Raw genomic sequence first — 114,371 nt, 5'->3', positions numbered from 1 at the left:
GCTTATAGGTTCAGTGGAGACCAGGAATCTTTATCTAAAAACATGTTTGTCTGTTTAAATGTTGTTTTTAAGAAACAAAGATTTTTTTGATGCTAAAACTGATAAGTTGATGCGGCACAGTGCTGCAGTGGTGAGCACTGTCACCTCACAACAAGAGGGTTCTGGGTTCGAATCCCAGTCTGGGTCCTTCTATTACACATTTTTGATGGTTTTATCTTGAAATTACTTAAAAGGATCCTAAATTCAGACTTTTTGGCAAAACTGGGTCCTGGGTCCTTCTATGGGGAGTTTACATGTTCTCCCTGTGCCTGCGTTTTCTCCGGCTTCCTCCCACAATCCCAAAAACATGCACACGCTACTCTACATTGCCCCTAGGTGTGAGTGTCAGAGAGTGTGGTTGTCTGTCTTTGTGTGTCAGCCCTGCGATTGACTGGCGACCAGTCCAGGGTAGTCTCGAGCTACCCCCCACCCCCTGCGACCCTGACGGATAAGCTGTATAGAAAATGGATGGATGATAAGCTGGTGTTCAAAGTGACAGCTTAGTCCTGTAGTATAACCTTGTCTGATAGACAGTAAAGATAAATGACAAGGATCAGACAATATGTACTGTGGAGTTTTATTAGAAAAGAGTAGAATTTAGTATTGTCCTCCTGTAACATTGTCAGACTCTATACGTTCCTCTTCTTTGACAAAACAATGTAACTTGACTGCAGACAGTCCAGTCGAATGTGTTATAGTGGGAACACAGCTCATTATAGTCAATGCAAAAAAAAAGAAGAAGAAGGAGGAAAAAACTTCATTGGCTGAGGAAGGCTGTGAGATGTAGTTAAGGTTGCTTTTGTCAAGCTACTTTTTCTGAGGTCAGGAGTACAAAACAAACAAAAAAAAATTTGTACAAAAATAAAATAAAATTTAAAAAAAAACGAAATAAAAATAAACATTAAAATCTTACACGGCAACTTGGTTATTTTATAGAGACTCTCACAAACGCTGAAGCGTTTCATCTACAAAGGTCCTACTTAGATACAACAAATTAGTCATTGTTGTGACTTACTAGAATTATTTTCGAGCAATACACAGAAAAATAGATGAAATAGATAGACCCTGTGCTGCAACAATGACCTCATTCACCAACTGTGTATAAGTAGGGCACTTCTAGCAGAGCTTCATTACAGCAACATGGGAAATCATTATTCAGAATGATCGGTCACACACACACATGCACAAACACACTATGACCAGGGCGACATGTAAAGTATGTAGGCCTGCCTATACAGGAATTTATAATAATTCTCATGACTAATTGAGGAGTTGGGGAAATAAATAACAAACTGTTGTTCATATAAGGCTCTATGATGACCTGATTAGCCTGTACAGTGTGACTTTAAGGTCAGTTATGTTAAGTTCTTGTAGCTCATGACTTCTTCCTTGAAAATGTCATTTTTCAAAAAAAAAAAAAACATGTAATGCGTACATGTATGCCAAGCAGTGCTCCTATGCTGAGATAGAAATGATGCAGAATTTCTTTCCATGTCGAAAGCTTATAGAGACTGATCTATTTGATATCCCACGGTTGACCTTGTCATCGAGTTATGAACTGAAAAGAGAAATGCATTGCCAAGTCGTGTTAATGCCAGTCATTTAAACTGCTAGTCCAAACACTTTCACTCACTGACCTGAACCATAACAAATAAAAATAAAAAACGAGTCGCAGAAAGTCCCATTATTTATCCCAGCACGTTCTGTGCCTATAATGCCAACCCCTATACCAATATTATACTGTTGCCACTGGGGCACATTCCTTTGATGATAAACCTAAACAACCAGCTCCGCCGCTGCCATATTTCTGCCCAGTAACCACGTCGAGTTGCTCCACAATCTTTATTCTCCTCAGTCGCTCTCAGCCCGTCAGTGACATCATTCCCCTTTCACCCAGTTCTCTCATGGCTGCGGTACGAGGTAACGAGCGGTCAAACCACGGTGCATTCAGGGGCACTTTCAAAGATCGTACATCTACAGGTCAGTTTGAGACTTACAAGACAATTGGGTGTCTTGTGTTTTAAATGATTTGGACTGTGTAGGCCTAGCCTATTGGTGAACGGACGACTGACTTTCAGGTGTTTTTAAATATTCTTGAGGGGGCCAGTATTTATCTTTTGGGAATGTGAATCAGCGGGAAAGAGCATTTCATAATCCTACAGATATGAAAAGGACAAATAGACAAGAAAATGTTTTCTCAACTAGCAATGCTCTTCTCTGTGGAAAAATGGAGGTGCACAGGACAAGTAACTGAAACTTTGATGTACAGCATTTATTTAAAAACAACGATGTCAAAAATCGATCAACACTAAGATAAGATAAGATAAGATAAAATAAGATAGTCTTTACTGTCACTGCACAGTCACCAATACAATGAAACTGAAAACATTTTGATAAACATAAATGCCACGTACTGAAAGAGACTTAACTTGAAGTCAATGGGTCATTGGTTTCAAGTTAAGTATGACATCGTGCTTTGCTCAGTGCACCTTTCTCAATACGTGGCTGTTTTACACAATGTTTTCTTGAACAGTGCTCGTTCATTTGAATCTGCTATTTTTTCGACAGCACCTGAAGGCCACATCAGCGCCGACGTTGCAAGCGGAGGAAGAGACACGCACCAGTGTTTATTTAACACAGAACCCTGCAGCTGAAGACGCTTTGTTTCTGGATCATGTCTCAGCAGCTTGGCATTAAAAAAACGTTTCCCAGTCTTTTATTGAGTGTATACAATGTTTTTGCTCCAACAATAATTACGTTTAAAACCAAACCGTCGTCTTTCTTTCCCCATATACGGTTTCATCTGAGAAGCTGATGTGATCGTTGGTCTCTAAAAAAAATGATGCATTTTGAGTGTAATCAGTCATCTTTTCAGCCTGTAAGACAGATGTGACACATTTTTTTTGCGGCGCAGAGATAAATATACCGTACACCATCCCCCTCCGAGCCTGCTTCCCTTCATCCAACTCTGTCCTGGGGTTACTATCGGACAAACCTCCCCTCCTCTTTCATTCTGTTCGCTGGGGTTACTATCGGACAAACCTTCCATCCTCTTCCTCTTCTCATTCTGATGAAAGATGCCTGCACCCGCATCATACACACATGCCTGTATATTTTGGTTGTTTTATAGCTTGAGCGAAGTTTTATGGACTCGATAAAAATCACACGGAACACACAGGAAACTGGGACATGCTGCTGCTTAATTTATTCCTTCACAGCATACCTGTTCTCTGCTGCATTTTTATCAGGGGTTACTATCGGCCAAAGTGAAAATCAGGAAATCCATGCTTCCCGAAACGGGAATAGCTTTCAAGCTCCCACATCAGGTGAATTTAAATGCTTACATCCAAAAAAAATATTAACGATGCAAAGATCGATAGAGATATTTTCAGCTGAATAGGACAAATCAACGAATCAACAGGCTGTATAAATTCAGTGCTAATGTCTGTGTTTACTCTGAGCCTAAATTCTCTTCTGTTGTCAGTGAGCTAAGATACATAGAAGCCCTGTTTCTTACATAGAAATGACAGATTTTTGTCATATCCTCTCTGCTCAAACCTTAACATATGAGTCATACTGTTCACCATTTTCTCACAGACTCTACACAGACAAGTCTCTCAATTTAAAAGTCAGTAATTCTCAAGGGTTGCTTAAATTGGTTCCAATGGGTCAGCCGGCGGAGCCCACGGAGTACTCGTGCTCCTGTAAACTATTTATCCCCATAAGTGTTAAAAAACGTCAGGAGACACACATGCAGATACACGATTGGGCTTGTGGTTTATGTTCAAGAGGCCCCTTCATCAACTTTTCACTTCACTGCAGCCCACCAATTCTGTATTATATGAGTAAAGAGTTGCTGTAGGTACTGCAAGCCTGCTTTGAGTGGGAAGATTGAAAAGACTCTTTTAGTCGCAGTCATTGGATGTGTGGTTTGTAGCCTTTGGCCAATTAAGCTGGATGGTTTTCTCGACATGTAATGTAAAATCTTATGACAATTCTGCCATGTTAAGCTGACTTGGATAAACATTTAAGCAACAACCCAATGTGGATTACAGGAACACAGTGATTGAGCTCTCAAAATGACAATGTAATCATTTGATGACTGTTGAATTGTTCTATTTTGCCATAAGGTTAATATACAATCAGAATCAGAACCAGAATTACTTTATTTAACAAACCTGTAACAGTGGAAACCTGTAATTTGCTCTTCCACCATCATGACGCTGCCATGATGATCAAACATCCCCTAATTTCCTTTTTAATCTGTCTTGTCATTGGTAAAAGACAATTGCACTATGTGCTATACAAATTCCAGATGTCTTTCTCATACCCTTAGAGGCAGAACTTCCTAAAGTCCCGGTGGGTTACAGTCTAGTGAGCGTGCAAGCCGCCTCACACTGTGACAGCCATAACAAACCATTGTTCTCCAGCCAATGGGATTAATTGCATCTGACAGCTTACTACGCATAATGCAATCGACGAGATGTGAACTGTGGAACCCTCTACAAAAAACACAACTGACTTTATAGGCACACATTTTCCTCCACTCCAGTATAATTTGGTGAAAATGGACTAATGTAGTCCTCACTCTCCATCTCCAGCTTTTGTCCTGGACTGGGCAGAGGTGAAGACCTTATTTGTGCATGATATCTGGATACAGTGATGTGATTTTTGTTCAATTTTGTTCTTGGAGTTTAGTGTCCTCAAATATCTGGGAACAAGACAATCATTGCCTGTCAGCAAGTGACCTCCAACCCTCTGAAAGGCCAGGAGGTGAGAATAGAAAATCCCTCTCCAGGAATCAATGAATTATTACGTTGTTCTGATTTTATTCTTAATAACTTAATTCAATTTATTTTTTTTATCACATTTTCTACTGAATTGATTCACTTAAGAGAACATTTAATCAGTCTCTTTGGAAATGGCTTTGTTAAAGCTAATCAATTAGCTGATTAGATTTAACCACTGAGGTGGGCTGTAATTATTCCAAGAAACTGTGGTCTTCAAAAGGCCAAACAGTCTGACCCTTACTAAACCGTACAAAACATACTGATTTAGAATCATTAAATTCATGTAATCTCTCAGAAAAGACCACTTCAGTATGTACTGTAGTAGTATGCTGCCATTTCTATGTCAGCATTTTTTTTTCATGAGTGCAACAATTTTGAACATGACAGTAACATCAGTTTCCTTCAGTTACCCTGAATTCTTAAGATAACTAAAAGCTATTGGATAATTCAGTCATGTTGAATAATTATCATCCATCTTCATCTGTGCAGGCAGTTCTGAAGCTCCTGTGATGAATTAAATGACTAATCATTCTGAATGAGGATCCCGTTTTAATAAGACCCCATACTGGGAGACCTTCACGACGGAGGAAATAACATCTCTGAATTACCAGCGTTTAATTTTTCCTATCGTTCACTCCTTTTTGTTTCAGCTACCAGAGCCAGACAGGACTTACTATGTCAAAACCAGTTACCTGTTGGTTAACATTAACATTAACATTATTTTGCATATAAGAACATCAGCTCTAAAGTTCTGGAAGTGGAACAACTGGTACTCATTTTAGGCAAGCCTGAGCATGTTTGATTGGTTGTTGAAAAAAATAAATAAAAGTAATCTCTCATGCAAAGCAGTACATGATTTTTGTGTTGAGCATGTCACAAGGAATTAACATATATTGGAATAGACTATAGAAAATGGGATCTATTGATTAATGGGCATTAAAGTTAAGAATGTTTCTCTTTTCCTGCTTGGTATCTACAGATTTAAGTGGAAAAGAAAAGAATTATTTAGCTAACCTAACATAACCTGAGTTATATTTAGACTAATTGTACCCTTAAGCAAACAGAACAAAAGGAAAGACAGTGGGGGCACACTAGGCCGGATAATCACTGCCAGATGGTTGCCATGTCCTTTATACATTAGGAAGCCTGGACTGTACGTAGGGCTCCCACCGCTTTCCTCAAACATAGACAAAAGACAACCAGTAACCAGATAGGATTAGTGGTAAAGAGAAATGCTGCCCTTTAGCCCGAGGATTTGTCAAGAGTGAGGTCAATAACTTTATGATGTGTTAGTGTGGGATGTTTGATTTTTGGCTATTATCTCTGCCTCCTGACCACCGTCTTTATTGTTATGGTGGAAAGAGGATGTTTGGCAACAAGGTCATCCCTCAGACCACCTTTTAGTCCTGTTTCATCTAGTATGGGTGACAAGCAGTTATGCAGTCAGACAAACATGAACCAGACAGATTTTGGGGTCTGATGACACATAAAGTTTTAATGATTGCTTGTCAGACAGTAGAGTGGTCCAGTTGCCCGGGGTCATGCTCATGACAGTCTGACGTCGTTTAGCCACACTAAAGGCACAAGTTCACACATTCACTGAGCAGATAACAAGACAGCGCAGAATGAGGTTCATTTTAAACTTCATGCAAGAAAACACGCTCGAACTGCAATGCAGGTATAATTAATTGTTCTTAATTGTCTTCTTAAATGTTTTTCATCTATTGGGAAACCAACAATGCACGCATCTTCTAATATCTGAATGCCATCGTCTTCTGTTAATTCAGGTACATTCATTGCTCAAAGTGAAAGCAGCTGTCACATTGTAGCACATGAATGGTCAAAAGTGGCAACCACTTGCAACTCTCAGTAATTTATTTACTTACTTACTGGTTTCTGACCAAAAAGAAACACTTTAATTTCACTTTAGTCAAACTGATACTCCCAGTTAGTTAAATAGTGAACACCTCCAAGTGGAAACTTGTTTAATCAGTCAATCAATAAACTGACATCAATAGCTTAGTAAAAGTCACTCAACAAACAAATTTTCTCTTTTGCAAAGAGATATGAAATGTACATTTTTGAGTGGAGACAGCAGCAATGTAGAAGATAAATCTGAGTTATATTGCAAACACTTTAAAAGAAAATGATACAGTTTATTCAAATCAGTGAACGTTGCAGCTTTGCATTGCTGCACCGCAGGTATATTGTGCATTGCTGCATCACTGCAAGAGGTCTCCTGTCCTTGGCTTGTTGTGGTCAGACTCTGTGATTGACAGCTGACAGCAGTTAGTCCAAATGAAACAATGACAAGTTAGCATCCATACATCCATCCATCCATTTTCTATACCGCTTATCCGTCAGGGTCGCGGGGGGGCTGGAGCCTATCCCAGCTGACTACGGGCGAGAGGCGGGGTACACCCTGGACTGGTCGCCAGCCAATCGCAGGGCAGCATCCATACATATCTTTATTAAACTACTTATGTTGTTCTGAGAACTGGAGATAACTGCACACATTGAGCTGAGTTTCACAGGGCTAAACCACATATACAGACAAGCAACCACATTCACCTACTCTCACCCTAGTTTGAAAACCCACAAACATTTCAGTACATTCTGCAGAGTCCTATTTTATTAGTCCTAGTCATAGTCCTTTCATTTTACACAGAAACTATGCTCTGTGGTTCTTATATGTCTGTTTCACATTTTTTTTGCTTTGAGACTTCAGTTACACTAGTTAGTGCCTGAGGCTGCAAATTTGTGGCTTTTAGATTCAAAGCTTCTCACGTAAACGTAAATGTGTGTACAATAATCTCAACATACTGTATCTAAGTTGAACTTTATAGAAAAGTACTCTGTTGTATATTATGCTTACATAATTCTCCAACTTTACAACTGAATATATTAGCAGTCGGGGATCAGCGGTTAGGGTGTCGGACCTGTAACCGGTGGATCGCCGGTTCGATTCCCCGTACCGGTGTCCATGGCTGAGGTACCCTTGAGCAAGGTACCTAACCCCCACTGCTCCCCGGGCGCTGCACGCGGTCGCCCACTGCCCTGGGTTTGCTGTGTGTGTGTGCACATCACTTGGGTGGGTTAAATGCAGAGCACAAATTTCATTGGAGTGAGTTCCCTCCAATGACGAAATATGTCACTTTCATCTTCATCATCTTAGCTTTTGATCTTTGAAAATGTCAGTATTTTTATTTCATAATTATTATTGTTATTGCTGCGTTTTATGTGCAGTATTGTTCATGCTGTTACTTACTTATTACTTAATGCATTGTCCATTTCACTCATTGTTTTAGTTCTGTCTCTTTAGTCTGTATTCTTCTTGCAAAAAACGTCATTTAGATATAGAGATTATTTATTAATAGATATCTATATAATATTGTCCTACAACCTTCTTGAGCTTGGCAATGTTACAGACGGATCATTAAAGTGTTGAGGAGTCGCTGGCCCTTTAAGAGATGTTTTGACTCCGCACGTGCTTCCCTTATATGGCAGCAGCATCAAACTATGACCGTTAGTTACCTCTGCTGCTGCTCTTCTCTGCTCCGCATCGAGCAGCGCTATAAAAGCCTGCTGGGGGGAAAAAACTGTTTTGTCAGACACTGAGACTCAGAGAAGCGGAGGACCCTAACCATAGAGGAGTACTGTTCATCTAACAGTTATAACCTGATCTGGATGAGGGAATTCACTTTATGAAAAGAGAAAGAGTGGATATTCACACCCAGGATCAAGGTCGGTGAGTTTGAAGTTTTTTTGGGGTTTTTGTGGAGGAGTTTGCAAACATTTGTGAGTTCCTTTGTCGGATCAACAAAGAGATGTGTGCCACCGTGTTACAGTTAAAACATATTTTCATTTTGCTATTCCTCCCTATGTTGTGAGCTTCAAGTTCTCCTTTTGGTTTTGAGCAGCATAAGCTTAATTAAATATCAAAAACTAAAACCTTTTTTTGTTTTGCTTTGTTTTAATTGCTTCCTGATATATTTTTCATTTTGACGTCTCAAAGTTAAACAAGAATTCCAATTCGTGAATGGACGTTTGTTTGTCAAAGACAGTGTTGTTGTTTAGGTAAAATTACAAGCATTGTCCTGGCTGTTTTTTATTGTTTTATCGCATTTCTTATGACAGCTTTCTTCGACTGTCTGTGACTATAAACATTGTGGAGTTAGTTTTAGCAAAGACGGAACATCCGGTAAGTTATTATCAAAATAAAAGCCTTGGCTGGCAGCAGTTTCTTTTCCTCATAACAAATATTTTTTTTACGAAGAATGCGAGAAGTAGAGACAAGTTTCCTGTTTTTCTTTCAATGTTTCCTATTTTTAGGCTGCGCAGTTTTTTTGTTATGTTTACAGAAGGGCAAGTTTAATGTACCCAAAGGCAAGTAGTTTCAAGTCACATTTGTTGCAGTTTAATGCTGAAAGCTCATCCACTTTACTTGCTGTCTCACTTCGGCTGACTTGACTGTGCTGTAGCTCAGTCTTGCGAAGCTGAATGACCGATAGTAACCTGATTTCAAGAGAACAATGGAACACAAACATATACTTATATGTTCAATCAGACAATCATGATGTTGACAAGAAGTCGCAGTGAAAAAGATGCCCTTTAATGAAAATTAATTGTTTAATTGCTCATTCCTTTCATGTTTCCATTTTTTTCGCGCAGTGTGTGGGGGATCAGCGCAGCAATTTATTCTTTTTAGTGATTTTATATTAAGGCACATATCTGCCATTGTGGTGCAGCGTCGACGTATTACATTTGCTTCCTGTTGTCATTCGGGGCTTCAAAAATAAAAAACCTGTGTTGCTGAGCATCGACCCACAGAAAACGTCTTTTTCGCAAATAGCAAAAATGAGCTGTCCGTCTTTTAATCATTTTGTCATTTTTAATGAACGACCACTTGTGCTCTGACAGCAATGAAGACGGTGGAATTGAGAATTGAAAAAAAAAAATTGAAAAAATCCTCTGTGAATGTGATATAACACGTGAGCGATGACTGATGGTAAACAAGTATAAAAATGAATGTTTTTGTATGTACCACTAGAGGCGCCCTGGCTCTGCACCATTTGGACTGCTCATTCAACCTTTTTTATCTCTGCATTTCCACCACCGTGTTTTCCAAAATCAGATAATTCATAGAGGGTAAGCTCATCAACAACGACTAAAAGCTGCTTAGATAGGATGTTTACAAAAAACACAAGTAGGATCAAGCTGATGCAAGGGATGATTGATTATTTTAATAGGTAATAAATATCAAAAGACGTGTTTTGTCTTCAAATGAAGGTGGGAGGTTTGAGGAGCCACAGTCAATAATCAAAACTGATAAAAATGGGATATAATTAGGACGAATGAAAAATCCATTTAATGCATGCCAATTGTGACAAAGCTGTAAATGGTGTACATTTTGTCCACCCACACACAAGCAGGAACAGTGCAGATCACAATATGGAAAAGTAGGTGGTGTTTTTTGATGTTTTTCATTCGCTTCATATTGCAATAGTGTATTGAATTACACTCAGAGAAAACACCTGCTGTACATGCAAAGAAAATGTTCATTTGTGAGTAAGGACAAGCCTGCGCTGATGATGCTGTTGTTGTCGTCCATATGACCACAGCAATACGGGCACTGATGTTGTCTCAGTGATCACTGAAGAGTTTCATAGTGCGTTCAGATCTGCGTATGACGTTAGTTCAATCAAATAATCAGTTGTGCTGCTGGTGAACATCTGCTTGTTTTAACTGTGTGTCTTTCTGTAAGCCTACAGCAGGTATTTCACATTGTTTGTTTATGATACTGTGCTGTGCGTGGTGCTATTAAATCAAGTGACTCATGTAGAGAAAACAGATGTCCTGGCACAGCAGATATTGTACCTGGGTCACTTTGTTTTTTGTTGATCGCAAAGTTCCTGTGGGTTTTTATTGCAACATTTCCTGCATTCCAGTGGATTTTCTTCATACAGCCAAAACCATCTATTTGTGCAAAGCAAATGGTATAAAATGGAAAAATGTTGTTATCATCTGTATAATATTTAATTTTGGCTTTAGACTTATCGTGTTGTCTTTTTGCTGCCCCGCTGGAGGTTATTGAATGCTAAAATTCTGGCAGTGATGCTTGATCTTAATGTTGTTTTCAAGTAAGTACAGACTGCTGGGGAGGGGGTTACATGTAAGATAAGCGCTATTATCATTTCATTATAGAGTACATGGTGAAAAGCCAGAGAAAACTATATTAATGAATCGAATAGGTCAGGGCTTTGTCAGCCCATAAGAAAACGGCTATCATGTTTAATCAGCACTCTGTTCTTAACATTGTTGTGCTGTCGTTCCACTCTGACATCCACTCAACTTGATTCTGTATTAAGGACAGTTTTGACTCTTTTGTCAAAAAGAACCTCAACTCCAAGTAACATTAATAACAGTAATACATTAATAATAATTGGTTTAAAACAACTGGTGTAAAATATTGTATGGACTTGGGACAGGGATGTACCCATTGCCTATGGAGTATTTATGGTGAATGTTCATTATGAATTTGAAAATATTTGTCTTTATATGTACACATGTAATATATGATACAACACCTCTTCTTCAAATTACATACCGGTAAATAATGTACATTTAAGACCCATTGTATGAGTGGCTGATCTGATTTTAACTCTTAGTGGCCTGGTGTCTGTCTGAGAAAACGGGATTACGAATGTAGTGGGTTAACTCTTGAAAACTCCATGTCTCACTTGCGGGGCTTTCGTGTTTTACTTAATATCCAAATTACAATGTAGACTGTGCAACAAGAAACACAGAATCACGACACCGTAATAAATATTCTATGTATTTTGGCCTTCTTCCCAGACTTTGTTCTTTATTGATAAACCTAGTGGTCTGATCCAAACATGTTACATAAAGCAAGTTCGAGGACTTTTGTATCTGCAAATAGAATAAACAAATAGGCAATAGAAAGCGTGTGCCCCACACATTTAATAAATCTGCAAAGCCTAGTGTTTAGCAAAAGTGTAGAAGTTGGATGTATTTAGTGATTAACTACCTATTACTTTGAGTAAACCTGCTAATGCTGTTTAATCAGTGGGTTGTTTGGTTTAGACTGAACAATAGGTATGACGTGAGGCCACAACAATGTCTTTTTTTTTTAACATGCACTATGGTCTGTGATACTGACGTGTTAACAGGGTGAAAACTGCTTTCACAAAAGGACCATCAACCTCCACGACATGTAAACTGCCCCCCCACCCACTCATACTCCCAGTTTAACTGTAACTTGACCTTTGGACAAATGAGTCTACATCAAGTGGACGTGATTCTGCAGTGGTTAGCAGCCATCCTCAGTCACCACTTGACTTCATTTGCCGAGTGTTGCTGCACCTTTTGATTGCTCTGCGTATTGAACGCTTTTGTTCAATAGGTGAATCTTTTTCTTTTTTTTTACTTTACTGTATAATAATAATAAGAAGCCAGGTAATGCTTGTTGTGCTCCTGTTTTTCCCTGATGAATTTTGTATACTGTTTGTTGTTTATTTTTTAATGAAAAGTTCTCTTGCTGACTCTACATTGATTTCATATCCTATTGTGGCATCATCACCTGGGCGCTAAAGTCATATTTGGTACATACACTTGGTTATGGTGTGCTCATGTTTTCATGTTGGTTTGTGTTCCATGATATGTGGGACTTACAGTTTACAGTTTTTTTCCACAGGAATGCAGCAGGACTGTTGAGGCTTAGTTAGCTGCCTGGGTTTAATCTCAAGCATTTTCACTCTGAGGAAAATGTTATTTGTTGACTGTGTGTGCACTAGTTTTGCTTGTTGAATATGTACAAGTTTGCTGTGCTTGACCCTTTTTGCCTTTTTGCGTTCCCAGTGAGGAGCTGGAGCGTGCTCAGTGAGGTTGGGCAGACGTCACCATGGCAGTCTCCACTCAACTGGGTTTACTGCTTTGGAAGAATTTCACGTACCGACGGAGACAGACTGTAAGTGGGAGTGCTTCAAATTACTGACTCATAAGAACAATGGACTAGATGAGTACAGTACAGTAGAGTGCATAGTATATTATTTATTAGGCTATAATATTATTACATTTTTGTTCATTAAGGTAGATATTTTCCTTTTCTAATGATTGTTTCTTTTGTTTTCTTCCATTCACAAGTCTCTAATATAATGAAAATCAGCATATTTTTAGGTCCACAAAAGACTGAAAAGCAAAATGGAATGAATGATTTGCCTCAGTTATGTTTATAGTGAGTCAGGACCTTCGAATCAGACCTGATTTTTCCAGTATCTTATGACTAGTGGTAAGGATGACTTTTTAGAGGTTTATAGCTCCAAAGCATATGCAGCCCACAACAATGGAAATGATGTAATTCTCGTGCCACGTAGTGAAAAGCGTTACAGATTACCATGAGTCAGTCAGAGATGCAGAGATGACACATTTGCATGTCAGATCCATTGTCCAGTTACCAACTTGTGCTGGTTGATGCCCACACACTCCTAAGTTATGTAAATTAAATTCAGTCCCAAGCTGTAGCATAGTGCTTCTTTATGTGTGATTAGGCTCGTCTGCACATAATTAAGTCATCTGATCATTGAGCAGAAACCCTTCCACAAAGTGAAGATTTGGGCTGCTCGACAATCAGACCAATCATTTGCAACAAAGGGATCCAGTGCATTTTCAAAGACAGTGTCTTTGTTCTTTATCCCCACGCTGCTTGTCTGCCATGTTGGTTAGGGCTGAAACACATGCAGCTAAAGTAGTGGGGAGCCATATGGAGCAGATGGACTAACTCATAGTCCTCTAAATCTCTCTCTCTGTCGCGCCCTGTCTCCCCTTATTAACCCATATACTTCACCCAGACTCATGGTGGGATTACTGTTTACATAGGACAACAGCTGACAGCCCCTCATACCACATGCACACACACACACACGCACTTGCACATGCACACTCACGATTCTTCTTAAGCATTAGAGATTTCCTGAGTTGAATGCAAAACACATAAGCACAAAGAAAAACTTGGAGCTGATTTGGGATGATTAAGTAACTTGTTTCATAAGTTTTTATTTACCAAGAGGGAGAAGGGTTTTTTTTTTATTTTTCTTGATTAACTTATCTCATCATCATTTTTTTGTCTTTCTTTCTCCAGATCCAGCTGCTGATTGAGATCATCTGGCCTCTTTTCATCTTCTTCATCCTGATCTCAGTCCGAATACATTATCCACCCTATGAGCAACATGAATGTAAGCAGACAGACAGACAGACAGGGTGGCACTGGCTAAAAGAATGTAGAAATAGAAATGTTGTACTGTTTTTTGTTTTGTTGTTGTTGGGTTTTTTTTTTTCAAATTTGTATTTACTTAAAATGCTGCTGATGAGTGTGAGTCAACATGTTGCTCATCCAAGGTCTCCATGTCACATCTCTTGGATATGTCAATATTTGTTTGCACTGTGTGAACATGTCACAGGACCTTTAGCTCCTGGAAAATGGTATTGCAATGTAATTCATCAGCAGAACTGGTTTCACAACTCTGACCACATTTCAGCTCAATAAGATTATTTCTGGTGGAAAGCACAGGAAAGCATGTATTTAAAACAGCATTTCCAGAGAGATGTTTAGTGAAATTCTACAGGTATTATCATTTGTAGTTAATTCTTTCTAAAGGGTTTGGTATAGTTGTGCTGTATGCTACATTTGATGGGTTGTATGAGTTGCAGGTGAATCAGTTTTGTGAAAGACATTTTAGAAAAGTTGCTGCTTTTGAACAAATCAAGTGTCAGGTGCAAACATTTGAAGCTTGAGTGTGTTTGTTTTATTTACCCAGTTAGGCCAGTGAACAAAGAAGTGGGTCAACCTCCTGACACCTCGCTCACCATCTGTATACTTATCTTCCAGTATGATAGCCTGTTAAACTCAGTAAATTGCACCAGTAGCATATAGTTACCTGATAAGAGTTCAAACAGTTGTAAAAAATAATGTCAGTGCTTTGCTAATTCCAAAGGCAGCGGCAATGGTCAATAGTTTGTATGGGTAATAATTAATTGGAAATCCTGTTTTTGTAATGTGACAGCTCTTTTGGATTGTTACTAATTCTGTGAGGCCAGTGGGTCAGTTCAGTGTTGTTATAACAGTGTGCTAATTATTTACACATAGTGTGATGCCTTTTTCTGGGTATAGGTTTTTGTGGTGAACTATTTACCAAAACAGCGCTCTAGAAATAGAAGGATTGAGCCAGTTCTCAACAATGAAAAATCTCCTAGTGTTTGTCAGCATTATCCAGTGAACCCAAATGATCTCTAAATTTTTAGGATTTTCCGTTTTACTGATTTAAATCTAATCATAAAAATGATTTGCCATCCCTTCCAGGCCATTTCCCTAACAAGGCCATGCCCTCAGCGGGTACCCTGCCCTGGGTACAAGGCATCATCTGTAATGCCAACAACCCCTGCTTCCGTAATCCTACCCCTGGCGAGAGTCCTGGGGTGGTGGGAAACTTCAATGATTCTATGTGAGTAACTTGCCCCTCTTGCCGAGTCAATGTTTAATCAATGGGGTGCACTGACCTGTTCAAAGCACTCATTTTTGTGCAATTCAGTTTCAGTTTTGCATTAATGTTATCCAGTCTTTTTACGAACTTAACAAAATGGGGGAGAGATTGAATTAGAGAGAACAGAATTCTCAAAAACAGTCTGTCTAATTTCCTCTACTTCCTGCCTCTCTTATCACCAGAATCTCCCGTCTGTTCATTGACGCCAAGAAGATCCTGCTGTACACCCAGAATGATAAAAGCTACGAGGGCTACAGGGGACTGTTGAGGGCCCTCAGGAAGATGCAGAAGAACACTGCTCGTAAGGGAATACTTTTGACTTTTGTTTATTTAGTGTTAATTTTTAAATGACAAACTGACTGATTACTTCAGTCACCCCAGTCATTCACAGTGATCGTCCAGCCATCCTTTTTGTTTAAAGAGAGTCATTTAAAGAGAAAAGAAACACTCCTACACAGCTGCTTATGCAGATATGATCAGGTGTCAGTGACTCACACCTACATTTTATTTGCACATTCCTGTTTGTGTTTCTTTGCAATGTTAACATTTATGAAAACATGCCGATTCCCAAAGAAGCAAGAAGTTTTTTTTTTTATATGTAATCTTGAGGGTTGTCTTTTAATCCTTTACTGAACACAAAGAAGGTCCTCTCTCCTTTCCGCATGCCTGTCAAACATTAAAATATTCCAAGACATTTTCCAAGACAGTCTCCAACAATAATCCCAATTCTTGCAAAAAAAAAAAAGTTAGATTTGAGAAGTTGCTAAGTGAAACATACTTGCTTCCACTGTAGTTGTAATCTTTTAAAATTGAGCTTGGATCTTAGGTCGAATCATTGTAGATCAATAATTTTAACAAAAGTCGGATAAGCGACGTGTTTGAACTAGATAAAGTGACTTGCCAAGGTCACTTTTGCAGTGTAGCAACTGATGCGGCTGAAGTCTTCAGAGCGGTATTGAGAACATAATGTACTGCTTCGTTATCACTGGCTGCCAGCTGTGGTGGGCCCAGCTCCCACAGGCCTGTGGGTGTTGCATTTCTCTCTTATTACGTGAAAGTGGTGGTGGTCCAAGATAGGAAAAACAAAATGGAGCCCCACCCTGGCAGTCATTGTACAATCACTGTACAGATCTGCTAGTTGTTCCAAACAGAATGTTTCCTGTCTGTGAGGATGAGGTGACAGATGTGATAAGGTCACACTGTTCTGTTGTCAGTTTTACTAATGCATTTAAACATTATTTTGACATGTATCAATACAAAGACAGAAAGAGAGAGGCAGAGAAGGAGAGAGGCAGACACAGAGAGAGAAATTTATCATCGTGACCCTGGTGGTTGCGGAGCAGAGAAAGGTCACCTTTCTAAAATAATATCTTGTTGGTGACTCCACTCTGCTGAGTCTGTCAAAGCTACCTGAAAATAGGATAGAGGAATATGTTGAACTCTGCACTTAATTTATTTCAAATGAATACAAGTCACACAAACTCTTTAACTTTGCCAAGTAAAAAAAAGATAAATAAATAGTTTCATAAATTTCATTTCCATTTCAATTCAGTACTCATTACTGTGACATGGAAGGCATGCTGGGAGCAAAATCTCTGTGTTACAGCTGTCCATGTGTATAAAAACTACCAGGACAAAAAGAAAACAGCTGTTGATGTTATGAAAAACATTAAATGCGGGATAATAACGCAAGGAAGGGCATTACAGGACAGAGTCCGTGAACAGTAAACAGCACTAATGTAGCTAGCGACCTCAGTTAACAGTCATTGCTATGGTGAAATGAGGGAGTATTTAGACTGGGTGTCCTTTTGTTTGCTCCATTAATGTTCCCTTCCCACAGCTTTCCTCTGATATTTAGTTCCTATAAATAAGGGGGTATTAGCTTGATTTCACATCACATCCCAATGTAAGGATAAACTGAGCAAGGTGTACTATCAAAAATTACGCAACAAAGCAGAACAATCAGGCTTCTTGTTGTTTTGGCTCCCGTCTGCTCTGTTAGCCCAGAGGTACAGTATGTTATTCAACAGCCCTACAAAGCATAGCATGGCCTGTTAAAAGATTACACATCACAGCTTTATTTAATTAAAGTTGTGAAAAATCCTAAGTTTGCACAGTTTGAATGTGTCCCCTTTTCATTTTGTCATAGCATTCTGCAGCTTTTCTACTATCTGTGGGCCATTACTTTTCCGCTTACATGAACAAAGCCAGGCACCTGCATTATCTTCTTTTTCTACTCAGATTTATTTATTATTTTAATCTTTTGTGCATCCTTGCACTTCATCACAACTGATTTCTAAATGCACAGCCATCTGATAGATATCTGATCTGTATTTTATTCTGTATATGTCTTTAGTCCATGTGAGAGAATGCACTGATGTAGCATGGGTACAATCATGTATGATGCGGGAGAAGACAAACAGAGTACTGTTGATGCAGAGTGATGATGATAACAGCATGGATCAAAGAGCTGAGAGTGGAGCCACTCACGTGTCCGTTAATAATTCAGCAACTGGCGGGGTCAGCGAATGAGATTTACACTGACGTGGGAGGGGGGCTGTGAGGGGCCAGGGACAGGGATGAGCCTTTTCCCCACAGAATAACTATATTTATCACACAGGACATACATACATACAAATCTACAGCCATTTGAACATTTAAAGAACAAAGTTATGCAAAAAAATTTGGAGGATGAGAAAGGTTTTCTTAATACCAAAGAGATAAATGGATAACTTTGGTCTGATCATCAATGTCGAGGTTCTTGTGAGCCACAGGGATTTTTCTTGATTTTTCTCACCTGTCTTCACAAATGCAAGATAAAAGTGGATTTGCATAATGGATATAATTACATTTCTAACCTTTCACCACCTTCATGTTTTAGGTGGCTAGCTGCTTTAAAAGACTCCACTTGACTCAAAGCTAGAACCAGGTCCTACAGTTAAAATATAAGATTTGCCCAAATGTGGTCTAACAGAGAGCCTGTTTATTGACTAGTTTGACCAGTGATGAAACAGCCTGTTGTATGTGTCATGTCAGTATTATATAATTTAAGACAGGATAGACACCGCCAAGAGCATGCACAGACTTGTAAGTGTTAATGTAGGAATCATCCTTGTATCTTGTTGGCTCCAACATAGAAAACACACACGAATCACGAGCAAGTTTTGTTTCTTTTTACACTGTCTTCCTTAAAAAATCTCTCTCTTCCTTAAAGCAGCGCAAATAAGGAAAAACATACACAGGAAATAAAATATTGCAAACATGCAAACGCTCAAGAGGGCTCGACATTCCATTTTCCAAGGACTGTCTGGTCTGTCTGCATCTTGGGAGCAGTCACTTCCACCTGGGACACTGATTAGACCTTATTAGCACTCCCTGGTTGTTCACCCCTGAGAGCTGAGGTCACACACATGAATACATTGGCACAGGTGCATGATTGCACACACACACACACACACATGCACAGAGGCCCATGGAGAGCAGGGATTGTGGGGATGTATGTAGCACACACTCACACCTCAAAATCAAATAGCAGTCACCCTGGTACACAGCCCTGGCAGCAAGGGAGTCACATATGCGCCCTCTCAACACACTGGAACATACTGTTCCCTTTCACTTCCTCCCATGGGCTGTTCAGTTCAGTAGAAGTGAAGTGTTTCCTGTTTGTTTGTTTGTGTGTGTGAAGAGTTGGGGAGTGTCATCTGATATCTATAAATGACAACAAGTAGAAAAGGTTTTACTGGAAATGAACAGAAGGGCTAAGGATAAAATAGGCGAGCCGTAAACAGACTAGAGACTAATCAGCCTTTATCAAAAGGTATTCATCTTAATAATTCAGGGCAGCAGAGGAAATTATCATTTAAGTTTGATGCGTCAAGCTATACTATAAAAATATGCAGTTACACAACAGAGTAATAACCAAAATAACAGTCTGCTGTGCATCAACGGGAGCTATTCATGTTCCCTCTAGACCAGGGGTCAGCAGCCTTTAGCATGACAAGAGCCATTTGACCCGTTTCCCACCAAATTAAATCCCACTCGGAGCCACAAAACCCATTTGAATGACCACTAAACTGAAAGTTACACCGCATATAGTTTCCTTAAACTTATGCTTTATATATGAGAAACTATAGCAGGTTACTTTTATTAAATCAATAAACTTTAAACAGAAAATGACTAATTTTTATTTTCCATTTTTAACAACAACAACACCTAATTCTTTTGTACTTTGAGGGGAAAAAGACACTGGCACTTACACATTTATTTTCAAATGCAATAATATAAAAATATATTAGGGCAACGTTTATGCGTTAACGCATTAGGATTGGACAAGTCAACGTGTGAATTAATTATTACAATAACTATTACAACAAAAAAACCTGAATAAATAGAATGAAATCAATTTAAATTTAAGTATCCATTATTTATTCACATCATATTTTCCCCAAAATATGCTCGCCCTCTCTTAGCCATGGGAGCCACAGAAGAGGGATGAAAGAGCCGCGGGTTGCCCCCCCCTGCTCTAGATGGTTCCAACTTAACTTATTTCAACCAAGTCTACAAGTTCAAGTACAGCTAGTGAGTGAACGGGCAAAACGTGTCTCAGGTTATGGAAAAGTGGGGAGGAGTCAGGGAAAGAGAGAGTTGGAGAGAGAGACTGATTGTCTTGAAGTGGAATGCCCTTTAATAACCCCTGGCTGAGAACAAAACTCAGAGCTGAGGGGAAGAGAGTGTTCTGTGTGTGCGCGTGTGTGTGCGCGTGTGCTTGCGACTACACAGCTGACTCAAGCGAGATTCAGAAATGGTTTGACTTCTTTGGAATGCGGCAAAAGTACAAAAAGTTCTCAGAGTGCAGAGAGGACAGTCTGTGTTTGTGAATTTATCACCATTAAAATTAATCGTTCATTTATGTTATGATCTCAGTTAAGTCTTCCAGTAACTAATGTGTTAGATATTGGAGTTATTGCTGGGTTTTCCACTAGTTACACATTTTGTCTGTATTGCTGTGGATTTTGGGGGTGTAATCAGGACAAGGAAAGAATTTGATATGTTTTCTGCCAAAGTCAAAGAAAATTTTATGGATAGTCTCTTTGCAAGAATGTGTTAGAACTTATAAATCAAAGAGCTCTGTGTCACACGGTTGGTTGACTCACCGCTTCTGTATTTTTTTCAGGTTTCAAGCTGAAGGACTTCTTGCGAGATAATGAGACCCTTTCCCACTTCCTGCACCACAACGCCTCACTTCCTCGTCACGCACTGAAGCAGATAGTGGAGGCTGATGTCAATCTGGAAAAGGTAGATACCGTAATTGTTTGTCACGTAATGAAAGGTCTTAATTGATATCAGGTGCTCATGCTGCCCAAAGCAGACAGTAGTACAGCATTATTTTGTGAGCATGGTCTTCTTGTTTAGGCCTTTTCTCATATTAGATAATCACACTCCTCTGGTCACAGTGCATAAATGCGATGACCTTGGCTTGACAGTATCTGTAGTGCCACAGGACTGTGCTGTGGCACAGTTAAGCCCTTAATACCCAGCAGAAAAATCACAGTGGTTGGGGGGTAGGTGGGTGGGTGGGTGTAGATTCTGTCACCAAAAGCTCCCCCTCCCATCTGTCTCTTAGTCTCCCCACAAATAAAGAATTAAACTCTTAGTCCTGTTCTCTCCTTCACTCTTAATTTCATTCCTCTACTCATGTGCACACACACACACACACACACACACGAACGTGCACAAATTCAAATCAAGTTTTGAATCACACACACATTGACTCCCCAGGTCCACCTCAACAGCAGCTCCCAACCCAGCCCACCACATCATCCCTGCTTTTCAATTTTAGAGCTGGTGTCACATGGTTGTTTCTCTTCCCTCTTTCCCTTCCCCCATTTCTCCTCACGTGCACAGGCAGAGGCTCAAAGACAAATTCACGTTACACCATCTGATTCTGTCCATACCATCCCTCTATTGCAGACATCTATTGATCGGGGAGAATGGCTATCCATTAGTCCAGGAAGGTCATTAGGAACGTTATTTAAAGAGAGAACTGAAATTAAGGGAAGCTTACTATCGCTGTGCCCCTTGTTATATGGAATAGCAGTCATCTTGTCAATTGTTATAACGATTAGTTTTGCGGCATTGAGATGCAAAAGAGCAAAGCATGAGATGAATATAAAAATCTATCAAGGGAAAAATATGTTTTGAGTTCTCTTTGGGACGATTAGTAGGATTCCCAATCCTCCAAACCCACTGCTGTAAGCTCCAATGTTGTTTCCAATGAAAAGATTAACAGTTGCGACTGTGTGTGTGTGTGTGTGTGAGTGAGTGAGTGAGCAAGTTTATGGCATAACACAGCCTGGTCAAGGACAGTTGTTGACAAGTCACTGTGCTCCACCCATCACTCTCTGGCTGTCTGTCTCTCTCTCTCTCTCTCCCACACACACACACGCACTCACACACACACATACACACACCTCATATATGAACATCTTGACCTTCAGAGATGACATAGCCTCTGTCCAGAGGAAAGACATAAAGATGTACACGCTGTATCTGAGCCTGCACAGGTGCAGCTATGCTTACTCTTCAAAATATTGTGTTTAACCGTTTTTGAAAAATTTAGGGTAGAGAAGCTTTTTATAAATGACAAAAATGAGTTTATATATAAAAATCTGTATGAGTAGACTCTTGCTTGACTTTCATAACATTTCTTTCAGTCATAGTTACTCAGTGATATGCTATTGTGAGCATCACTGTTTTATTCTCATAGTCATCATTTAGGAATGTCACTTTTTAGGGCTTGTAAAGGCAATGAGAGAAAGATTTTTCCTGGAAAGGAAATAGAAATTGACTGGATCATCTCAAATCTGAAACATTTTCTCTGCTCTCATAGCATGTGGAACAAATGTGCGTTCATATTTGTGCACTCTCTGAACCATCTGTCTCTTTTTTTCTCTACTCAGGTGTTGACTAAAGGTTTCGGCTTCCATCTCAGAGACCTCTGTAATACCACGCCCCTGGAGGAGTTTGTTCACATTGCTGACAGCAACGTGTCGCGTCTGACTCGAGAAATTATCTGCAAGTCCTCCAGTGATTGGCTAAACAAGGCCCAAAGCCACTTCCTCTCCAACTTGGACTTCCTCAAACCAATTCGGGTGAGTTTACCCATCGACCAACCTAACATCAGAATCAAAACCAAGCTACTAAAATGAAATATAATGAAATGTGAACGAAACATATTACCATATTATGAAAAGATTATGAAAGATTGACTGATAGGCTGTCTGTTAGTCTGTCAACCTAACAGGCAGTCAGGTTGACCTCATGCTATTTCACAGTTGTGTTGACATATTTCACAACAATGTGATATCTTGGTCCTGGTCCATGGGACCAGAAATACACTCCCTCATTATATCATCACTGACCTGTGTTGCTTCACCACTAAATAGTTGAGTGTTCTCCAGAATTAGAAAGGTTAAGTTGTATTAGCATAGATATTTCCCAAAAAATGCAATATTCCTCAGCCAACGGGGATTCAACTGGCAGAAGAACAAATCATCCCCTCCCTTTTAGATTAGATTAGATTAGATTAGATTAGATTAGATTAGATTAGATTCAACTTTATTGTCATTACACATGTACAAGTACAATGCAACGAAATGCAGTTTGGCATCTAACCAGCAGTGCAATAAGCAGTAAAATGCCAGGTATACAGTAATTTACAATATGTACAGGATATGTACAGGTGTCTATGCTGCAGATATACTATAAACATAATGTACAGGTAGTTGTCATAATATACATAATATATTTTACACGCAGTAATATTTGTGAGCTATTTCTGTTTGTTTCCTTTGAATACTGTTTTCCAAAAAAGAGTTTGGGTGCTCTCAGAATATGGTCTCGGGCTTCAGATATACAAGAAAAAATATCAACAGACATCCACATGGTGGATAGTTCCCTCTGCACGTCAGAGACTTGTTGTAATTGACTTTGAGGTCATTTTACTGCTAAATGGGACCCAATGACTGTAACACTAATGTTACGTGACAAGGGGAATCGCTGTATTCCAGTAGTGATCTGTTTAAAGTAGGACCCTTTGTCCATCGTCTTTTCTGCTTAGTCTGAAATTCGTGTTATCTGTTGTTTTCTTAAATAATTTTCCTTCCTCCTCTCATCCTCCTTTTTCACTTCCTGTCGAGCGTCACCTCTCCTCCATCTGTATTTTTCTGAACAGCCTGCCCCCTTCCCATAAAACCCCTGACCTAAATGTGAGTCAAGTCAAGTCAGCAGTAACTCAGCTCAGTAACCCAGAGTGTTTGCTCTGTTAAAGAGATTAGAAAAGATACTTCTTTGTTATCATAACATGGGGATGAAATAATTTTCTGGCTCTCTGTGGACCGGATTCACCGCAAAACACAGGATGTTGTTTTAGAACTTTACATATTTGACAAACTTTGCTGCAACAATAGAAATTCCTCTGGAAAAGAACAAAATTGTGTAAGAAGGTAGCTCAACTTTGTCCCATTAGTTACTGTGTGTGTGGGTGTATGTGTGTGTAAGAGAGTGCAGGTCAGAAATCATGGAATAACGAGAACATGAGACAGAGGAGTGAACAAATAAGAGACAGTGAACAAATGAGAAGGCTACCTAGACGGCTGTTCTGTCTTCAGCGACACCTGCGCTTTATCGAGTGTCAGACGTTCATGCAGCTGACAGTTTAGTGTGATAGATGAGAACACACGTGCACACACACACACACACACACACACACACAGCAGTTTGACTGACAGGGACAGAGGCGGTCAAAGCCTGACCTGTTGTTCTTTCTCGGCTCACCTTTGACCCAAAGGTTTTTGCTCTTCTTTCTCTCCCACCTCTCCTTCGCCACGGCTTTTTTCTCCCTTCTTGCCTTCCTTTTCCTCTGCGTTGAGCCTTTTCCTGTTCATTATATTGGATTACAAAGCGATGTACTATAATGTCTGTAGAGCAATCTCAGAATTAATACAGAAATGAATAAATAAATGAAAAATGGGAAAATATGACATAATGAACAACAAGTTAGATCATGAGAAAGGTAATTAAAAGCTTGGAGTTGTGAATTATATTGTTTACATAAAACACATAAGTTACAATTTACTTCAGTTTCTGTACATAATTTCTATTTTTATGTCTTTTTGTAAGCTGTGTTATCATCGTTTTTTGGCGTGCTCAGAAAGTTTTATTGTAAGTTGCATTCTTGTTTTGCAGAATGTACTAATTGTGTGTGTGCACGCACGCACACAAAATGCACAGTGTAATATTTCTGCGTCATAGTAATGATGCCCTTTCTCTCTACAGAAGGATGTGAAGTCAGACCCCAAAATCATTCAAGAAGTCTCAGCTGCAACTGACTATCTTCTGGAGAACCTTGGAGCGCTGGCTGTGGAGGTAGATACACGACACACATGCGCACGCATACATGCAGAACTCAACCCACACGTTACAACAGATTGAAGCAGGACAACTGAGGTATTTGTTTCCAAAGTTCAGGCTTCAGTCCTAATGTTTGTGGATAAAATCAATTTTTACCAAGAATCAGCTCTCTGTGAAGTCATTTAATTTATTTTCCACATGGTTGGGGCCGTTTGGTCAGGGCCATATCCACAATAGTAGAATGAAAAGTGCAATGCACACACTGCTTTAAAATCAGCTAAAACTTGTGGTGGGAGGTGCAAAGAGCAAAACAGGTGCTCGTGATGTGCAAATGAAACATGTATGTTGAAAATCAATGGACACATGCATCGTGGTCAGAGAAAAGAGAGATTTTTTTAAGATTGGACAGATCTGACAAATCATTAAAGGTCTACAAAAAAATAGTCTTTCTGAAGCTTTAATGAAAGCAAACAGGCTGTTTGAAATGTTCCTGTAGGTGGTCAAACAAGAGCCTTATTTAGCCAAAAACTCCACTGTGTCATGCACACATCCATCCGCACACACGCTAAGCTAATGTAATGTAACGCAGTCTGAGCAGGTGGAATGGTGTAAAAAAAAGAGAGACGAAAACACACACAACTCAACACTCCTTTTCACAGCCTCCTGCCCTGCTGAGTTGGCAAAACACAAAAAAATTCACAGCTGCATGTGTACAAGTGTGTGTGTTTGCTGTAAGAACATCACTGGGTTCATCTGTCCCTTTTTCTTGTTGCAACTTTCACCAATCCTTTTTATCCCTGTTCTTTTTTGCTTGGCACTGCATGAGAGGACATTGAGTAATAAACATGAACATATGCAGGATGTAGAAGGCAAAAAAGTGGAAAGATATTAACCAAAACAAAATCTTGCACAACTCCCTTCCAGGTTTGAGGTATGACAAATAAACACACTGTGGCATATTCACTGAAAGAGCATCTATTTAATCTCTGATTATTTTGTCACTTGCTAAAATCGTTCTTCTTCAGGGTGTATTACTGTGTTAGAGGCAGATTATGTGGGTTTGCTAGACTGGTTGGTGAATGAGGTATGAGGCTGGCAGTGGAGAAATGCACTCATGTAACCTCTCCTCACTAACCAGTAATCATCTGCTGTCTGTGTTTCAATCCGGGGCTTATCACTGTTGGAAGGCTAAAAACGCTCAGAGATAATATATTTTCAAAATGTCTTTCCAGTAGTCAAGAACAAGGTCAGTTTCACCTTTGTAAGCCGTGTGACAAGTCTCAGGAGAACTCTGAGAAATTTCTACAAACTTGAGCGGACCTGTTCTCTAAGTGGCAGTCCAAGAGAGTCTGAAAAAAGCTTAGTTGCATTTATATGCAGTCCGGTATAAAACAGTTTTAAATCCTGTTTATTTGAAGTATTTACCCGAGCATTTTTCTCTAGATTATTTTTGCTTAGCTCAGAAAGCCGGCAGCAAAACCATTTGAACTCTAATAATCTGGATTCATACTAATTCCCAGGTTATTATACATATACATATATACATAACATATACTGAAAAATGTTTATTCCAGTTTTATTCAGCACATTTCTAAGAAATGTTAGTGAGTTTATCATCTTTGTATTGTTTGTCCTTTATTACTGTGTTACACTGAGCAGTCTAAGTTGTGCTGTATGTGTGGAGTAATCTAAGATTCTCTGTTATTTGTTTTGATAGCAGTATGTATTCAGATTATTTTGTGTCCTTAACCTTTAAAATGAGCTATTTCATGTTAGCAATTAATTTATGATTGCCCCCCCCTCCCCCCCCCAGTTGCTGTGGTCTAAACAGCAGTGTACTGGAGCAAAAATTTGAACTTAAGTAACCTCACACAGGCTCTGCTATGAGGTTACTCTAGAACAATCCTCTTCTGCTGTCTGCCTGTGTGTGTGTGTGTGTGTGTGTGCACGCATGCTCGCATTTGTGTGTGTATTTCCACCTAGTCACCCAAGTTAACATGGCCATCATCCCCTTAGGGAAATGACACATATACTCAGTGATACAAAAGCATTTTCAGCACAGGCAAATGAATTTTTGGCAGGCAAAGTCGGTTGCACCAATGCACACACATACCTACTTTAGATTGTATTTGTTTGCATGTGTGTGTGCAAGTATTTTACACCATAACAGAAGGAAAAAAATGATGTGGCAATTTCTGTTAGTCCTCGTTCTGTTTTTACAGCTAATGCAGAGATGTGAAGATGTGGAGACTCATATAAATATATACAAGTACATATCTAACACACACTGAGAACTGCATGATAGACAGCTACACAAGGAAACCACCTACACAAAAACCCACATATGCAACCAGTTCAAGTCTAACACAACAAACACACTTATACATGCATACACACTGTCACACCAAGTCCTTTGCCTGAGAAGGAAGGCATATGACTGCTATGTCTGATGTGTCTGCAAAGCGACCGCACACAGAACATGCGTCTGTGATCTGAGACGCAGCAGCGCTCTCTGTGTCACTTTCTCTTTGTCGTAAAACAGCGATGAATATCTTGTTGAGGGGCAGAATAAGAACTACATGCTGTAGACAGCCAAAATGAAAATAACACAGACAGAAAATGGTGTTGCATGTGTGCATAAAATGTTTGTGCTTCACCTCTCTCATTTTTGTGTTGGTGGGTGCATGTGTGTTTGTGTGTCAGTGAGTGTGTACTCATTGGTGTAATAGCATTCCTCTTGTGGATCCTGCAGGGGTTTGCCTATTAGGAGAACGACCGATAGTAACCTCTCTTTGTTCTCGCACCTTCCACTCCTGTCTTCTGCGCAACAAGTTCATATAATAATTCTTTCTTTCTTTCTTCGTCTGTCAGTTTCTGTTGTCCATCTCTGCGGCTCTGACCTTGCCACATTTTCACCTCAGGAAACAGATCACGCACAGAGTTGGTCTTTAGCTTAAGTTTAACCTCCTGTATGTCACTCTGAGGAAACAGAAGCTTGCCTCTCCATCCTCCATTTCTTTGTTTTGCTTGCATGCAAAACAAAGAACTCCTCCTTTCATTCCTTCTCTATCACGAGTTGGTGACATAATTGCCTGTGCAGTTGACCAGTTTGGAGACATTAACAGGGAACTTGTCGCAACTTGTCTCTTGACCTGTAGTAACCCCTGTGTGAACCAAAATGAACTCCCTGCTCCCTTCAGCCTGACTTAACGCCAGCTCCGTAGCTGATGTTGAGAGAATATCAAGGACAGTTCCTTTGGAGATTAGAGAAATATGAGCCCTATTACTACACTGAAAATACTTAGACTTAATGGTTAGACACTGAGCTATAATGGGATTGTTAATAGTAGCTGAGGAGCGGCAGTACAAGTACTTTGTAATGTAATAACAAGTACTTCACTGCCCCCAAGCTTTCAGCATTGAGAATATTTTTGACAAAGGAACACTGTGGAGAGGTAAACACATTAATACCAGTACATGCGGGACAATCGCCACAAACTTTTAAACTCCTCATTATAGTTGCTTTTTATGTAAGAAACCCTTTGTTAACATGTAAATAGCACACCAGATTATGTGATATATGTGTTATCTGATCTGTCCTCTACAGAGAAATGCAAAACCACACACACGCTCAGAGGGGGAAAGGTAGGACTGGGAAGAGCAGTTAAATTTAACTTCAGTCAAGCAGACAGCTAAGTGCTAAGTGTCTCAACCACACAGTGCAACACTTGACCTCCACATCTAGAATACCTCTCATAGTGCAGATGATAACCTTAAATATCTTCAAACTGACAATGTGACACACACACGGTGCATATAAGCTGCCTCTGTTGTGACAGATGATAGCTTTTTAAATGTAGATGAAGACACACTGTTTACACTTCTCACACTGTGAGTTATGAGACATATGAGACTTGCTGAATTACAGTAAGAAACATGTAGAAAGCAGGTTTGTATGGAGAGCCATTTTATTCAAAATGAAATAAATAAGTATGACTATGAAATAAACCCAATAAATAAATAAATACATTTACTATACAATACTTTACTTTATAATACCTTATTTCAAAATGTTTTTCATAAGACTACATTTAATTATTTCAGAGGACTTATATATCATAATGCCACATTTATTTCATGGCTCTGTTTATTTCCATTTCTAAGATGTAAATTAGGGCGCGTGGTTGTCTTCAGGACATGCACCAGTTTGCAGAAGCCATTGTGCAGATAGGACGGGAGATGTTAGTGGTGTCAGACATAGTGTGCTGACCTTAGCTGCTGAAACTGATCAACATGGCTAATCAAGGGACACCATTTTGGCATACAATGAAGATTTTGTAAAAGTACTTAAGCAGATTAATTGTGACAAATGGATCAGATTGGACATGCAGTTCAATCTATGAAAATTATCATGAATCTTTACCAGACTGAAATTATTTTCTGTTCAGTTCTCGTTTGCCGAAAAGTGCAAGTTTTTACCGTCTATGTACTTTTACTTTAACTTCAGAAGAAGAAACCTCAAGCCACATATCCCAGCATAATTGTATTAATGGTCTGAATGTTAGATTGCCCAATATTAATAATCTGAATTCTGCTTTGTAAAAACACACACCTGTCTGTATGTGGGTAGCCAACTGATAATGTCTACAGACGGACGCACCAAATGCATTTAGAACATCACAAAAATGTGTTTTACGCGAGTTTCCTATTGAGCTGTTGGTGTGGTTCTTCATCTTGATGTGCTATTAAAACCTTTTTTACATTTTGGTGAACAGACTACCAGCTTTCAGTGTGTGTGTGTGTCTGTGCATGCTCATGGGTCTCAGATGTGTGTTTGTGTGTATTTCTATCTCCTACTTTATCAACATTTGGACTTGGAATGAAATACCTACCTAGCAGCCAGCCGTCATCATCCTAACATGAGTGCGTGTGTGTGTGTGTTTTCCCTCCGTCCAGCTTTCCGGAATGAATAGCTGGAAGGATATGCGTAAGGAGATCCTGTACCTGACTGCAAATGCCACAGGCTCTCCAAACCAGATGTACCAGGCTGTGTCACGTATCGTCTGTGGACACCCCGAGGGAGGCGGCCTCAAAATCAAGTCTCTCAACTGGTATGAAGACAACAACTACAAGGCCTTGTTCGGAAACCATGGCAACGACAGTGACAGTGAACCTCTTTCCACTTATGACAACTCTTCCAGTAAGTGTCCAAAGCTTTTTTCCAAAACATTTCTTTACTTCTTGCCAATCATTTAGCAGAGGAGACAGACTCACAATGTTTCTCGTGTTCATTTTCCAGCTCCTTATTGTAACAACATGATGCGGAGTCTGGAGTCCAGCCCCATTTCCAGGATGATCTGGAGAGCTCTGAAGCCCCTGCTCATGGGGAAGATTCTTTACACTCCAGATACTCCAGCAACACAGAGAATCATCCATGAGGTACAACAGGTCCCTCCAGCCCCTAAGACCCCCACCAGAATCACAAATGAAGCCCTAGTAAACGAGACTGAGTGTGTTTGTGTGCACTGCAGGTTAATAAGACCTTCCAGGAGCTTGGTGTGCTGAGGGACCTTGGTGGGATGTGGGAGGAGATAAGACCCAAAATTTGGAACTTCATGGAGAACAGCGAGGAAATGGACTTGGTCAGGGTGAGTGTGTATGCTCCGACAACACGCCCATAAACACATCAGGGCTGAGTTCTCTGTATTCTTTGTGTTTACATGAGAGGTTTGAAGACAGTAATCTGCACATCTCTGTTGCTGGAGTATAATTATGTGTCCGATGTGACCACCCAGACTTCTTCAGTATGGGTCCATCTTGTGACTATACAAATTTACCAAATGTCTGTTTGACCCTGCATGTCACAAAAGTGGCTTCTTCACAAGATGATAAAGAGCCAAGTCAATTGTTCATACTAGCTGGTATCTTTTGGTTAAACAGATGAGTGACAAAAGTGAGATACCAATATACAGAAAGATAATTCAGCTGAAAGGCACAAAAAGTTCAGGTTCACCTTAAAACATGATTAATTCAAACAAAGCACAGAGGAATTGTCAGTGTGGTGTTGAAATGTTGGTCTGGCACTAGTCTGACACCACAAAGCAAAACAGTCGTTTGTTCTTGCTGATTACATCAAACAGGACAAGCGCACAAAGTGTTGGTTTACATGTACATACTGGACTACTTATTCTGTCTCTGTTAATGGGTAGTTATAAAGTTACAGTTAATCTACCAGAATGAGCCATTGTGTTGTTCTTAAAGGGACAAAAGTCTGTATGAGGTATAGATCACAACATGGCTCTTCCCTTTTTCTCAGCTCCTCTTTTCCTATGTAAATCACTCAAGCACCACTTCCACCTAGTGGTAAAAGGTGATACTGTAAAACAACCTTATGTCAGAGATGTTTGCACAGACCATAATAACCATATATCAAGGATCCTAGGTCTCTAAAAAACAATATTTTTTAAATTTTGAAAATCTGTTTCCATCAGAAACCCTTTAATGATTGAAAATATTTTTGCTGGGTTCATATGAAGACCCAGTTGTTGTAATTAGCTTTAAACATTTATTTTAAGCTCTGTTCAGTTTTATTCTGGTCTACTGTTGGCGAGGAGAGTATTTTATTTTGTATAGTCTGTCTGTCTCTGCTGTTTTGGCCAGTCCCTGTCATTGAATAGTTTTCCCCGTCTGGGAAACAGGAACATTTCTGAGAAAATGAGAGATTGAGGAGAGGCAGTTATTTAAGGAAGAGCCTTGAATAGGGATCACAGAACATTAAGCAAAATAGGTCACAAGCCACACAAACAGATACAGAAACACTCACATAGGGTGCAGCAGCAATAAAGGTCACAAAACTAAACAAGCCCAAAGGCAGAGGGTGATTATTTAACCGTTTATTTTTCACTGTCATTTGACATAGATTTTACAGCAAGTGGGAAAAGTTATATAAGACTTTTAAAGTCCTGTGACAATAAGACTTTGAGCCACTTATAAATGTCAGTTTGTTCTTTGTCTGTAACCTCCTTAACATTTTAATGTTTCATTTATTATAACGGGTTAGTACACTGACTCCCTATAATAAACAATATAAATCTTTCTTTTTTTACAGACCCTGCTCCAGAATAATGCCAGTGCTGTGTTCCTTAATGCACAGCTCAGTGAGACTGAGTGGCGTGTGTCAGATGTTTCAGACTTCCTGTCCAAGGCCTCAGAGGACCAAAGACCTGCAGGTTCTGCCTATACTTGGAGAGACGTCTTCAACGAAACCGACCAGGCCATACAGACCATCTCACGCTTCATGGAGGTTAGTGGGTTATTGCAGGATGCATGAAAAAACACACAATGAAAAAAGAAGCTGGAAAGTTTTCAAGGACGTATTCGGTACATTAAATGCCGAACCAATTTTGACTTCAAAGCAAAAGAATAAAGAGCATAAGAGCATATTAGGATGTTTTCACATGACATCCTGATATATTAATGCCTGGCTTTGTTTGGATGGTAAATTGTGTCTGTAAAATAGCTGTTATCAAATATGTTCCATTTCGGTCAAGATGCGAGGAAAAGCTAGCAGAAAAACAGGTTAAATGCCACTTACCCAAATAGGTCATTGCGTTACAACATCCTCCACTGTCTTCTACTGTTTTTTAGGGCACTTTGAATTGCATTTAGCTCCCAGCAAGGCTGTTAAAAGTCTTAAAATCAAATGTTCTTTCCATTTCATTCCTTTCATCACACTGAATTATTGCCATGCTGAGTGTGTCCTTGTTTCTTGACTCTGCGTAGTGGGTCAGTACGACAGAGCCAAGCCTCAGCGAACAATCGATTCCCCTTACTCTCCTCATCTCTCTCACCACTGTGTAATGCAATAAAATACACAAACACGGTGATGACCATTTAAAAATGGTCACCATGAAATTTCTTTGACTAATGTCTAAAAGCGGGGCGAATAACCCACTGACCCACTGACTTTGTATCACTCTTTGTGGAGATCATATAATGTGTGTAAACTGAGATTCCTCGCACCAAAAACTATGTCAAGGCCGTGTTGAGCATATAAGTCTGTCATGCTTGTAGTGTTAGGAGCGCTCACACAGTGTTTTTGTTAAGCTTTCTGAACTCATTGGCTTCTCACACAGTGTGAAGGGTTGAGAAATAAGTCAGCTTATGTCAGCAATGCACAGTATATGAGAGTCTAATCTGCTGGAAGCCTCAGCAAATAAGCTAAACAACTCAGTGTCTCCCCAGGGCACTTGAGTTTGTGCAATGGGATAAAGTTCAACATTGTTTTCAGCTTCTGAACAATATTTATGAGGAAAGCTGTGTGAGGTGGAATTTTTATGATTTGTGTTCAAGTTGATTTGTTTGTTTGCAGTCCTTCAGAGTCTAGTAAGTTTCTGATTGATTCTAATCAAAAGCTTTCCAATAAGATCATTTCAAGTAATAAATGTACTCAAAACAACTTCTCTTAAGAGAGTTTGTATGTTTTCTTTTTTCAGACCTTCAAACACCACTTAGACCTCACAACAACTCACGCTAATGCAATTCACTAGTTGTCAATATCTCAGAGTAGGGTATGCCTTAACCCCACTCTCTTTTCTTCTCAGTGTGTGAACCTGGACAAGCTGGAGCCAGTAGCTAATGAGGAGAGACTGGTGAATAAGTCCATGGGTCTTCTGGACAACCAGAAATTCTGGGCTGGAATCGTCTTTCCTGACATCACCCACAGCAACAGCACTGACTTGCCTCCCAACGTCAACTATAAGATCCGCATGGACATTGATAATGTGGAGAGGACAAACAAGATTAAAGATGGGTGAGAGGCTGCGTCCATCAACTTTTTAAGATCCTTTGCAAATTATTATTATTACTGATTTTCATCTTGCTTTGCAGCTATTGGGATCCTGGTCCCAGGGCAGATCCCTTTGAGGACCTTCGGTACATCTGGGGTGGATTTTCTTACCTGCAGGATGTCATCGAACATGGAATCATAAGAGCTATCACTGGCACCAAAGAAAAGACAGGCATCTACATCCAGCAGATGCCTTACCCCTGCTACGTTGATGACATGTAAGTGACCCTTTTGAAAAGACGCCCTTCATCTTCCACTGCACCGTTACTTTAAAAGTATATAACCGATTTTTTTGTTTTTACCACAGTTTCCTACGGGTGATGAGTCGCTCAATGCCCCTGTTCATGACCTTGGCGTGGATGTACTCAGTGGCCATCATCATCAAGGGCGTGGTATATGAGAAGGAGGCACGGCTCAAGGAGACCATGAGGATCATGGGACTGAACAATGGTATCTTGTGGCTCAGCTGGTTCATCAGCAGTTTAATCCCACTTCTGATCAGCGCGGGCTTGTTGGTGACATTACTAAAGGTTGGTGGTGTCACAGACATGCACACTTAACACATGTATACACTTTGTCATGGCGCAGGAATGTCAGCATATTGTAGAAAACAAGTGAACAGACCCACACATTGCTGATGTTTATACTTAACAGTTGACTTGATGCCCTGTTTTTTTCCAGATCACAACACTTCATTGTCTAGAAGTTGTGAAAAACAAGTGAAATCATACTGCTGTAACCAGGAAAATATTTCATTGCTTGATTTTCTCTGCTGCCTCCTTTCTCAGATGGGCAACCTGCTGCCTTATAGTGACCCAGGAGTGGTGTTTCTTTTCTTGGGATCCTTCGGCATAGTAACCATCATGCAGTGCTTCCTTATCAGCACCCTGTTCTCTCGTGCCAACTTGGCAGCTGCCTGTGGTGGCATCATATATTTCACCCTGTATCTGCCCTACGTGCTGTGTGTCGCCTGGCAAGACTACGTCGGCTTTGGAGCAAAAGTTGTTGTGGTGCGTGGAAGAAATTATATAAAACACATATTAATACATACATGAATACACAGTGTTTATTGCTTCATTGCTTTATTCCTCACATCTATGTCTCAATCTCTGGCTTTTCTGTTCTTCTCTCAGAGTCTGCTATCTCCTGTGGCTTTTGGTTTTGGCTGTGAGTACTTTGCCCTGTTTGAGGAGCAGGGTGTGGGTATCCAGTGGTCAAACCTGCTGGCCAGTCCTCTGGAGGAAGATAGCTACAACCTGACCACGTCCATCTGCCTCATGTTGTTCGACGCCCTGCTCTACGGAGTAATGACGTGGTACATCGAAGCTGTGTTCCCTGGTGAGTCTTTGTTAAATTTTATCATTGTGTTGTTTTTCCCTTAAATTGCTAAATGATATGCAGTTAAATGGTGCAGAGTATAATAATAAGATGAACACGACTGAAAACAACTTCACTCTATTCCAGGTCAGTATGGGATTCCCAGGGCTTGGTATTTCCCTTTCACTAGGACGTACTGGTGTGGAGAAAAAGAAAACCAGTATCTCTCCACCCCTCTGTCAAAGAAGGGCAACGCTGAAGGTATAACTCATAATTATAGCTATTATTATTTCTTTGTTTTTCTGTTAAGGAAGAATTTTCAGTCATAAAACTGTAGCAGACAGTGCAGATAGATGACTCCTCCCTTTATGTGTCTTTTCAAAACTTTGCATATGTCGCTGCTAAAACACTGTTGTCCTTTGTCTTTATTTTATCTCCAGCTGTGTGTATTGAAGAGGAGCCGAGCCACATCGAGCCGGGTGTTTACATCGAAAATCTGGTGAAGGTCTACAGTCATGGAAACAAGCTGGCTGTGGATGGACTGTCCCTCAGGTTCTATAACGGACAGATAACCTCCTTCCTTGGCCACAATGGAGCTGGCAAGACCACAACTATGTACGATAATACATACATTATCTACAGTACATCAAAAACCTTAGTTCGAATGGGGATTGATGATAACTGCTGTGTCCCTTCTTGATTCTCTGATAGGTCCATTCTGACCGGTCTGTTTCCACCCACCTCTGGTACAGCCTACATCCTTGGCAAGGACATCCGCACCGAACTAAGTACCATCCGACAGAATCTGGGCGTTTGTCCTCAGCACAACGTCCTTTTCAGCATGTATGTCTACAGTCATGATCTCAGTGTCCATTAGATTTCGATATCAAGAACTAAATTCTTTGCACACTTGTGGCCCCTTGCGTTTTGGTAATTGTGTGATTTGTTATGATCCAGGCTAACGGTGGAGGAACACATCTGGTTCTATGCCCGTCTGAAGGGCCTGCCAGAGGAGAAGGTGAAGGCAGAGATGGAACAAATTGTGAATGATGTCGGACTGCCTCACAAACGACAGTCACGAACTAGCACGCTGTCAGGTCAGTTTGATCATTTTATTTATTGTTATGACCCAACATGTTTTAAAAGAGGATCCACATAGAGGGCAAATTTGAAGACTGTCATTTAGAATTTTTCTTCCTATTGTGTTTGTAGGAGGGATGCAGAGGAAGCTGTCAGTGGCTCTGGCTTTTGTTGGAGGCTCAAAAGTTGTGATTCTGGATGAACCTACTGCTGGAGTCGATCCCTACGCACGCAGGGGCATCTGGGACCTGCTACTTAAATACAGACAAGGTAAATACAACTGATAGCTGGTTCTTAAGCTTACAGTAGTTATTCATTCTTAACAGCATTTGATGTACTGCATTCTGTAGTTAGTGAGCTGAATGTGTTTACCCTATGTCAGGCCGCACCATCATCCTGTCCACTCACCACATGGATGAGGCTGACATCCTGGGTGACCGCATTGCCATCATTTCCCACGGGAAACTGTGCTGCGTAGGCTCCTCGCTCTTCCTGAAGACCCATCTGGGCACAGGCTACTACCTGACCCTGGTCAAGAGAGACTACGATTTGACACTTCAGTCCTGCAGGAATTCTGCCAGCACCGTCTCCTACAGCAAGAAGACAGAAAAGGCAAGATAGATGTTACTGGGAACATGTGTTCTTGAAAGATACAAGAGAAGTTTCAGCCTCATTTCTGTGCACAAAGTACTTTGTCTTAGTGAGTATTACTATCAGGAAGGAAGGAGACTTTTGGTCCTTGTTCCGCTGAACTGTTTACCCTCCTTGTCTTTGGTTCAGGAGGACAGTGTATCAGAGAGCAGTTCAGATGCTGGTCTTGGCAGCGAACCAGAGAGTGAAACAACCACAATTGGTAAGAACTCACAGTCAATTGGCTACTTTAAAGGAAGGGGTGTTTATCCCTGTAGAATTAACTTAACAAAGCATTTAAGATCTTGATGTTGTATTTTTCCACTCTCACAATCTCTCACCCTTTCTTCCCTACAGATGTGTCCCTCATCTCCAACGTGATATTCAAGCATGTTCCTGAGGCTCGCCTGGTTGAGGACCTTGGCCATGAACTCACCTATGTCTTGCCCTATCAGTCAGCCAAAGATGGAGCCTTTGTAGAGCTCTTCCATGAGCTGGATGACCGACTCACCGACCTGGGAATATCCAGCTATGGAATATCTGATACCACCCTGGAGGAGGTGAGAAGCAGTGTTTTTGCCTGGTCTTTTGTATTTTCTGTTCTGTTCTGTCTTTTTCTTTATGTGATTTTGCCGGTGTTGTAATTGCATGTCTTCTGATGCAGATTTTCCTCAAAGTGGCTGAGGACAGTGGAGTGGATTCAGTTGAGCTTTCAGGTAAGTTTTACACTTATTTTGGCAGAATCAATTTGGAGTATTGCAGGAGTTATCTTTAAACAAAACAGCAGACTTGAAACTGAAGAGATTTTAAATGAATATTTTTTTCTGCAGATGGAGTCGTGCCTACCAGGACTCGTCGCCATCATGCTTTTGGAGACCACCAGAGCTGCCTGAAGCCCTTCACTGAGGATGACTTTGATTTCAACGACTCTGAAGGTGACCCAGGTAGAACTGCACTACCCACCATGCAGTGCAATGATACCAATGGTTTTGTTGCTATCATTGCTTTTACTTTTCGTTTGTACCCAAAAGTGTTTTCTCACCTAAAATATGCATAGAAAGGAAACTTGTCAGATTTTTAATAGAAAAAATGCCAGTTTCCCTTTGTTTGAAGACAGACAGATGTTGCAAGTGTAGAGATTAGTTGCTTTGTGCCAGTAAAATTGCAGTTGCACAAAGCATTCATTTCTAGGTATATGCTCTTAGATAATGAGGACACAGACTTTATGTTCCAAGTTTGCTCATGTGTATCATGGTGTTTGTGTCCAGAATCCCGTGAGACCGACTGGCTCAGTGGAACAGATGGCAAAGGTTCCTACCAGGTCAAAGGCTGGGGTCTGAAGAGACAGCAGTTTGTTGCACTACTCTGGAAACGATTCCTCTACGCTCGGCGCTCCAGGAAAGGCTTCTTTGCTCAGGTATACTAATTACTAATTTCATATACACATACTGTAAGTAAATGCGTGCTGTTTTAAATAAATTGCCATGACGTTGTTTTTCAGATTGTTCTTCCAGCAGTGTTTGTCTGTATTGCCCTGGTGTTCAGTCTGATTGTTCCTCCCTTCGGAAAGTACCCAAGTCTGGCTCTGCATCCCAGCATGTATGGAGAACAGTTTACCTTCATCAGGTAAGATACTGTATTTTCCTCTGTTTCATCAATCTGCTTTTAATTATTGCACAAAAGATGTTTCTGCTCATTCTTTACCCTCTTTACATTACATTATCTTATCCAACTGATATATATTTATATTTGCCAACATATGTGTTACTAAAGGCAATACTCTCTCTTGGTAGCAATGACATGCCTGAGGACCCTCACATCAACAAACTACTGGGAGCTCTCACAGAAAAACCAGGATTTGGAACACGCTGCATGGAAGGAGAACCTATACCGTGAGTTTTGAAAAGAAAAGTTAATCTTCATTTAAGAAAATAGAAATATATCACACATGTTGTGGTCTTCAGGTATGAATGAACTGGAAATTTAGAGTTGAATATACAGTAAGCTTGTGCTCTCTGTGCTTCAGGGACACTCCCTGTACAGCAGTTGACGATGAGTGGTCCGTCCCAGAAGTCTCCCAAATTGTGAGCAACATGTTCGACAAAGGCAACTGGTCGATGGAGAATCCGTCTCCCCTGTGTGAATGCAGCTGCAAGGGACGTAAGAGGATGCTTCCGGAGTGTCCACCTGGTGCTGGTGGACTTCCACCACCACAGGTTGGTGACGCCGTACCGTTAGACAGTCAAAGCCAAAATTGAAGCCAAGGAAAGATCAAAAACTTCAACATGGGCACTCTCTTATTGCACACACAAATACAAGTGAGCTGTTAATGAAGTGTTTTGTCTGTTTGTGTATCCAGATGAAGATTAGTGACAAAGATACTCTGCAGAATCTGACTGGCAGGAATGTCTCAGACTATCTGGTTAAAACCTACGCTCAGATAATTGGCAAGAGGTAAAACTCATCTTACACATTTGAATGACACACTTATGCTTGCTTAATATACTTAATTCTTGCTTCATCATGTTATTTCTCATTCAAAAGTGCATTAAGCTTTGAATGTTTTTTTTTCTTCACTTGCAGCCTGAAGAATAAGATTTGGGTCAACGAGTTCAGGTACATTCTTCAGACATGATCCATCTTGAGCTTATTTGTCAATAATATTGACCCAAGTGCCTCTCTGCTGTGTCCCCCGCTGATATTAAAACGATTGTTCCCTATATAGATATGGTGGATTCTCACTGGGCGCCAGGAGTTCTCAGTTGCTGTCACACACAGATGAAATCGATTATGCCATCGCTCAGCTGAGGAGACGCTTCCGTCTGGAGAGAGTATGAGATTTCATTACGTTATTATTTTACATACTACACTACAGTAGTGCGCAAGAAAAGCTCATTAATCTGGTAGATCATACTGTTGAGGTCTCAGTTAGCCATGGTAAAACACTAACTGCAGAATACAGCTACTCATTTGCACATATTGCACATTGCACATTTTTAATATATAGATAGTGGAACTTGACTGGAGGGATGTGTATTAAAGCAGGTTTGAACAGTGTCAATTTACTTGTATACTAAAGAAGACTTTCTCTCTCTCTGCCTCACCCTCTCTCTCTCTAGGGAACTGCAGCAGATCGTTTCTTTGGGAGCCTTTCCAGTTTTATCCAAGGATTGGATACCCAGAATAACGTCAAGGTTAACACATACACTCACACACACACACACACCGGTTATATGCGACAGGACATGGTTTTATAGGTTGCTGTCATTCTCACATCACTGTCTTCTCCCACGCACTTCAACAATATGCTTTGCTCACTTTATTTCTATTGTATAATCTACATGCATAATAATTATATATTTTTTGCTCCTTTTGTTTTTTTTCCCTTTCTTATTCATGGCTTACACATACAGTGCATTTCTCTATATTTGTATCATCCTGTTTGAGTACAACGTTGATGACAAACTTTGCACATTGCGTTGTCACATTTTAGGCATGGGCACTTTTATCCATAGCAACTAAGCTTTAATGATTCATTTCAACCACAGAAGCAAAAAGCAGTCAGAAATGGGTAAAAAAAAGTTCAAAACCTGGAAACAAAGAAGGGCATAAGTTTATAAAAGGGAATTTTAAGAAGTGGGAGACTGAACAGAGGGAGAAACATATATTTACTGAAGGCATACTGTAGCTTTTTGCAGACTTGGCACTCAGCTGATCACCAAGCTTCTAATTTACTCCCAGCCTACTTTGTATGTCCTCTGGTTACAGAAAGTAAAATGCCTGCCTCTTATCTCTCCAGATCTGGTTCAACAACAAGGGCTGGCACAGCATTGGTTCTTTCCTCAATGTGATGAACAATGGCATCCTGCGGGCAAGTCTGCAAGCCGATAAAGATCCTACAAAGTTTGGCATCACTGCCTACAACCACCCGCTCAACCTTACCAAGGAGCAGCTGTCACAGGTTGCACTGTGAGTATCACTGACAGAACAGGGGTACATTTAAAATTGTCTTTTACCTCTTCTGAGAGACATCACTGCTCATTGCTGTCTTTGCTATGTTCTCCCTGTCTCAGGATGACAACATCAGTGGATGTACTGGTTTCCATCTGCGTGATCTTCGCCATGTCCTTCGTCCCTGCCAGCTTTGTTGTCTTCCTCATCCAAGAGAGAGTGAACAAAGCCAAACATATGCAGTTTATCAGCGGAGTGCAGCCTTTCCTGTACTGGCTGGCCAACTTTGTTTGGGATATGGTAAGACATTTCTGTCAAGCTGGGAAATTGGACCCTTTTACTTCACTCCAAACTCTGTTCAAAATTATAAGAGAAAAATCTGAATGTATCAGGACATAATGCAGTTACATAGTCTTAATATGATATGTGCTGGAGCCTCTTTTTCACTCTCATTCTCTTTCTGTCTTGCAGTGTAACTACATTGTCCCAGCCACACTGGTTATCATCATCTTTGTGTGTTTCCAACAAGACGCCTACGTCTCCTCCACCAATCTGCCTGTGTTGGCACTGCTGCTGCTGCTCTACGGGTATGTTTTTACACTCATTTCATTTGTTTGGCTATTCCTTACTTCTGTTTTCTCTATTTCTCTAACCCTTCGCATCTGAAACTATCTTTGTATCTCCTCCCAGATGGTCCATCACCCCTCTGATGTACCCAGCCTCGTTCTTCTTTAAGATCCCCAGCACCGCCTACGTGGTTCTGACCAGTGTTAACATACTGATAGGAATCAACGGCAGTGTCTCCACATTTGTACTGGAGCTGTTTGGAAGCAATGTAAATAACATGTCCAAGTCATTTTCATTCAGAATGTGTAGAAAAAGAGATCTTTGAATGCAAACCAAGAATTCTACTACTCTACTCTACTCTACTTTACTCTACTTGATTTAAATGGAAATCTTTACCCCTTGTGACCAAATTGTGATTTCATCCATTTAAGGAAATTGGCGGTATCAACGACATCCTTAAGAACGTCTTCCTCATCTTCCCTCACTTTTGTCTGGGTAGAGGACTGATTGACATGGTGAAAAATCAGGCAATGGCAGACGCTTTGGAGAGATTTGGTAATTACACAGCAGATCCCTTTTAACAACAACTGCAGATGTATCCTAACATGTTCTGACGAGAGAAGTCAAGATGCGTTTTCAGAATGTATTTAAAATGTCTGATCTCTGGTTGTGTTTGTGTCTCTGTAGGTGAGAACCGGTTCCGCTCCCCTCTAGCCTGGGACATGGTGGGAAAGAACCTGTTTGCGATGGCCATAGAGGGCGTGATCTTCTTCTTCATCACCGTCCTCATTCAGTACCGCTTCTGCTTCAAACCCAGGTGGGTGAAATCCTCAGTGTTTTAATCAGTATTACGCTTCAACTTAAATGAGATTTTAAAAAACCACATCTCCAGAGTTTATGTTATAACACCGTGTCATTATTAAAACGTTAATAATATGGATTTGAATTCCCTTTGGGTGAAAGATTCAACTAACCTCCCCCACCGTGTTTCTTTCTTTGAAGGTCATCCACCAGTCATCTGAAGCCAATTGGAGAAGAAGACGAGGACGTCGCCAGAGAGCGACAGAGGATCCTGAGTGGAGCAGGACAGTCGGACATCCTGGAGCTTAGGCAGCTTACTAAGATCTACAAGCGGAAACAGAAGCCAGCAGTGGACCGGCTGTGTGTCGGCATCCCCCCTGGAGAGGTATGCTAGAAACAACATACGCCAGACTTCCTGTTATGCAGATAAACCTTTTTTGGTTTCTGTGAAATTAAACTTGATGTTGATGTTGTCTCTCTTCTCCTGCAGTGCTTTGGCTTACTGGGGGTGAATGGGGCAGGGAAAACCAGCACCTTTAAAATGCTGACAGGAGACTCAGTGGTCACGAGTGGAGAGGCCTACCTGGCCGGCAAGAGGTATGATCCCTCAAAATATACAATAAATCTAATCCCTTGTTTCAGAATTATTACATTCAGCCTGTTGGACTAGCAGGTAGTCATATTATAAAATAATATATTCATTGCATCAATTATTTAATTGATGCTCTTGAAATAAACACTTAATCAAAATGGAATAAAGCAAGCCCATCCCCTAGCTGAGATAATGACTTGAAACAAATTCTGTAAACTGACTAATTTGCCCTGGAGAGTATATTAACTTTCCTTCACTTGTGACAAAACACTCAACGCAACGTTTGTCTGAATGTTTTGTTTTCTTTAAAAGTAACTGTACTCTTAAATTCCCTCCAGCGTAACCACAGAGATAGACGAGGTCCATCAGAACATGGGCTACTGTCCTCAGTTTGATGCCATCAACGACCTGCTGACCGGCAGAGAACATCTTGAGTTTTATGCCATCCTGAGAGGAGTACCTGAGAAGGAAGTCTGTGAGGTCAGCAACAAACACACACACGAACGCGCATGCATGAACCCTCTGTATTCACTATGACATTTTACATTGAACTTAATGTCTCAGTCTTTCACATATTAATAGATTAAACTACCATTAGAATAATTCTGCTTTCTTAGTCCTGTGTTTTTATTTCTATTCTATCATTTATCTGTCAATATTATTCCAAAAGAAAATGGTTGACGCTCATGAAACCTATCCTGTCCACTAGGTGGCAGAGTGGGGCATAAGGAAGCTGGGCTTGGTCAAATATGTGGACAAGGCAGCAGGAAGTTACAGTGGAGGAAACATGAGGAAATTGTCTACTGCCATCGCTCTGATTGGAGGACCACCAGTCGTCTTTCTGGTGAGTGGAGCGTGTTCAAAGATGCACAAATACTGAAATATATCTTGCTTTATGCACGCAGTAGGGTGACTTAAATGTTCCTGAAGATTGTAGAAGCAGCTGAGTATTTGTTTCCTGTTCCCAGGATGAACCAACAACAGGCATGGACCCTAAGGCACGTCGTGCTCTGTGGAACGCAATCCTGAGCATCATCAAAGAGGGACGATCTGTAGTCCTGACATCTCACAGGTTAGACTGAGTTACATCTGTTCAATTAGATGAACTGTGTAATAGTATGTGAGCATGCCATGAACTATAATTTGTGTATTAACCCTAATACGATGAAGCTCATCCTAGTGTGTTCCTGTGTTTTTTTCAGCATGGAGGAGTGTGAAGCACTCTGCACCAGAATGGCCATCATGGTCAACGGCAGGTTCCGCTGTTTGGGCAGCGTGCAGCATCTCAAAAACAGGTGGGAATTTACGCCAAAACAGCATTTCGCAGATGTTCACACACAAATGGGAAATGAAAAAAAAAAAAAAAAAACAGCATCACTTACTGTAGACAAGTCAAACAGTTAAGTTGAATGATGTGTTCTTTGTTCTTAACAGATTTGGTGATGGCTACACCATCATCCTGCGGGTGGCTGGCCCAGACCCAGACCTCCGGCCGGTGATGGAGTTCATTGAGCGGGAGCTTCCTGGCAGCACACTGAAGGAGAAACACCGCAACATGCTACAGTACCAGCTGCCCACCTCCCTCACCTCCCTCGCCCGCATCTTCTCCCTGCTCTCTAAAAACAAGGAGGCGCTCAGCATAGAGGACTATTCCGTCTCCCAGACAACTCTAGACCAAGTAAGAAAGTTTATCTAATGCACTGACTTTAACTGGATAGTAGATTGTGATTTCAGTCTAATTCTTACCTTCTCCTCTTTCTCCTCCGGCAGGTGTTTGTAAATTTTGCCAAGGACCAAAGTGATGAGGACCACTTGAAAGAAGTCCATCTGAGCAAGCGGGATGCTGTGGTAGTGGACATTTCCCAGCTAAATTCTTTCCTCACGGACAGCAAAACAAGGGAGAGCTGTGTCTGATTCCGCAACATACCAACAGTGGAAGCTGTTATGCTTCACACACAGTCCCCCCAACCCAGATAATATGGACCACTAACCAGCGGGGGAAGATGGACTTTGTTCCCTTTTATTTTATTTTTATTTTTTAGTCTTTTTTAATTATTATCATTTCTCAGTGGACCTGCACTTCAGCGCACAACCTCCTTCAAGGCTGCAGGTATTGTGACAGACACTGAAACTATGAAAACTCAATGCAAATCAATGCAAGAAATCCACATAAATATATTTATGATGAGAAGATATTCCTGTGAGGGTTGGAGACCGGTGCTTCTCCTTCACTAGAGGGACAGAAAGAAAGAAAAGACCCAGAACACTTGAAGCGACGGCAGGATTATAACGCCGCGTCAGGCTGGAACGCTAACTGCCCTGCTGCTCACTCAATGGACACAGCATCGGGGATGTTAGAAGGAAATATCTCTAGTTTTAAATTCCCCTTTCCTAAAAGTAGTTAGCAGTAGTCAATGGGACATGTGTATGTGTAACTTTGTGTCGTGACATCACGACAGTGTGAAACAAAAGAGAAAAGAAGTCCGAATCATTCACTGCCAACCGCTAAAAGACGATCTGACTATTTTTTTATCAGGGTCAAACCTCTCGATCGCTCTTCGTTACCAAGTGCAGTCATTTTGTAATGCAAATGATGGAAGAGCAGCATTTACAATCCACTTGATTTCAGACACAAACATGCAATCATGCGACATGTTAATTTTTACTGATTTGATTTTTTAAAGATAATTTAATTCTAATAAGCAAACATAACCTCTATGGAGTATTTTTGTTTTTTTCTTTTTCTGGATAACAATTAAGATTGATAACCAAGTTGTCTTTTGTATTTGTTGTTCTTGGTGTCCTTGAAATTTTCCAGCACAGTGCCTATACTGTATCATGGTAAAGAGAGAGAGAAATCTAGCACTCCATTTAAAAACAATGACAACAACGTATGTAGGCTGCTCCGGAATGTATGAGGCTGATACCAACACGCGTCAAAACACAAAAAAATGATTTTTGTGAAGATGATGAATGAAACTTGACTGTTTTTTTTTTTAAGTGTGTCCTTCATTGTCAAAAACACAAAAAAATCTTGTGACTGCTTGATGTGTGTACATGATGCAGCCTACTGTACTGGCTTGTTTTTACTTGTCCTGCCCTTTCTAAATGGAACTGAAGGCCGATCGGAATGGACACAGGGTAAACATCGCAAAAGTTGTGACTTCAACAGATACCTGAAGGTTGCTGAAGAATCTGGACCGTGTTTTTTTTTATGAAAGTTCATTGGAAATATTTACTGCATGCTTTCCACTGGGCTACACACACTTGGACTATCAGCACTTCTATGTGTGTGCCAGAGCAGTCAGATCAGCTTGTGAAGAACTGGAGACGACTGAATTGTACTTCTTTATTGTTGGGTTTTTGGCACATTATGTGTCTGTGGAGCCCAGCTTCTGTTGTACAAAAATCTGTATCAAAATGTTGTTTTGGTGATGAGATGAATCAGATGGAATTGATCCTACAGGTAAAACTGTAGTTCCCAATGCATGGAGAGGACAGTTTGACATCTACTCTTCTTGTGTGAGATCTAAAGATGGTAACTTTGCATGTGTGAGGGCCCTGTGGGAACGTTTTAGGCCTGAGCCATCACCAATGTGGATATTATGTATAGTAGCAGCAGTATATTGTGATGTCGAGTAAAAGAAAAACGTTACCAGTGGAGTGAACAAACGTTATCTGTGCCAAATGGAGCTGAATATGTATCACTGATCAACCAGCATAATCTTGAGGAGGAGCTGCTTTGTAAAGTTTAAGTTGTGCTTTGATGTCAGCTCTTCATCCATCAGCTCACGTAACGGAAATCCTCCTCCGTTATCAGCAGCTTGGAACAAAAAGATTTTAAAATTTGTTCTCCTTGACTCCTCAGTCTCCAACAGAGGTTTTTTTTTTTTTTTTTTTTTTTTTTTTTTCTGGTGATGTTGCCAAGTTCTAATCTTTGTGTTCAATGAAGCGAACTGTACTGTCAGTAACTCAAATTTTAGACATGAGGTTAAGATATTCACACAGACTTATGTTTCCAGAGATAGTCCATAGGCTAGACTGCATCTCAACAGGGACCATGATAATTAGAGCTGTGCTAGTAACGCTTTACAGTCCAAAAAAAAAGAAATCGTATCCAGGGTTGAAACTGATGACAGACTGTCATTACAGGTGCTCTGTGTCATATGATATCATGGAAGGGGTTTCCGTTATCTCGGGGATCTGATCACTGCTGTGGGGCTTCAGACTTTCCCCTCAGCTAAAATGTGAGCACTTTATAGACTTCATCGGCTGTTGTGTCAAAGATGTAGACGCAGGGCATTTGGGTATCGCAAATTCAAATATTTAAAAACAAATGTCTGCACTGGAACACAGGTAGAATTCAGACAAAATGAAGCTACACCACTGCATTAAAACGTGTTTCACTTGGAATAGAGAACGAAGGCTTACTTGTGATTGACAGAAGCGAGTGAAAAGGGGAGACAGTAGTGAGACAAAGAAAGAAATGCAGGAAAGTAAGACGGTGATTTTTCTCCTCTCATGCTCAATATTATTATTTGTTTACATTTTTAAGTATTAAACAGCTGTTTGGGTCTGTTACTCATTGTGTATAGTTACTCTTTGCATTACTAAATAAAAAATTCATACATTTTGAAAAAAAGACTCCTGATTTGATTATTTTTGCAGCAGTCGTGTTTCAATCTAATGTGGTACTGAACAAAACATGTATTTACTGTATGTGTGGGCGTGTGTGTGTATGTTAATGTGTGCAATAAGTTTCTAGAGCGTGTGTGTATTTGTGTGTATGTTTTCACCTGCCATGTTCCCACACACACACACACACGCACATTTCTAGGGCTAGTAAAAACACTGACTGGTTTCTGTCACTCTGAGTTATTCATCCACCAGCATCATGACTGGAAGAGTTGTTTTTCTGGGACTTCTGCTCATCTGCGTGGCAGCAGGTAATAAAGAAAAACACTTTATTTAAGGTATTTTTGCAGTCTAGTTTGAGGAATGTTCCAGATAAAGATTAAGGTGTGTATATAGCCATTTTGAGCGATATCTCAATGCTACACACTATGTCTGTTAAAAGTATTCACCTATGCAATCACTAGAAAGACACTCTGACGTAAAAGTGACTGACGATCTCTACACGGTGAAACTGAGAGAAGGCACATAACACTCTACCTTTGTTTCTATCTGTACTTATTTATTCTATTTTTTATAAAGCCTGTGGGTGCAGGAGTTTATGGATGACAGAGTTAATTATTCATACATTTATGGTTTTCATTACAGATGGTGACAAGAACTCTGGACTCCTGAGAAAGGTGCAGCATCTTTACTTAGCCCTATATATTAGAGGGTCTTTTGTGTTTATGAATGTCAGAAAGAGATTATGATTAAGAAAACATGTAAAGTGTGTGACTGATGGTATTAAATTAAATGTATTAAGGTGAATGGTTATGTGAAAGACTTTCTCGTGAGGTGGTGACAGAAAGTAGGTCACACCAGATCTTGTGTGTTATCTTGTCTCATGCTCTGGTAGCCTTCCTGTTCTGACATGGAGGAGATTGTGGCGTGCCCTCTGAACCTCGCTCCAGTGTGTGGCAGTGATGGAAACACCTACGCCAACGAGTGTACCCTCTGTGCCCAGAGACAGTGAGTACACACAGCTGCTGCCCTCTCGCAGCATTCACACATCAGTCAGCCAATTCAAATGACTGGAGGCTTTCCAGTTTAGTCTATTATCTCTTGGTGTTTGTGGAGTATGAGCTGGAGTTCATTGGTCATTACTAGAAAAGGATGGACACATATCTGGTGACCAAGTCATGAAAAAGCACTGAATGTCAAGAGATTCTCCTACTTTCTTTCCCGAGCAACAATACTGGCAAAACAGTGTTGTTTCCAGTTACACACATGAGGTTGGTTTGAGTGAACAGTTCTCAAGAGCTCTCCAAATCACACAGAACGACAGCAAAAAATATGCTGTCGCCTTTGCTTCCTCGTTCAGTTTATAGGTGGTATGGTTCCTCATTTCCACTCTAGTCACCAAAGTTGAAATAAATCTCAACAGAGCGAAATAGAAAATGACATGTTGTGGTTCTCTATGCAGAATAACCAAGACGGACATTTTGATTGCCAAAGAGGAGAGCTGCTGACCTGACCGGCAGGGAGATGATGTCACCGCTAAGGGGACCAAACAGGATCTGATTATCAGCCAACTTGCTACGGCTTCCCAACTGACTTAGATATTTGTTTCATTGTAGTGAGTAATAAATGTCAGTCAGCAAGAAACAATCGTTTGATGTTTTCATTTTCAATATTGTATAATCTAAATCACATTAAATAAATATTAATAAGTTGTAATCATATTTATAGAAGTAAAACACTAGAGGGGAAGCTAGTTAAATGTTTTTTACAGGGTGATAAAAGAGGTGACAGAAGAGGAACACAAAAAAAACTAGAGAAGAAATGGATCTTTTGCAAACACATTCTGAAAGCCTTCCTTTGTAATGTGAAAGCAGGAGGTGAATGATCGCTCAGTTATCTCCACTGACAAATATTTACAGTCCTTATACTCAGTGCCGCATGGTCGATAATGTTCAGGTGTGTGTGTGTGTGTGTGCGTGTGTGACATAGTTAAACTGATATTAAAAAAACAGAAATAAAGTGTTGTATCCTGAGGTCAAAGGTCAGTGTGAGTCACATGGTTGCAACCAGGAAACAGAGAAGCGGTATCAGCCCAGTGGTTTCCTTAATCTCTGCAGTAGAGCAGAAAGCTTGTAAGACTACAGTGAACAGACGTATCAGTGATGATAAGAAACCAAGAGGAACCCGGGTAAGTACAGAGTGCAAATACTGACCGCTGATATTCATTTACATTACGCAGACTTTAAGACTAACAGCCTGATCATAGCAGTTTTGACTCGAGCAACAGTCAGCCGGAACCTGTGCTTATTGATGCATTATGAACAATAATGAACACATTGCGCTATTGTAATGATTTCAACCTGGTTTGGTCACTTTAGTTTAGTCCATCCCATTCATTTCTTTAACTTTCGTTTTGTTTCCCCTTGATTCCATCTTGCTTTATGCCCCTGCAGTTAAATCAAACTGTGTTACATCCTGTGCTTGTTGACTTGTTGCGTCTCCAGGGTCTCCACAGTTGAGGACTGTCAGAGTGGAATCTCTATAGACCTCTTCCTGCACCTTTCACTCATACCAGCAGTGAGTTGTCCCTCTACGTAACCTGAATCCGAGAATAAATGGCTGGACTACTCCAAGACCACTTATATCTGTAATATCAACTTTGCATAAGCCAAAAAACAGCAGCCTTGTTTCCAGCTTTGAGACAATGTATGTTTCAGGTGGTCCAATGGTTTTTCAAATGGTGTACAAAAGAAAAGGGATTGTTTTCTCAACTAGAAACAACTCCTTACTGAAAAATTACAAATGGAGATATGTGATTTTCAATGGACAGAAAGAGAAACACAAAATTACAGTTGGTAGGGTGAGCGCTAATGCTATTGACATTTTTATTTTATTTTTTGCTTTTGTGTTCATCACATACTCACGTGATAGAGTCTCAGAGACACATTTACACTGTACACAGACTTTTTTAAAGTTGAACCAATGTAAAAAAAATTAATAAATAAATACATTTCAGTGCAATGAATCTGACTCATTAAATTGATTTGAAAAAGACTATTTTCTTTTTTTGGGGTACAACCACACTGAAAATAATTTTTAAAAATCAGTAACCAACATAAAAAAATATACTGATGCACAAACAAATTGACTGAAATATCTTACTAACAGAAGCATTTTTACAGCTTGTGGCAGAGTACATACCTCTGTTACATCACCAGTGAATGAGCTGGTACAGCAGCATGATCAAAACTGCTTAGGCAGTTGTATGAACATCTAGCATGAATCAACTTCTTCCCACTATCACACAGTTGCTTTGATGCCAACAAAGTGTGGATAAAGTTTTTAAACATCATGTACTGATTTCTTATATTCCAGGTGTTGATCACAGGGGTGCTCTCATTCCTCCAGAAAAGAGCCAAGAGGCTGGCTCTCGACCACAGACTGCCCTTTCTAAGCGGACGTTTTGCCATTGTGGTGTAAGTCAACAGCAGCAGTAATGAATATAGATGTCAAGACAAAAGTAACATTAACATCTGCTTGAATGTCCCAACTAAAAGGTCCTTAATTCAGTATGACAGCTGCTATTGGCAGCCGTCTGTTATGTAATATCTATACATACTTGTTTTAGTATTCATCAGGATCATAGGGATTTGTTTGTGTCTGTGTTCTCACTGGGTCCAAGCCCTTTGGATACCATAGGCAGCATCAGTAATCGTTGGTCCTATGGGTTTGCCTTTGGTGCTGTGTCATCCACTGTCCTGCTGCTCTTCTCTGAGAGCTACATCCCTTTCAGGATCCCGGGCTGGGCCAGAGGTATTCACACTGTTTACCTTTGTTATCCAGGGCCTGTTTTCAAACCCGTTTATGCTGCGCATTCAAAAGATAAACATGTTGACTAATGGGATGTTTCTTGATCATTATCCTCAGCTATAGTGTATCTGGTTGGAGCTTTAGAGGTGGGCCTGGTCTATTTTCCTTTCTTTGCCTGCTTGTCCACACCTTTCAGAGCAGCTGGAGCAGTGTTGGGGATACTCTACTCTCTCTGCTGGTAAACATTTGTTTACATCGTAAATTCAGACATACACTGTGTGTCTCCATATGTGGATAAGTGCAGCAAGAGATTGTTTTCAAGTCACCAAAGCACATGTTTATTATAATTCTCTGTGATCGTTTATAGGATCACCATCACAGTGTGGGATACGTTCACCTGTCCCCGTGGTGAGGTAGGTGGTAATAAACCCTTAAAGAATGTGTAACAGCAGGGTGCCTGTTGCAGTGTGGTCTGCAATCAAGTAACCAGCCTACTTCATCCACCTCTGAGTTGTAACCCTCACCTTAATAAATTATCTACTACAAAATATTTGTTTATGAAGAGTTGCCTGATTGCATCCAGTAGAAATATCATGAAATGACTGTGTGTATGTTTTCAAAGATTCTAGGTGCATACCAAAAGGTGATTTTCCAATGGCCCCGCATCCTCTCGCTTATCTTCCTCTTGGGACGATTTATCTACATATTGGTAAAAGCTATTCGAATACATCTGCAACTGGAACAGGAGGTCAGCATGCCTACTGCATGAAATCAGTGAAATGTTTCTTGCTGTGTGTTTTGAAACTGTGTAGGATTTTATGCCATACAGATTTAGAAATTTATGTAAAACATTGTTTTCTGTTGCATTTTATTCTTCCTTTTGGATGGGATTGTTCTCATTATTTGATTTTATTGTGTTTTTGTTTAAACATCTGGAAACCAAAGTATGTTAGCCTGTGAGTGTGTGTCCCACCAAAGAAATCTAAACTTTTAAAATAATGAATTGGTAGCCAGCTGTACAGTAAGTTCAGAGATGATTTTGTAACTGTAACTCTGAATAATAAACTGAATCTGCTGCCAGGATCCGGAAGAGCTAATTGAGCAGCACCAGGTGCAGCATGTCAAAAGCCTGCTGAGGAAAAAACCTGCACACAGGTACAAAACACACTCATGCATGTGTGCACTAATTCTGCTTTTAAGTGTTCCCTGTACAACTGGGGATTTTCAGTTCTATTGCTTTCTTATATTATGTGAACTTCTTTGTGTTTTGATCAGTTTACAAAAAAGAATGTTAAAACATGAGAAAGATTTCAAGTTAAACAAGTTAACATTTTCTGAATGAGATGAGCCTGTGCAAAATCTGAGTAGGACATTTATCATCCATCAAAGTGAGGTGAACAATAAGTGTCCAATCATACTTATTTGATGCATAAAGGTACATTATTGTAACTTGGTCACGTAGTTTAGTGTGCACTGATTTTTAGTCCAGTCTGTGTGTTCAGCTGCCGCTGGTAGGGTTCTGCATCTGGGAGTCAGCTGCTTAACTGCTTTGTTTATTGAAATTTGAAATTTGTACTGTCACATAGCGGCTGTTATTCATGCAGCATCTAAAATAAATGGTCCCAGCTGGCACCAAACCTGTGCATAAAAGAGCAGATATCAGCAAAACACACACACGCACATGTGGTTTGATCCTTCTTCCTGTTTTGCAGCCAACCCCTCAGCTGGTTCCAGAGCAGAGTGTATGAGTGGGACCCCAATTTCAAGTTCCCCAACAGGATCATTGGCACTGTCATTATATCCCTCATAGGCCTGTATACGGTACAGCAAGACATCTGTTACCATACATTGTGTAAAACCAAATGTCTCATCCAAATGTCTCAACACAAAAAAATTATCCGTGCATCTGCTGTAGGTATTGATTTGCCTTTTCATCATTTCTCTAGATGACCCTGGCAGACTATTCTCTCAGCAATACGGTTTTTAACCGGATAGAGAGCTGGAAGAATACGCTGGAGAATCTGGTTACTTCTTGTAACCAGACTGAAGCACTGGGGGTCATGATACCACAGCTGGAAGAATTCATTGACGTGGCTAGAAGTAAGTTGATGAACACCCTCTCCCACCCAACAAGTAGTTATGTCCTTTTTTGATTCTGAAAAAGAAAAAGGCAAAAATCAACTCTTCCCTAATAGGCTGATATGTCTGACTGATTATACATTTTTTGAATATATTTTTGTAACAGAAAGATAGTCTCTATCTCAACCTTTACACAAACGGAGGAGTAGGATGGACAGCAAAAAACATTTGTAGCCATTTATTTATGATAGTTAAGACAAGGTGAAGCAATGGTTAAAGTTCAGTCTTACTGCTATTTGTTTGCTATTTTTTTTATTTTTTCCAGAGTGTTGGCTCGCTACCACCATCTGTGCTAGTCTCAACTCCGTAGCCTACACCCTCCATGTTTTGGTGTGTTACAGGTAAGAGGCCTAAAAAATAGCTAAAATATACAAAATTCATTGAAACTTTGCTCAAAATTAAATTTCAAATGCTTGGAAGAATAATATATGTTCAAAAATGAACTGATTTCAGTTATGGGAAGTTAGGAGAAATTTCCTAACCAGTTAGCACAAAACTCTCTGATGACTGACATGGCGTACTGTTGCCACAGAAAACACTTAAAGAGACTGTGGAAAGGGCAGAAGGGGTTTCTTCCTGAAAAATTTCACAACCCTGGCCCCGCTGTCAGTGTAGTAAGTAAAACACACACACGCACACACGCACATTCAGCAGATGGAGGATGATTTAAAGTCAAATCAGTTTTCAGCTGAGCAGTAAAGAGTCAAGACCAGCAGTCAGAGATGTGGGACTGGCCCCAGTCTAACTGTCTAGGTCAATTGTTACAATTTGTTTCTGTCTGTCAGTCGCTGTAACAAGGCTACTAGCTGACTGTATGTTCACTGAAATATGTGTGAGCCTGCATTTGAAAGCTTCAAATATGTAGAGCAATGGGTACACACACACACACATAACTTCTGATCAACAGACTTTATGAATGTGCAAACAAGTTGTCTCATTGAATTTTCACAGGCTTCCATCACAAGATACTCTGGTTGGCAAATTGCGTTTACACTGTGGGGTAAGCTATCTTCTGACAGGAACCAGCAGAACTGACATGTACAACAGCTAGGCAGATGTACCCTCGTCTGTTATGGGACTGAACCCAAAATGTGTTCTCCTGCTGTTTCCCAAATGATGCCATCTGTGAGACACTTTCACTAGTCTGGGAGAGGAGAATGTAACAGAGAGATTTAAGCAGTATGACCATTCAGTGATCCATCCATCCATTTCCTATACCGTTCATCGCTCTGGGTCGCGGGGGAGCTGGAGCCTATCCCAGCTGACTACGGGCAAGAGGAGGGGTTCACCCTGGGCTGGTTGCCAATCAGTCACAGGGCTGACACAGAAAGACAGACAACCACACACTCACACCTAGGGGCAATGTTGAGTAGCCAATTAACCTAATGTGCATGTTTTTGGGACCCACACAGGCACAGGGAGAACATGCAAACTCCACATAGAAGATTCCAGATTTTTTTTTATTTATTTATTTTTTTTTTACTATTTTGTCAGGTACATGAGAAGTCCAAAAATTCAGCTGTGGTCAAAAATGACACCTTGAGACACGATGTGAAATAGATGCATGGATGGTTTTGGATATATTGTTACTGTCTTATCACACACAAAAGACTCATTCTGAGGCACAGTCCCACAACATGAGTTAAAAAAATAAGATTGACTGGAATTATTGAAGGTCTCTTCTGCATTTTCTCCTTAGGCTACCTGATTGTCCATTTTGTCCACTTCCTGTTTGCTCTGCTGTTTGCGTACGTGCTGGTGCTTCCTATACTGCATGGCAATACAATGAAAATGCTCACCAACCTGGGAATAATAATGTAAGGCTGCTTTCCTCGTGGTTGTGCCTAAATGAAAGGATGATTTGACTGACAGATAGACAAACTGGTTGTTTAATTTTGATTTCTCCTGTGTCTCTCAGTCTGACTATCAGTCTGCTGATCGCCCTGGTGATTCTCCAAGTAGTTCTGGTACAGATCTTCTTTCTTCAGGACAAAATATCTCCTTCTGATAAAAACAAACCTCTGGCTCTCAACAACAGGTAGGCATATATATATATTATGTAAGTGTGGACCATAAAACCACCGGCAATCACCAGCTGTTGAAAAGAAAAGCGGTTATCAAGGCCAAATGTAATACTGAAGCCATAAAACATACTCTCTTACTCAATAGTGTAAAGTGTCTCTGGTGACTTGCAGAAACAAGAAGATAAAGAATACATCTGGAATGGTGTTTTACAGTGGGAAAACTCCTTTAATATCCATATGTCAGATGTTAGTAGAACAAGTGACTATATTTTAAAGCAAATCTGCACAGGAGCAACATGAAATCACAGTTTCTCTTCCTCCTCTTCAGGAAGGCGTTCCACTGCTTCAACTACTTCTTTTTTTTTTACAACGTGGTGATGGGAATGGGCAATTGCATATTCAGGTTGCTGTGCAGCATTGTGACTGGGACATGGCTCGTGTCACGTATAGACCGGACCATTATGCAAAGAGGATATGAAGCCATGGATTCTGGTAAACAAAACTTCAACCGAGACAAAAATGAACAAAATTGTTTTATTCGAGATTTACCACCACAAAACATCACAGCCAAACCTCAGCTTTTAATATGCTGTGATAAGGGACAAAAATATTGTGTGAGTGTGATTTTATGGTTACCGTTATGTGAAAATGGTGAGTACGTCAGGATAATATTATAGATTAAGACTTTCTTTCAACCTTTAGCTTTTTGAGTGATACCAGCGTACATGGGTCCTCATCTTCCAGTAGATGGCAGCATTTTACAGCAGTTGCTGTGAGTTGTGTAGTTGCTGTGTTTCTTAAGATCAAAAACATAAAGGAGCTGTATGCTCTAAATATGGATTGTGTTATTTTTCCAAGTGCATAATTAAAGGTCTCATTCCAAGCTGTTGATTACAGCCAGTAATAAAGCAAATTTCACAACATGTTTTATGACGGAAAGCAAGAAAAACTAAACAGAGAAAAAGCAAACACTGGCAAGATCTGTGACTGTGGGTAACTACTTTGTCATCATCCATCCTGGGCAGTAAATGGAGACAAAATTAAATTGCTGAACTTAAGTAACAGAGTGAGAGACCTGGCAGAGAAGCTACATTAAATCCAGCTAGCATTTATAGCTGTATTGTCATATCACGTTTGTATCAGAACTAACTCAGTTACATATACTGACCTCAGTTTAGGTTGTAGTGCACATTCACATGCGCATCGGTTCTCTGTTCCTCAGTGGTGTGTCCTCCGCAAACACAACATGTTGTAAAAATACTGTAAATTCTGTTCTGGGTTTTTTTCTCCAAACATGGTGTGTGGGTCTAGCCATATTTCTTGCATGTTCCAGGCTACAGTACTTGGATTGGGATGATCTTTGCTGACCACTATCACAGCAATCCAGTCATGGTGTGTTTCAGTCAGTTGCTGGTCTCCAACATGATGGAGAGAGCAACTGCATCCGCATACTCCTCTTTCAGCACTACACCAGGTCAGTAGAATCTGACAACTGCTTCCGCCTGTCTGATGCAATCAAACTAGTATTTTCTTTTAAATTACCTCTGAAAATCTACTTTATTTCATTTCTGCAGTTTTAGTTGATCCTGATATGTTTGGCATTTCATGAGATTTTTTTAATTTCCTATTTATTAACTTTTAACTTTTTTTTAAAGAACCACCTAGGAATAGCCAGGCCAGGAGACGATGGATGTTGTCTTACACCTTACTGAGGAACCCTCATCTGATCCTGCTCAGAAAGCACCACCTCTCCTCATCTTCATCACCACACACATCATCATCTCCCCAGTCCAACGCAGTGTTGCAGGCTTGGGTCATGGCATCTCAAACGCAAAGACGTCAGGCAGCTTCTCAGTCACTGCCTGAGATCACAGTCATACCAGCAGAAGACTGTTAAAGAAACATTTCTACAGATTCCGATATTGTTTAAAACCTAACGTACTGTTCATTGGAGGATCTACATGTTGTGAAGAAATCTTTTGTTAGAAATCTTCACTCAGGTTCTTATTGAAGAAAACAATCTTTGTATAAGCTTCAGAGGAGCACAAATGGTCATGATAACCATTCTCAGCTCAGTCACCAGAATAAAAAGTTGGTACTTTATGTTTCTGCAACCCACAAAGAAGTATGTATAATCTTTTCTGAACCCTAACCATGTGGTATTTGTGCCTAAAACTAACCAGACCGTAAGCACAGAATTATCACAACATAAATTTGAAAGTGAAGATGAAAAGTCAAAAAATTTCAACATATGCACTATTTGTAGAAATGCACAATTCCAACATTTATTCTAGCAATTGAGTTGCTTACTTGACTGTGGAGACAGATGTTTACAGCAACACTGTCAAAGTCTCTCTGTTCAGAGTGGGTTCTGGCCAGGATAACATACTGGGTTGCAGGAATGAATAAAAGGTGTGGGCTGAGCCAAGGGAGCTCTGAGAAAGCAAATGAGACATCAAAACTCCAGGGAAAGAGCGACCCAACTCACAAGTTTGTCAAGTAGATCTACAGTAGCTCAACACATGTCTGTTTCACAAAACAAAAAATGAAATTAATCATGCTTTTGGAATAAAAATAGTTATACTTCAGTGTTACTTTGTTACACTGTTTGTCCAAACACACAGTTCACTATAAGAGAGTTCAGTCTTTTTTCAAACCATTTGGAGGCGATAGTGCAAGATTTTGGATGCAAACAACCTCCAAATACCAACGAAGAAGAAGAAGAACTTTTAAAATGAAAATTTTCCGACAGCACGTACAAGACGTATATTTTCTCCAGTTAGCTAAAAAATATCCAAGGACCGTCTTCTATCATATTTACTAGCGATCGCTTTAAAAGTTGTGTCAACTGTATGGTAGCTAAAGAAGAGGAACATCTAAATTGAACAGGGAGTGACCTCTTGAACTCGTGGGCGTGGACGTGCGCCTTGATTTGCACGACACAAAAGACGCCCTGGCAGTTTGGCTAGCTGGTTAAAATAACTGGCAAGGTAAACATGGAAACATCTTAATTTGTCATTGTATTTGAACTAACGCTGCACATATGTTTTTGTTTGTTTATAAAAGATCGATTGTGGGCTGAATTGTACTTGATTACAGCTACAGTTATCAGCTTCAAAACTGACAGTTAGCCGTTAGCCAACACCCTTATTGTCTGACTGCCTGCAATCCAACAAGCAAATTAGCGCCAGAGGTAGACTTGATGGACATGGCCCGTCGTCTCGGCGGAGATTGTATGTGTGTGAAGGGTTTCCCATGCTTTACCTGTCTCAGTGATAACCCCACCTTCATCTCGCTTATTCTCATTCATCTCATTTTATTCTGCCCATATTGACAAATTAGTTCTGTGAAAATCTCAAATCTAGCTTGAGTCAGCATAACCTTAACCTTACTGCCGATAAATCATTGCTATTGCTAATAAAGTAACGTTAAACATGTTTTGTTCACTTATTGATTGATTGAATGATTGGGAAGAAAGAAGAGTGAAGACCCAAATCCTGACTTTCTCCCCAAACTGTTGCTTTTGTCTTACGCGCCTCCAGAAGTTAGCAGAAATGTTGCTCTGATTACAGAACCCTGTAATCAAACCAACAATCCAGTATGCAATCGTAAACAGTGAGACGATGCTTTGGAAACATACTTTTGGATAAAAATGACAGCATTGCACTTTTTGATTGAGCAAGCCACTTTACTCCCTCAGATGTATTCGATGTGCCTCACTGATTATTGTTTTTCTGCCTTCTTTCCATTTCAGTGTGTATTTACCACAATGTCAGACAGTGAGTCCATCAAAAAAATGCTGAGAGCTGTACTCCAGTCCAGCAAGGAGGGTGTATCTATCAGCAGCCTCCAGTCAGAGTACCGGTCACTGTGTGGAGAGGGAATCCCGCTGAAGAAGCTGGGCTACTCAAAACTGGAGGACTACCTCCAGAGCATCCCCTCTGTAGTCCACCTGGAGTACCGTATGGGTGAGGTGAGGGCTGTTTCTTAAGTAACCTCGATTCAAGGCCTCCTTGGTCATACCTAGCTGTAAATTCACATGATGCTTCGTTGATATATTTTTTTGGTCTGTGTATTAGCAGCTAGCTGAGCACTAACTTGAGTAACTCAGTACAAAGATTGTTGTTAATCATATTAGACTATATCCTCAGAAGTGTGCCGACTTTTACATAGCAACATCATGAATTTATCAGTGTAATAATAAATCTTCTCTGTAGATAAAATGCTTTGCTGCAGTTTGTCGAGAGACAGCCCACATTGCTGAGTTGGTGGCCAAGCAGAAGAGCTCGAAGAAGTCTGGTCGTTCTCAGGTTGTCAACTGTAGGATGAGATTCAAACCTTCCAACCCATATGTGCTCAATGGTAGGAGACACTTGTTTCACACTGTTTTGTTTCTTACATCAGGGGGCCTGTCTCTACAAAGCTCTTCATATGAAGAGGTCTAACCGCCTTTTTCTTTTCATTGTGAGCTGACCTATTATCCTTCTCTCCATGCTTTCAGTGAGGCCAAGGTCCTCTCTCCGCCAGCCCTCAGCTGCTAGTGTCTCTAACTGGATCGCAAACTGTTCTCGGCCTCATGGCAGCTACAGTGGCTGCAGTGCCTCAGGAGACTACAGGTGAACAATATCTGCATCACAGTTTTTATCAAGAAATGATGAGCTGTAGCTGCACTCACAACTTGGCTGGATGGGATTGCCTATTGAAATAGTCCCACAGTGTACAGTACATTATTCAGCTGTTGTCAGGTTCAACATTTTGTTTTTCCTTTTGCCTCTAAGTTTCTGGACACCTAAATGGTGTTTGCCATTTCGTGTCTCTCCTGATGTGAAGAATCTAATGAAAATTATCCTTTTGACTGTGCTTAAACAAATAAACCAATGTTTTTCATCGTGTTTTCCCCAAACATCAGGCAGTTGGACCAAAAGTTGAGCCCCATCACCCCAGTTGAACACAGAATACCTCCTCCATCAGCTGTAAAAGAGTGTGCCATACCTGACAGGTGAACACACCCACTCACACGTGGACAAACCTTATGGAGATAAATCTTGTTCTTGTATGTACAGTTTTAAACTCAAGCATAATTGTAATATGCTTAAGGATAATTTGTAATGTCAGTTTAATTTGAATATATTACATAAAACCAGTTCCAGATCTGCAGCAGGACATTTGTATTGAACAAAGGTTTGTCACGTGACTTGTGTGACAGTTTGCGCATTATACTTTCTTTTGTGACCAGCAGGAAGGAGACAAGTTTTGCAAACTGGCAGAAGCCTACAGGTATGCGTGACCCTCTTGGTGTGCATCCTCCACAGTTTCCCAATACCGGACTACTGGAATGTATTCTGAATGTCATATCAGATTTCATCGGTTCGCGTTTTTGTCCCTTCAACTTTAACAAAAAAGTTGCAGAAACTTTAAATGAGTGAGTTAATAAATTGAGTCTGACCATCTGATCTTGGGTCAGAGCACCGTGGTCAAAGTGTCACAGATTTTACTCAGAATCTAACAAATAAAATATGAAGCATCATCATCCATTCAGCCGTCCAGCATTATATGAAGTAGGAGCTAAACCTTGAACAGATGTTGTGTAAATTTAAGTACATCATGCTGATAATGCCTCTCATCAGCCTTGACAAAAAATTGAAAGCAGGACCTTTTCTTTGATAATATTTTTACTGTGTGGGACTTTGTCTGGAGCCCCCATATCACTAAATCCAACAGTGCTCTGATTGATCTGAAATTAAAAATGAATTTCTCAACAACAGTTCATACAATGCTCTGACCATTTCAGACTGAATTTATGAATAATAATATGAAATATATTTTCTTAATTTCTCCAGTACTAAGGGCAGAACATCAGCACTACAGTCTTTAATAATTTAGCTGTTTGATTTCGGTGCCCATTCCTAAAGCTGTCGAATGAATTTGCTGCAGACTGTATCAGCACTTCAACCTTCTTCCTTTGCACAATTCTTCACAGAAAAGCCTTCTGAACAAGTCTCCAGACCAAACCAAGCTGAGGTACAGAAACCCCTTTCTCTGTCTTTCCTGTGTTTCGTTCGGTGTTTCCCACACAAAGACTTTTAGTTGGGTGGGCAACCCAGTAGAACATACTTTATTATTATTATTATTGTTGTTATTTTGTTTTAGCAGTGTGAGAGAACAATGCAATGAAATCAATGGACTCTTTTTGTTGCCCTTATATTAAGTCTCTTAAAATTGTAGACGATCCCCCACAAAGTTCCTTCTAATGTGTGTGTGGAATCTCCTCATGCAGTCTTGTCCGTATAACACGAAGCTGGTGCAGGGCAGAATAACTCAGCTCCTGGCGAAATACTCCAGTGGATTGTGGATGTCTAGACTATCAGAGTTCTACACTGACATGTTCAAGCAGAAGCTCCACCCTCAGGTGCTCACAGATCTGAAACACTGGACACACATTTGTGTGGTGAGTAATGTTTATGCATCAGTTCCTTAAGCGAGTTTTTTTGCAGTACGTGTTCCTAACCTTAATATAAATTGATAGTTAATTGAAGTTAAAATCTCGTTCCTCTCTGTGCCCGGCTTGTCTTGCCTTCACAGGTGGAGAAATCTTCCCGCACCCACCAAGCTGATTGCCTCATCTACCCTCCTCTGCCCCCCAAGCCTAGATGTAGCACCACCCTTGAAACATCACCCACCTTTTCAAGCACCAATGCCACACGTCTTTCTTCACGTCTTTCATCAATTGAACAACCGTCCACCGCATTCCCTCCTCTGCCTGTTTGTAAAGCAAGGGGTTTTCCCCAAAATCCCTTGGCTAAGCCCACCTTCATTTTTCCTTTGCAACCTGCTGTTGCCTCTTCAGGTAAGATGTTGTCTTCAGTCACAACGAGCGGCTTTGCCCACAGCCCAGCTGTTGCTCCCCAGCTGCCCCTCGCTGTCACTCTTGCAAGTGGTAGGTGTAAAGATCATCACAACTTGCCTACAATTACCCTCAACCACAAACAAAACAGTCAGCCTTTAGCCACCAGCTGGACTACATCCACCCATACTCCTTCACTAGCTTCCCCCCTCCAACCGGGCCCTGACGCCGTACCCCTCAACTTCTCACCTACATCCAATTTTGCCCTGTGTCCTCCCTCAAAATCTTCTGCTGTTATGTCAGCTGAGGTGCACCAGAGAATAAAGGAACTTCTGTCCAAGTACAGTCATGGTCTATGGGCTCATGCTTTGCCCGAACTCTTCATGGGAACATACAAGACACCATTCCCCGAGCATATTCTGGACAACTTGTCTCTTTTGCTGGATATATGCAATGTGGAGTACCCAGTGCCACATGACAAAAAGAGGGTAGGTGACTGAGATGCTGCAGTTAACAAAACGAAATCTTTAGTGTATTGTGAAGTTAGAAAATATTTCTTATCCTTATCCACAGTCATCACTCACTAACTTACCAGTGATGAGAAAATATTTGTTCTGAGGCAAGCAATTAGTTGGAATGATGGTTGGTGTGGAGAAAACGGGCATTGTTTCTAACAGTTACAGACATAATAGCCTTTAATTCTTCAGCGAGCTCAGGGTCATCCTCTCTGCTTACCTGATCTTTTAAATTATTTTATTTACTATGTGCTTGTCACTGATGCACTTTCCTGTGGTCAGGCCATCCTTTATTACTGCTGCAGAGCAGATACAGAAGCCACAGGTGACCAAAAAAGCCAGCAGCCCAGAAGCCATCCTCTTCCCTCTGGTCTGGAGGTCACTGGTCCTGTGCTGCCTCCCTGTCTGGTTCTTCCCTCAGAGCAGTACCCCTCTGTGCTGATTGCTAATGCCAGGAGCAGCAATGCTGTTACAGTACGGTGGGTCAGACGTGTTCATGAAGTTACTGACATATGTGAACACAACCGAAGAATGCTTCACCCGTGAAAACATCTTTCGTGATTAAGTGAAAGTTTGAGGGGAGTGTTTCATTGCAGAGTATCAGTGAATATGCTTAACCTTTTGTGTTTCTTTGTTAATATAACATCCAGGTTACTGTTGAAGACTATCATGCACAGACTGAGAGAAGCTGAAAATACATGTCTCTCTGTTCAGATATGTAGGTGAGAACTACTCAAATGCCCAGGAGGCCATGGAGGACGCCATGCTGTTTTTCTACAGCCAAAGCTCCACCCACTGTCCTCTGTCCAACCCTGTTGTTGGTCAGCTGGTAGCAGTCAGAGGGGAGGATGGAGACGAGCTGGCCAGAGCTCAGGTTGTGGAGGTTCTGGCCCCTGACCAGGTCAAGGTAACTCATTCAGTTAGTTGTTTATTATTTATGTATGTTGTCTCTTGTTTTACTTCAAAACATTACACGATCATCAGTGTCGAACAGCTTAACTTTGGTCACTGTAATTCAGAATGTTAGAACAAAGATCACTGGAAAAGGGGTGCGAATACTGGTAGTGCTTCTCCTCAGTTTGTCGGAGGAAGACGTTTGATGGCTACAGAAGGGCTCAGTGTTTCAGCAGCAAAATAGCTTTTGTCTGTCTCTTTGCCAGGTGTACTATGTGGACTATGGCTTCTCTGTGGAAACCAGTGGGACTAATCTGCTGGAGCTGCACCAGGACTTCCTCTTTTTTCCATTCCAGGCTATAAATGTTAGACTTGCAGGTACTTTAAGAAATACCTTCAGGACTTGTTTTCAAGCTGTCAACAGAACAGACAAAATGTCGTACACTAACCAACGGATGTACGACATACTGTAGATCAGGGGTAATTACTAGCCCTACTTCTCTTGTCCTTCCTCCTGTTTCTTCCCATCCTGCTTTACCTTCCTTCTTCCAGGCCTAGAGGAATTCAGCTCCCATCCACTGGTGCTGTCCTCATTGAACAAGTTGGCAGTTGGAAAGATTCTGCTGATGGAGACATTAGAGCCCTGTCAAGGGAATGACATGCCCATGGTAGTGCTGTATGACACTTCGCAGGATGACGACATCAACATCAACTCCACCTGCTTGGAGGCTCTACAGGACAAGACCTTGAACAACCCTCTGACTGTAAGGGCGGTGCTGCTAACTACATGTATACTGTGATGCATGTATAAAGCCAGCTTCTCAAAAGGGCAACTTCTCAAAGATTTTGGCCGGCTCTGCTAGTCAGTGGTGCTCTTGTACCATTCTGGTACAACATGACCGTAGTGAGTCGTGTTACAAGAACACAAGAACTGGCAACTAGCAGATTGTCAGCCATGACTGTGAGGTGCTCTGTGTTATCCATCCCTCCTTTCTTGTATTAGCGTATATGAATCATCTTCCGTTGCCTGTAGGTAAATTCTACCTATCGGAATGTACGTGTCACAAATGTGTGTGAAGATGGGATCATCTACTGCCAGCTGCCCTCCAGAGGAACCTCAAGACTCAGCACTTTACTGAAGGAAACCGAGGTCATCTTCACCTCTGAGGTAGACAACACCTCAGAGCTCACAAATTTGCCTTAGCACTTAACAGTGTTGTAGAAAATGTTATGTTTTATAGTGACAGTATATTATAGTGTAGTAGTAGTACATTATGGAATACCAGCAGTGTAAGCTGAGATATACACTGTGTTTATGTTAAGATGAGAGACTCTGTTCACAGATTTTTTTTTTTTTGGCATTTGATGTTGATAGCCTCCTTGATCCCTCTGTGGCTGTGCACTTATTTTTGGTCAATGATTGACCCCTCTGAAGTCACTGCCATGACCAGTTTTGGTGTGGTGTTCACAGACTGATGATGTTTTATGACTTGTTTTTATTCAGTATTATTTTTTTGCCTACAGATGCAGTGTTCCCCACACTGGCTAGAGGAGCATCCTTTCCTCTATTAAACATACACAACTCTGAAAATCTTTCTAAATGGTAGATTGTGTCTTGGCAATTGTTCCTTCTAGATGACATCTGATTGCCTGGTTTCCAGACCCTTTAGTGACAAGTCCTGTCTAGCCCAGTACAATGGAAAGTGGTCCAGAGTGGGGGTAAGAACAGAACCATTAGAATGTATTTCATTGTAAAGCTTGAAATTATTTAGTACATTTAAAGTACTGAGATATTGTTGACCGGACAGGTCCTATTTCAGGTCCTATTTCTTTAGCACCCGCTCACATATTGTTGCTCTTGTTTTCAGATCACCAACATGCATGGCAACAGAGTGATGGAGATCTTCTTCACTGATTTGGGTGTCCCAGCAACTGTTGAGGTCACAGATCTCCGAGAGTTCCCCCCTGTGTTCCTCAAAGAGTTCACCATCATCCCGCCACAGGTCAGTTGTTTGTGTGTATGTGCCTGCTGTGGGAGTAGATAGACCTTCCTCTTCAGCCAGTCCAGTGGCTGGAGGAGCATCCTGTCCTTCAGTCTGTGGTACTTCAGTCCTGTATTTGTAAACCCCTTCCAAAAATAGGTACTCTTGCTGTGAAGTTCAGCCGTGATTAAAAGTACTGATTACCCTCCATAATGCTTAGTCTGAAGAAGCTAAGGATTTTTGATTGTAAATGTGAGTTGCTGTTTGTTGTCTGCCTGTCTGTCTGTCGTTGGCTTGCAAGTGAACAGACATTGTTTCGAAGGTTACTATTGTCTAAAAGTAGTTGTTTGCAATATGTCAGGCTACCAAATGTCGCCTGGCTGACCTTGCGGTTCCAGAGGGGGGCTGGAGCCCAGGTGCCTTTCAGTGGGTGAAAGAAGCTGTTTTGGGCTCCGAAGACTGTAAAATGAAGGTACTACTGGCACATATAGGCATACTGTAACATTCAGCAACATCAACAACAACATAGTTAACACATACAGTATCTACACTAAACTTAATAGGGGTTCCTACCCAGAATTAGGAAAGTGTTCCTACTTTAATAAAGTGATCACTGAGTGTATGTTTATTACAAAGGCTTGACTGCTTGAAGCACACTGTCATTGTGTGATGTAGCAGACTTGTGTTGATATAGCTCCAAATATTCCAGATATAAACACAAGTAAGGCCTTGTTGAAGAACATTACTAAACAATCGCTTTGGCCTTAAGGTCTTTGTAACTTTGTGTATATGTGAGTGTCTTGCTTTCTTGCCTCATTTGAGATCTCGAAAATAGACCAGGACAAAGAGGACTGGCTGGTTTATGTGTACCTTTTCATCGATACTGACAGTCAGGAGCTGGACAAAAGCATCAACCATCAACTGTGGCACAAACTTGCAACACGCAAAAGCAGCAACACAACCCCCTGCAGTAACAGCAGCAAGACTACAGGTAATACTGCACGAGACATCAAACACAAAGTGCATTCTGGGTCTGAGATTGTTTCATACATAAACAAGTCTGGTCAAAGCTTTTTTGAAAGAACTCAAGGGATTAGGACGGTAAAATATTTTTTCATGGATTTGTATTTGAGCACAGTAAGTCTGAAATAACACAATGACTTCTAGGCTGACTTGCCTATTCAGCTCTGATTTGAGGGTGTTTGGCATGTATTTGTGTTTTTGCAAATTTCTAGGTCTCAGTGTTCTGGTAGAGAAGTTGAGTCTGGACAGCCCGGTACCGAACCCCATTGCCGGTGCCTCTACCCAACCTCTGCACAAAGCAGGAGACTTGCCTTTTCTAGATAAAACCACCAAAACTGGGATGCAGTCACTTCTGATGCCTCCTCCACTGGAGCTCCCCCAGGTGTGTGGAAAGGGACAAACATTCTGTGGGGTGTCAGATAAGCCTTGACACAGTTCTCTCTGGCAGACATTAGACCACAACAGTTTCACGTTTTGACATGTAGAGAATAAGCGTGCCTGCATGAAAAAAAAAAAATCTTAATCAGCCAATTAGAAATTAACAAACAAATTTAATTCTCTTCCTCTTCTTCTTCTTTCAGCCTGGTCAGAACATTGATGTGTTTGTACCAGTGGCCTGCCACCCTGGTCACTTTGTGCTACAGCGGTGGCAGGATCTGCATAAGCTGATGGTGTTGATGGGGGAGATGATCCTCTCCTATAACCAGATGTGGAAGAACAGCACAGTTACAAACATCAAGAAAGGAGAGGTCTGCGCTGCCAAAATAGACAAGAAGTAGGTGATCAAGCTATCTGCATATGTCGTGAGTCTGACATAGCACACCTATGTTCCTTCATCGGGGACTTGATGACCATAAAAAGTCAAGAACAATATGTTAGAAATCTCTGAAATATTTTACAAGATTGATTTACAATCAGATGACAGGCGCATTCAGGCTCGACAGTGTGAGTATTTTACTTTCATATGGCCATATAAATAAATATGTGAAAACTACAAATGAGTACACTGTGTAAAAAATGACAGCATACTGCTAATCTCTTATAATCACTCAAAACAGTTTCTTTGAAGAGTAGCATACGGGTAACTCCTGAACAGGCAATTTGTGCACGGTTGAGTGAGTGGAAGACAGCCAACGGCAAAAAGTGAATGAGAGTGTAAAAGAGGACAAGGTCAGGTGTGTCAGTTATTAAATGCTGCAGGTTCTCCAGCTTGGAAATGATGTCGGACAAGCTGTCTGCTTTTTGTACTGCTGCGAGGAAGCGATGCACAAAATGTAAAAGCAAAAGATTGCTGATGATTGACCGCTTAACTGATGCTTGCCTCTGTACAGCTGGCACCGTGTGCAGGTAAAGGGGATTCTGGCCAATGGGTTGGTTTCTGTCTACGAGCTGGACCATGGAAAACATGAATTGGTCCACAGTAGTCTGCTCCAGCCTCTGATCGATGAATTCAGACAGCTGCCTTTCCAGGCTATCACTGCACAACTGGCAGGTTAGTTACAACATAATTCTGTTTCAGCAGCTTTGCTGTTGCAAATTTGCAGCTGTTGATAAAGCAAGGCGGAGCAGCAGTCTGTTTGCTGATGCCTCCTGTTGTTCGTAGGTGTGACACAGCACCAGTGGTCGGAGGAGGCCTCCATGTTATTCAGGAACCACGTGGAGAATCGAGCACTGGTAGCCCAAGTAGAGAGCGTGCAGGACATGTCGGAGGTTAAAGGGGAAGTGTGGGAACGCAGGTTGACAGTTTACCTGGTGGACACTGCTGTGGAGGACAGGGACCTTTGGATTCACAGCATCATGGCAGACATTGGCGGCGAGCTGTCCTCGGCAGCCTAGGATGTCCTCTCATGCTTGTGGGGACATTTGCCAAGCAAACTGACTCCAGGACTGCATGCTGATCTCCCAAGATGCATTTTTGAACCAAAACTGTGCTTTTGGTTCTTTTTGTTTTCTAAAACGGTGAAAGTGCTCACTGAAGTTTTGGAAGCCCAAAACCACTTTCTCTCCTTGGTTAAGCATTCTGGATCTTTTTTCCCAATCAAAAACTCAAAATAAGCCACTTCATCTTAAAACCAAAAATGTTTTGTCCAGGAGTTCATTTTTTTCTGAATTTGAGGCCTGGACAGCTGTTCTGTGTCTCAGAGGCACTATAGTTGCAAAAAGTGACTACAAAAAGGATGGAAATCGTTACTCACCATCCAATTGTTGTCTTGTCAGTCTCACAAGTAATCTTTTTTTGGTCAGGTTAAGTCATCTTAGTGTTGCGTGGTTTGTTGTGTGTTATTTATGACTATTCCCTCATCTTTTTTCTGTTTGCTGTGCCTTATGCATGTACCAGTGTGGCTCATTTTGCAATTATTTTTGTATGTATATATGTTTCTACATTTATCTGACATGACTTAACTCCATTAATCTACAAACATCACTGGTGGGAACACCTTGTTCAATATTATTTTGTGTTACTTGGCTGAAAAGAAGTTGATATTTCTGAGTTAATATTTCTAATGTTTATGAAAAGCTGTTCACAAGGATTGTCTCTATTAAAACACGTAGCCAAAGCAGGATGTACTTCGGCTGAAAGCTTTTAAAGTGGTTTTCGCCAGTGTTCTGGCAATGTGAGCTGCTTTCTCAGGATGAGCTGCCAGTGAAATAAAAGAGCTTTTAAGTGAAGCATCTCATTGAAATTTGACTGAAACATTAAATGGCTTAAAGTGCTGTACAGTAAGGAATAGCAAACCAGTATGACCTGCCAGTAGTAAATGTGTTCTGAATGTCTTTCTGTCAGAAGAGTCAACTAACTGTAAATGTCTTTAATATTAAGACAGTTGATTTACAGTTTTTCATACACTTACATGGCAGGTCCCTGGCCGTGTCACTTAAGAGTGTGACCTTCCTTTTTTAAGCACATTTTAATGTAATTTTTATAAATGTCTCCCACCTGGAAGGTTAACAAGTGCTAATTTACTTCATCCTGAGAGAGTAGCTGAAATTGTCAGGCAAAATCTGAAGTCTAACAAGAGTATAAACATTGTCAAACACACATGCACGGTCATATTACACACATAATTTCTGCACTTTGTGGTAAAGAGAACTGAAGGGCAGATCTGGCTGGGTGTCATGCAGCTGTGGCACATTTGCCAAGTGGAGGAAAATAACTAGATTTATTTCAGCACAATAGGATTCAAGGAGCTTTATTGTCATTTCACACATGTAGAAACATGAGGTGCAACGAAATTAGTTTCCCCGTCCCGGTATAAGCCCAATTACCTAACAAACTACTTAGGTACATGAGTATTTTCCACTTTTACTGCATTACCTTTCAGAGGGCAAGATTGTACTTTAACTCCACCACATTTGCTGGAAAAAAAAAATAACATAAAATACAAACTCATGAAATACAATTCAGTGTTAAGACTAAAACACTGGTTTCCAACAGTTTCTTGTGTGTTTATAAAAGCAACATTTAATTGTGGCCGCTTGCCATGTTTCAGATGTCTGAATTACCTGCAGTTCTACCAAAGATGGATTTCTCCCTTTATCTTTATCAGATGGTGTAGTTTAGGTAAAATTAAAAATCTGAATAAATAGACAACAACCCAAACAGCCAACCCGCTGAGGGGCCCCGTTTTCAACTGTTAACTACGGTAGTTCCCCCTTGACAAGTAAAATGCCACACATACATGTATATTTCAAATTATGTCATTATGATGTTTGACAGCATAAACTACGAGTCTTGATCTGTTAAAGGAAATGCGAGTTCTGCAACATTATTACAGGACTCATTTGTACTTGTTCGCTCATTGATGACTTTCTGGCTGTTTGTGCTAAGCTAACTGGCTGCAGCTAACTACAGAGAGTTAGTTCAACCTCCTTTGGGGGGGTTGTTTGTTTGTTTGTTTGTTTTTGGGACTCGAGTGGCGCTAAACATACGTAAGAGTAGGCTTGTATGCATAAACGTTATGATTTATTAGACTTGGGCCTAACTGATGAAGGATCAACGTGTCCGTTACTGGACGCAGCTCCGCTTCATGACATCACTGGAGTGACAGGGCAGCCGCGTTTGGGTGAAGAGGAGGAGGCGGAGGAGGATCTCTCCCCATAAGTTTACTTTGCCCTTTGCGGGAGATGAGATTCAGCCTCCATAAACCCGCTGCGAGACGACCAGGGACGGGGGAGGAAACTCTGTGAGCACTCTGAAATCTGCTGAATTCAGGATTATCTGCGGGTCATGGACGCTTACGTCTAGCAGAGTTTTTCTTTTTTTTTTCTTTTCACGGATTCCCGGCTTGTGCGCCTGCTGCAGAGCGGACCGCGCAGAGCGACTCCAGGCGGCTCTGAAGGAAACCATATCTGGTCAAAGTATTCGTTGCTGTCACCCAGCGGGACAACCGGCTATAAATAGCGCTGGAAGAGGTACGGAAATAAATGCAAAAACTATACCGCAGGCTGTTTAACTCTCAAATTAGTGAAGATCACATATCAGGGTTCAAATAATGAAGGCCTACATGGCAACTCTTTTAAAATTACTTGGAGGCAATAAGTTTCAGTGAGGTCTCCAAGAAACTCAGAAGGATTTGTTTTCTTATATATATATCATTGTTAGTGTTTTCTCCCATGTTGGAGAATGTTTTACTGGCTGCTGTAGGCTTCCCTCTTAAAGTAATGACAGGCTGCATGTCCTCACACCATAGTCCTGCACAGATACAATAATACACTGATACCAGAAATTCGTTGAATCTTCTTTTGTGATCCAGTTGTAACTTAAGATGAACCCTGTGTAGCAGAATAATCATCATACAATTATTATACTTTATCTGTAGGGTTCATCTTATCTCTTAAACTCTGTATACAAACTTTAGTTTGGGCTGTTAAGTGTGAGCTGTGACTGTTAATTTAAGTTGAAAATGTAACAGCACCTTGCATAATCAGGATTTCAGTCAACAAGTGATCTGAGATGCAACAGTTGTCTGCTGACATGTTGGGGAGTCAGTTCCTTTGTGACCTACATACATCGCTGTAGACTAAAGGAGCCTTGTAACCATTGTTGCTTGGTAGTCATGTCAGTCTGAGTGTTGTTTAGTATAGCTCTGTGTAGTGTTTTCACTGTGGAAAACATGTCACTAAGCAAGAGCTGTTTTACACTCCTTGTCATTAGTCTTTGTTGCACAGTGTTCATAAGTCTTCATCTCTTAGATTAGTGCTGTATCATATCTGGAGCCAACTTGATATGACACTCTTATTAGTAAAGCCACACACATGACATTTTGACCTATGCAGAATGCACAAGTGGTCTGACCTCAGGTTCAAGGCATCATGTGGGCTGCTAGGGCCCTCGTGATACACAGTGGCATACTGGTCCTCAAAGGAACGACACAGCAGCCATGATGGGTTTAGTTTCCTCAGTATTAAAAATTGGTTGACTGAGAGAATGTCAGTGGTGCAGTGGTTATCATCGTCACCTCACAGCAAGAGGGTTTCAGGTTCGAATCCCAGTCTGGGCCCTTCTGTGTGGAATTTGTATGTTCTCTCTGTGCCTGCATGGGTTTTCTCCAGGTAACTATGTGTACTCCGGGTACTCCAGCTTCCTCCCACAGTCCCAAAAACACACACATTAGGTTATTGGCTACTCTACGTTGCTCATAGGTGTGTGTGTGTGATTGTCTTTGTGTGTCCTGCTATTGACTGGCAACCGGCCCAGGGGGAACTCCATCTCTCCCCACGACCTTGATAGATAAGCCGTATAGAAAATGAATGCAAAATGGATGGATGGAATATCTAACAATTGTATCAGTTACTGTCACAAGAGAAAACACACTGTCCTGTAGCTTAACTCAGCCCCATGTTGTGTGTGTGGTAGAGAAAGGCAGACCAGTTAGATGTCAGCTGTTTTCTACTGGGCCATTTCAGAGACCTGTGCTATTCAAACAACCACAGTCTTGCCAAACAGTTTAGACAGACACCACACAAATGTCCCAATAAAAGTTATATTCCTATCCCACAGAAGATAAATAAACTGTGCTGGATTTTGTAAATATGCTTACACCTATAGGAATATTGTGATAATTTTGTGTTACCAGAAGATTAGAGATACCCTCAGTCCAAATATTGATCCACCTTCACTTCTACAGTTGGTATCTGGTTAGAATTCATTGGTTTGCCAGATAAGGACATTTAAGATATTTTTGTGCTAAATTTGTTAAATGCAATTCTTTGTTATTATTTTTTTCTAAACAAAAGACTAGAGGAATCATTGATTGTGGTTTATATGTGTCTTTAAGATACAACTTAAATGTCTGCAGGTCCACCTAGTTCAAGCTCCTATTTTACCTGAGTTTGACATAAGCTCAGTGAACCTACCAAAATGAACAAGCTACTCACACATTTCATGACAGTGTGTGCAGTGAAAGCTGTATGAAGACATTAAACAGGAAGTAGTCTGCTGTGCTGCTGCTGTGTTTTGCGTGCTGATTTATTGACTGTGAGAGTTTTTGACTTGTGTGAGTTTTATAGAGAGTTATGTGTATTTCACAGCTGAAAAACTCACAACTTTATCAGGGTTCAAATGGAAAGATTCACAACTGCTGTTAAGGAGCTTTGCTTGACAGGGTTGGCTGCATTGTGTTGTAAGTGTATAAAACAGATATTTAGACTATGAACTTTTTAATTTCACCGTGAGAATGGCTGTGCTGAGAACAGTTGCCATGTAACATCATTTTGAAGGTTTTACACACATCTAACTTGATTAATGATCCTGTATCAGTGCTGCTATTCTTAGAGGCTTGAGGACTGGATGGGCTTGGTTTAGAGGGCAAGGGTCAAGTAAAGTGTTTATGACTTCACAGAGTACATTCTGACTCAGGTCATCTTTAGTTCTCTCTCCTCACTGCCCAGTCAATGTCCTCCAGTGATGCAAAAGCTTGTAGAAACATTTTAAATACAGGCACGGGTCTGTTTGATTTCAGAGCAGGTTGGCCTCTTCCAGTAGAGTTGCAGTGTTATTTGGAGTTCAGCCCAGTTCTTCATCTTTGGTTTTGGAAACTTGTCTTGTCATGGAGCTTAGAGCAAGCAGAACAAAAGAACGGTACGCTTGACCCAGCGTTTTAGGAGGTTAGCCAAAACACATTTGCTGACATACTTAAGATCAAAAAGAAACATTTGTACTCACATTTGTACTCTTGAATGCACTCCACTTTGGTGGAGTTTTTAAGCTCAACCCTTTTCACCTAATTTGAGAATATTCTCATTCTTTGACGTAGGCTGAAGTAAAGTTGTTATTAGTATTGCCTTGTGGACAGCTTTCAGCCGCAGCTCATCACGCCTTTCAAACCCCTGACCCATAGTTTTGAGGAACCAGGACTAAGAAGCAGCATGTATGCTGAGCATTTGGTGCCGTGACCCAGAATGTTCTGCGGCAGCTTATCCATCACCAGTCATCTGGTCCAACAGCCGAGACTGAAATGTAAAGAGCTAGAGAGAGGAAATCAGACCTCCAGTCTGTCCACAGTGTCAGCAGAGAAGGAAAGCTCAAGATATTTGGTTTATCTGGATTTGCCTTTTATACTTTTCTGCAGAGCACTTTGAGAAGTAAAGCAGAGCAACACTTCTGACAGTGAATTATAGCAGATGGGCCAGCAACAGGATATAATTCTAGGAGGAAACAGAGCTTTTGTTTAGACAGAACAGGTGAAAAGTTGCAGCTAAAGTCTTGTCTGCTGTTCAAATCGCATAAAATAGATATGATTATATACTTTTACTTGTGCGTCATCCGTCTGTAGCTGAACTCAGTCACCTGTTCGTCTGATGCAGATAAAAGCTGTTGTTTTAAAGCTTTTTTCCTGTCCCACACATTTCATGACACCTTCTACATACCCTGTATAACTTCTAGCCAACCATGTTGTTAGAGCAGGCTTGGGTAGGTTTTCTCTGTCAGTGTCCCTTTTCATAATTAGCACTTGCCCTAGTCAAACGTCAGAGAACCAACACAACTTTTTATTATAGCAAGAATACAGCCAGTGTATAATGTCGTTGTGGCTTGTAAAATAGTGTTTATCTCAAGAAGCTAAAGCCACATGCACCACCTAGGCTTATTTATGACTATCTTTACTTATTTTCTTATGTTTCATCAAGAAAATCCAATCTGCAAAATCAGTTCAGGTTAAATTGACCCGAGTTGCCTTGTGAGGAAACTTGAAATGATCGTTCTGCCAGCTAGCCAAACACTTCTATATGTGTTTTTTATAGATGACTTAGTGTACATATTACTTTCTAATTTTGAGAGCTATTAATGTTTCTTCACTCTGGGCTTATATCTTCTGCAGGTTCCTCTGTTTCCCAGGAGCCCTACAGGCACTTGGCTGCCTTTGCTGTTATTTTACCCCTGAGCTGGGGCTCACTGAGGTGAGCGCAATCGAGTTTTCAATGGCAAAGAGCAACATCAAGTGACATTGATGTTGTATGTGAATTTTGCCTTTTGAAAATTCACCGTCAAAGTCAGCTTTGCTTTAGTCTGGTCCTTCAAACAAAATGTTATTTGAATGGGAATTTAATTAGTGTTTTACCTCCTGTTTCCATCCACAGATATAGATTTGTTTTGTCAGTCCCCAGGGTCGCCCAGACTCCAGTTCACCTATATCTTGCCTTTTTTTGTGTGGAGGGGCAACTGAGGTGAGAGAACCATTTGAATATAAATTAACCTTGGCAGCATTGAATGTGATTTAAGTAAAAGTTTGGTGTAATTGGTAATTATGTTAATTTTGAAATACCAGACAGTTCTTTGTGCGGAAGTTTGTTTGCATGTCACGTTGAAGTGACATTGTGTTTGCTTCCAGGTGTGCTGTCCATCATGTCGGTGTTGAAGAAGGAGATGGAGAAGTACAGGGATATAGATGAGGATGAGCTGCTGAAGAAACTGTCAGAGGAAGAGCTGCAGCGATTAGAGGATGAATTGGAGGAGCTGGATCCTGATGTAAGTTTATGATCTAAATTCCTTATGGAGGAGTTTCTGTCAGTATGTTGGTGTCAGTGGAGAGTTATGTGGGCCATACGAACCTAACAAAGCCCCATCATGTGATGTACTGCAGTATGCTGGACATTACCATAAACACATGCCCTTGTCTTTTCATTTAAATTGCTGTTAGATCATTTCTGTTTTTTAGACAGTTAAACTGTATTAAGTTCCTTTTAAATGCTGTTGAACACACTCATGAGTAAATGGTTGTTTAATGGTTTTCACAGTATTGGTAGAGTGGCAGCTGATGGATTGTGTTTTTAATGCTGTTTAGACAAACCAAGGTCCACTAATAGGCAGATAGGTTATGTTACTGTATGCATATCTATATCTAACCCTCTATAATATATCAAGATAGATAGATATCTGTGAGTCTACAGATTAGTAATTTGTTCGCTTTTGAACATTTTGTGCAAGATTTATCAAAAAATAATCAATAATCAATCTAGATGAATCCATAATGAAAACAGAGATTAGTGAAATACAGAAGTGAGGAAGTGTAGGAAACAGTGCTGGTTATTGAGGGTAAAGTGAAACTAAACCAGCTGAGACAAATTTGAGAAAAGACTTACTTTGTAATCATGCTAAATTTGCATCTGTTCACTCTCCTTCTTCTCTATCATTTACTTTATTTCTTTATTTGTATTAAAGTGCAGTCTATGGGAAGCACTGTAGTCGGTCATGTTAGTAATTATGCTTTAGTACAGGTACAGTACATCAGATACACTTGTGTTTAGTTTCTGTTGCTTTTTTATTATCTGTTTATGTCTGCATTTGATGCATCCACTGCCAGCTTTGTACCCTCAGTGATGCATCGTGGGTCAAGGTGCGAACAGCAGCTGTAATAGCTTTCTGATGAATGTCTTATTGCTCACAAAGAGACTCGATTCAGTGCCTCACTGCCAAGGGGATGACTGGAGGAGTGTAATGAGCGGGATTCAGTGTGTGTGTGTGTGTGTGTGTGTGTGTATGTGTGTGTGTCAGCGAGAGACTGATGCGGGCAGTGGCTGACCAAAGAGACTCCATGACGTAAGCAGAAGGAACAGTAAGAGGCGTGCTTGCCTTGTTTGTGCCTGTTTAAGAGGGTGTACTGTTGCACAAGAGTTAAGTGCCCCTCTGCTTTGAGACATACTGCAACCTTTCCAGCAAGGCTTCGCACATCAGTTCCAGTAAGGCACTGAAAAGACCTCATCTCAGTGGACAAAAAAATAATAATAACAATAATAATAACATGTCTGCCAGCTGCACTGTTATTGAAAGAGGATAGATTTATATTCAGTGATCAGAACATTTTGTGTTTTTAGTACATAAAGTACAGCCTCACATTAACACAATGACAAACTACGTCTTGGACTGGTTCATACAGTTTACTTTTTCTCATCCTGGTGGCTGTGACTTGAACTATGAAATTGAAATTGAACTCTGAAATTTGTAAAACCTTTGGATTAGAGCTCCTTTTTAAATCTGAATGAGTTCAAACAAATCTCATTTACAGCGATTTCTGGTTGTATTTCTCATGTTATTATTATAATGTTTACCCTGAAGTGAATTTGCATAACTTAAAGCAGCACCAATATTTAATATTTGATTGATTCTCAATCAGAAAAGTTGATAAACCTACTGTATGTTGTGGACAAAGCAGAGCATTTATCAGGGTAAACAGAAGCCAAAATGAGAGTGAATTTTGGGCTTTCATTCACCAGGTGACCAGAAAACACAACTCCACATAAGTGCTAATGTTGCTTTGTAACAGCCAGATGTGTAAATAAGCAACGTGCTGGCTTAGATGATAACATGTCAGTTTACAGCTTGTCTCTGCTGGTTGTTGCAGGTTGATAAGGAATATTTTGTCACTTTTTTCTAACATTAACTCAAACATTAGTCTCAGCCTTCTGGTCATGGAGGCATGCACAGTACATGTTATGTTCATGTGCTCACAGATGACAGCTGTACAGTAGAGACCAAACGAGGTGGGGTGTGTGGCAGAGGACAGCTCTGATTTAAGGGGACAGGAGAGTTAGACAGAGTCTCATGCTGGTAAAAATAACACGCTGGGACTGGGAGTTTGCCTGTTGTCTATAGCTGAAAGAAAGTGTGACAGAAAAAGCTGCTGTGATATACTCCCAGCCACACTGTTAATGCTACTGTAAGTCACGTGAACTCTCATGGACTGCTACTGGATAGACAGAGTGAGCGAAAGACAGAGTGAGCGAAAGAGAGATACTTCCAAAGAGTGTATTTCCAAACAAACAATTGCGTAAATGTGGTCTGACTGTGTAAATTGTTTGTTATGTTTTTGATTTTTGTTTGCTGCTTTGGCAGTAATATTCTTTGCAAGCTTTGAGAGAGACTGAAGGCAGCTTGAGAGGCAAAGAGAGGGAGAGAGAGGGAGGCCTTTCAGTGCTGAGAGGACAGATAAGATATGAAGCTATAAGTAGCACTTGTAAGAGTCTGGCTTTGAATGTTGCTTTAGGTTGAAAATAACATGGTGAGCAGCAAAGCACTGGGAAATCTCTTTGGTCCTGTGCTGGGCTGGAGTAGAGATTGTGGCTGACGTGGGAGTTACATTGACCAGAGCAAAGATATTGTACCACCATCTTTATTTCTATCTCACTTTGCTTTCATACCCTAATATTTTTGTGGGTTTTTTTTGTCTCTGTTTAAAAAAACAGAATCCTCAGAGTTGTTTAAAAAAATGTAATAATAATGAATACTATACTTGACTAGAATGAATAAATGAATAGAAAGTGAATGAGTGTATTCTAGACTTTAATTACTACTTCATTACTAGTGTACACTGCATGTCTTGGTTCATTTTATTTATTTGGTGAGTTAATACCGTATTTATTCTTATTTCCGCAGGTAAATCTCAAAATGTAGAGGGCATATCACACCTTGTTGCTTTAATGTATAGCTACAGTGGGTTTAAGCTATCATCATATTCAGGCAACTTTAAATGTTGATTCTTGAGTGTGAAAGACTTACTTTGACTCATCATAAACCATGTAACATAAAAGATGTCACAGGATTTATTCCTCTCCCATGAATGCTCAGAAGGAGTGCACTCAATGGTATCACTGATGCCTGGAAAATATGTAATGGAGATTAGAGATTTATCCAGAACTAATTTGTTCTTCATTCTTCTGCACCGATGTTGCAGGACTTTGCTACTACTGAAAGGAAGAAGTGAGACAGTTAGAATTCAATTCAGAAAAAGAAGAAAGAAAGAAGAGAAACATATTTTTTCCCCAATACCCACTTCCTTTTAAAATATGTAATTTCTGATCCAGAATGCACTGTTGCCAGCTGGGTTACGGCAGAAAGATCAGACAAAGAAAGCTCCAACAGGAACATTTCAGAGAGACAACCTGCTGGCCCACCTGGAGAAACAGGCCAAAGAGCATCCTGACAAAGAAGACCTTGTGCCCTTCACAGGAGAGAAGAGAGGTAAGACTTTCTTTTCTGCAGGAAGATGAGAAGAAAGCATTGTTATATCTAATGAACAGATAACATTGGGTCAGCACTGTTTAGGTTCCCTAAATATTAGTGATGGGAGCCCCCCTATTCTTTGATCTTGGGTACGTAGTGAAACAAAATGTAAATGAATGGGTACTTGAGTAAATATTCTGCTCAGTCCATGAGAAGTTTCAGATTGAGTCTCTAATACTGGACTAACCACAGCCACAACCCTAAAGTCAGAGGTCTGTCATGGAAATCTCAGTTCCACATGACCACTGACCACCAGGATTTGTGAGACCTGTCAACAAGCCAGGTCCACTCTTGTGTGAACACAGGGGTGTGATGCATGGTGAGAGATACATGTGAAACTCTAGAACGTCTCCCTGCTCTCACTTTCGTTATGTTCTTCTTTGCTGGTGTAGTTGCATTAGTGTATTTGTGTACTGAAAAGACAGAAAGAGACGCTGCATTACAGTCCAGCAGTAAAACTGCAGGTGGGGAAGGTGAATCTGTGTAGCGACATGAGTTCCTGCAGCATGTTCAATCCTGTCTGTCATCACCTCACTCTGCTCACACTGAGACAAAGCCCAATACAAATTTCTGCTTGTCACAGCTTTTTACAGTGTGATAAATGATGTGGAAGTATGACTGAGACCAGGAGAGGAAAAAGGTGACCTTCAAAAAGTTCAGTGCTAAGGGCAAAAACTCCCCTTCCTGTTACCAGCAGCCCGTGTCTATGTTGGGACCAACAAATGTCTGCCTGAAACTTGAGGAGCTGACCACACAGATACACAAACGCCACACACACAGAACCAGTCTGTGAAGACGCAAATCTGAATCCCATAGTGACAACAGCCTGTGGCCAGGTGTGGCGTGATGAAGACATGCTCACCTCAGACTGCTTATGTAACAGAGCTGTTTTGGACAGCAGGAGCTGGTCTGATGCGTCACCTTATTTTGACATTTATTTTTGAAATACATACTACCCTTTGTCCTGTATTGTAAGTTCAAACAAGTTTCAAACAAGTTAAAGGTCATCTGTGTCTCTGTAATTCATGAATTGGTTAGAAATATTTTCAGTGCGTCCCGTTTCGTGTCATGTCAGAGAAATTACGTAATTATGAGTTTCCGACTTGTAAGAAGTGTTCACTTATTTGCTTGATTAGAGGGCGTAGGCCTGATGAATTAATTTCCTTCACCTGTTGGGGGCAGAACAACTTACACCTCATTAGTACATGAACTTTGTGACCTTACGTCATTCCCAGCAAGGCTCCACCCAGCTTCATCCTGAACAGAGGTCTCATTTGTCTAATGAGGGTTAGCTATTAATCATATCATCATAGTGGTACTTGTCTATGTCTTTGTATTAAATCTCTTCACTGATGTTGTAGGGAAAGCCTGGGTGCCTAAAAAGAGGGTGGACCCCATCATAGAAAGTGTGACCCTGGAACCTGAGCTAGAAGAAGCCCTCGCCAGTGCATCTGATGCTGAACTTTGTGATATTGCAGGTAACGTAATCTCACTTTCCTCACATCCCCTCACAATTTCTCTTATTTTTCACCAAATTAACACAGCTTCTCTTTATATAGGTAGATGAGTTTTAATAGTTTTGTTATTATTTTGTTTTAAAAGTTGTTGAGATACCAATAGGCAGAGTGAAGAGAAAAATGCAGAGGACTAAATCCTTTTAGGTTTTTGTTTTTTTTATCAAAAACTACCGTATGGATTTGATGATGAATGTGCAGTTGTCTGATTACTCTTCATCTCCTCTCACTAATCAGTGTAAATACCATCATCGTGTCAACTTCCCCTAATTTGCATACTTTTCCTTAATCCAAATCTTCTTCATTTCCTCCAGCACTCCTTCCACCTTCCCTTCACCATTCTCCTTCATCCCTCCATCAGTCCCTCCACCCCTGCTGGATATCTGTATTTACTAGCTGAGCACCACCCGGGGTATCTGTAGACTGCACGCAGTGTTTGCATGGAACAATTACTGCCCTCCATCATGTTCATGTTGTCAGATTGTAATAAGGAGTACGCTGAGCAAAACAGTGCAGCTTAACTCAGTGATACATTCACTCTGCCAGATGACTCTTTTGAACATGCATTACATGGGAGTTTTCATGGGTTCTCTGTAATGTATGGCAAATGTTATCACTGTAGCAGGTATATTGCTGCATGCACACACATTTAACCTGTTTGATGACAATTGACTGAACATTGTAAAGTATTTTCTAATGTAAAGTTTATATTCCAATAAAAATGTCCTATATTTAGTGATTTAGTAGTAGTGTTTTGAAGAAAATCACTGCTTTGACAGTTAATGCAAGTAAAGCAGAAAGCCACTATGTTTAGCTCACTTGTGGTCAGTCACAGGATCATAACTCTAAATATTACATTTAATCTCTTTGTAAAAGGGATGTATTCCAGTGTGTAAACATTAACTGGGATTGTCATACCTGTCAGAGTCTGTGTTAGCTGCATTAACATGGCAGAAATCCCTTCAAACAATATGGCTGCTTGCAGCAAGAGTTGAAAATGAGTAATGTTTTAGGAGCACCAAATCCCTGGAGTTGTCAATGGCAACATATCTCGCTTCTACAAAGTGCAGCTTGTGTTTTCTAACTGTTTATGTTTTTGCACACTGTTCTCATGCTGTCGATCTCTCTGACAAACGGCCGATGTGATAATTCTTTTTATATAGCATCCACAGAGAAGCTGCTCAGATTGAAAACATATTTCAATTTCACTGCTGCCAGGGAACAAATAGGATTTCTCAAGGTGAAATTCCTCACAGGGTAATACCTTTATATCTTTTATAGTTATGAGGCAGCAGGTGGAGTAACACACTGATCTGCAGTCAGCTGACAGAGTTCGGGACCTCAGCTGTCGCTGCAGGAACCAACGCCAGTACATGTTTTCACTCAAACTACTGTGTCTGAACCTTTACAGCACACAACTGCTTGATTGTTGTGTCAGGTCTGATTTGCTTTCGATGCTGCAAGTGCTGATGTGCTGTCTGTATTAGCATGGTGGTCCACTGTATGGATGTAACCAGACAATCATGAAATCTGCTGTCTCTTTTTCAGGATCTCTCTGTCTCTCTCTCTCTCTCTCTCTCTCTCTCTCTCTCTCTCTCTCTATGTCCTTTTCCCTCATCCTCTGTTCGCTCCCCTCATTTTCTTCAACTCTCATTCAGTCTTCTTGCTGTCTTTCAGCCATCCTGGGTATGCACACCCTGATGAGTAACCAGCAGTACTATGAAGCCCTGGCCAGCAGCACCATAGTCAACAAGCAAGGCCTCAACAGTACGCAAGCACGCACTCGCATCAGTGTACTAAAACTAAAACTGTGTCTTTTATTTGCACGATCTGTCTTCACTTGGTTCAATCACAGTTACATTTGGTACAGGGTTTTTCCACAAACAAATAAAAGTGTCCTAAAATAAAGCAGATCACTCAACTGGTTTGAAGAAAATATCACTTCATTCAAGAAAAATGTTGGAAGCAAGTTGTATTGGACGGGAATCAAGTGAAATGATCTCATGTTGGCAGATTGTCGGTTTATTTTATCAAAGATGACTGACCCAGTCTATGTTTGCTGTCCATGCATGCGCAAATATAGAGAGACAGATTAAAAGTAATACTAAGTCAGTAAAGCCAAAGATAAAGCTAAGTCTTATAGTGAGGCACATACATCATCTGATCTCACCTTCAGGAATAACACTGCTGATTCACCTGTTCATACAGTCTCACACACACACATTAATGAGCCATTGTTTATGTTGGATGGTGGCTCATCCTTTAGATTTTCCTCTTGTTCCAAACAGAGAGAGAGAGGTCAAACATCTGACTTCGAAATATGACCCTCCTTCAAAAGGACGGCATATAAAAATTGTTTGAACAGAGACTCTTTTTGTTATTTATTGTTCAAGCATTTTTTTCACATGAAGACAAGTAAGATTCACAGCATTAATGGAGATTTTCTGCTTTTTCCTCATCTGACACTGAATTTTTTAAGGGAAGTCTACACTCATCAGCCACAACATTAACACCACCGACAGGTGAAGTGAATAACATTAATTATCTGTTTACAATGCAATATTCTGTGGGGAAACCCCGTGGAAATGGCTCTTCCCGTCAGCTGGTGACCTCCCCAGCTGGATGAAGTACCCGGTCATATTTTGAGCTCAGCAGTGTCTCAAGGACCACAGCAACAGCCTGCAGGTTTCCCAGATCCCAAACTGATCGAGAATCTGTGAGATGCACTGTAATAAGCATAATCCACCCTCCCACCTGGAGGCCCCACCCTCAATGCACAGGACCCAAAGGATCTAACATGCCAATGCTGGTGACCACAAAATACTCCCCGAGCTCCTGTGTCTCTTCCCCTGACGGGTCAGAGCTGTTTTGACTAGACAGAGAGGACCTACAAAATATTAAGCAGGTGGTATTAATGTTGCGGCTGATTGATGTATAATATGCAGTAACAGGTATTTGAGTAATTTCCCATTTGTAAACAAACAGAAATTATATATACTGACCAAAAGGTGGTCCAAGCTGATTTTATAACTTACTCAAATGCTGACAAACAACCTTTAAAGGGACCTGCTGGCATCACATAATCCAGCACACTCAACAGCCCATGTGCTGCTGTGGTAGTAAAAGCTACAATGTACTTGTGTGGCAAAATAGTTTCTTATGCAGATTACTCGACCAGTCTGTGCTGCATTCTACACAAAACTTCCATATTCACTGTGATGAATTACATATAGTTGGTCAGTAAGTAATCAGAGTGTGTCGGGTTAATGTGTTGTAGGTGTGATCCAGTGCACCCAGTACAAACCAGTCCCTGATGAAGAGCCCAACTCCACCGATGTAGAAGAGACACTGTTGAGAATAAAGAGAAATGACCCTGACCTGGTAGAGGTCAACCTCAACAACATCAGGGTAAGTGTGTGTGTGTGTGTATTTATTTAAATTCCATTAAGGATAATGAGAGGATGTGAGTTTAATTGGCAGGGTTATACTGAAACTCTGTGTGCAACTTTTTAATTATAACAGTCTGTTTCAGGTTGTGTTTTTAGTATTGCCCATATCATATTTGATTATGTTCCAAAAGCAGAAATAAACTAATATTAATGCAAAAAGTTTTGGATAAAACATGTTCATATTTTCATTTTGCAGAAGAAATTTCAAAAGCTACTTTTCATGTTTAAATTAAATTATACTGTTTGTAAACATGAAATTCATTGCAGACCATGAAAGGAATTTCTTGGAACACAGCAAAACTTTTTATTTTGTGAAATGGCTTTTAGGCATTTCATGAACAAAATGATACCACGTGTCTCTATTTTGCCAACTTCTGGATTGTGTTTGGCAAATGCTATAAAATCAGTTTGGTGATGATATTCATAGACCTGTTAAGATGCAATGCAGATAAAAAAAAAAGGTAAACTTTTTTATAAATAATGAATGACATTATGGAACTCCAGCGTTTGTTTTGTGTTTTTCTTTACCCAGAACATCCCCATCAAGACCCTGAAAACGTACTCTGAGGCTCTGATGAAGAACACTGTGGTGGAGAGGCTTAGCATTGTAGGAACCAGAAGCAATGACCCTGTAGCATTTGTAAGTTTAACTAAAATTCTGTATAGAATCTATCCTAAATTACTGATCCATTTCTTTTAAATACAGGCCAGTCGCGTTCAATAGTTATAATAATAATAATAATTATAATAGTTCAATAGTTCGACTGATTTTGGACATGTGCAATAATACCTTGTTTGTGCAATATGCATTATATGCAATATTAGGAGAATTGTGCAACAGTGACAGCAGAATGTGGTATGTGGTGTGTGTGTGTGTGTGTGCGGTTATATGTTTGATTTTCCTTATTAGCCTCAGTCATTTTATAGTTTTCTTTTTGTAGAATATTTTATAGTTTTTATAATTTTCCTTTTTTTTATACAGTCATTTTTGGGCACTAGCAAGGATTGCATACCAATTTCATTGTATATGTACAATGACAATGACAAATTCTGTTCTATTCTGTTTTGTTCTATTTGGGGGTTGTGGGTTATGGTATCATTCTGTTATTAACACATGACTTCACTTAAATGCATCCTCATTTATGGAAAAATATTTAAAACATTTATTCTGTTGTCTTTTTTGCCTTAATAATATTTCATCAACTGCCTTGTGTTTGGTGTCAGTTACTGTGGTAATGGCACTAATAGAAGCCAAAAATACATTGTATAGCTGATCATATTATGTATTACATATTACAACTATATATAAAATGCAGTTCAATCTTCCTAATAACTCATGTTGCATATCATTCAGTCTCACAAAGACACTTGATGATGATGTTTGTTGATTGTGACAAGAATAATGCATAGAGTGAAGTAAGACACAGTGTGTGTGTTTGTGTGTTCCTCAGGCCCTGGCAGAGATGCTGAAGGTGAACACGACATTGAAGAGCCTGAACGTAGAGTCCAACTTCATTACAGGGACTGGAATCCTGGCCCTCATAGAGTCACTGCAGAGTAACACCACACTACAGGAGCTCAAGATAGACAATCAGGTACCAGCTGCATAGAGTTGCATGCAGACTCATACACGTACCGTGAGTAAAAATGTGAGTGAGTGTGTATGTGTGTGTCAGGTAGTGTACACAGGCCATCTTTGCCACTTCAGTCTAATGCCCACTGAATGCATTGTGTCACACCACGTATTCATACATGCGTGACTCACTGTTCACTCATAGTACAACTTGTTGAATGACTCTTTTTCTTTACCGCAACTCCCATCTTTGTCCTGCCTCCTTTTCCCATTTGGCTCAATTGACTGGTCAACTGAAATGATATAAAATGAAATGATAAAAATGAAAAGCTTGTTACCCTCTGCCACTTCATTTTTGGAGTCGCTTTATGTGCTCTTCTCTCGCCACTCTCTTTATTTTATTCTCACTTTTCATTCACCTCTATACCTCTTCTTGTATCTCCTCCTCTATCCCTCACTCCCCACTTCTTCCCCAAAATCCAGAGCCAGCCGTTAGGAAACAAAGTGGAGATGGAGATAGCCAGCATGCTGGAGAAAAACACCACGCTGCTGAAGTTTGGATATCATTTTACCCAGCAGGGCCCACGCCTCAGAGGCTCCAATGCCATGATGAACAATAATGACCTGGGTGGGTTACACACACTCGTGCACAGACTTTGCAGACACACAAACACAGATGCAGCATTGAGTCCTGTAAAGAGACACTTCCAAACGCACATTGTATACCTGCTCTGACAGGCTAACTCCAGAATATGGCAAAAGGTCATGAACTGGACTATAGTAAGAGATAACACTGACTATACTTAATATATTTAATAAATGAATCACCTTGCACTACTTCAGTTAGTTAATCTTTGTGTTTGATGGTGTCGCTTGTGGCGTGCATCAGTGCTGAGACTTTATCTTCACTATATCTCCTTGGGTTCTACATTAATCAGACTCGCATAAAGAATCTGAGTGATATCATCAGCCGGTAACTCAGTAGTACAGCCAGACGGCCTCGGCCAATGAAAACACTGACTTCCTGAGTCATGACATCATTACTAAGAAAAGAGTCAGTGCCTGAGAGAGAGAACAAAATGAAACGGGTGGAAGAAATGGTTCTTGTTATGCACATATACCAATTCTTAATGCAGTTCTTGTGTTTGCTGATTTCTTCTGATAAGCTTCACAAAATTAGTCAAGTTTGTGCGTGAGTGTGTTCGCACTTGAATGTAATGTTAGGAGCAGTTTTAGGTTTAACAGTGAACAATTAGAGAAAGGATTTAGGTCAAGTTAAAAATGTCACAGCCCACCTGAAGTTAAGTCAATGTGTCATAATCTTGTCATTTTCCTCCCCGTCATGTCTAAGCCCGAGTCATCAGGTCAGAGTCGGATGGCTCCTTCACCCTCACGCTGTCTGTCCCTGAGCTGGAGAGGGCCTTCGGGAAAAAGTTCAAGTCTAAGACTAAGTACAAAAAAACAAAAAGGAGTACAAGCACTGCACCGTTTGACCGCTCAGCCTTGCCTTTCTTCTGCCAACATTACTTGGTTCTTTTCCAGACCACTGGAAAGCGTTGCCACCACCTGTCATACTCCTATGAGAGTTTCTGCTGCTTTGTCACCTATCATCACTTTTCTTCATCTTCTAGTCATCTCTGCTGCAGAAACCTTTTCTGCACCACTTTCCCTATATTGTTTTTTTTGGCCACTTTTAAGGTTCTCCATGGTCATTTTACCTTAATTATCCTCTTTTCCTGATCAGCTGTTGCTACTTTCCCATCTGGAGGCATTCAGCCTCCCCTGCTCAGCCCCATCTCTTCTATTCTTTTAAATGCTTAGCTGGATTGCTAACCTGGCAAAGTTGGCAACTGTCCTGAGGCCCAAAGACTTTCATTGAGTGGCAATGTGTTGGTGATAATTTAATAAACTGACAATTTGCTATTTAATACTGTATGCATCACTAAAAACTAAGAGAATATGGACCTTAAAGAGTAAGTTCACTGATTTTACACATAAAACTCTATAGGTCTTGATGAGTACTACTGCATTTGTGACTAGACTAGACTACACCTTTTGTGGCTCCAGAGGGAGCTGCATAAAAATGAATAAATTTCATCAGGTGAGATTACCTATCGCACCTTTGTAGCCCACTCCTCATCACTGCTTGAGGCTAGTAACTTGGGGCTACATTAGCTGCTACTAGCATAACCCACCTGAATCTTTTACTGCAATCCATCGTTAACACGGAAAGGTGCAATGGGACAGTCATGTATATCAGAAACTCGGGCAAGATTCATTCAACCCAGGTTCACCAATTATCACTTCATGTAGTCTTTGCATCGTGAATCAAGCTTTAACATCTTTGTAGTTGCAATTTCCATTCAGTTGATTTGTGCTTGAAAAATCTTTTTGCGAGTACCCGGTACTACCCTACTCCTCTTCAGTAGAGGCTTGAGAAGTTCAGAGACTTGCCATACAAACATGGACAGGAACACCTTTAGATTGGGAGATGGGAACACTGACTCGGAGCTATCAGCATCTGAACTGCAATGGATTGCAGCATCTAACCGAAGTGTTGATGATTGATTTGCATTGTGGGACCTGGTCGTGGAACACTGGACCAGCTCCAGCACCAACCATGGGAGTTTGCCTAATCAGTCTAGATAAGATAATCCAGCTCTGCTGTTATCAGTGTCTAATATTTTGTCTTTTGTTTTTTCTGTCAAGAGTGCCTGCTAAAGCCACTTGCTGCCATTTTACGATAAAGTGTTGTAACTTAAATCTTTTGATCTTTCCTTCTTTCAGTTGCCTCCTTTTCCACTCGTGTAAAGCAAGGTGGAACTACTTTTCCCTGCTTTAGCTCAAGTTGTTGATGATGACGTGATGATGAACCATATTCTTGTATTGTTTTTCTAATTTTTTTTTTCCCTCCCCCCCACCTCTTTCTTTCCCTCCACCTCCTCTCCAACTACAGTAAGAAAGAGAAGGCTTGAAGGAGGACCCATCTTCCCAAAGTGTCGGACGAATGTGTAGAAACCAGGGCTACTCTCAACCCTCTGTTTCCCTTCTTCGACCCCGATTGTTTTTCAAAAGTCCTTCTTGTCACCCTCCTCAGCCTCACTCCATCAATGGTCTACCCATAAAACTATGCCCACTATGTCAGGTTCAATTATCTCTCATGTTTTTCTACTTTCAAGACACCTTTTTAGTAGATATTGAAGGATCCAACGGTATTAATGAGCAGTGTCTCTCTGAGCTTTCAGTGCATGCAGAAGTTGACATTGTGAGCTTATTTTTTGTGCTCTGAAGTTTGAATTTCAGCCTGGGTTTCAGGCTTGAACACTTGCTCTTTGTAAGAACTAACTAGGCAAGGCTTATTTTGTCGTCATGAATCCTTTAATGTCTCCTCAAGTGCCTAGGTTCCTTCATAAACAGGGCTGGAGGTCTGGCTATGAACAAGGACCCATTGAAAAGTGATGGGACACTTGCAGCAATCCCTGTTTCCACTGATGAGTTGAAAGAATTCTAATTATTATTATGCTGTAAATGACTTGTGCTGTCATTACTATTGTTCCCCAGAGTTTCTGATGTTGCTCCAAGGTTGACATACAAGGTATTTTCTACCAGTTATAAACAAAAGCCTTCTCCCATTTGACTTAATAGACTTAAAAAAACTCAGAGAAATATCCAATATAATATTGGATTTTGACCTGCTTGAGAAAATCTGATGTTAGACCTTTTTTTGTATTAGGTATAAACAGTATTTTATTTACTCATTGTCCTCAGATTCTAAGCTATTTAGACTCTTCAGTAATGGACAGATGGCTACTGTGAGATTTGTCTCTACATACATAATATATTTATTTGTGACAGATCTAGGAAAGAAGTCAGAAGGTGTTCAAATACTTGACATAACTTGGACTGATTTTGCTGGGTAGTATAATCGCTTGTGTAAAAATGTTTCTGTAAATGAAAATTACAGAGATTGTTGAAAGAGATTGTTATATTATCCAGCCTTTACAAGACCAGGTCCTACAGAACATTCCTGCTAGTTGGGAATGACAACTGCCAATTCAAATTTTATTTGCTGAAAGTAGATTTTCTATGAACCTGCTGAAAAACATATTACCAACACCATCTTATTTTATAGAATTTATTATCTACAATCCACAATGTAAGTCAAGACTATAATGACCCAAAGTAACTGCGAGTATTTGAACTTCTGTTACACTTTCAACCAGGTCTGATTTTATTGTTTGTGTTTATTGCTATTTACTGGAGCTAAAACGTGTGTTTTAATATGAAATGGGTGGTAATGATGACTTACGGTGTATTACAGGTTTCACATTAACACCTCAATTCAAGGCTGGAGCATTTCAGCGATGCATGGTTAACACAGATTTAACAGAGGAAACCTCTGATGTCTTTGCAGCTGTCAGATTACTTAGATTCATTTTGTTGAAATAGAAACAGATGATAGAAGATCTTAATTCAACCACTGAACACCTGAAATATGGGATAACAATCCTGGAGCGATCATTAAAAATGCTCTCATTAAGGGCAAAACATGGCTTTGAATGTGTGTTTATGGCTCTATTAACTCCAACAACACAGCTACATGTCAGTAATGATATTCTGTAGCGCTTCTTCTAACTTAAAAATCAACAGAACAGTGAAAAAGCAGCAACTAGAGCTGATGTCCCTGTTTGAAGTAAAAACAGCTCCAGGAAAAGAAACACAGGAAATGCTCTGCAGGTTTGTTACTTCATAATAGCTCAAGATGATATGGGTCTGTATTTTCTGCTTCAGGAAAATGGGTAAACTACCAGTTCCAGACTCAAACGTAATATTTTACTATCTGTGTTTCCTTGATGTCAACATCTGTACCTGGTACTGACACTCAGATACAAATGACAGCATGTTTAAGGGTTAGAAAACCCATTTAATGTTATTTAATATCACTGCTCTGTAACTTTATCGTCAGTGCTGTGGCTGTTATTCAACAAATTGTTGTGGATGTAAACATTTGTAAAAAAAATAAGTAGCTGAATGCAAAAGGTAAAAGAGGACAAGGACTCCTGCCACTCACAGTCTCTGTGTGTCCTGTTCTTTTCTTCTGTCTCTGTGGGGGGTTTTTTGTTTTGTTTTGTTTTATTTTTTTTTGTTGTTTTTTTTTTATATATATTTTAGTGCTTGACTTTGTCTTTGATTAGATAGTTCACATTTTTGGTTGAATTTTTGTTTATGAAATAAATAAAGTTTGAAAATATTTCCATGATGTCTGTATTCTTAAACTATAATTACAATGGGTTGGATATTTTACCTGGACTTGTACAGTGCAGTGTTTGTGGATATTCTCATTTACAGTGCAGTGTTCTTTCACATGAAGACAACAGTGACACTCTGTGGCAAAATAGAAGAAATACATCAAGTCAGTTCAAGTCCTCTGTCCATCTCTTTCCATATTGTCCTATTTAGAGTGCTGCATTTCTGCTAATGGTAACCCAAAAACACATTTACACTGAATGACCTCTGGTTCTGTCCACAGAAGTAAATTTACTTTTCAGTATGCAGAGACTTTTGCTCACAATAAAAATGATGGAGTAAAAAGTCTTAATGACTTAAATAATTTGGATTTTTTATTTTTGTGATCTTTGTATAACAAGTGTAATAAAAAACTGGAAGTCCCTAATATTTGACACTTTCTGAGTAATCAGTCTGAGAGCGTACTTCATTTGCTACATCGTTCATGTTTCAGCCAACCCATGATCTGTACCAGTCGATGTGGCAGCTTGTCTGGAGAGTGGCTCTTCCTTGATGCCAATTAAAAGTCAAGGATTAGGTTAAAATAATTAAAATAAGTAACACCAGTTACACACAATCTTATTTGACTGAGACATCACTTATTTTTCATGTGCCCTTTTTAAAAATGTATCCCCTTATCCAATTTTTCCAGAATGGCTTGTTTAAATCAGACAAAGTTCTTTGCAATCTGCCTTTTTCACATCAGACATTCTGATAGTAAACAAAAGAAAGCACAGGTGTTACTAATCACATTAATTATGACTTCATTCTAATCAAGTACGCCGTACCAAGAACCTGAAACCAGAGCAGCTAAATTAAACATTTAATTATTTACACCTGTGTTTTTCTCATGTGACTTTTCAAAATGCCACCCCTGGAAAAAAACAGCAGCTTATGGCAAAGTCAAGATATTGAATAAATTCCTTTTTGCATCAGTTTCTGCATCATGAATGCAGAAACTGACAGCCAGAGCAAGGGAGAACACATACCTAGTTACTGTATCTTTGACCTGCCTTTTCCATGTTTGTTTCTAAGTAAATCAAGTAAAACAAAAGATGACAGTGGATCTAATTAATGTGAACAAGGTCTTAAATCTTTATTGAATCTCAGGCAAAAACATATGTGATAATCCTTTATTGCTCACAGCATTCTGCATCACCCTTAGCAGCTCATTCTCACACCTAAACCAACAACAAGTGGAACCAAATAAAGCATCACTTCACATCCTTTTCACATTCCTTCAAAACACTTCTGGTTTTGCTGTCTAACTAAATCAGTAGCCAAACTGCAGTATTCACTTCACTGTATGTGTGTGTGTGTGCTGATGGAGGAGTGTTGTCTGTTTCACAAATCTTCACATGGTGCAAAATACAGACCTTTAGTCCACTTTCAAGTTAATATTTATCAATACAGCTTAAAATAATAATTACATGTCTTACTTACTCATACATATTCATTCAGTATTCTCTCCTTAGTACTAGATCCTGAAAGTAATATTATATACTGTAAGTTCTGTTTTTATGGCTGAAAGCTTAAGGTTTTGGCTGTTGAATGAACGGCTACACATCATTCCTCATCAAAACAATGAGACAACCAAAAAGAAAACCCTGCAAACATGTAAATTAAATTTCCTGAATGCACACTCTTTTTTGTATTATTACTGATAGTATTAACAGTTATATCGACACGGTGGCGAAAACACACTCAAACATAGGAGTTATTGCCATAATATTTTTTGCATGATAAAGACTGGGATAAAAAGGGATAGGAGAGTGAATTGGTACATATTCACACAAACTTGTCCAGACAAATGGCATGCAAGACATAAGAAGGAGACACACAGAGCAGGGGAATATAAACGTTTTTAAACACTACACTACATGAATGTCATTATACTTGGGCATCGGGGGAGTGTGTGTGTAGGGGTAATAGACAACAGGTCTATCAACAGGATGTGTAACACTGTGTGCAAAAAGTTTTATAGAAATTTCAGACATGGTGGAACATAAAACAGCTTTAGGAGCACAAAACACTAGTCTTTAAGTTTCCATTTTAAAATATGGCTTATCAAGTTGTCACATTTATTTTATGAATTTAGAGACAGACACACAGTTAATATAATAATTTTATATACTTGTATGATTGTTTGCCCACCTTGAGGCTTGTAATGTACTGTATTGATTTATTTATGTACAAATTGAGCGAACAGGGATATATATATTTATTTTATTTTTTTCAAAAGCTGTGAGAAAGCTCTGCAGCTATCACAGAGAGAGAAAGGGGAGTTTAAAATCTCTCGGACTAGAAGGATAAACCATCTATCATACTGATTTTAGCCCCGCTGTTTGCTGTTAGCTTCATCAGTGTAGCACAGCTAACGTTCACCTCAGTAAAGCTAACGTTCACCTGAAAGGTCAACCTAGCATAGTGTTACGGTCACGATTCACATGGCTGGTTCACAAATGATTCATTTCCCCGCTATAAAACTTTTGATTTGTCTGAACACCAAAAGACCACACTCGAATAATTGTATGCACTTAGAGAACAAAGTTCATATCTATATCATGTGGATGAAAAAGAAAAACCCTGATTTAAGCCAGCCTTGTGAATGTAACGTATGAACTAAACTAGGAAACGTTAGCATTAACTAGCGAGCTAGCTTACTTCTTCAGCATGTCTTGCAGCGGGCCAGGCAGGTATTTCATCACCGTATCCATGATGCTTTCCTCTTCCTCCTCGTCACCGCAGCCGGCCGGCACGGCCTTCTTGGGTCGAGTCAAGCTGCCGGCTGCGGGCTCCTCTGCAGCGGCTGCAGCCTCGGCCTCCGCCTCCTCACGCTTTTTCAAGCCATACTGGTGGTCGGACATCAGAGACAGAAATGTATGGAAGATTAAGGGAAAGGAGAATGCAGGGGAAACACGGGTTACGAAAAACAAAGATCAGGGTTTTCTTCCATCAGCTGTTTTGTTTTTTTGTTTTTTTCTTTCCTAGTGTGGAAGTTATTCGTGCTATTTGGCACATCTGCAAAGTAGTGATGAGATTCCCAGCTTTGTTTAGTGAGCCAGATCATTTGGCTGAGCTGAGCAGCAAGAGCCGTCTCCTCAGGCTCCCAGAGGCTACTCATTAAGCACCACTTGTGGCAAAATTTTGCCAAATGTTTTGACCCATGACTGCTATGAACATATAGTATAACACTGAAATTTCTCAGTGTAATTATACTAAACCTATTTCCAGAGTGTCATAATTTTACATTATGCTTGCTATAAAAACAAATAATTTAAAAACATCAGACACTTTTGCATTTGTATTGCATTTTATTTAAAATAATTTATTTAAAATGCGCATGTTAATGCAGGGTTAAATCTAACATCAAATGACAACATAAGGCTAGAGCCATTAAATTTGGGTTTAAATTGCTGAACAACAGTCACTGGATGACATGATTTGCTTGGAAAACAGGCACTTTTCGAGGCTACTTTACGGGTCGTATCTCAACATATTGCTTGCAAGATGCAAACATGTAATTACAGTAACTGCAGTTTAACATGGATGTGGTATAATACACACTCATCAACTCTGCTGACCAATGCTTCACCCATTCAATGGATACTTTTCCAATTTTTGTGTTTTGAGCACCTGCGACCCTTCAACCTTTCGTCCATGTCTTTTTCTAGCCCTTTCACTGTAATTTCCAGTTTGGGATCAATAAAGTATATCTATCTATCTATCTAGCTATCTAGCTAGCTAGCTAGGTAGATAGATAGCTATTTCTGTGTTTTTCAGCAAAGCAATACTTTGGAATATGTCAAAAACAGAGTAGAACTCTTGGGTGCTGCTCTTCAGTGTTCACAGTATGGCAGTGCATGTCAAAATTGTGTGGTATGTGTTTGTTTGACAAAGGCACACAACAAAAATTACATCTGCTTTGTTGCTACCAAAGCTGGAGTGAAAAGGAAAATTTATGTAATTATTATTTCTCATTACCACAGGATGAAATTGAGAGAAAATATAAAACTGTGTGCCTTTTTCTAAAATAATACATCACTATTGTCATCTTGCACGAGGGCATGTAGTAACAAAAACATAAAATCAGAATCAGAATTCCTTTATTTATCCCTGAAGGGAAATTCTTAAAAATGTTTTCATAGCAATCATTATCAAGAAATGGTTATCATGTTTGTCTTGTGGCATTTCTGGTAACAATGTCAGTCACATTAAATTTACCACAATTGGAAAAAAGGGCTTTACACATGACGCTATTTGCTCTGTCTGCCATACTCCAGTTTGAACATGCATACAGTTACAGGCTTCAGCTATAATGTGGACATTTCTCACAGTATCTGACATAATTGGATAAAGCTGTGGATGAAGCTGGCAGAAACCTTTTGGAAACAAGCACTTTGGGAGTTGTTCCTCACTCTTTGTTCTCCACTGGGAGAATTTAAAAAGAATGGAGGAGGTGAGGAGCCAGGGGAGGATTGCTGCTTTTCATCCCACTGATTCACAGTATTCCCCTCAGACCTGCCCCACCCACAGACTGCCTGTCTGTCACACAGTGTCTGCAGTGTTACACCTCAGCCTGTACCATCACAATAGCCCCACAGCCTCGCATTTGTGGAGGAGGAAACTGACTATGAACTGTGTTCAAAGCAGACAACAGAATACACATAGTAATACTAACACTGATTAAGAATGCAAAAGTCATGACTGGATATTGAGTTTCAGTTAGAAATACAATGTATGGACTTGGACAACGGCGTTGTAAAGCATAAATATATTGCACATTTAACATCATACTGATACAGTTGAACACGAAGGGTTGAAAGCCCTCACTGAACAGCAAAAATATCATCTTGTACAGCAGCTTGTATTTTTAAAACACTTCACTCTCTGAGCCACCCATTTCAGTCTGAACATTCAGATGTGCTCTTATTAATCACGGCTCCGCATTTTGCTAATCTATTTCTCTCACTTAAGTCAAGTTCCTTCCTGATGTTCCACTGATCCAAGTTAAAAATAACATAAAGGCAAACAAAAATAGTGTGATAATTCAAACACAGGTCTGTTATAAAGAGATTTTAGCTGTCACGTAGCCAAGACATAAAGCCTTTAGAAGCTTCTTAAACATAAAAAGGACAGGACGACATCAAAACTTCTCACACGAACGTGACACAGTTTTTGCTCTTGCTTGCCTGTTTTCTTTCCCTCTATTTTAAGATTTCTCATTCACGCATTACTCCCTCTCTGTCTTAGTTCTGGTGGCTGGTTTCCTGACGATGACACTGACTGACTGGGTTCCTTGTGTTGGGTTAATGACAGGGTATTTCATTTCGTCAGCAGGGTATTAGACAGCATCTTGTCATCATACCTTATCCCTGATGCCTTGTCTCATTCTTTCTCTCTCAGCCTCCATCTTGGCATATTTGGCCTTCCTCTCCTCCTCCTGCTGCCTCAGTGCCTCCTGACGCTCCTCCTCTTTCTTTGCTGCGTCAGGGTCCTCCTCCTTCTCCTCCCCACCCAGCATCTTGCCCACATCAGGAGGACCTCCTGAGAAAGAGAGAGACACGCTGGGTACATCTCGGTTTTCTTAAACTGCATCCACATTTCCCTCATTTGTATGTTTTCCTCGCATCTTAGTCCCTGCCACTGAGGAGAGAAACAAGGAAACCATGCAAGGAGAGACAAAACAAGGAAATATTTTTAAGAGAAATGAGACACAGCTTATATCACAGCTGATAAGAGCTGCATCAATGGTCAGGTGGCTTTTACAGCTGTAGAAAGTTTTGATGTGTCTACACACGTGCACTGCACTAATACCAATAACATTAATAAGAAAACAAATAAAACTGGGAAGTGATACACTTCAGTTTAATCTGTTGTCTGTCTTCACTCAGGTATGAAACTGCAGTGATGTGATGATGTGATGTATCAGATCAGTCTGACCAGCTGCAGCATCCAATCGCTCCCTCTCTCTCTCTCTCGTCTATCTTCGCTTGTCTTCGTGCCTGCAAGATGGTGGGCCAGAACCATGTTCCAGCTGAAGCATGGACTGAGGACCGAGGAAATATCAAAACAGGAATTAGGATGTACCGCTTGATAGCTCCAGGAGGACGCTAAGATTGAGATATAAAACTATCAAGTTTGTCCTTAAGACACAGACAGAGAAAATGGTAAAGTAATCTACAATGTATGATAATGTAACTTATTTGCCAGTTTTTGTACTTGTTCCTAGCTGTATATTTATGTCTGTGCAAGTACACTGAATCCAAAGTAAAACACAGATCCCTTGTATGTGCACACACACTTGGCCAGTAAGGCCAGATGTGATTTTTTTTTTTTTTTAAAGATCATTTTTATTCATTTGGATTTCGATGCAGTGGTTGGACTCCTCATTTGACATTCACTGTACTCCTGTGGTGTTATGCTGAGGAGTCTGCAGCACTCAAATAACTGCTGACCTCAGTACAGTCACAGTACTGTAGTGCATACCTTTAAATTTTAATTATACATTACCATTTTCTATTTTGATTTGCAAATAATATAACGCCCTGTAATGTTCTTTCTGTCATTGGTTTGTTCTGTTTAACTCATTGCATTCATTCAAGCATTTCACTGCACATTTGGTGTTATCTGTTTTTAAGTATCTGACTAAACATCATGTCAGCGCCTCCAGCCAGTTGACAGGCTGACAGGAGATGCTCCACACTGCCCAGTGTCCCCTCTGCTACCTGCAGGGCACTGGAAAATCTGTTTGGAAAATCTGTTTGGAAAATAAGTGGCCTGTAGCTGCTCTTTTCATTTATACATGCAAAACAAGTAGCCCCCATTCAGTGCAACTCCAGCCTTTCAGCAAACCAAACAATTTTCTCAATGTGTATTTTAAATTTCATTTTATCTATATATTTGAATGCTTAAATGTTCAAAGCCCTTTCACAATACCAGGAATATGTCTGTCGCAAAAATAAACATATTTCTTTATTGCAATTTCTTTTGTCCCCAAAAAAGATCACCTCTAAGAAGAATCTGCTATAGCAAAAAATGTAATATAGAAATGGCTACCATCATATAAGAGGAGGAGACTGTGGATCAGGCTGTATTTGTCCATCAAACAGTCAGTGTATAATTTCAAAGGATCAGATCAAGCAGCATGTCCATATTCACAATATTACACTGAGAAACACACAGACACAAAAGCAGACTGACTAGGGGAGACTTGCTGTCTAACAAATGACAAGAGACTACAGTATAAATATGAGCTTTGACTACTACACAACACAGCATGAGCCCTGGAATATGTTTCACACAAGCCTTCTTACTGTCCCTGTAAGAGTTATACAACCTGTAAAATAATGCCTTGTGATACCAGGGCAGAAAAATGCTGCGTTGCAAATAAGAATAAGAGAAACAAGGGAAATCTGTCATGACGCATCAACAGAAAAGAAAAAGAAGCGAAAAGCAATGTGTTCTGAAGGAACTTGACAAAGGCAGGGGGACATAAAAGGTAGTGAAGAGGAGTGGAAAAAAGAGGAAAGAAGGACAAGGGAGCGAGGGAGTCAGTATACTGCAGTATATTATTATGACAAAACAAGACATATTTAGAAAAACAAGGAGAACATGAGGAGAGGGAGAGAATCTGTCAAACTATTGAGTCCAATTAGCTAAGCTGTTCCAGTTAGTGGGATTACCCAGCAGTTTCTGTGGGACCGGAGAGAGAGGAAGAGAGTGTGACAGTTAAAAAGATGGGGGGGTAAAAAACAGAGGGAATGACAAGAAGAAAGCGACAAATTGAAGGGAGGGGAAAAGAAAGGGGGAATTAGGTGTAAAGGAAAAGATGAAAGGGAGAGTGAGGATGAGAGGAGGAGGAGGAGAGGCAGACGGGGCTTCTGAGGAGAGAAAGCAAGCTAAGAAAGAAAGAAAGACAGAGTTCTCCTGTCTGCAGCTGCCCTCTGTACTGTTAATACTTTGAGTCATCAGTCATCAACTATAGCAAAGCAGAGAGCTAAAAAAACAGGAGAGACAGGGGAGAGGGACGAATGTGGGAAGAGATGAGTGCAAGAGCAATGAAGAAGAAAACCAAAGGATAGAAAAAGAACTAAAAATATTATCAAAACTCCCACCTCCAAAAAGGGAGCAAGATTTGTACTGTGCAGCACTGTATTAAACATTATGTTTTTAAATCAAATGATAAACTATTTCGATCTGGTTAAATGAGCAAAGTAAAGTTGCACTGTTTCCTTTTTTCCTGCGAGAGAGCTGAAATGAACAAACACCGAATGGCAAAACAATTTTTAGAAAATCATGAAATGTCACATAAAAGTGTGTATGCTTGGATAAGGTGGAAAAGTTGGTGTTCTGTTGAGAGTAAAATGCAAAAAAAAGTGCAGCGGAAACATGGGCTGTATAAGTATCAGTGGTATTATTCATCCTAAAAATAACCAGGCGCTATAATGAGACGCAAAAATGCAACTTAATTAACAGCTGGACTGTTAATGTGACATTATGGAAACCAAAAAACACTTTTTCACCATATGCACTGATTTTAATGAGAATACACTTCATCCAAAATGGCTGAAGAGACAAAAAAAAGATGGCCACCAACGGAGGCTTATCTACAGTCACTGCAGTTTACGCTGCTGTACAGGCCGTGTTGTTTGAAGGACAGGTTCTGAGAACTACACATCACACCACAGCAATGACGGCTCAGCACCAAACATGGAAACTGAATAGAAAATGAATAAAACAACAGATTGGTCACATTAATGAACCACTTGGGTATAAAGAGACAGAGACAGATTAGAAAGAAATTCAAACAGGCAGAAAGAGAGAAACCCAAAGTAAACTGAGGTGTCGCTGTGTCAGCGTTTGAAGAACAATGCACAGAAGCTGACACAGCAATATCTGACCAACCGTGACACACTGTCTTTGCTCTCTTACAAGTGTGTGTAGGGGTGAGAGAGAAACACAGTGAGGAAGAGGGGGTTGAATAGAGCGACAGTATATATGGGCACATACACTAAAGTGCTCCTAAATGTACATGTGGACATAAATAACTGCTAATTTCCATTTTACGATCTCATGCATGAGCTCTACACAGACCGAGCAATTATTTTTCATGTGTGCTTGAATGCATGTGTAGATTACAGTATGTGTATGTCTATGCATAAGTGTGCAAGGGTGCACATTATATATGCAATGTATGTGGTCTGACTTTGCATTAATGATAACATTTACATGTAAACAGTACCTGAGATAGTATCTCATATCCCAGTGGAGTGTTAAACCTGGACTCTTTAGTGGCAACACTCACCCTGCGATCCATGTTGCACATCCATCCATCCATCCACCATCCTTTCTTTGACCTATGATTCAGTCAGCCAAAAATTGGCAAGATTCCCACAGATCTTTGAAGTCACTGAAAGTTTATGAATTTGAACTACTGACCTTGAAAGTTTTTGAAAAGAGACTTTAATAAACATGGGTCATTGACAGTGCTTGACTTTAAATATTTTGTGCAAGAATAGAAACTGATGTTCTTCTTTTTTTTTTTCAACTTAGCTTTACTAAACATACAAGAAACACTGTCTGCATGTGTGTCTCCTGCAGTTCCGTCCTTGTTTGATGTGTCACCTGCCTCAACAAAGTGTGACAGTAACACGTATGCATGAATGACTGAAGTCGAATGATGCTGGTTTATGGCTAGTGGCAAAGCTGAGGTGAAACCTCAGCTCAAAACATAGGTTTTACACACATCAGTGTCCACAGTAATGACAGAACATCCCAGATGTATCCAGACTTATCAGAGCCAAGGTAGGAGCTTTGCTGACATGCTGCAAGCAGGATTCAGGATCAGCTTATGATCTCGGTCCCTGAATATCTTCTACAGAATGCATGTAAACACTGCCACTGAGTCCTGTAAGTGGAGCAATGACTCACAACCAGCTAAGCCTCATTGTCAAAAGATACAGTTACCATATGTGTCCCAGAAAAAGCTCTAAAACCAACATAGACTTGGTCTGGTTTCACAAAATCTTATTAACACATTCAGATTGTCTTTGATGAAATGTTAAAAACAGAGGATCCTATACACCAGTGTCCTTTCAAAGCAGAATAATTCTATTAAGCTCTCAGGCCTCACATAAGCTGTGGTGAGTTATGTGTTTTATTGAAGTGTCTCTACATTTTATCCATGCATATGGTGCATGGTTACAGAAGCTGTCAGAATGACACTCAATACACTGTTTAAGCTGATAAAAGCCTGTAATGGAAAGTTGACAGGTTGGTCTTTCACCTCCTTTGATCCTATTTGTATAAAGGACATTATTACTGATGAGTAACATGAGCTAAGATGAAGAGGCACTTCGTAGAGAAATTCTCCACCATGCCAATCTACAGTCAGTTAACACATATATTTGTATGGAATTTAACTTAAAGACAAAATAAAATGCCAGTGGTGCTTAGGGGTTGACTCAGAGGTCTGCAACACTGATTTTCCTGCACATGTATTTAACATGATAAGACAGCAGAGTAAAGAAAGTGCACAGATTATCTCCAAAATAAAAAACAACAGCAGATCCCTGGGTTAAGACTTTCTATTGTGATGAAAATCTGCTCCCAACTATGAATCTTTTCTTGATGCTTGGACACTTCTTCACTGCTTTAGATAAAAGGTGTCATCTCTCTAATCCTTTCCTTCTGAAAGTTCTTTACTAAAATCTTTGTAAATCCAAAGTCTTGAGGGAAATAAGGAAAGAAGACTAACCTTAGCTGACTCTCCCAGTGCTTGAACCTTTGACAGCATCAGATAAACAGTACTTATCTACTCTTTTCCCCACTCAAGGTTCTCAAGCAAATCCCTGTCTAAATCCAAAGTGTGGTGGGAAAGCGGATAAGTATAAAGATCTAGGTTTGGCCTTCAGGACAGAAACCATTGTTTCAACACAGCTTAGTTAACAGCAGAAGAAATGTAGCACGGGGGAAATTGGTAGAAAAGGAGGAGAAAGTGTTCTCGCTGTTGTTCCGCTGCATAATTGGTGGCAGTTATGCTTTGAGTTCTCTTAAATTTCCCTCGGGTGGAGCAGCTTTGTTCAGTCTATCAAGCAGGTCTCAAAGTGAAGCAGCTTTACTTTGCACTGGGAATGAAGTTCACGAATGCAAGCTCGCTCGCCTTGACCCACAGTTAAAGACATATATGTTGTTGGGGTTTTTTGGGGTTTTTTTTTTACTCAATGAGTTTTAGATATAAAATTAAATATTTAATAGATAATGTATCATACAATATCATTTAGTATTTAATATTGCTGATAACTACTTTTTGAGACTGAATGCACTGAAGGCCAGCCCTACTACAGTTCTTGTTCGAACTGGACAAACATAGTAGTTTTATCATCTGCATACAGCAGCTACATCACAGAAAGTTTGGCGTTGGACTTAAATCAGTTGAGACCAAATTGGCCTCCATTCTGTACACAATTCGAATACAAGGCAGCAGGGGTTTGTAGATGACAGCTGCAATTAACATAATAGGTTGGCAGCAAGGTCGCATCCCTGTTTCACAGTGTAGCTGCTGACATGCAGTCATGAAGAGGACTCAGCACTCTGACACACAGTTTGTGTCAGGACATAGCCCGCCGCACAAACCCTTCCTGCTTTTTGTTGCTGTTGTTTGAAAAAAGTTGCTCACTGCTTGAGTCACTACCATCAAACTGCTACCGGCTTCTTGCTGCTGACATCTCAGCAGTAATTTACCATGTATGTCAACTGTCCACAAGGTACTCTGAGGAAGGAGTTTCTGTTACTGTGTCTCAGGCTTTCAGTCCAGCAGCCGTCACCACTTACAACGTGGGCTGAATGTCTTCACCTTTATTTTTCCACTGAGGAGGGTGACAATGCGTTCTAAGGAGTGGTCTGCTGGGGCAGCAGACTGCTGATAGGAAGAGGCTGAATAGGCTGGTTAGGAAAGCTAGCTCTGTCCTGTGGTGCTCTCTTGACCCAGTGCAGGTAGTGGATGAAAGGAGAATGACAGCTAAGCTATCATCCCTGATGGACAACCAGACACACCCCATGCAGGACAATGTGACAGCACTGAACAGTTCCTTCAGCACCGGCAGTGTGTGAAGGACAGATACCGCGGGTCTTTCCTTCCTACTGCTGTCACACTATTTAATGAATATTGTGTCAAGAAGACCACTCATTCACTCACTCAATCCAACCAACAGCCTGTCTACTGTTTACCTACCAGCTGCTGGTCTTCGTACATTCATTGTTGGTTTGTTTGTTTATTGTGTCTTGCTCTGTGATGTGTCTTTGAGTTTGATTTTGCTGTCTTCCAATCTTGCTTGCTGTGAGAATGTAAATGTCACCTCTGTGCAACTAATAAAGGATTATCTTATCTTATCTTATCTTAAGTCATTTAAACTCGTCAGCTAAGGCAGGAAAGGACATTTCCCGCTGAAGACATTGGATGCTTCCTCCCACTGGGTTTTCTATAATATCCAAGCCCCACAGCTGTATTACAAAAGTCTTTGACTCACAGATCTGTCGAGACGTTATTCATTTCACTTTACTACTGGGGGGATTTGTGACCTCTAGGGGTCGATAGTGAGCCTTTAGTCTTTCATTGTGTTTCTTACCAAACAAGTGAAAAAATCAAGTCCAAAGAGTGACATTGTTTAAACGTAAGTCTAATTGTTTCACTATTGTGCATCCAGTCAAGTGTCATTTTCTTGTAATGTCTTGATCTGAAGACAACAGATTTTCACTCTCTTCAAGAAAATAAAGTGATTAAAATAAGATCAGTGGTTTCTAAATAGCAAATAACCTGTCCTCTCTGTGTCTCTGTCAGTGTCTCTCATCATTTGTGACTTCAGTGCTGAATACATTATTTACACACCGTGGACATACTGTCAAGCACACATGTGCAGACACACACATCCTCTCAGAGGAGCTCAAGGTCAATTTGATGAATTGAATTTGATTTGCTGAAGTAACACACACAAGAAAAAGTGTGCATGTGTGAGTGTGTTTGTATGCCATCAGTAACCCTGAGGACCAACCAAGTAATGAAGACCCGATTCCCTCAACCAGTCATATTAGAGTGCTGCTATCTGTAGTTTGAAGAGCTCAGGAGGTGAGGGAAGAACATCTGTGTGTCCTCTGTTTTCACATTTTGGTGCACCACTGAGCACAGCTGCAGTGGTGCAACTACAGTCCATTTTCAATGACATGAATGAATATGCATGTATGAGTCCTTGTGCCTTGCATGATTTTTCTCATTAATATGCAAAATTAATCATATAACAATACGTTTTGGACAATAATAATCTTTGACACAGGACAAAACTAGTATGTTATACCAGACTTTAGATAAAAAGTGTAGTATTTCCATAGGCCTTGGCCACAGTAATTACACACATGGAATATCTTCAGCCTTATTGCTTGTTAGGAAGAATAGACCCACTACACTCACAAACTGACATAAGGCTGAGCAGTTGCCTTTCAATGTCACAACCATGTAGCATTAACTCATTTGCTAATTTTGTACATAACCCATGGTGAGCAGTTAAATAATGCAAAACACTGCCCATGCTGGGGTCTACTCTAGTTCACTTGTCTTTTCTGTCTTTCGTCCCTAGTAAGTTGCACGTTTTACAAGCACATCTTGTTTGAATTGTTTTGAAAAAAAAAAAAAGAACACTGGCAAGAGTTTGTGTTGGGAAGTTCTACTGTCAGTGTGGTCTACAAAAGGATTAAAAATGAAATATGTTTTGTTTTGCCTTTGAGTCTGCCACAAAGCGTTAGTCAGGACAAGGCCACTCAATGTCATAAGCTATTTTAAGTATCCTTAATACAGTACCAAGAAGGAAGCCAAGAAGAGCACACATGTCTGATGTCAGCCTAGAGGGAGAAAATGAGCCAGTGACCCTATTTATATATGTATATTCATTTAGCGGTCTTCCCTCTTTGTGCAAGTGAACTTAGGTTTACTCATGCACCTCAAAACACAAATCACAAATTTGCCTCAAAGAGCTATTACAACATGCACAACACCCTCCATCCTTACGCACATGATATGGAGGAATTTCGTGTGTCAAATTCCACAACAACCTAACAACAACTTGATCAAATAGCTACTTGGACACCTTTTAATATTATCAAATTAATGTCTAATTCAATGTTAAATATTAGTATGACTGCCATGAACAGAAATCTAAAAATGTAAAATGTAAAAAAATGTTTTACTGCCATCATCTCACACCAAAGAAATTATTAATGCTAAGAAATTAAAATCATAATTCCTCTGTGCTGCACTGCATTCCACATTGCAATAGCACCAGCTTCTGCTTGGTGCTGCAGATCAATCCTACACAGATCCTTCCTACCTTTTCTAGTGATTTCTGAACTTACCATGCTGTTTCAAAAAGTATCTGGTAAGTCTGTTAATACTATAGTGTTTATTTAAGCACAGTAAATGTTTTCCACACCCATGTTTTTTTTGGGGGGGGGGCAGTGTTAAATGTTCGATAAGTTTATTAATTATCAACTTTTCTAGTGATATAGTGAAGGTTTGACTGCTGCTTGGGGCCTTCAGGATTTGACTGAGCTCCATACCTTGGGACTAATGACAAGCTTACTTAACGGCTCTCCCTATGCTGTCAAACCACCTTCAGGTTTTAGGAGCTGGGAAGTGCTGAGTCAGCACTGAGGCACTCAGGAGCAGAAGCAATCAATGCAGGAGGAAACCACAGTGGTTCCTGAAAATAGGATTCAATAGCTGTGTGAGGGCTTGTTTAACAGCTCCTAAATAACAACAGTACTTGATCGGTTAATGATAATCAAAACTGTAAAATGAAGCTTGACTTAATCATCTTTATTTTTCAAGGCTGAGATCTTTTTAAGAAACTGTGGGTGACTGGTAACTCACAAAATGTTATGTATGGAGCAACAAAGGTACAGTACATTTTTATTTCAAAACTACTTCATCTGCAAGTTAAGTCTATATTATTTTGAGGTTTCACACATAAGAAGGACCCATCAGTGAGATATCGATTTCATCTATGCCAGTGCAAAAAGTTCAACAGTTAATGAAGAGAGCAAGTTGCACCATTTTACTGACATTTTAAATCAGAAAAAATTCTCCCAGTGACAGAAAAGCAAACCACAGGCGGAAAATCTGGAGGTGAAAAAACACATATATATGTGGACGTGTATAAAAAGCTCGGAAAGGCCAAATCTAAATAAGGTTCAGAGGGCCTCTCAAAGCGCACAGAACAATATTGAGCATTCTTAACAGAAAGTGTAAACGGCAGAGATGGAAAACACAAGGAGCTCTTCAATTCAAACTATTCTGAATTCCCATTTAAAATAACCTCCCAGAGCTGAGGTGTGAACGGTCCTTTAAGTTTCAAAGATTCAAAAATTCTGTAGATTTTAGACATTTGATTTTGAGACATTTACAATGAGATATGTCCATGAAGCATTTTTATACGATGTTTCACGATGGAGGATGGTTAGCACCGTCGCCTCATAGCGAGAGGGTTTGGGATTCGAGTCCCTGGTCTGGGCCCTTCTGTACGGAGTTTGCATGTTCTCCCTGTTCCTATGTGGACCTTCTCCAAGTCCAAACATGCACGATAGGTTAATTGGCTACTCTATTGCCTCTAGGCAAGTGTGTGTGATTGTCTGCTTTTGTGTTTGGCCCTGTGATTGACTGGCAACCAGTCCAGGGTGTACCCCACCTATCACCCATAGTCAGTTGGGACAGGCTCCATCCCTATCACATATTTCCAAGTTTTTGCAATGTGCACCAATACTAAGGAGCTAAAAAGGTTACTGCAGAAAAGAGCATCGGACAAACATCTGAACTGTGAAGATATATGGCTCTGGATTTGAGTCATGCTGAATCATCCCAGTTAGATGTTACCTCCAAGTATCTGTAACCAAAGAAGCCTTGGGGGATAAGTTAATGCACTGGCAGCATCTCCTTTGCAGACATCCACACACTGACCAACTAACATACTCAGCAAATCACTCAGTGACAATATAGCAAATCCAAGCAAAATCAAAATTACAGATGGAAAAGAGCAAAATAACAACAAGCCTAATGGTTTAGTAGAGTTTGTAGAGTGATTAAACATTGCTTGATTTATTTATTATTTTCTTTCTGAATTACCAAACTCAGTTGGTATAAATTGTTTTGTATAAATTTTTCAAAGAGGTTAATTTTCAAAACCAGCTTTTCAAAACCACTAAAGGTGCATAAAGGCAAACATGGACACAATACGGTGCTTCTGTGAGGGAATACATAGGCTTTGAATGAAACATATGACATCAGCATGCTAAAATGATCACAGTGTATGTAAGCATTTGACATCAGCATGTCAAAAGCTAACACACTGATATTTAGCTAGTATACTGCTACTGTTGGCCATCTTAGTATATCACAAAACACAGAACTGTTGAGGCTGATGAGAATGCCATTAGTTTTACAGAAATATTGCCCTGGTGATGGCGTTAGATTAATATGATAAGCAAAGTTATTAAAATTCATCCTGAGTGTGACATGAATGTGTGTACCAAATTTCAAAGAAATACATATAATAGTTGTTGAGACATTTCACTGAAAAACCTCATGTCAATGTCAGCCTCATGGTGGTCCTAGAGGGGAAGTCAGGGGATCACTAAAGTCAGTACAGGATTCGTCTTCTGGAGACCATGAATGTCTGTACAAAACTTCGCAATTCATCAAAAGGTTGCTGATGCATTTTTCTCAAAAAACACAAATGTCAGTCTCATGGATTATAAGCCGCATTATAGCATTATAAGAAATGTCAAGGGATCCACAAAGTCTTCAGGAGGGAACCAATAATGTCAGTCTGGACTAAGTTTGTGATTCAGCTAAGACAAAGAGAATTCTTTATGCAATACTGTATTTTAATGTGCAAATGAAGAAATTCATGGCTATAATCTGAGCATAGTCTACAGGGCATTTCAAAATTGAGAAAAAAGATTACAACTTAGATCATGAATCCTGATTGTGAATAAATAGATTGTGATATATATAGATTGTTTTTAGCCAAATCTCCTACCCCTGGTTAGAAGCAGGGGAACTTATTAATCTTAGTTGACAGTGAAGCCACACAGGAAATGCTGGAAGGGAAAGGCAAGCAACAAAACGTCCCAAGCTAGAATAACTGCTAAGGACGTTATGGATACATGGTACGCAGCTTAAACCGCGGGCATGCCCAATAAGGCAGCTTAACTGATTAAAACAAATTTCACTCACATTGATTTATTGACTGACAGGCATGGCCATCAAGTTAATAGCTTACCTGATCAATTACCTGGTTAATTGTTTTGTTTCATTATCTGATTTTTTCCCCCCACCAGGGAGCTTTAAAAATCCAGTGCACCGTCAGCATTTTTACAGTTCTGAGGAAAGAGGCCAATGTGTCCCAATCAGCAGATGTGGACAAGGACCAAAGACAGCTACTGTAGGATTCCAACAACGATGGCCGAAATGCACTGACAGCAGAGTAATCACCTAATAGGAATACACATTGATTTTAGACACACACGCCTGCACTTGGTCTTACTTGCATCCTCTCAGCTCTCTCATCTTTCTCTCACACACAGAAAAAAATATACCATAACGTAGGCCTGCGCAGTCTCCATAATTCATCTCGCCTGGAGATGCACACTCTGTCCTACACAGTATCTATAAAACATCTCTCCAGCACAGGCAGAGTGAGCACACACACACACAGACAAACATCCACACACACAAACAAAACACCCACACTGTAAAATCTATTCCTAAAGTCCGCAGGAGGAGTCCAACCGGACTTATGCAGAGTAAAACCGGCATCCAATGCAATGCAGTTGATTTAAGAATTCATAGCGCAGGCTCGAGGCACGACAACTCTGCTGAACGAGGCAGCGTCGGCATCCCCTGCATTCCAATGAGGAGGCTCAGCTCCAACTCCAAAGCCCAACTGTAAGTGGTTAACACCTCTGTAATCTGGACAACAACAGCTCAGCATCACGCATGGCTGACCACTATGTAAGCGAGTGCTGCATTAAAACTACCGGTGCCACTTTCCTGCCTTTCTCCTTGAAGCAATAGCTGACAAGGAGGATGAATTACAGGGCTATAATGAGAACTAATTAGGGGGCAAATAATAGCTAAGATAATATTCTAAAGGATAATACCTGAAGGCTTTAAAGGACAAAAGTCTCACGAAAAAAGTGCTAGTCATAGTTCTTGGCAAAGTAGCCCTTCTCTTTTTCTCTTGCCTGAAAAGATGCCAACAGTTGGCTTAGTCTGCCTGGTTATTAAAAATTATGTGAAAACCTCATAACTCTAATTTTTTGGGGTGTTTTATGCTATCATACCATTACCAGGATTAGATGAAAATTAAGCCTTTCTTGTACTTATAAACTACTCTTGGAAGTGCACTGATTAAAAATGCAGTGAGACCAAGCCAAAAATAAGTCCTGAGAAGGTGACATTTTGTACCTACAAGGTTTTCATTCAGGTATGTTATTAATATATGACTAAACCCACGGCTGCTGCTGCCGCTGTCCTATGTCATCTGCAGCAGTCCTTAACCTCATTTACAAAGTTGTGAAACACTATTAAGGAATCACTGGTCACAAAGACACTTTTTTTTACAAAAGCGTAAATGTAGAGCACTAATGCACTGAAAGGATTCCATAATCCTGTTCATATCATGCTATAACAGTCAAGAACCTGACCAACAGGATGTCACTTTTTGAAGAAGTGATGCCCTGCCCTAACAGGATGCATGCAGAGAGGAGGAGACAGGGAATGCGCAGCTGATGTTTGAAGCTAGCAGTTTGGTGCAGGATAGATTATCTCACCCCAGTATCCCCATAACTATTGGGCCAGTACTAGTACAAAAATACAGCTGCTACTGCCGCTGAACAGCCCTTTAAATCCTTTACACTGCAGTGCTGTTAAATCAACCTCCATTCTGCCACGCTACTCACCTCCCAGCGCAGCTTTCATTACAAAATTCATGATGAAGCAGTTCTGTGTTCTCTTCCTTCAGTGCTCACGTTTACAGGGACAGACCTGCAGCCCGGGGACAGAATACACAAGTTATGACTGCATGAATATCACAATTAGGACATGCAGTTTCACATACAAGAATTTGAGAGGATGTGGGAGGATGAAGATGAGGCTCAATGCAGACAAGAAATGACCTTCAGAATGAGGTTCTTGTTTGATAAAGGATCTCTAAAACCACCCTAAAACCCTCCTCTACTTTTTACAATAATCACAATATGTTCACGTGTTAGCTCACTTTAATTCTACTTCCTGAGCAGTATGAATCTACATCTTAAACATTCCAAGGAACAAAAAGGGTGATTAAACTGGGATAAAATGGGTTTAAACTCTGGTATAAGACTGTTTCCTGAGTTTTATCGAGACACCTGCGTCCTGAATTTACAACCAGCACTGCATCCCATGTGGATTAATGCTGACGCTGCCTGCCTGCCTGCTCATTTTGCATCCTTGTGGAATGAAAAATAAAAAGGGGGGCAAACAAAGACATGAGCAAGCGGGGGCATGATTTTGTGTCAGCCCATGAGCCTAGAAAAACTGACTTTTAAAAAATGCTTTCCACTGCTTTTCCCTAAAATGTGACCATAATAATCTTATAGTATTTGTCTTGGGATTTAATAGGACTCAGAACTGCTTACTAATCAATTTATAGTGACTTCATACTAATATGACTCTTAGTTGACAGACCTCGGGTTACTTATGGAGATTTTAAAAATCTCTTATGTGATCATAAGAGTTATCATCTACGGGAGTTACAGAGCTCACAAACGAGTTTATATCAACCTTGCAGTGAGAGCTAGCAGAGAACTTGCTGCACTCACAAGTCGGGGTCTCGTCCCCGGGTCATTTTCATTCGTCCAGAGTCGAATCTGCGGCATGCGGCTGAGCGTCTGTAAATCATTTCCTGGTGCCCTTGCTATTTATCAACATCTGCAGCGGTGTTTTCTCCTCGCTTGGACCCTTACAGTATTAACTCACAGCTACTGGTGCATCCCAGCACAATTAGCATCTCTCCTGTACAACATGAGCTCCCTGTTATATTACTGCACCCACAAGCTTAAATGGGCTTTTCAGAAGCCAGTGAACATGCCCAGCAGACTGTGTCTCAAAGTGCGTGGAAGCATCAGTATTTTTAAACCGAGTGCAGCAATCTATAACCATCCCGTACGGTAAAGCCACATACAAACACCACCGTGTTTTCCTGTCTCAGACATCGTTTACCTTGTTTTGAGCCTACTCCAAGTCTTTATATTTTCCACACACCAAAAAAAGCTCTCGTCGCAGGGGTATAACAACGCTCCTTCTTCTCCTTCAGCAGGGGGACAGAAATCACAAGTTCACCGTCCTTCAGGAGGGATTGTGCCGCTGTGTGAGCCTGACAGTACGACGTGCGGATCTCAGTTTGTGGACATGCCGCTTGTGTCAGACTGCAGCGGCGGAGGAACAGCAGCGTATTCCTGCAGGACGAGATGAGTGCATGCGGAGGGAGACGGGGGAGGGAGGAGGGGGGGCGCACATTTAACATCACCCAAGTGAAGGTCCTATTTCTCTATTTCAACACAGAACAAACATTATAAAGTAGTTAAAATGTGTGCCCTAATAAACTCTTGCAACTGCTTGGAATCATTAAATAAGATAACGTGTAAGATACACATCCAATCAGCATTTTCTTAAGATTTGTCCTTAATATTCTCCCAGTTCTTCACTGGGTAGTTGTTGCTTGATAAGGCCATGCTTTCAAGGTTCAAGTTTGCTTTTATTGTCTCTTGAAAGAGAAAGCTATGCTGGAATTGGAATTATATGAAAAGATACTATTAACAAAAATACATTGTGTTAAAATTGCATCATATGGAGGTTTAAAGCAGCTGGGTTTGATTTTTAGGGTCACTTGATTTTTTAAGGGCCACTTGAGCAAGATATTTTCCTGTTAAATACACCACAATGTTCACCAGCTATAGCAACTAATTTAGTGCACGTGCTGTTTGGTGTGGGATATGCAGTTTAAAGTAGGTTTAACAGAGCTTTTGATGCCAAGCTGCCTGCTGGAAACAAGGGTGAAGAGAGCTGAGACTGAAACAGCAAAGGTGCAGGCTGTGAAACCAAAACAATGAGCCTAAAGGTGCTGAAAGCCTCTGAGAGGAACTGTAGAGTTGGGTGATGAATCATTGTGGGTGTGAGTAACTTTCATTTTAATCATTTGATTCATTGTTATTTTTAAAAACATAAATTAGAGCAGCTTTAATACAACAAATTAAAAAAAGGTCATATGGACAAATAAACAAGGATTTATGAATAATTGGAGAGATAACTGGAGAAATAGATCAGAATCAGAATACTTCATTGATCCCTGAGGGAAATTGGGTATAAACAGTCAGATTCTTCTATGATCTGGAGCCATTTACTAGAAAGAGGAGACTTCAGAGTTTACTTTTTTAACTTTTGGTATTAAAAAGAGGACTTCTCTTCACTGTTGTTTTTCACCCTGTCTGCAGCAATGAGACACGGTGTAATGTAGGCTACTGTAATTAGTCCCTTTTCTTCCTTGTTAACTGCTGACTGGACAGGAAGTGTTTGTGAATGTACAGACTGACAAAGAAGAGACTGGAGGGAAATAAACTGAGTCTCTTGTGAGTAATGAGTTCAGTGAGAGGCTGAAGTGAACACAAACACAGAAAACAACTTCGTCAAACAGACAACCTTTGTGCCTGCCAGGGTTCAAGCTTACAGTCAATGTACAATAAGGTATACTGGCTGCTAAGAACAAATAAACACAAAGGTACCCATGGTCAAACTTGCTAGCACAAGTACATGTTAAATTGTATTACAGGAGAAAAGTAGTCCAATACTGTCTCTCATTTGCAGGTTGTGAAATAATGAGCCTTTGGCTCTCTATGAATTGTTTTAAATACAGACAATATTTGACCAGATTTTCTCCCTTTTGTCTGAGACATTGAATAGCATTCAATTCTTGATATGTGTCCAACGGAAAAAGAGCAATACAAGCAGACAGAGGACAAATATAAAGTCCAAAAATTATTTATCACTTTAACATAACCTCATTTCTGAAGATCTAAAAAAAAACCCACCTTTTCTGCCCCTGCAAGTGCCATATAGTGTTCTTGCTTTTTGCCTCATAGTAACGGTGCTTTACTTCACAAACGTAGTGAGGCAGATAGGCGGAGAGCACAGCGAGGACCAAGGGGAGCTTAAACTGCTGCATCTCCCATCAATTAATCAAGACACAGGAGGCTGTGTCCAGTCAACTCACTCTGGCACAAGCATCCATCACCTTGTTTACTGCCTAGAAATGCCTGGAAACTACAACACAATGTACATGCTCACACCCATACTGTTGTCCTCTGACTGTCCACCTTTTTTTTTTTTTTTTTTTTTGGTTATTATTTTTGTATGCTTGTGATTTATTGACTCATGGTTTTAAGGACAGGAGTCCGTCACTTTTGCTCTTGACCCAAATCCACTGTATTGTTTCAAGGCCAAGTATGGCAAAAGATATCCTTCTCCAACCGTGTAGCTTCAAACCTCCCTTTGTCAGAACATCATGCAAAATAAATCCATGGCCAAGCCACAAAGCTCTTAAATTTGAATGCAGGGTTTTCCAAATCTGCATTATTGTAAATGATGATCATTTTAACAGCATTTCACTTTGTGCTTCTGTGGATACTTTGCACTTTTAATAGCACAATATTCAAACAGCCAGGTGGTAATTTGGCACCCTGTACTGTTCTGTCTCTTTGTGTGAAGTGATATGATGTAGTTGTTGTTTGTTCAGTCTCTGTTAGTCTCACAACAGGAGTTCAAAACATTGTATTTTCATTAATTGTCCACATGTCAGCCTGTGGCTTTTGTCCAGGTAATGAGTCACCAGGAGTATGTGCCAAAATAGAGGAAGTTACCAGTCTATACATGAAGCTAGTGGAATGAAAATACAGTGAGTACACTGATGCTGTGGTAACCTATGAAACACACGGACCATTATACTGAATACCATTTGAAAATGCATTAGCATTTTTTTCCAAAATGTGCACGGAGCTCCACAGGGACTGTATGCCATTCTAAAAGGGCAAATTAACATAGTACTGCTGTCACATGAAAACAATCCACTTAGTTATTTTGAGTATTTTGACATCAACACATCTTCTTGAAATTTTCAGAAACAGTGAAGATTTTGGAGAGAGAAACTTTCAGCCATGAGTAACCACAGCACAAAAACACGTGGTGGGCAGCAATGCACTTTTGACACCTTTATAAGTTCTCCCAAAAAAACTATACCATTCAATTGTGTGAGCATAAAGAATTCACTACACCCTCTATGACATTTAAATTAGGGCAATGCCACTAATGATAAAAGCATTTCTAGTTAATACTTAACCTGTACCTGATCTACTGAAGCAGTTTCCCTTGGACAAAGAGGAACTGATATTGAAATGCATCTATTGGGAGTCGAACTTCTGCCTGTAGGCACTGCTGCAATTCATTGAAAGCTGGATTATGTCACAG

At 40.3% G+C, this 114,371-nt stretch overlaps 6 protein-coding genes and 1 long non-coding RNA gene across 19 annotated transcripts; 6 read left to right on the top strand and 1 right to left on the bottom strand.

The window, feature by feature from the left end:
* The first annotated feature begins 3,121 nt into the window (after positions 1-3,121).
* Positions 3,122-5,687, top strand: LOC124053657. Its single transcript, XR_006842199.1, has 3 exons — positions 3,122-3,365; positions 4,738-4,812; positions 5,319-5,687. It is a non-coding gene; the product is annotated as an uncharacterized LOC124053657 (long non-coding RNA).
* Positions 5,688-8,400: 2,713 nt separating this feature from the next.
* Positions 8,401-47,224, top strand: LOC124069477 (phospholipid-transporting ATPase ABCA1-like). Of its 5 annotated transcripts, none has more exons than XM_046408683.1 (49): positions 8,401-8,577; positions 12,708-12,816; positions 13,987-14,080; positions 15,205-15,346; positions 15,568-15,686; positions 20,559-20,680; positions 22,345-22,536; positions 24,722-24,811; positions 29,753-29,996; positions 30,096-30,235; positions 30,328-30,444; positions 31,905-32,099; positions 33,400-33,608; positions 33,686-33,862; positions 33,952-34,174; positions 34,433-34,654; positions 34,778-34,982; positions 35,109-35,222; positions 35,402-35,576; positions 35,673-35,804; positions 35,919-36,058; positions 36,174-36,311; positions 36,424-36,653; positions 36,822-36,894; positions 37,029-37,231; positions 37,336-37,387; positions 37,502-37,615; positions 37,940-38,088; positions 38,173-38,297; positions 38,465-38,563; positions 38,698-38,887; positions 39,031-39,125; positions 39,255-39,287; positions 39,397-39,502; positions 39,791-39,865; positions 40,471-40,640; positions 40,745-40,922; positions 41,094-41,209; positions 41,313-41,457; positions 41,621-41,744; positions 41,877-42,006; positions 42,192-42,375; positions 42,481-42,587; positions 42,921-43,062; positions 43,292-43,426; positions 43,551-43,654; positions 43,785-43,877; positions 44,017-44,260; positions 44,353-47,224. In XM_046408683.1, exons 2-49 carry the CDS (start codon positions 12,751-12,753, stop codon positions 44,494-44,496), a joined length of 6,816 nt encoding a protein of 2,271 aa, XP_046264639.1. In that variant the 5' UTR covers positions 8,401-8,577; positions 12,708-12,750; the 3' UTR covers positions 44,497-47,224. The 5 variants fall into 5 exon arrangements, with proteins under 5 accessions (XP_046264639.1, XP_046264662.1, XP_046264632.1 ...); XM_046408706.1 differs by having other exon boundaries at positions 8,402-8,573; positions 37,502-37,606; XM_046408676.1 differs by having other exon boundaries at positions 8,402-8,573.
* Positions 47,225-47,396: 172 nt separating this feature from the next.
* Positions 47,397-48,792, top strand: spink4 (serine peptidase inhibitor, Kazal type 4). Its single transcript, XM_046379011.1, has 4 exons — positions 47,397-47,528; positions 47,863-47,894; positions 48,113-48,225; positions 48,680-48,792. Exons 1-4 carry the CDS (start codon positions 47,477-47,479, stop codon positions 48,723-48,725), a joined length of 243 nt encoding a protein of 80 aa, XP_046234967.1. The 5' UTR covers positions 47,397-47,476; the 3' UTR covers positions 48,726-48,792.
* Positions 48,793-49,263: 471 nt separating this feature from the next.
* stra6l (STRA6-like) lies at positions 49,264-57,778 on the top strand. The gene is made up of 18 exons (XM_046408667.1): positions 49,264-49,405; positions 49,722-49,794; positions 50,593-50,693; positions 50,900-51,030; positions 51,145-51,265; positions 51,395-51,440; positions 51,650-51,775; positions 52,109-52,182; positions 52,740-52,848; positions 52,974-53,127; positions 53,432-53,507; positions 53,699-53,780; positions 54,118-54,166; positions 54,866-54,983; positions 55,085-55,204; positions 55,519-55,682; positions 56,524-56,664; positions 56,846-57,778. The coding sequence occupies exons 1-18, from the start codon at positions 49,380-49,382 to the stop codon at positions 57,085-57,087; spliced, it is 1,953 nt and encodes a 650-aa protein (XP_046264623.1). The 5' UTR covers positions 49,264-49,379; the 3' UTR covers positions 57,088-57,778.
* Positions 57,779-57,906: 128 nt separating this feature from the next.
* tdrd7a (tudor domain containing 7 a) lies at positions 57,907-69,006 on the top strand. Of its 3 annotated transcripts, none has more exons than XM_046408654.1 (22): positions 57,907-58,180; positions 58,945-59,163; positions 59,408-59,552; positions 59,692-59,806; positions 60,100-60,189; positions 60,430-60,467; positions 61,171-61,211; positions 61,468-61,638; positions 61,773-62,522; positions 62,832-63,028; positions 63,264-63,456; positions 63,710-63,821; positions 63,996-64,207; positions 64,477-64,611; positions 65,079-65,162; positions 65,312-65,446; positions 65,787-65,897; positions 66,248-66,416; positions 66,661-66,830; positions 67,030-67,223; positions 67,780-67,940; positions 68,052-69,006. In XM_046408654.1, exons 2-22 carry the CDS (start codon positions 58,960-58,962, stop codon positions 68,282-68,284), a joined length of 3,660 nt encoding a protein of 1,219 aa, XP_046264610.1. In that variant the 5' UTR covers positions 57,907-58,180; positions 58,945-58,959; the 3' UTR covers positions 68,285-69,006. The 3 variants fall into 3 exon arrangements, with proteins under 3 accessions (XP_046264610.1, XP_046264592.1, XP_046264601.1); XM_046408636.1 differs by having other exon boundaries at positions 60,427-60,467; XM_046408645.1 differs by lacking the exon at positions 57,907-58,180 and adding an exon at positions 58,812-58,836 and having other exon boundaries at positions 60,427-60,467.
* A 1,342-nt stretch (positions 69,007-70,348) lies between these two features.
* tmod1 (tropomodulin 1) lies at positions 70,349-90,034 on the top strand. Of its 7 annotated transcripts, XM_046408598.1 has the most exons (13): positions 70,354-70,861; positions 74,767-74,845; positions 75,026-75,112; positions 75,277-75,413; positions 78,746-78,902; positions 80,306-80,422; positions 82,136-82,225; positions 83,736-83,866; positions 84,440-84,547; positions 85,359-85,502; positions 85,964-86,108; positions 86,832-86,931; positions 88,437-90,034. In XM_046408598.1, the coding sequence occupies exons 4-13, from the start codon at positions 75,291-75,293 to the stop codon at positions 88,453-88,455; spliced, it is 1,134 nt and encodes a 377-aa protein (XP_046264554.1). In that variant the 5' UTR covers positions 70,354-70,861; positions 74,767-74,845; positions 75,026-75,112; positions 75,277-75,290; the 3' UTR covers positions 88,456-90,034. The 7 variants fall into 7 exon arrangements, with proteins under 7 accessions (XP_046264540.1, XP_046264533.1, XP_046264554.1 ...); XM_046408584.1 differs by lacking the exon at positions 88,437-90,034 and having other exon boundaries at positions 70,349-70,861; positions 75,046-75,112; positions 86,832-88,425; XM_046408577.1 differs by lacking the exon at positions 88,437-90,034 and having other exon boundaries at positions 70,349-70,861; positions 86,832-88,425.
* A 1,803-nt stretch (positions 90,035-91,837) lies between these two features.
* cplx2l (complexin 2, like) lies at positions 91,838-111,359 on the bottom strand. The gene is made up of 4 exons (XM_046408569.1): positions 111,075-111,359; positions 109,775-109,859; positions 96,135-96,313; positions 91,838-93,618 (listed from the first exon to the last, which is right to left on the bottom strand). The coding sequence occupies exons 2-4, from the start codon at positions 109,803-109,805 to the stop codon at positions 93,427-93,429; spliced, it is 402 nt and encodes a 133-aa protein (XP_046264525.1). The 5' UTR covers positions 109,806-109,859; positions 111,075-111,359; the 3' UTR covers positions 91,838-93,426.
* Between the last annotated feature and the right edge of the window lie 3,012 nt (positions 111,360-114,371).

The sequence above is a fragment of the Scatophagus argus genome, chromosome 2 (assembly GCF_020382885.2).
Source record: "Scatophagus argus isolate fScaArg1 chromosome 2, fScaArg1.pri, whole genome shotgun sequence".
Taxonomy (NCBI): Eukaryota; Metazoa; Chordata; class Actinopteri; family Scatophagidae; genus Scatophagus; species Scatophagus argus.
Note: the sequence above shows the minus strand (reverse complement) of the source record. Positions and strands in the feature narration are given on the sequence as shown.

Excerpts from the sequence above, each read along its gene's own strand:
- LOC124069477 (XM_046408683.1), top strand. The coding sequence starts at position 12,751 with ATGGCAGTCTCCACTCAACTGGGTTTACTGCTTTGGAAGAATTTCACG. Across the intron at positions 39,126-39,254 it reads GCTCAGATAATTGGCAAGAG|CCTGAAGAATAAGATTTGGG; the intron begins GTAAAACTCATC and ends CTTCACTTGCAG. Across the intron at positions 40,923-41,093 it reads CCAACTTTGTTTGGGATATG|TGTAACTACATTGTCCCAGC; the intron begins GTAAGACATTTC and ends TCTGTCTTGCAG.
- spink4 (XM_046379011.1), top strand. The coding sequence starts at position 47,477 with ATGACTGGAAGAGTTGTTTTTCTGGGACTTCTGCTCATCTGCGTGGCA. Across the intron at positions 47,895-48,112 it reads ACTCTGGACTCCTGAGAAAG|CCTTCCTGTTCTGACATGGA; the intron begins GTGCAGCATCTT and ends ATGCTCTGGTAG. Across the intron at positions 48,226-48,679 it reads ACCCTCTGTGCCCAGAGACA|AATAACCAAGACGGACATTT; the intron begins GTGAGTACACAC and ends TTCTCTATGCAG.
- stra6l (XM_046408667.1), top strand. The coding sequence starts at position 49,380 with ATGATAAGAAACCAAGAGGAACCCGG. Across the intron at positions 49,795-50,592 it reads ACCTTTCACTCATACCAGCA|GTGTTGATCACAGGGGTGCT; the intron begins GTGAGTTGTCCC and ends CTTATATTCCAG. Across the intron at positions 56,665-56,845 it reads CTCTTTCAGCACTACACCAG|AACCACCTAGGAATAGCCAG; the intron begins GTCAGTAGAATC and ends TTTTTTTTAAAG.
- tdrd7a (XM_046408636.1), top strand. The coding sequence starts at position 58,960 with ATGTCAGACAGTGAGTCCATCAAAAAAATGCTGAGAGCTGTACTCCAG. Across the intron at positions 61,212-61,467 it reads CCAGACCAAACCAAGCTGAG|TCTTGTCCGTATAACACGAA; the intron begins GTACAGAAACCC and ends CTCCTCATGCAG. Across the intron at positions 67,224-67,779 it reads GCTGCCAAAATAGACAAGAA|CTGGCACCGTGTGCAGGTAA; the intron begins GTAGGTGATCAA and ends GCCTCTGTACAG.
- tmod1 (XM_046408584.1), top strand. The coding sequence starts at position 75,291 with ATGTCGGTGTTGAAGAAGGAGATGGAGAAGTACAGGGATATAGATGAG. Across the intron at positions 75,414-78,745 it reads TGGAGGAGCTGGATCCTGAT|AATGCACTGTTGCCAGCTGG; the intron begins GTAAGTTTATGA and ends TTTCTGATCCAG. Across the intron at positions 85,503-85,963 it reads AGCTCAAGATAGACAATCAG|AGCCAGCCGTTAGGAAACAA; the intron begins GTACCAGCTGCA and ends CCCAAAATCCAG.
- cplx2l (XM_046408569.1), bottom strand. The coding sequence starts at position 109,805 with ATGAATTTTGTAATGAAAGCTGCGCTGGGAG. Across the intron at positions 96,314-109,774 it reads AATGAAAGCTGCGCTGGGAG|GAGGTCCTCCTGATGTGGGC; the intron begins GTGAGTAGCGTG and ends TCTCTTTCTCAG. Across the intron at positions 93,619-96,134 it reads GACAAGGCATCAGGGATAAG|TATGGCTTGAAAAAGCGTGA; the intron begins GTATGATGACAA and ends TCCGACCACCAG.